A 144,179-nucleotide genomic window follows, 5' to 3' on the forward strand; every position below is an offset into this window, starting at 1 on the left:
TCGACGATATTTTCTTTATTTGGTCCAGAACTCTTGATTTGCTAAAAGAATTTATCCTCTGGTTAAATCTGGGAGATAAAAATCTGAAATTCACTTTTAACTTCAATAAGGAAACAATAGAATTCCTAGATATTAAAATCAGAGTGGACAATGGTATACTAGGTGTTGATCTTTATACTAAACCCACTGATCGAAATACCTTGTTGCATTACAAGAGCAACCACCCCAATAGTCAGAAGAACAATATACCGTTCGGACAATATCTGCGTATCAGAAGAAATTGTACCAACATGCAAGACTTTAACAAACATGCAGATGTCTTATCAGACAAACTCAGACAGAGAGGTTACCCAAAAAATTTGATTAAACATGCATATAAACGTGCAAAGTATTATAACAGAGAGGCATTGTTTGAGAAAAATAATGATAAAAGCAAAGTTGACAACACAAAAGATAGACTAATATTTGTAACCAACTTCAGTGCAGCAAGTAATAAAATTAAAAACATCATAAACCGTAATTGGTCACTACTGAATGATAGACCGGGCGAAAAGATTCCCAAACCCATGTTCAGCTTTCGCAGAAACAGAACAATCAGGAACTGCCTTGTCCATACTTTTAAAGAAATAATTCGAACCAATCAAAGTACCATCAACAACACACCTCTCCCAGTTGGGAATTTTACTTGTAATATGTGTTTAAATTACACGTCATTAATCAAAGGCAAGTCAGTGTCATATAACGGTGTAGAACACAAGATTAAAAACTTTGTGAATTGCAAAACTAAAAATGTAATCTATATGATCAAATGTCCTTGTGACAAAGCCTATATCGGTGAAACTGCGAGAGAAATAAAAACAAGAATAACAGAACACAAATCTGCCATCAGAACCCAAAAGAAATCTGCTCCATTAGTGGAACATTGGACAATACACAATCATAAAATAGAAGACCTTAAATGGTGTGTAATAGAGGCTATCTCATATAATACCAGAGGCGGTAACATGGACAACAAAAGAAAGAAAAGAGAGCAGTTCTATATGTCTCTTTTCAACACTTTCCGCACCGGGCTAAATAACAGGGAAGAATGGGAGAGATTGATCTTATAAAATAACACAGACAACAAGGCAAGTAGGAACTCCAGGTGGCCTCTGATTATATTCCCCAAACCCGTTATGTCCCCATACCCAGCTCCATGGCTACGACCGTAACGGAATCACGATATTTAGAAGATCCAGTTAGTTCTATGGAAGAAAAGAACAGAATATAAAAAATATAGAGATAGCCATATATCATCTGTGATCATTGAAATATTGCTGTATCTAGTTGACAACTGTATAGGGACCAATCAGATTGTAATGTAGATAGTGGTATGCTTTATCCTATACATTGTTCTGTTGAACCGTGAAATGTGCTATTTTTGAGTAGACATCACAACCATATGACAATGTCGTGAAGTTTAACATTTAGCCTGATTTATATGGTACAAACATACATGTTTTTTAGTAAATACTGTTGATATATGCAACAGTGATAGCTATTTGTAAACCCGCTCTTTCTGTTGAAAATATATAATGCTGATAGAAGAGTAAATTATATAGACAAATCATAAAGAATATCAAATAATGAAAAAGTGACACGTATATTGCAATGCAACGTAGAACAATAAGGGATCTAAGAAAATAGATATATGTCAAGTCTCCTATGTCATTTCAAAATAAGAAAAACTTGTCTATATATGATAATGTTAAATCTGTTTACAATTTTTTTTTTTAAGGGGATTTATAGAGCGCATGGCAGCCCGAGAGCGTCCCAGCGCTAACTGAAGTCCACTACGCTATCCAGAGGTAGGGTGAAGGAGAGGTCAGGGGAACAGCCATGTCTTTAATACTGTAATTGTTACTGTTATTATGATGTGTAGGTTTTGCCGGATTTAGAATCAACATTCAGCGATGATTTTTGTATCTTCATAGCATTTTATCTCAACCTGCCCGTCCCAAGATGGCCGCCGTCATTTTTTCGGCAAAAAATAATAGCAATATCTTTATACCACGCAGCTCGATTAATAGGATGAGCACCCTTTCTGATCACATTAATAGTAGTTAAAACAAGCTATTAAATTTCTAGAACAGTATTATTGAAACTTTCGGGGTGCCGCATTAGGACATCCGGGTCGTTCATGCCCCGCACTATCGTGAGAAGGTCTGAATCTCGGTATAATATTAACATGCATCCGTTCAATATATACCCATACCTAATACTTTGAGTTAATCAAAAATACGGGCTGAATTAATATATGAAGAGAAACTGGCGTCTTTCTCAATAAACCGCATCACTTCCGGGTCAATACCGACTCACGGAACATAAATACGCCGTCCTGAAGTACCCGTGTCACTCTTCTAATCTCCAGGAAGACGATAACACGGAGGAGCAGGTAGGCCGCATTTCAATTACAAGGTAAGACATGGTCATAGGACTCGTGGATAATTAGTAGTTAAAATCCATCTCATGGGCGTTCACTTTTTACAACAGTACCCTCCTTAAACGAAGAGGCTCACAAGTTCCATTTTAGAAAGACATTTGGGGCTTGGTCCACTATATGTTCAGTATGAATTTAAAGTACGCACTAGATCTATATAATTGGAGTAACCCCTAGAGATCAGTGCTTGTTAACACAATGTTAAAGGCTCCCATATCGCTCTAACTACCAAAAAATGTTTATATAGACATCGTGCAGACATAAAATGTAAATTTGGAATTAGAGAACCTGCGGGTTTCTCAGCATATCCTTCCTAAAAAAAAAATTTCTGTCGCATATTCAGAGATTCTTGGCTCGTACATAAAAGAAAATACTTGGATAAAGTTTGAGAAACCACGCAATCGGAGCACATTTAAGAAAACCTCGGACAAATTCATAACAGGTTAGTACCCTGTGCTCACAACACTAGGGTAGCTAAAACTGCCTGCCCCCTAATAAAAGACCAAAAAACTAATATATGTAAAGACAGCATGATTAGACATGTTATTGTGGATTCTTTTATATATATATTTAGGTCTGAAGACTATAAGAAGTCCCCCCCTCACTGACGGTGGCTCCTCCGTGTTGATTTAAGATCGCGGTTCTGACATGTAGAGGTAACCTGATACTGCTGATTAATTTGCTAGTCCGGAACGAATTTAGAAGAATTACTGAATTGTTTTTTTTTATTTGCAACCAGTATAGCTCAAGGGAATTGAAATACCTGAGCAGCTCGCAATCCGTGAGGAAACCATTCGAAACGCATCAATTTTGATATACAGGTATGATTGATAGCTTGCAATTTAAAAATTTAAAAAGTGTTGCGTCTAATTTTTTAAAAAGTGATGCATCAAGCCAAATAAAGATACCAGAGGGACATTTTCCCAGACATAATGATAAACTTGTTGCAGGATCTCCATATGAGCTCCTCCGTGTACTTAATTTACACAAAAATCCGGGTCTTCCTATAAAGTGGTCTGGCATGACTAAATGTGTATAATAATAGGTAGTGTAAAAAAACTAGGTGAGCAACATGAACCCATATAATTAATGATAAATACTAAAACGTTTTTATCTATTTTTAGAATATAATGGAGTCAAAAGTTCTAAAGTCCTGAAGAAGGTGTCAAAAGAAAGAAAGCATCGAAACGCTGCGTCGACTGTTTTTTTTTAAACTTTGACTTGTGAGAGATATTTCTTTGTATTACTACATCTATGTGTTTTTTATTTAATCTTTGATAATGTTTTAGATTGTAACCCGGTTGGGAGGCAAATAATAAATTCCATGATCATTTTTAACCTCATAAAATTGTCTGTCCGTTACATTCAATTGTGTTTTTAAGCTTACTAATGTTGTGGTTCAGCGACTCCCTCTACCTAGTGAGAAAATTCTTTGCTCTTTATATGATGGTATAGAAAATTATCCCTCCCTCAAGCCAGACCATTCCCACATATATTAAGACAGTCATTTTCAATCTGCTGTTTTGATGGTCAGGGACTCTCAATTGTTCTGCTGTTATAATCCCCCTCCCTGCTAAAATTAACAGGGGAACCTCCTATTTGTTTTTGAACAGCAGGAATTGCTGCCATGGAGTGATGGGTCCAGGTCCTCGGAAAAGGCAGTCTCTCCCCAATTCCCACTGTACACAGTCAAAAGCCTTGCATTGTGTGTCTTGGACATCCACAGAGAGTTGGGCACAAGATATGTATGACACCTTGCTATGCATGGTTGAAAGTCATGCTCAGTGGAAGCTGGCCACCATCTTAGGACTGGTCACGGAACCTGGATGACGGACTGGTTTTGCGGGGGACCCCTGCTGCAAACAGTGAGAAGCTGTCTGTGACATGCATTGGCCACCAGTGTCAGATTGGACACAGGTCCTGCCCCAGCCAAAGCCAAAGCCCACACACGTTGTTCATAGTCAAAGATCATGCAGAGTTGTTTTTGAATGCCCATAGTGGATTGGGAACTGTGCGTGGCTGCAGGCCAGGTCCTACAGCCAAACCCCACAGCATGGGTTAACCAGCTGAGGCGGTTGGGCATATGGCTAACCACAGTTCAGATCAACAGCATTGCCATTGACCTGTTAGAATCCAGTAAAGAGCTCTGGACCCTTGTTTTGATCAATATCTTGAACTCTGCCTCTCATTCGAGATTGCTGTGTTTCTGGACAAATTCAAATATCATCCCTATATTCAAAAAGGCTACTCAAAGCTATAGATAATGCTAGGGCCACCTCATTGAGTGATTCTGTAGTTAAAGTAACTGAGAGGGTAATTAAAAAAAAAATTAGCTTGATCTTCTGATAAAAAACATTCCTCCTGAATACCAACATGATTTTAGGGATGGTCTGGGGACTATGTAGTAAAGCTTTAACCTGTATTTAATCGTCAGCAAGTATACTCTTTTAAAATGGCTTCTTTCTATTGAGCCTTCATGGATTTGAGGGTGCTTTCGATCAGGTAGTAGATACAAATGATGGCAGATTTTATTGACTCTGGGTCTCAACACATCACTTATTAACTTTCTCCACTGTTTACGCAGTTAGATTTGTAGATTGTGATGAATGTTTCCAATCTTTTACAGTGACGGCTGGCATGGCTTGCGGGTGGTAGGGTGGGTGTGGGGGCAGCAAGGGAGGGTGTGGGGCACACTGTAATATATATCTTTTAAAATATATACATACCTTGCTGCCGGGTCCCGCCTCTCTGCTCCTGCTCTCCACAGTCTTGGACTCCAGGAAGCACAGCCAGGCTCCCCTGACCAATCACAACTCTGAAATGGAGTGTTATGATTGGTCTGAGCACTGTGGTTCGGAGCTCAGACAGGGAAGGGGGCCTGGGCATGTTCTCCATGCAGCTTGCATGGAGAACAGGGAAAGTGTGCATGACTGTTTTGGGCGGCCCGAGAGGGTCGTCCAAAAAGTCATTGCACACTTACGAGGCTCTACAACTCCTCCCTTGCAGCCCCCCCCCCACGTCACGCAAAGCTGCTGCAGAAGGAGGGAAAAATATAATGAGATCTTTTTTTTTCCTATTTTTACTGCTTCAAGGCAGTGGGGCAACGCTCCTTCGCCTTAGCGGAGGAACTGCCACTGATCTTTTAGCTTAAACAGGGGGGTTCAGCAGGATGGTTTTATGGCTCCAAAATTATTTATTGTGTACATCAATATGCTCAATCCTTATTTAATCTCCTAATGTTAATGTTAAGCAGAATTTATAGAGCGCACGGCTACTCAGCAGAGGGTCCGGCGTTAAGAGAGAGGAGACAGAAGACTTGAAAACTCAGAGACCAAAACAGGCTAGTACATTACGGCAATTGTTGGAACATCCAGGTTTTTAGCAGTTTTCTAAAAGCCAGCATGGTCATGGCCTGCCTGAGTGGTAGTGGCATGCTGTTCCATGCACGGGCAACTTGCACTTGAAAGGAGCGTCTGCCACAGGGGACTCTACAAAACGTAGGTATCTTAATTAGATGATGATGTGCTGACCTAAGTGATCTGTGCAGAGTATAGAGTATAGAGGAGAACTCTTTTTTGGATGCAATGGGCCCCCAGCCCGTGAAGTACCTTAAAAGCCAGAACTAGGGCTTTAAAAAGGATTCTGGACCAAACCGGTAGCAAAATACTGCAAGATCCGTTCTCTAGTCCCCAGCTTGAGGACAGCTCTGGCAGAAGAGTTCTGGACAATTTGAAGTCTGCTCTGTAAATACTCCGGCAGGCCCAGATAATGAAGATGGACATAGTCCAATCAGGAAACGACAAGTGCCTGTATCACCATCTTTCTATACTGGATTGGTGGCAGGTAGAGGAATTTCCTGAACAATTTCAACAGTCCAAAACATGTGCCCGCCACTGTCTACACCTGAGATTTCTTGGATACCATATCCATCTTTACTCCCAGGTATTTGACCGTATTAACCCTTTCGATGCTGATGACGAGCTCAGCTCGTCATCACCCACGGGTGTCGTGTGCTGATGACGAGCTGAGCTCGTCATAACTGCAGCAAAGGAGCAATTTGCAGCACAGGGGAAAAATCCCCGCAGCAGCCATGTGGTTAACTGCCGTCTGAGGAGGTGACATGTCATCAGGCCACTATTGCTTCCAGACATCAAGAGGCGGGGTACCAAAGAAGATAATTTCCGACTTCTCGGGATTGCATTTCAAATTATTAAGTTGACACCAGGCAAACATTTCTGTCAGACAGTGTCTGATCTTCTGTCCATTGAAATCCTCCCACTTCCTACACGTAAACAGTAACTGAGTATCATCCGATTAGGATATTATTTTCGCCCCACCAGCTTCCACCAAAATGGCCACGGGGGGCATGTATAGATTAAAGAATACAGGGCTCAGAATAGAACCTTGGGGGACCCCCACATTTAGAGGAGGAATGCTAGCTGCGAAGGGAGGGGACCCGACCTCTTGCTTTTTATCCTTTAAAAAGGAGGAAAAACCATGTAAACACGTGCCACCTTATGCCACACTCCTGTAGCCTCTGCAATAGGCGGTTATGGGCATGGTGTTGAACGCTGTAGAGAAGTCTAAAAGAATCAGCACCGCTTTTCCTCCCTTATCAAGGGACTCTTTGATGGTTTCAGAGACCTCAAGAAGGGCCGTCTCAGTTCTAAATTTCGAACGAAACCCTGACTGACTAGAAAAAAGAAGGTTGTTAACTTCAGCAAAGTTGGTAATCACCAAATGTACATATTTCTCTAACGTTTTAGCAAAAAACTGGAGCAGGGAAATCGGTCTATAGTTCAATAATATTGTTTGGTCAGCTGAATTTTTTTTCAACAAAGGAATAACTTCCGCCTTTTCCAAATCAGAACATGTCGGTCGGCAGTCATGTTAGCACTGATCATCCAACAGCTGCAGACAGCCTGCAGGGCCACCAGATTTTTTCAGAAAGCGAGCCTCCTACTGCTGGAAAACGAAAAAGAGGGGATCAATGGGACAAAACCCAAAGTCTTAGTGAAACAAAAGACTTTGAAATTAGACAATGAAAGATAGACTTTTTTACTTCGAAATGGACATTAGTCTGCAGATGCATTTTTTTAAAATTTATTTTATGGAATAAGTTCTTTTGAAATTTAGTCTTTTTGTAAAGGTTTTAACTAACCATACACAATAAAATTTTACTTACTTCACTTTCGCACTTTTCCAATTAGCAAGAACGTGGCCCTTGCAAGGGGACAAATTCAGGATACTGTTGAATGCAGGAATCAGTATCTCTGCCATTGAGGCTAGAAATTTTGCAAGGCAAGGGTCCGATGGGGAGCCCGACTCCAGGCCCTTCATTATTCTTAATGATGTTTCTAAGGGAATATGGGAAAAGCAAGAAAGGAAAGTCGTTCTTGTCTGAGTTTGACATTTATGCATTGGGGAGTCCTTACTCACAGGTCCCTCATTCGCTCTAAAAGAAGTTTAAACTACTTTTATTTTTGTATGGAAAAAGATGGCCAACTATTCCATCCGATCCTCGGAGAATAAAGGATGATTTGACACAGCATTCGGCGAGGAGAAACTTTTAATTTAATTTATTTTAATTTAATAATTTAATTTAATTGTGGGTTTATATAGCGCTAGAATCGACTCCCGGAGGAGTATCTCCGCGCTTCGACCGCTGGGGAACCCGTCTTGGCTCACCCTGAGAGATGGTCCCTAATGGGTATCTCTAAGGTGCGACCAAGCATCCCCGGCGGTCTGGGGGGGCCGTTGTGAAGATGAGGTAAGCTCATGCCCAGAGTTGCCGAGTGTGGTCCCTGACTGGAGTAGGCACCGAGGCGAGAATTATCGAGCCTGCTGACCCTGGTCCACGACCCTGCCGCGTCGGGAATCGAACCCTGGTCCCGGGCCATCCTCTGCTTATGGGTCTGCCGCCTCTAACCAGTGAGCCACACCACTTCACAATACCGAAAAGTTCTCTACTTTTGTTCCCAGGGCATTCAATTCTATGTGAAAAAAATAATTTATTTTCCTCCTGAATCCTCTTATGATCGGTTTTTATGGAATTTGTAGTCAAGTCAAGTCAGGATAGCTTTATTCGGTATTATTAAAAGACCATAAAAGCACATAAGAAATTCATACCACATAAGTAATACAGTTAAATTTTTCTATATTACAATAGAAGAAAACATTCAAAAATCCTAAAAAACATATATAAAAACCTTATAAAAAGACAATCAGAGGAAATCAGTTAATTAAGTGTGCTATTAGCTACATATATATAGAGTCCAACACTTGCATTAAGTCATAGTGCCTCTTGTTCTAACCACATATTTCAGATATTTAGCTACTGCATTCACAGTAAGTTCGTTGTGTAACATATACAGTCTAATTAGAGCAGGTCTGCATTGACGCAGACCCCACAGCCTTAATAGGGGTAGCAAAATTATTTTTTTCTCCCCCACTCATAATATTTACAGAAAAAGATGCTGTGGATGTTTGACTGAGTCGAAATATCATCACATGGACATTTTATCAGTAGCACCGACCAGTCATTTGGAGTAGGGAATGTTACCAGGCTATAAAAGCAGTCGGTTCTCATCCTAGTTAAAAGCATTCTTGTGTAACTGGAGATTTCCGGGGCCAGATACGGATGTAAACCGACCGTATAGAATGCGGCGGTGGGAAATGATTGTTGACTTGTTACCATCCAGGTACCACCGTCTATCTTCCAGCAGTTCAAGGCAAGTGTTTTTTAAAAGTTTTTTCGATATTAATGAACATGTACTCGGGGTTGCGAAGAGTTCGGGATGCCCAATGGAGTTCATGAAACTTTTAATGTATTGAAGCCAAATGATCTTCTTAGCCGCTGATTGATTCATGCAGTCCTGAATCACGTCCCTGCTGAAGGCTGTCTCATCCGAAGACCAGATCTTATGCCACAGCATGACGGGTGTAACCTTTATCAGATCTGTAATATGCACTCGATTTAATTCTTTATGGCAAATGGTGGTAGAAACAGATCTTGGAACAGCTAGCAAATATCTGAAAAGGGCATTTTCTACTAGTTGGATTTGTGAGCAATCAGCCGTCCCCCATATGCCAGCGCCATAGGTTGCAGTCGATACACATTTAGCTGCATAAATTTTAATCAAAGTGTCTATGGGTTTCCCACCCGGGCGTTTGGCAAATTCTTTACCGCTCCAATGGCACGGGAGAAGGCCAAATTTCGTGTAGCTATCGCTGTTGACCAGGTTCCTCTATTATTAAAATTGATGCCTAAATATGAAAATTTTTTGGTCAAGCTTATCTTGGACTGATTAACGAAGGTTCTGCAGTCTGTTTTAAAATTTCTCTTGGAGGTACAGCACATGGTAAAAGTTTTTCCCACGTTGATCTTCAAACCTCTGGACCCCATAAAAGTTGAAAAACCAGTTAATGCCTTTTGAAGGCCCATCTGAGTTCGAGATATTATTGCGGCGTTGTCGGTGTAGAAAAGTATTGGAACCGACGAGCCATTTATTTTGGGATAATCAACTTCTAAGTTGGTTAAAAAGTCTGCCACTTCGTTAATATAAAGATTAAAAAGAAAGGGTGCAAGAATGCATCCTTGCCTAACCCCCTTTTCTATGGGGAATTTCCTGGTGCATTCACGGTTTTTGCCGTAGCTGACCATTGCTCCTGCACCTCTATAAAGTTCCTTAATAAAGTTCAGAATGGGGGGATCTAAACCTAACTTGGTTAAAGTTGACCATAGTAATTTGTGATCCAGGCAATCGAAGGCCGAGCTTAGATCGACAAATGTCATGAACAAGTTACCTTTTTTAGCCATCGTATATTTGCTGGTTATTAGAGTCAGATTCAGGCCCTGCTCAACTGTGCCCAAACCTCTCTTGAATCCATACTGAAATTTTGAAAGAACCCTCTCTTCATTGGCCCAAGTTTGTAATCTAGTCAATAATACTCTCCCTGCTACTTTCATCAAGGAGTCGAGCAGGGAGATTGGCCTATAGCATTTAGGATCATGCCTGTCGCCTTTTTTAAAAATTGGGATTACGATGGCTTCTTGCCACGTAACAGGAAAACCTACTTGGCTATAGGCATTTAAGACATTTGTGAGAAGCGGAGCCCAGAGGTCCAAACTGTCTTTAAATATATCGATGGGAATACCATCTTGGCCTGGAGCTTTTGAGTTTGCGCTCTCACAAATGGCCTGCTCGACTTCTGCAGACGAGAAAACTATATTCAAAGGGAACGTATCTGCGTGATAAGTTACCTCGGGCTGTGGGTCAATAGGATTGTTTGCAGGGATTTCACGATGATTTATCTCCAGTAGATCGTCTTTTTTATATAATACCGTGAAATAATTGACCCAAACGTCCTCAGCTATCGCGATTTCGAGGGAGTCAGCCCTACTTTCTACAAAGAATGGGGCATTGACTTCTCTCCAGAAGGAAATATTATCACGAAGGGCGCGAGCTCTAAATAGTGCTTCCCATGCATGCTTTTTAAGTTAATTTTTCCTATTTGATAGGGCCTGTTTGTACGCTAACCTCGCTTCTCTGACTAGCTTAATATCCTTCGGGAGTGTCTTTACAGCCTGCAATAAAGATGTATGGGCTTTGGTGCAGGCAGAATTGAGCCAACGGTTTAGTTTAGTCATTTCCCTCTCTTTGCGTTTCCTAATCAGTTTTTCCTTTATGGTAACCGCTATCTTACTATAGGCCAACTTAACCATCTCGGGAGAGGGATCTTGTTCCAAGCACGTCATAAAGTGCTCCTGGTCTTTTATGATTATTTCTTTTAGAAAGTTAATAGGGTCGACTTTCGCCCACTTCACAGCATAACCATTTCTTTTGGAAAGAGAAATAGAGTGACAGTATAATTTATCAGGAAGGCTCAAAGCGTGACCATCATGCAGGGCCATGTGCAAACTGATACTAGTTGGGAAATGATCGCTAATTGCTAAATTTTCAATATCAAATCCCTGAACGTGTCCCTGTCTATTGTTCGGTATCAGCATAAAGTCAATAATGGTCTCTGACCCATGCCCATGGAAAGTTGTTTGAAAATCAACCACAGGCTCACAAAGTTCATTCGCATATCCTAGGTCCCATTCATGCATGAGTTGATTTAACATGTTTCCAAAAGTGGAGTGCTCAAAATGAGAGCTCGGTTCGCCCTTGAAATCAGTTATGCCACAACTATCCACACCACTGTGGGGGCATAAATGGCAATTGAAATCACCCATAATAAGGGTGCAATCCGCCTTTCCTGATCCCAAATTTAGAATGTTGGTAGGGTCCTCTATGATAACTTTTGGTTCTTCTTTCCAGATGTTATTATAAAAGTTAATTAGAAGAAGATTCATCCCCTTGCCTACAACAGAAAGGCCTTGCAGGGATTTACACACTCTGTCATTTGCCCCTTCCCATACTACTTTCTTCACTGTGACTTTCACCAAATTGGAGACATAAGTACAAAGCCCTTTCAAAACCCCTGCCTCGATTACCCTGCATAGATGGTGTAAAGATGGTAGTAAAACCCTCTATGTGCGACTCCTCCTGGTCCCAACACTCTTGAAGGCAAACGATGTTGTATTTACTTACGAAGGATAGAAATGTCTGATCATTCAATTTCTTGTGTAGGCCCGCGACGTTCCATGAGGTTAAAGCCAGATTAGCTTTCCTCTGTGTTTGTAACGGTACTATTTCAGAGTGTTGTGGGCTCAAACTTTTATCTACGTTGTGCCCTATCGGGTCTAAAAGTCCTTTGTTTATTTTTTCTTGTATAGAAGTTTTAGATGGCTCAGTAGGTAATGGGCAGAGGGGATCAAAGTTCATAGTAGTCAGGGTTGAACTGGTAAAGGGCGGTTTTAAATTACACAAATCAGATTTATTGCCTAAGATTGAAAAGATAGACAAGGTACTACACTCCTTATTAACCCTTAATGAGTACCCTAATGGTCAATCAACCATGTCCAGGCATTCATACCTATTTCTCAGGGGGATACCCCTCCATCCATCCAGATTATACTGATTTCTCCTTGGCGGCCAAGGCCTAGGTTCCCAGTCTCTCGATCTATATCTATTTCCATTCCAGTGACCCACTTGGTTCCAAGACGAATCCATGCCCTCCTCCCAATATTGGGATTCTGCGTTATTATATGAGTTCATTGGTGGGTAAAAGAAGGAGAGACGATAGGCATCAATCCCCCCTTTTTTTCCAAATCAGGCCAGGAGCAAATATAATCCACCGTGGCAGAATAACCACAGCTGACTATAACGCAGTCGCCCTGTTTATTTTTTCTAGAATCCCCAATCCATACTACTCTTCGGACTGAGGTAATTCTACTAGTATATGGGGATTGGAGGGGTCTGTTTGTACCTAACCACTGAAGGACCTTGTTACGAAGAGACCAGGAAGGTTCATCCGTATTTTCCATCAGCTCAGGTACCCTCGTGAGGATAACTGTATAAGGCGTCGCCTCAGGGGGAAGGTGTACCGGCTGCCTAAACCTTGCTCCCTTCTTGTTCTCTTCTCCCCTAGATTTTGTAGCCGGCACTTTAGAAGGAGGGTGTAGTGTAGGATTTGGCTTGGCTAACCCGGCAGGGTCCTTGGTTGTACCTGGAGTGGACTTAGAGATGTCTTGGATTGTATTGGACTTTTCCTTTACTGCCCCTGCGGTGGTATTAGTGATGTCTTGTGCAATTTTCCGCACAGATTGTACGTCTGCAGGTTTTATAGATTCTGTGACTGGAATTCGGGAAACAGTTTGGGCTAATTTAAGAGGTATACCCAGGGCTTTAGATTTAACCCCCCCTGAGTGCGTAGAGGCCAAGGTTTTCTGGTCGAAAGGTAATGTATTTAGCTTCGCTAGCTGTTTTTCAATATTCATTAAGCTTTTTTCTACTGGAAGTAGATAACGTTTAAAAAGCTCCCCCACACTATTTAATAGTTGGGCATTTGAGGCACATGTGTCACAGGTACCCCCGACTAACCGCGTGCTATTTGGATTCTCAGGGATTTCCTGAATATTAATCACAGGAATGTTGTTATCATTTTGTGAGCACTGTACAGAGTGATTTGCATCAGAAGCCTGAAGGTTTACAGAAGGAATAGGTTGAATAGAATTAGACTCAGTCCCATTTGTCTTCTTTTTCTGTTTAGCTATTGCGCCTTCCCTCTTCCCTTTATCCTTTTTTTCCGATGACACAACGTGAGTTTGGCATTGAGATAAGTCTGGTGTTTTTTCTAAGTCATCGGATAAGTGTGAATCAAGAGACAGCTGGGAGGCAGATAAATCAACCGTGCTAGGGACGGTATAGATCTCTGCCACAGTTTCATTTTGCATTGCAAGAGAGGTGGTCGGCCTTGACTGTATTGGGGTTTGGGCAGAAGCGAGAGGACCTAAAGAGGACCTCCTCGCTATTTCCAACTCTTGCGAGACCCTCCGCTCCAGCAAAGATATACTTTGATTAATCACCTCGTTGGTTCTGGTGATAAAAAGATCTATAGGGCCAGTTATTTGGGCTGTATTCTGCGCAGTTTTATTTCTTGATCCTCTTGTGGAAGTCATTTCCTGACAGAAAAGAAAATCTGCGTACAAAGTGTGGTCGTCGTTATCAATCAGTGTGGGAGGCAGTTGAGTGAAGATAATTACACAATGAAGTTAAATGGCACAATTTGCATAAAGATTGCACATAACATAGCCCAGTTCAGTCTTACCGGGTCTTGAACGGGCTTAAACGGGCCCGCCCTTGGCCCGGGCTTCGCCTGGCGTCCCGCAAGACGGTGCTGTTGTCTTTTTTAAGCACCTCCTGGCGCTTAGAGTTGACGCGGATCCCCAGTAGGGCTTCCGGGTATTGTAGTCCTGCCCCTCGCCGGTCTCCACTCGGCGGCCCCCGCTCCAGTTGGTCAGAGAGCGGCGGAGCACCGGGAGACTGGCGGGCGGGTCCGCGAGGAACTCTGTCACTCAGTGGGAGATTGTGGGCTCGGCAAACTACGGCAGCAACACAGTAAGAAAAGGTTTCCCGCCTCCAATGGTGCTGTTGTCCTTTTTAAGTGCCTCCTGGCGCTTAGAGGTGACGCGGATCCCCAGTAGGGCTTCTGGGTATTGTAGTCCTGCCCCTCGCCGGTCTCCACTCGGCGGCCCCCGCTCCAGTTGGTCAGAGAGCGGCGGAGCAGCGGGAGACTGGCGGGCGGGTCCGCGAGGAACTCTGTCACTCAGTGGGAGATTGTGGGCTCGGCAAACTACGGCAGCAACACAGTAAGAAAAGGTTTCCCGCCTCCAATGGTGCTGTTGTCCTTTTTAAGTGCCTCCTGGCGCTTAGAGGTGACGCGGATCCCCAGTAGGGCTTCTGGGTATTGTAGTCCTGCCCCTCGCCGGTCTCCACTCGGCGGCCCCCGCTCCAGTTGGTCAGAGAGCGGCGGAGCAGCGGGAGACTGGCGGGCGGGTCCGCGAGGAACTCTGTCACTCAGTGGGAGATTGTGGGCTCGGCAAACTACGGCAGCAACACAGTAAGAAAAGGTTTCCCGCCTCCAATGGTGCTGTTGTCCTTTTTAAGTGCCTCCTGGCGCTTAGAGGTGACGCGGATCCCCAGTAGGGCTTCTGGGTATTGTAGTCCTGCCCCTCGCCGGTCTCCACTCGGCGGCCCCCGCTCCAGTTGGTCAGAGAGCGGCGGAGCAGCGGGAGACTGGCGGGCGGGTCCGCGAGGAACTCTGTCACTCAGTGGGAGATTGTGGGCTCGGCAAACTACGGCAGCAACACAGTAAGAAAAGGTTTCCCGCCTCCAATGGTGCTGTTGTCCTTTTTAAGTGCCTCCTGGCGCTTAGAGGTGACGCGGATCCCCAGTAGGGCTTCTGGGTATTGTAGTCCTGCCCCTCGCCGGTCTCCACTCGGCGGCCCCCGCTCCAGTTGGTCAGAGAGCGGCGGAGCAGCGGGAGACTGGCGGGCGGGTCCGCGAGGAACTCTGTCACTCAGTGGGAGATTGTGGGCTCGGCAAACTACGGCAGCAACACAGTAAGAAAAGGTTTCCCGCCTCCAATGGTGCTGTTGTCCTTTTTAAGTGCCTCCTGGCGCTTAGAGGTGACGCGGATCCCCAGTAGGGCTTCTGGGTATTGTAGTCCTGCCCCTCGCCGGTCTCCACTCGGCGGCCCCCGCTCCAGTTGGTCAGAGAGCGGCGGAGCAGCGGGAGACTGGCGGGCGGGTCCGCGAGGAACTCTGTCACTCAGTGGGAGATTGTGGGCTCGGCAAACTACGGCAGTAACACAGTAAGAAAAGGTTTTGTATATTTTTCTTTTTTTTCTATACTGAAGTCTTTTCTCCAGGTTCTCTCCAGACGCTTACAGTCTTTCCTATTGTGGTTCAGCATAGCTTTAAACCACGGAGCAGAGCGTCAGACAAGATATGTCTCACATTCACATTGGTCATAAAGGTATGCTGGCGCTTCTTTATCTTGTTATATCAATCCTGAGTTAAATAATCAAAAGGTTAAGCAGAAATTTCTTAAAATTCTATATGGGTCTGCTACTTGTGCCTGTCTCATATATTATTTGTACTATGCTATTTTTGGTAATATGCTAAACTTAAACCCTTATTATGCTCCATGTATTGTAATACAATAATTATCTTGTACTATGTTATGCATTCTGTTTGACGCACGGTCTACGCATCTTCGAACTGTACTATGGTAATTTAAATGGCAAAAAAAATGTATGAACATAAAAAAAAATGTACCTGCTTACGCGAGGCTTTTGAGCTTTTGAAGCTTCAGTCTGTGCGTATGTTTTGTTGCAGAACTCGTTTGGACTAAAGTTATACTTATCAGCCTCTTATTCACCTCTGGAAGACAAATCTCCTTTGTGACTCCAAGTTGGGCTCTATTCCCTGCATCCCTTTTCCATAATAGGCGCTACAGCTTCCACTTGTTGTTCATGTGATGAGGCGTTACTCCAATCACTTTTGCACTGTATCTTTTTTTCCGTAAATATCATAAAACTTTTTCCTTAAGATTTGAAATCCTGGGGCATATTACGAAGCAATAGCGATAATTCTCGCTATTACTTGGTTAGAGACAAAAATTTACCGCTGAGCTGCGGCGATTTTTATCGCAAATAAACCTTGGTATTACCAAGGTTTATCGCAAATGCGATAAAAATCGACCGCAATGCATGAATATCGCTGAAAAGTCAGCGATATTCATGCATTACCGAGCTAATGCTCTTAGCCATGTTATCCACCTCCCATTGGATAACATGGCTAAGAACTGCTCAGGGCAGGTGTCAGCTTTTGGAGTATTCGCGCTTAGCGCGAATATCTCCAAAAGTTGGTAATAGGAGATAGCGATGTTAGCGACTGTTTCCAGTCGCTGACATCTTGGCACGCCCACTTTGCATGTCATTAGTGATAAATATCACTGACATGCAAAGTGGGGCCCAAGATGGTCGCTATCTCCTACTAGCTGTCGCTAACTGGTGTTAGCGACATCTAGGTAATAGGGAGATAATTTTATCTCCGCTTTCTTGGCTTTTAAAGCCAAAAAAGCGGAGATAAACCCCCTTGATAATATGCCCCCCGGTTCATTAAAGCATGGGATTTTACTTGGTGTAGGACCACCTTATTGTATCGACATAAATGTTTGCTATACAACAGGGGTTTTGCTTGAAATAAATGGTTAGGTATGTCGATTTTTTAACATATTGTTTTTAATGCATTTGGTTTCAATGTTCTTAAATTTAGTTTGTTATATTTAATGACATGTCTCTTATTTGTGCGTTTATGGCATTTTTAATACAATCCAATAAAGCTTTCCTTGATTAATTGATTGATAATGAAATGTTTCCAGTCTCAAATATCAGTTCAGGTTTTTATTTCTTTCAAGGGAAAAGTTATCTGCCAGAGAAAGGTATAGCTTGTTAATAACAGTAACCTGTTTTTTTGTATACCACTTGGTCATACATTTTTTCAATCTCTAAACACTATAAATAACGCCTGGCACAAGTACCCAAAGTAATGGTACTCATGATCAAACAATTGAAGGGTGGAAGGTAGGTTTGGCCTATTGAGACCCTGCAAGGACATTCATTTACTAAAACTGTAATTCCTGTTGTGTATGTAAATTGAAATACACCTCACTGTCCATTGATTTTTAGAACTTTTCCATTCTGGAGTCCTAGAACAGAAACATGACGTTTATTTTATTTATTAAAAAATATATATATCGTCTTCTGGATTATTCTGCTGGGAAGAGGAAGTTTAGTATTTGCCTGTTTGATGGACCATGGAGCCCTCAAAGCCATGCAGCCTGATAGATATATGCAGCAACACACATTCAGCATTACACACCAGAGTGCCCAAACGTGATCCATCAGGTGACTGGGGGCCATTACACAAATTCTGACACCATCATACAATCAGACACTATAACTGATTCCGAGGCAAAACTAGTGATAATCTGAGGAGTACATGTCCTTTTGTGCAAATCAAGTGCAATCCACCAACTAAGGTTTCGTTTACACAACCACACTATTTTTGTGTCGAATGTGAATCCGGGCCTCGTAGCGCAGGTGGGTCATTCCTTAGCAGGAATGACCCTCTCAGTCCAATGTCTCTCCTCTGACTGAGAGGTGGTCTGAATGAGTTCTCGGTGGTGGCAGGAATGTTAAGGCATTATCACGCCAAAAACGATTGTCATGAATGGTACATAACGCAACACAACACAACACAACCCAGTGGGTGTCTTGATGCAGAAGTACCGATAGGGAGACAAGATGAATACTTCACAGATTAAAAAAAAACCACTGTGAACTGCAGTGGGATTTATTACTTTCTGACACAAGCCGTTTAAAATATATATATATATTTTTTTTAATGAGTAGTGTTTATTGACAACTGTTGTGGTCGGACAAAGGAAGGGCTGTGGGCTCAAGGATGAATACATATGGGGTACAGGCCCCAACTGGCTGACCCCACCCTGGTCACGCCTGCTGCTTCTCGTGTGCCTCCCCTCCCACTTACTGCACACTGCAGCCCGCATTTTGTGACAGCTGTTACAAGTTTTTATTTTTTCCTTGTCAGTGCATTCACATCAGCCTGCTTCTCCTCCTCCATCACTCCCCCTCTTCTCTGCTCTTCATTTTCAGCCTTTGGTCCCTCTCTGTGTCTGTTTTACTAACAACCTCCAGACTGTGATGGAGCCTGCAAATTCTGGACTTGTGGGCTCTTGTGATTAACACGTTCATCCATTTGTGTCTAAACACAGTAAAATGATGAAGAGTGTGATGGTGATGATTCTCTGGGACGGTGTGCAGCTACTGCCTTTGTTCTTTTTCCACCCCTCTGCTTTCCCTCTCTCCATTCATTCTTCCCCTTCTGTGCTCTCTCGAAGTCTCTTTTCGTATTCTGTCCTGGTGTACCTCCATTGCCTCCAGTGTTTTTATTCCTCCTTGGCCTCCCCAATGCAGCGCTTACTTTGACCTGGTGGTTGGGTCGAAGTTGAAAATCAATAATGGACAAATGCAGTAAGATTCAAAGGGAATTTTTATACACAACTGAGTGGGGGCCAGATGTAAATGCCTCTGGGCTATAAGGCAACAAAGATGGAAAGAAGGAGACGGAAAACAGTAAGAAAGGGAGACAGCAGGGATGTTAAGGAACCATGAAGAGTGAAATATGGGATACGCAGAGTATATTGGCGGATGAAACAGACATGAGGGGAGCCCCAGTATTCGGCTGCAGTGCTGGCATGCTTCTGAAAAAATGTGGGCCAAATGCCTAATTCTTTACAAATTAAGCACAGCCCCACTGAGTCTTTTCCCCTCTGTGTTCCTCCACTTACACATTTCCTCGCCTGCTCCCACCTTTCTTTTTTTCATTCTTGCCTTTTTATCCCTCTGTAATGAGGAGTTCGATCCCCAGAAGCGGGGGACTTCACAAGAATTGGTTCCACACAATTCCCCACAAAATCCCATCTGTTTGCAAGCAGAAATGTCTTTCTTTTGAAGTCCTGGTTCTGTCCTTTCATCTGCTTGCCTTCTTTTGATTCACAAGTAAAGTCTTGCCTCCTGGAGCCCCAGAAATACCCCCTGCAGAGAACACAAGGACAAGATTCCAGATGAATGGAGCAAGGTCTATGGTCGAAGCCAACTTCAGAATGGCAAAGAGTGATAGTGTCATAACAACAAATCAGACGGGCACACTGAGAGTGGCTGTAGACCAAGGTGTGAAAATTCATACCAAATTGGTGAGGATGTGCACTAACGAATGAGGGCCGCTCCAATCAAGCCGCTGAGATCAAGCCGCGAAACTCACACAAAATGAATGTGTGTGCTCTAAAGGCACAGCATCAGATTTTTGGTGTCTGAATATCATCTTGCATAAGTATTGCGTCCAACATCTTGTCTTCTAAAATAATACTTCATTGAAGCTGGTAGTAGAAAATTTACATTCAATTGAATGATAGTTTTGTAAATGAGATTTAGGGCACAATACTTATGTCAGACAATAGGCTTGTATGCAATACTCTGATATACAACCTTCTCCAAGTAGTAAGATACATACTCAGTCAGTGAAATTGAGTTATATGAGATGTAACCTTCAGATATTGAGTGAGAGTTTGTGCCAAGATGGGGGATTAATTCCTATCAGTGAGAGCGGGCTCTAAGGTGACAGATTTGAACCCAAAGATAAAGACATAGGGCCTGATTTTGGTCTCCTCAGAGGGGAATACTTCTTCACAAACCTGAAAGATATCCCGTCAGCCTTATTACAATCCCATGATATCTTTTGAAGATCGTTATAAGGCGTCATGTTTGTGACGGAGTAGTCCCTCCGTCAAGACCTAAATCGGGCCCAGAGTGTTTTGAGGCATAAGATGTACACTGAACATTAGCGGTTGTGTAATAAAGGTGTCATTTTCATCAAATTCCTTAGGCTAAGAATTGATCCCTGTGATCAATGAAGGAGACTGCTCTCTTAAAAATAGCCTCACTCCCAGGTAAGATGGCTCAGCAAGTCAGATGTTCACACTCACTTAGGGCCAGATGTATGAAGCTCAAATGGGGTCGCAAATGCCAAAATTGGCAGAATTTCGGCGTTTGCGAACTCATTTGAGCAAAATGGTATGTATGTAGCAAATTTCAGTGCAAAATAAGGAATCGCAAATTTGCGATTCCTTATTTTGAGATTGCATTTAAGGAATCTCAAAATTTGCGATTCCTTAAATGCAATGTATGAAGCAAAAAAAATTGCTAATTGTCCTTAAGGAATTGCAAGTACCACCAACTTCAAGTTGGTGGTAATTTGCAAATTTCTTGAAAAATGCAAATTTTTGCATTTTTCAAAGTGCCATGTGATGCACCCATGCTTCTTTCACGAGTGCAACAGGGTGTCCTTTGGACACCCCTGCACCCTTGAAATTATTCTCAATTCGCGATTAGCAAATTGCGAATCACAAATTGAGAATAATTTCACATACATTCCTATGGGCCTCCTGGCCCATAGAAATTAATGGGAAATTATTCCTTAATTGCGATTAGCAATTTGCTAATCGCAATTAAGGAATTTTAAGAAATCGCTAAAAAATAGCGAATTTCTACATACATACCATTTTGCAATTCTCAAATAGCAATTCCTTAAAAATCGCTATTTGAGAATCGCCAAAGTGTATCTTATACATCTGGCCCTAAGAGAGGTTATGCTTCAAGGAAAGAAACTCACATCACATTAATATTTACCTCTGGTCTGTGCTGTTTTTGCTCTTTCGCGTTGTAGTACTTAGTAGCCCAGGTCTGTTTTTTGACCTCCTATGTGGCCAAGCCAACTTTTGACTCTGGCAGACATTTGCTTCTGGACTTCAAAGCAACAGAAACAGATCCAGTAACACAAGATCACTCTACTAAAAATGACTTGAGATCAGACATCATGGATGAGCATCAGTCAGCATCAATAGCTGTGCTCGCAAAGACACAATACTATGAATTGTGCAGGTCCGCCCATTATGTTTACAGACTGTGATTGTGGCAAGTCACTGTTCTAAAGACTAGAGCAATCTCTCCGTTACATGATGTGTTCAATTATGCCAGAAGATAGGACCACTTTTTCAGTAATGTGTTTGGTGGCTTCTTGGAATGAGGTGCATTGCAATCCAGTTTTTTGGGGTGTAGGGGTGGGATAGAGATAGGAAGAGGTTGTATTTTGAGTGGATATTAGTGGACAATGGCTCGGTGTATCTTATCAGGTGGTGTTTTATTTCAAAATGGATCTTGGAAGGGAAAGTGAAGGGTTGCTTTTTCGAATTTTGGGGACTGAAGATGGACGCTATTCAGCTGTTTAAGGGTTTGGGACTCTAGCAATTCTGGCGGGAAGTCTATGATTCTGGCATGGGTTGAGAGACAGTTGAGGGCAACTTGATATATCCTGAGAAGGTAGCAGTATAATGTGAAGAAATGTTCAGAATCATTCGGGAAGTTTAGGGGAGATCCCAGTCATTTCTTGGAAGATATGTGAGAAAAACAGATGGGTAAATCATAAAGTGGTCTTGAATGATGTTAATCGGAGTGAAGATTCCCATTCATCAATTATAAAAGTAAAATGTATTTGTTAGAAATTGGGCTTCTAGTATGCACCATGTTCAAGTAGTGGCCACAATCCTAGTCAGGGTAAGTCAGATACATACTAAGTTTGCCTGTGCTCACCCTTTGGTAGCTTGGCACAAAGCAGTCAGGCTTATCTTAAGAGGCAATCTCTAAAGCATTTGTGCAACACTTAAATTATAGTAGCACATAGTTATCTGAGTAAAACACAATGAAAACAATAAATATCTAATCATTAGAAGTCGAGATATTAATTTTTAAAGATCAAATCCAAAAACAGTGCTTAGATGTTAATAGCACTAAAAGGTTATGTCAGGTCGCGAGGGACCGCGGTAAATCCAAAGTTCAGGCCGACCGTGATGGAGGGCAGGCCAGCTGCAGAACTCATGCAGAATCCGCTGAAAATGTACTTTTGTATGAAGGAAGCATCGACGTCGAAGACTCGATGCATGAGTTCCAATTCACGCAGTAGGGTTGATGCGCCGGCATCGAGCCCCTCATTCGGTGTCTAAGGATCAGCGCTGCATCGAAGTTGAGCCTTGCAGTTGGAGTCAAAGGATCAGCGCTATGTCAAAGTTGAGTCTTGCAGCAGTGTCTTCAGATCAGGACCTGTGTCATCGTTGAATCGACACGGCGTAGGCACCGAAGGGCACTGAGTAGATTCCAATCAGCACACAGGGGTCACTGCATCGTTTTGTGTAGAAAACAGCTGCAGAACCCACTTCTGAGGCCCAGGACTGTAGGGGGCACATCAGGCAAGGGTAGGACTCATAGATGGCAGATTCCAACAGCATCAGCAGAGTTGCAAGACGTCTTTTGTGTCCCTGAGACTTTAGAAAACAGGAGGCAAGCCAATAAAACTAATTGGATTTCTTGATTATCAAAGATTGAATATCTGTTTTGGTTAAATAATTATTGTAAAAGGTATACTGTTGTTATTGTATGTTCAAAGTGGTCCAACCTTGCCGAGCAAACATTCCCTACTCCTTACTATGTACTTTCTAAAAGTGGATTTTTCTGACTTACAGTTTAAAATCCAACTTCACCATGAGTTGGAAAATTAAATTGTGGGTCCAGAGACACAAAACTCCAAATTCCTATCTTTTACCAATTGGAAATATCACTTACAAGATTATTTAAGGTAATCCCAATGTTAACCTATGGGAGAGATAGGCCTTGCATTAATGAAAAATACATTTTGCAGTTTTTCACTACCAGGACATGTACAACTCAAAGGTATAGGTCCTATCTTTTAAATACACTGCAGGCTGCCCACAGGGCTGCCTTGGGCCTACCTTAAGTTGACATATATAATGAAAGGGAAATTCGGACCTGGCAAGTAGGGTAATTTGCCAGGTTGAAATGGCAGTTTAAAATTGCACACACAGGGAGAGTGGCAGGCCAGAGACATGGTTTAAGGCTACTGAAGTGTGTGGTACAATCAGTGTTGCACGCCCACTAGTAGCATTTAATTTACAGGCCATGAAGTCCACTTTACTAGGGACTTCAAAGTAAATTAAATATGTTTATTGTGGATAAACCAGTGTTATCATGTTTAGAGTACAGAGCACATGCACTTTAGCATTGGTTAGCAGTGGTAAAGTGTCCAGAATCTTTAAACAAGCAAAAATGAGGTCAGAAAAAAAGGAGGAGGAAGGCAAAAGGTTTAGGGGTGACCCTGCAGAAAGGGACAGCTCCAACAGAATTTATGACCACTTCTATCTTAGCCTACTCCATGCTACCTCGACTACAGCCCCCTTCTAAGCACTAAGTTACATTTGATTGATACCCCTACTAGTATAAAAGCTGCCCAATTTTTGTACCTTTTCTTGAAAAGTGTTTTATCACTTTGACTATGACATTTTGGGATAACCATGCTCCACCTTAATTTTGCTGTTGTGTGGCAGTCTGTCAACCAAGGCAAGTCACACTTTTTTGGCAGTTTGTATCATTTCCAGCTACCAGTATTTTGTGGATTCCAGTGCACCTGCAGTCATAACTAGACATGTTCAGGGTGCCTACACCCGACTTTTTTTAAAGTATCCCCTGTTGTTTTTCCTACTGTATCATAGTGTTGCTTAGAATATCTTGAAATAATCACTAACATTTTGGAGTTTCAAGTTAATCCTCTTTGCTCCACAGAGGTTTTTATGATTGTGAGGTGTTGAGAGATGAATCACATTCTGCATTATCAATTATCCCATATCAGTTTTTGGGGATTTCAGTAGCAATGCCTGGCTCACCACAGGTTGCCTCAATTTATTTTACCTTCCCTAAGGGCTCTATTTGAGGATAAAAACTCTATGGCTGATTCAAGAGACCAAAAAATAGTTCATCCGAAAACCTTTACTTTTTAATTAATCCCGCCTTAACCTTTTCACCTTATGCAGCACAGAATCCACACAGATGAGCGTTCCAAACCCACTCTTTCAAACTGTTCTCAAAATTGTAATTCCAGAACGTCTTCAGAGAATATACTTTTACTTGAACCACCACCTGTCCACACTTACAATACTCAAAAGAATCTGCCAAACCATACTTAAAAAGTTTGATCTGTATTGGGTCCAATATTATCAGCTAACATTCCACTCCTCTGTAATTGTCAGGTTTAATTCAATAGCATTAGAGGTAGAATGTGTCAGAATGTTCTTCCATAAGTCCACAGATAATTGCTTGTTTAACTCCGGAATATACTTATATCTTACAATCAATCCTACAACTGTGTAATCAAAGAACATTATGAATATTGGACTTTCTTCCATTGAATGTCCTCCACTAGCAGATATATTAAATGCCAGATTTGTTGACCTGGTTCAAGCTCAGAAGAGGTAACTTATCCTGGCACGTTTTCCAATTAATGGCAGTCTGATGCTTCATGATCTGTAGGACCATGATGTTCCATCCATTTTGAAATGAAAATGTGTTACTTTAGGTGATATTTTCATCACATACATTTTAGTTTGAGGACTTTAAGCTGTCCTTAAAAAGACTTAACTACAGAATTCATGGTAGGTGTTGAAAATGTTACCCTGCTGACATTTTCTAAAAACAAAAGTTTAAAAGAATCTGCATGTACTACCATAGAAGCCTGTTTAATATCAACACACATAAGTCCACTGAAATAACTTGTGGCTATATTTACTCAGAATGAAAAGTATGTGATAAATCATCAGGTCTCTAAAACCAAAGCAACCTTTTCTAAATTGTATTCTCAGTTTAATTATGATTTTTTTTTTTTGGAAAACCTTTATTAAAAAAAAAGGAGATACATGCGCAGGCCCAAAACCATCATGGCGGGCCGCAAAGACAGTCAATGAGACCAGGAGAAACTGGAGCCAATCAGTAAACAGGATATATCAAAGTACATCAGATGTGGTTGTGGGGCTCGCAACAGGATATGAGGTTTTAATTTTTAAATTTCAGAAAGAGAGTAGGGGCTGCAACAACAAGGACATCACACCTTAAAGGATAGAAGCACAAAGGAGACGATTGGGACTTACCCCAATTACAGTCGGAGATAGGCTATGACTAAAGCAACTATGCAATCTGGGCAGCCACAGCGATAATACTGGACAATAAACCACATTACAATAATCCACATTTCTAAAAATCACCCCAGAGAGCCTACCCCCCAAGAACAGAAAAACAGAGGCTTATCGAAAAGCCGGAAAAAGAAAGAAAGGTGCAAGACCAAGAGACAGCCAACCCTACTAAAGAGGAAAGAACCCTCCCAAAGCCGGAAAAGAGCGATAGGGACCATAGAACAAAACAAACTAAAATAACAAACCCCCCCCGCAACCGCCACCCTGCACCCCTGTAACGGCTACGGCCTAACCCACCAACAGCGTGCCTGTCGCCCCGGAACTGCCCCACAGAAGGGAAAATATAAAAAGAAGTGGAGGAGGAGAAAAACAAACAAGCCCCCGGACACCTGGTACCCCCCGCCGGCGGTGACCCCCCCATAGCACAATCATCATCAAGCAAAGCTAAACAGTCAGCAATATCACGGGGAGGACAGTCACCAGGAAAATAACCCCCCCCATCCCACCCCCGGCCCGGTGAGGAATTCGGTGCAGTCCCGGCAAAAGGAAACGGAGCAACCCCAGGGAAATAGAAGTCAACCCTGCAAGCCTCACGAGGATCTATCACCAAAGTCATATCAGTTGCAAACAAAGGGAGCGTCTCAGATGGTCCAAAGCAGTGGCGAGGAGCAAGAACACCTCAAAGTCAAAGTCAGCCCTGACCAGTGCGAATCCGTTCCGGAGCACATCCCGACCAAGCCACATCCGACCAGAGGCAGTTAAAGCGTCCATGGCAGACCAAGGCATTGAAGATGGAGCAAAGTCCGGTCACAAAATGGCGGCATCCGTTATGCAGACGGGCTGGAACAAAGGAAAAAGGCGATCCCCTTCGACGGGACCCTGAGACTCGGCAATGAAGAACAGGACATCCAGCGACGATACACCATCGGATAGGAGACGTAGTGGGAAGACCATGTACTGTAGCAGATGAAGGAAAAGTGAGGCCGACTCTCAAAGGAGCAAAGTCGGGCTGCCGCTCGGGCCCCTTAAGATGGCGGGCCAAATCGCTCGACTGGACCGCAGACTTCTGTGCAGGCGCTGCAGCGTCCGTGGCCGGTCGTGAGCAGACATCCTCCAGTTTTGCCGCCAGGGAGACACATGCGCCGGTGAATTGCGAGCGGAGCGCCCCAATCGCCGCCATTACGGGTCTCAATGAATGTGCGCCATCCACCCCCTCCATCCCGAGGTCCAGAGGAAGGAGGGGGACACAATCTCCAGCCCACATCGCCTGGTTCCGGGCACACATTTGGCGAACTCAACAACAAGGGCGCCCCGAACTGGCACACTCAGCACAGACACCGTCCGTGGGCGCAGCCCATCAGCCCTCGGACCGGGAAACGAGGGTCAGGCACATGACCCACAGCCACGGTGCAGGAGGATCGCAGCACGTCACAGTGTCTCTACTCCGGCACCATCCATCAACGAGGACAGGAGACTCAAAGCGGAAAGAATTATTCAAACCTGGAAGACCGGCCACAATCGCGGTCCCGCAGCCGATATTGATGAGGTCCCTCTCGGGTGTTTCAAAAATCGAGGTCCCGGCGGCAGCCCGGGAGTAGGCCAAAAATGGGACATGACATAACTTCGTCGCTGATTTAGGTAGAAGATCCGGGAAAGCACCGTTGGCATCAGGCAACCTTCATACATCCAGCCACAGGGCGTGGGTAGAGGATAGACAACAGGATAGACGGGCCGCCGGCGGGGGTCGGCGGAGCCGGGAGCTTATGCGGCCATCTTGGTTCGCGGCGTAGCTCCTCCCCCCTCAGTTTAATTAGTGATTTCATTTGTCTTTTTTGTCAATATGGCCAAGTCAAGTGATAAAATAGTTAGTTACTAACCCTGGGCGGCTAACTCCACTTCGCCAACGGAGTTTGCGGATTTTTGCTGACTCCGTGCTCCGTTCCAAATGCAGATATTAGACAAAAACTACCCTCATTGGTGGAGCAGAGATAGGCAGCCCCTCCACCCTCCCAAATTAATAAATGTTTTTTGTTTAAAAAGCACTTACCTGCGTGGCTGCTTCCTCCTCTGCCTGGCCGCTCTCCTTCCTGCTCCACGCCGGAGCACTACGTTGTGCGTCTTGCGCATTTGGATGCGCAAGATGCGCAAAGTAGTGTTTTTTCATAGGAGAAGGGCGGCAAGGAGCAGGAAGTAGAGTGGCCAGGCAGAGGAGGAGGCAGCCACGCAGGTAAGTGTCTTCTTTTTTAATTAATTTGGGAGGGAGGAGGGAGCGTAGCATATTCCCACTGAGTTTTTTTTCAAACTCCATCGAAATACATGTAGAGGCACTACGCCTGCTACACCCAGGCTTATTAATTACTCAATAGTAATCATTAGCTTGCAATACATTAGGAATAGTATTAAAAAAAAATTGGTACTTCACCATCTTAACCTAGTTTCACTTCACTCAAAGATAGAGGTATAACACAACCCATATTTCGAAATCTGCGAAATGTCCTGCATTGCATGCACTTTATTGATAAACTGTAGACCCCCACCCCTCCTTTGGAAATTATTATGCACAGTTATTTAAAACAATTAAAAACTATTTCCAAGGCCACTGACTAAACTGTGAAGTCCTACAGCCTTCTGAAAAACAAAGAACTGGTGACTTTTCTTAATTCACCTTGTAACCCCAAAGGCAGGTCATTTCTTTTGTTGATTCTAATGGGATGCGAAAGAGAACTGTGGATCTGATGAAAGAATCACTGTGGGATTAGCATTTGGAGCAGCAACAGTTACATTTCCAAGTAGTTGTCTGCAGTGCATATGTGAATTCAACGTGTGAGCAGGCATATGCATTTTTGCATTCATATTTGTATATATTGTGCATCTGCTCATGTGTAAATTGGATGTTGTACATCAATCACACTGTCAAGGAATGTTTAATAACCAGAAAAACATATTTTCGAGTTGAAAAGCTCTTATGCATACACTCCCGCCTATTTTTACCAAATTAGACGTTGTATGGGCAGCCTCTAAAATATATCAATTTTGATTGTTCCTAAATAAATTCAAAGTCTCTCAATTGAAGAACATCTTGCTTTAGAAGAGAGGGTGTCCTCTTATTATTAGAAATGCAAGTCCTCACCATATACTCTATTGTTTGTTATTGCTAAAGTTTCTTTCCCTTCTAAAGCAGAATCAAATGTTTGGTCATCCTTTTGAAAGCAGCAGTCTAGCATTTCAAAACAGTGAAAATTGTTCTTTATGCTGTTGTTGGCAATCAAAGCATGCACTTCACATTGTGGAAGAAAAACATCAGTCGAGAGATATAGAACTGACATCATTTTTGAAGCACATTGATAACATTCCTCAGTTCTACATAGGAAGGAGCTATGGTGAAATAAGCAATAGAGTTTCACATTGCTGGAAGTGATTGAACAATCTTCCAAATATATCCAGCTTATATCTAGCTTATATCCAGCTTGTGTAGACAATCCTACAGGTGCTCATCTTGTAACACGAATTGTACAACCACATCTCTTATACTTTTAATGTATTATATGCTACTCTTTGCAATGGTTTTAATTAACTGAGCAATAAAGATTTACTTACTTACTTACTTATACTGGGGGGGGGGGGTCAAATATATTGGCTATATCCCAGTTTGTACTTTTTAGAAACCTTTTCCTCTAGCTAGATGAGGTAAAGGTTGGCTATATTCTGTTAAGCACAGTTCTTCTTGTTTCTGTTCTTCACTAAAAGCAAAGACCCAGTCTCAATTCCTGCATTGACTTCAATAAGGGGTAATAGAATGTTTATTGTCACTTCAGCTTCCCTTTGGCTTTGGTGAACATATATGTCCATGAGTCACCAATCAGCATTCTATTCCATTCTATTCTATGTTTGGTGAAGCGCAACAGCTACCCCAGCAATAGGGCGTCCCGGCGCTGAGAGACAAATACACAACCTTCCTGGACGGGGTGGGGAGAAAACCTAAGGGGCAGGGAAGAGAAGGGTCTTGATTGCCTTACGGAAGATAGAGAGAGAGTCTATGGAACGTATACTGAGAGGAAGATCGTTCCAAAATTTGGGGGCGAGAACGCCAAAGGAACGGCCTCCCATACGGCAGCGCTTTGTTCTGGGTATTTTCAGAAGAAGTTGGTTGGAGGAACGTAGTTCTTGGCCAGGGACATAGGGGCAGGCCAGATTACGTAGCAGAGGGGGGTTTCCCTGTTTGGCAATTTTAAAGATCGTGATGAGAGCTTTAAATTTGACTCGGAGATCCACAGGCAGCCAGTGGAGTTTGCGGATGGTGGCTCTGGCCGAACATCTGCGTGGGAGACCGACTAGTATTCTAGCTGCCGCATTTTGTATTCGTTGGAATCTAGCCGTTTCTGCCTATTATGCTCCCAGAAGAAGGACGTTCGCATAGTCAAGGCGTGACAGGATGGTTGCCTGGACAATTAGCTGTCGAGTCTTAGGATCAAAAAATCCGAGTATAGGCCTGAGGTTTCTTAGGAGACCTATACAGGTGGCAGCCACCTTTTTAGTGTGTGATTGGAAGCTGAGGTTGGCATCCATCCAGACTCCCAAGTTTTTTACACAGTTTTTGGGGAGTGGGGTGGTGCCAAGGGATGACGGCCACCAGTGCTCGTTCCATAGGCTGGTGTTTCTGCCAAGGAGGAGCACCTCGGTTTTTCCGGCGTTGAGTTGGAGGTAGTTATCCGTCATCCATTGTGCCACTGCTGCCATGCCCTCTCTGAACTTGGATGCTGCGGTGGACGGGCTTTCCGTGAGGGTGACGACCAGCTGGGTGTCGTCGGCGTACGACACTAGCGTGAGCCCCCACTTTTTGGCCACTTCTGCAAGCGGCTGGACATACAGGTTGAAAAGTGAGGGGCTCAACGCTGAACCCTGGGGGACTCCTTGTGCTATAGGATGGGACTTTGAAAGAAATGGGGGAGCTGATACCTTAAAGGATCTGTCCTTAAGAAAGGAGTGGAACCAGGCGAACGCGAGGCCAGACACACCGGCCATCTCCAGACGTTTCAGAAGGATGTCATGAGATACCGTGTCAAAGGCTGCGCTGAGATCTAAAAGGACCAGCGCAGCACTTTGGCCGGAGTCTAAAATCGTCCGGAGATGCTCAGTCGTGGCCAACAGGGCAGATTCGGTACTGTGACCGGCTCTAAAGCCATTTTGGGATGGGTCCAGGATTCCATTTAGGTCCACATGTTTAGAGAGGATGCCATTGACATGGGCTTCTGCTATTTTAGATATCCAGGGGAGGAGGGATACTGGCCGGAAATTTTCTGGCTTTGATGGGTCAAGGGTGGGTTTTTTGATTATAGGGGATACCCATGCTTGCTTCCAAGCTATGGGTACAGAGGCAGAAGTAAAGGAAAGGTTGAGAATATCCATCATGGAGGGTAGGAAGAAGTTGATCGAGTCCAGAAAGTGAGAAAGGCTCATGGGGTCCGCTGGGGAGCCTGATTTCACTTTCTTGCAAAGTTTGCTCAGCTCAATGGCTGTGATGGCAGGAATTTGGGTAAGGGGGGTGCGGTGGAGGCAGATTTCTTGCATTCCTCAGAGTGAGGAGAGTTCTGCAGAAAAGTTGCGTAGATTTTTTGAACTTTCTCCACAAAGAATGTGGCCAGCTGCTCGCATTGTTCGTTGGATGATATCGTGGGGGAGGGTGGCCTGGGGTTTTGTAATTCTTTAACAAGTTTAAAGATCACTTTAGATGGATTCGGGTTGGAGCTGATTTTCTCGGCATAGAAAGCTGCACGAGCAGTGCTGATGGCTTTGTGATAGGTTTTGAGCTTTGAAAGGTAGTTAGCCCTATCCTGACCGTCAAATTTTTTCCGCCATTGGCGCTCGGCTCTCTTACAGTCCTTACGCATGGCTTTAAGTGTGTCATCATACCAGGGGTTAGAGGGTGTGAGTCGTCCCTTAGTTAGTTTAGCTGGGATGAGATTGTCGAGCCCGTCTGTGATCCAGGTGGTGAAAGAGGTATAGGTCGTATCTATATCCTGATTGGCTTCACAGTGGAATCCTCCTAATGTTTCGTGAAGAGTGGGGATAGAGAGTTTGTGCCAGGGTCTTATTAAGCGGCGGTTAGGTTCGGTAGTAAACTGTCGTCCTGGGGCTGGGACCGTTAGTTTGATGAGGTAGTGGTCCGTCCATCCCATCGGGGTTGGGGTCTCAGTGACAGCCTCTTGGATATTGGTAAAAATCGGATCAAGGGTATGGCCGGCTATGTGGGTAGGACCATGGATCAGTGAATTAAGCTGCAGAGCCGAGAGGTCTGTGAGGAGGTTCGTGATTGTGTGGTCATTGGATAGATCAAAATGCAGGTTAAGATCGCCCAGAATCGTGAAGTTGGCGGATTTGGTAATGAGTGCCGTGGATGTCTCGAGAAGGGCGTCAATGAACCTGGAGGCAGGGCCTGGTGGACGGTAGATGTATAAACCCGACATCGTGAACTGAGGGCTAATGCTAATTTTAAATTGGGCACATTCGCAGTCAGGGAGAGTTTCTTTAGTAAAAGAGCAGATGAGGTGCTTTTTATAAATGACTGCTATGCCGCCGCCTCGAGTTTCGCGGTTTATGGTGGCCAGGTGAAACTCATCTGGGAGTGTCAGGTTAGGGATGGTGGAGACGCCGTCTTGTAGCCATGTTTCGCAGAGAAAGAGGATGTCAGGGTTTTCATCCAGTAAGAGCGAGTTTACCTCTAGATGGTGTTTAGAGAGGGATCTGACATTAAGCTGGAGTATCGTCAGAGACGGGGGTGTGGTTCTGCCACGGTGTTCCCGGACGCGGGAAGGACTATTGGTGGAGAAATGGCAACGGTTGCAATAGAGTTGCGAGTGGCCCAGGGTGCCAGTAGCATCGGGACATCTTTGGCTACGGTTCATGGCAAGGAGTTCCTCACGGTCATACCGTATGAGCGTGTGGGGCCTGGTTGGACCAGGGGGACTGGCGACTGGCGATGTCGTGGCGATGACGGGCGCAGACGGGCTTGCCTTAGGCGCTCCCGCTGCGCTCGTCCGCTGCGCTTCCGGTGACAGCACATTTTTGTGGGGGTAGGAGGGGGCGTGGCCTTCCGGGGGGCGTGGCCTCCGTCCTCGCCGAGATTGGCGTATTTGCTCAGCTTTTGTATACCTACGAGACAGCGCTAAATCCGCTGCTCGCTATGGTATAATACAGGTGAGTGCCCTGGCGCTTTGCTAGCGCGTGAAGAAAGTTGCTTTAAAAGTACAAGTTATACAGTGACACAGGTGAAAAGTAATAAGCAGATTTTTAAAAAGACTCCCGGCTTCCGCCTCAGGAGTGCGCAGTTGTCAGGCTTAGGCGCTCGTGTTTCAGCGCTTAAGTACGCGACAGGAGGGGCGTGGCCTTCCGGGGGGCGTGGCCTCCGTCCTCGCCGAGATTGGCGTATTTGCTCAGCTTTTGTTTACCTACGAGACAGCGCTAAATCCGCTGCTCGCTATGGTATAATGCAGGTGAGTGCCCTGGCGCTTTGCTAGCGCGTGAAGAAAGTTGCTTTAAAAGTACAAGTTATACAGTGACACAGGTGAGAAGTAATAAGCAGATTTTTAAAAAGACTCCCGGCTTCCGCCTCAAGAGTGCGCAGTTGCCCCTACTTCATGTTCTTAATGCACTTTTGAGGATGGCCTGAAGCCTATGGTGCATAATAGTGTTCATGCTAAAAAGGCTGGTTGTTGATCCCCCAAAGTGCTGAACCTCATCACTTTGCATCATTTCTCAATGGATTTCTGTACATCTGTCCAACCACACATACAGCCAACCAATCGATGCCTTGTCATCTAGGTGCTGTCACGTACTAGTCTCAGAGCATGTACAGCACAATGAGGGCAATTTTGTGGATTCCAGACCCTCTAGGGGAGAGCCTGTGAAGTACAATTGTCATTGTTGCATTTACAAAACGTTCACCAAGCAAAGGTATTGACCTGTATCATCAATGTTACCAAAGGCAATATACTGGGTGCAGCATGGTTTGATTGATTAAAAAAAGAAGTAATCTTTGGGATATTGGATGGGTTTACTGATAGACAGACAAGGTGTGTGAACTCACACCAGTTTATGTTCTCTTGAGGGACCTCTTTGTTCTGCAGTTTAACTATGTTAGTCCATGACCAAAAGACAGCATTATCGAATCTGAGGATTTTATGCATTTTAAGTATAACTTGGCATTTTAGAATATTCAGAGTCATTCCTCAGCAAGACTGACAATTTATACTTCCATGTGAAAGGAGGATACATGTTCATTCATGAGCTAACCTTCCTTTGGCATTCTTTAATGGTGAAAGAATGTGTATGTTGTGCTCAACAAGTGACTTTTTCATTTTCATTTAAGGAATGCCACTGATGCAACCATCTTCGAAGTACCTTTTGACCTCTGCCAATAGCATCAAATACACTGAGGAAACAAGGACTCACTACATGTTCCCTACCAAATCGAACTCTATAGGATAACAATATCTTTGCACCGGCACACAGGGATTTTACTCTCTTAAGACAGTGCCAATTAATGGGGATCATCATGTAGGGTATCTGTGTGCACTGTCCATCGCTGAATTGTTTAGAGGCAGTGGCCTAGGGATCCCAACCACTTTATCAGATTAAGAGGGGGTAGCCAGTGTACCCCATGGCCTGGTAAACTGGTATTCCACAGAAAATTGATCAGTTTTACATTTCATCTAGTCTGTCTGCAGGTCTACAGGCAAAGGCTCATAAAAAGGTCTAACAAAGAAGAGTGCATGGCTGAGAGTTTGGGCTCAAGTGCTGATAAGTGAACAAAGTTCAGGGAAGGAGAGAGAAAAATAAATGATGAAAATATTTAAAAAGAACAAAGAAAGCAGGACATTTAGTGGGAGAAGAAACATTAGATAGAAAAATCAATATCAGATAAGAAAAAAAAGATGGTTGATAGAAACTGGAAAAGAAAATGGAATGGAAGGAAGGATGAAAACAACAAACGAAGGGTGGAAGGATGAAAAGTTGGATAGATGGCTAAAAGGATCACTGTGGGAAAGTTTCGAAAGAGGTAAATGGAGGGTGGATGAAAGGTTGAACGAAAGGGTGTTAGGATGAAAGAGTTAAAGGGAGGGACGGATCAATGTGTGAAAAAACTGGTCATTGAATGGATGAAATGATGAAAGGGTCGATGGACAGATGAATGGAAAAGTGAAAATGGATGGATGAATGAATGAATGAATTTATGTATGGATAGGATGTCAATGAACTGTTGTAATAATGAAAAACGGAGGAGAAGGATCAAACAATGAATGAGTGGGGGAGTTATGGATAGATAAGAAGAAGTTTAGGTGAATAGAACTAATCTAGGAAGTGTTGGGCTTACTTGATTCGTGCCCTTGGTGTCAATGAAGGTATCGTTTAAAGTGGGGGATATTTTCATTTTCTAGCTACTGACTTGTTTATGAGTGTGCGAGGTTCACGTAATTTGTTTTGAAAAAATCTGCAAAATGTCTGCGAAATTATGCACAGTTACCACAAATTGAAATCTATTATTTAGGGGGAACAACCTTTACAACACAACTTTTACAACGCACTACCATTACAACGAAACTTTTACAACGCAACATCCATTACAACGCATGCATTTACAACGCAACCATTACAACGCATGACACTACAATGCACACCACTACAACGCATGCCATTACAACGCAGTTATTACGACGCATACCATTACAACACATAGCATTACAACACATAGTACCCTTACACTATCCAACACTTGCCCTACTGTTGCACCCCCTGGAGTTAGAATAGTAATTTTTACCCCTACACTAGCCAACACTTACCCTACTGTTGTACCCCCTGGAGTTAGAATAGTAATTTTTACCTCTACACTATTCAATACTTACCTTACATGCAATGTAATGTTATGTGTTGTAATGGTATGCATTGTAAATGTAGTATGCGTTGTAGTGGAATGCGTTGTAAAGGTAGTTTCAAAGAATTCGTTGTAATGGCATGCGTTGTAATGGTATGCGTTGTAATGGATGTTGCGGTGTAAAAAATGCGTTGTAAAGGTAGGCGTTGTAAAAGTATGCATTGTAACGTCATACATCCATTGTTTAGTGCTATATTTTAGTGTAAAATAAGTTATTCTGTCTATTCCTGATGCACAAACGTATATCATGCAAGATATATAGTGCGAAAAAAACAAATGCACTGCCAACAACAGCCACGCCCATTGTTGTGCCTGTACATTTGCTGTAAGTTTTTAGAGCTAATGGTTATAATGGTAATTTCTTTACTGCAAATGGTGCATATTTACGCAAAGTAGCATAATGGTAGGACATTTTGCATAACAAGAACAGTACGAAATTCTCAAAATGGCATGATTTATGCCAGATTATTGTAATTTTCCCCAGCCCTATATGTGATTAACTGTTTGCACATCACTAGCTCCAGGAACCATATTATAAAGCTGTACACCACTTCATCATATAATTACCCAAATTCCCAAAGTGTGAGACCACCATCAGGTCATTAGCAAAGCTTGACAATGCCTCCAAAGATTTTTTTTTTTTTAAACAAGATAAAATCCCGGAAGACATATTTGCTCGGGACTTAGGGTCCAAACTGAGGTGGCATGGTGTGCAAAATAACGATGGAATGGAATGTGGCCCAGCATTAACCCTGGGCAGAGTTCAAAGAGTTGCACTACGCAGAACACCGCAAAGTGCAAAAAAACCTCAGCTGCACTACGCAGAGCTCCGCAAGCAGCGGAGTACGATAGAAAAATGCTGTTCGTGGTGATTGCACAGTGCCGGATCCTTGTCCGCACTGTGCAATCATTGTGAGCAGTACCTTGCACAGCGCAAGCAGTCCCTGCTTTCCTTTTCTGCCGCTTGAGTAGATTTTTACTCAAGCAGCAGCTTTCTCAACGCAAACGGGCAGTTTCTCAACGCGAGCAGTCACGAGCATTCGCGACCACTCCCAATTAGAAACCTGCCCCCCGCGTTGAGAAATCTAGCCGGGAGGTTGATTTTCCACGCTCGCGTTCGCCAACTTGATGTGGAAAAATACTCTGTTATGCTAAACAGACTGTCGTTTTTCCAAACTCTGCGAGCTCCGCGTACCACGGAGTGCAGAAAACTCCGCAAACTCACGAGCGGCCCGGAGTTCACCGTGCAGGGTTACCCAGCATTCCATCCACCACTTTGTTGCGTACTTCAGTACCTATAGAAGGGAGTATCCTTTTGGAAGTCAAGCAGGTTTCAGATTTATATCATCGTGTACCACTGCTAACCTGTCCCCCTCAACCTGAAAATATTTTATTTTATTTATTATTCATTCAAAGCACAACACTTGCCATTACACAGTAAAGTTTGGTATTTATGTTTCGATAATACTGCACAGTTTTCACCTAAAGATCTGTGACACCTTCCTTTTTTTTGCAGAGTTTTATATAGCGCAAACTAGACCCAAACCAAATCGCATATCAGAGCGCCTTACATAGCACCTGTTACGTTACATGAGGACACACATTCATTTTAGGCATGGGGAGATTAAGTGATTTGCCCAGAATCACAGGAGGTTTTGGCTTTGTTACCGAGACTCAAACCCAGATCCCCAGGCCCGAGGTCGAGCGCCCTTGCCGTTAGGCCAACTCTCCCCAAGACATCACAGTGTTATGGAGGAAATGGCCTTCTCTGTATTTGGTGACTAACCCAAGGACCGTTTAGCTTCTGTGGATTGTGAAGAGCACGAGAAATGCTAATAGGCTTTCTTCACCATCTATATGAAAGGTTATTCTCCTATTCTACTCATGAAAAATGATAACCTCTCCTAATCCACTGGAGTGAGTTCTACATAGTTTTATCAGGAACTACAAATATTGTGCTTTTTGGGATTATTTGACAATGTGGTTAAGTTAAATTGAAATATGAAAGTGTTTGTTGATTTCAGGAGAGGATAAATACTAAGGGGCCTATTACCATGGCAGGCGGACAATGTCCGCCTGTAACCGTAATGGTCAACGGGACCAACCGCAAGAGGTGCGGTGGACCCGCTGTGCCTATCAGGATGTGACCGCCACCATGGCGGTCGCATCCTGTATATTTAACATTGTGGCGGGCGGTGCTGTATTCAGCACCTGCCACAATGTTAAACTGGCATCTTGTGTATTTGCATGCGCAACGTGACAGGCACCACGCGGTGCCTTCCACGATGTGCATGCAAATGCAAGGTTTACCATAGGTACCCCCCATCTGGCCCCCCCACCCTGCAACATCCTGGGGGCTCGCAACGGACCACCAACTGTGATCACTGTATGCCTTTCCGTGGCGGCAACGCCACCACGGAAAGACTGCTACCCGCCTGCATTATAATAGGGATGGCAGTGTCTTGCAGACACCGCCACCATATTAGGCCCCTTTTCCGCCCGGTCACCTGCGTGACCGGCAGAAAATCAGCGGATGGTCTTTGTGTCTGCCGGGGTCCCCCCGCCATCCTGATATGGTGGGGGGAAATGGGTGGCGGGTGGGGTGTAATGTCGGGCGGTTCGCCACTGTCATACGGGTCGTGGCGGTCCGCGGGACATTACAATAGACCCATATATCGCTCAAAATGTTGGCTATACAGGTTTAATCTTGCATTAGTTTTGCTGATTTCCTATTATGCTTCTTACATGATATTCCTGAAATTATACTACTATGCCATGTCATACTAGCTTACAGTCTGTGTCAAAAAGTTAGCACAGCGGAACAACACGAACGACCGATTGCGACCAGCTACTGTTAGTAGCGGTTGTATTTTTTCAGGTATTTTTTTTACCATGAATTGTTTCCTTGCATCAAAAGTGGATGTGTGGTTAGCACTTTAGCACTGGTAGCACCTGGTGAAACAAACATTATTGGTGCCTGCCCCCCCCCACCGCCCCCATGGCCTCCTCCTTGGATTCCCTCACTGCGCCCAAAAGTGCCACTCATCACTTAATAGCCCCTCATTCACATACATTTAATTTGTTTAAAGCACTGGTAGAGGCTGGCTTTACTAATAATAATGTATACCTACCCGAAAGGAACCCTTTTAGCAACAATGGGAATAGATAATAAAAGACTGGGGGGGGAGGGTGAAATATTATTATATTATACAGTTGGCATGCAGCTCTTTGATGACAGTTCATAACAGTCACTTTTCTATATTAGGTTTGTATCTTATGAACTGCAGTAACAAAAGCCTCTCTGTAATAAAAACACTAATCACTTCAGGTGTCCACCTAAATACAGATCTGTGATCTGCACGTGCGTGTTCTGTGCAGCAGGCATATTAACCCTCTGTCCTACTTTATGGTGAGTCAAATCTGACACTAGACAAAACTCTAAACTCTTTCTCCAGGAGGAACATTAATCACAGGAGCTGCCTTGCCATTTTTATTGCTGCTTGAAAGCTGGACACACAAGGAACTCTGCAGCAGGTGTTTTTAAATCGTAAGTTACTACTAGAGACAGCAACCCGCCTGAGGTCAGCACCAGGCATGGCCGCACCAGTCGCACTGCACTAATAAAGCCTACCCTGGTTGCAAAGCCAGCAATTTTTCCCAGGTAAATTTTGGTAGGTCAAACCGGCAGGAATTTACCATGGTAAACGCCCGGTATGTACCAATACATGCGAAGTTCAGTAAGCACCAAATTACCCATGTGCCGCCTCATTTTCGGAGTCAAAATTCGGAGGCCCTGATTTTGAGGTATACAGACAAAATATCGAATCAAAAATATAGAATAGCACTAATATCGAAGTCAAAATATAGAATGGACAAAATATTGAATGGACAGAATATACCCAACAAAAATATCGAATTTAAGGTAAGTAATTTAATATCGATTTTCGTAAATATAGAAAGTCAAAATATCGAAGTATATAATATAGGTATTAAATATATATTGAATTTTTAATAATATCGAATTTTTTTAAGTGTTTTGTATGTTAGTATATGTGTGAAAAGTGTATATTTATTTTATAATTTATTTTAAGTAATGAATTTTATCTTATTTAATTTTTGCGTAATTTAATTCTGTAGCGGGTTGTGGGTTTATAGGCGAATAGGGTGGGAAGTAATTTAATTATGCTTAATGAAATATTTAAATTTATTTATTGGTATTTATTTTGTATTATTTGTTAATTAATTTTTAATTGGTCATTATTTAAATTTTAATTAGCAATTAATTTTACTTAACTGATTAATTGATAATTATGTTAATTGTTTTTTTAAAAACATTTTTTATTCAGGTTTTTACAACATATTATTTATAGCCCCTGGTTCCCCCCCCCTCCCACCCCCCATGAGGACAGGTATTTCTATTGTTACATACATAGGTATTGCAGTACATGAATACGAATTCCTTAAGGAGGGAATACAGGAGAACAGAAAGAAAACATATTAGCAGCAAAACTCAATACACTCTTAATCATACATTTCCTTATGTGATGATTTAATGAGACACAATTTAGTATTATCAAAAAGGTTGGATTGCGTTATTTGGTGATTAAAGAATTTAGCATTTATCAAAGGCTTTTTCAATTCCTGTATTCAGTGCGCCTGAATCCAATCTAGCAGAGGTGCCCAAATTCTCATGCCTCTCTTCCGAATATTACACCCTTTTTGTTTATAAATGGCGACCTCGAGACTACATGTCGCGAGTAATCGAGCCTTCCATTGGGAAAAGGATGGTGGAGTGGGATCGAGCCAGGCTGATGCGACACAAGGTCGAAAGATAGCCATTGCCACGAAAATCAGCCCTTGAACCTGTCTAGGACGTTCTTTATTAGAGATGGCCAGCATAATCTCTTCAGTTGTTATGTTAATCCTAGCACGGGTAATGTCCGAAAGAAACCTAGATATTTCATTTATAACGTTTGTTAGGATATTACATGTGGCAAACATATGAACACTGTCTGCAGCGGGAAGCGCACATCGTGGGCAGGTAGTGCCTTTACCCGTCCCCCATTTAGCAATTTTATACGGTGTATAATATAACGAAAAATATGTTTTATAAAACTGCGCCTGTAGTTTTATGGACATTAAGTAAGTAAGTGACAAATCATATGCAATAAGGGGAATGCTGGGTGGAACTTCTAGTTTAATTTGCCATGCCGCCCCATGTTTGTCCATATCATCTGGGAGTAAGGCGTTAAAACTTTCATAGATCTCACCAATTCTTGGGGGCGTATTGCTGCGTATATTTTCTATGATTTGGCATATTTGAAATTTAATACGGCCACCCCTCTTTTTTAGTAGGAAGTCTCTCACCTGAAGATATTAAAAAAAATCCCTGTTGGGGATGTTATAGTCTTTTTTTAATTCATCAAATGATTTAATTCCCTGAGTAGAAAAAAAACAACCGAGTTGCTCTATCCCTAATGCACACCAGCTCCGTACATAGGAGTCATGAAATATTTCTGGGAGATCTGTATTTTGAAACACCGGTGTGTAATGTGAAAATCGGCCAAGACCAAGTCGTTTTTTAACCTTACCCCAGACTTTGACAACACTATTGATGGTTTTGAATTTCACTTTTTGAAGGTGATCATCATTAACGTGACGCCAGAGACAGCCTGTGCTCCCGTTCCCCAGGATGAGTTCTTGCGGTGTGGGAATACTCAGATCATCTGGGTTAGAGTTTAGTAATCTTATGCTGTAATTCATAACCGAAGCCCAGTAATAAAGCATGAAGTTAGGTAGAGCCCACCTCCCACGCTCTCTAGGTAATGTAATCCATTTGAGTGCTCTCCGTGGCTTACTATAACCCCATAAAAACCGTGAAAACATTGAATCTATATTCCTAAATACATGTGGTGGGAATTCTAAACAAATTGCCCTAAAAAAATACAAGAATTTAGGAAAAAAAAACATCTTCACTAAATTAGTTCTACCTCCAATAGATAGGTGCAAGTTATCTAAACGTGACAATTCTCTCTTAGTGCGCAACATAAGTGGCTCCAGATTATTATTTACAATGTTCCAAACATCAGCACTAATGCTGACTAACCCTGGGCGAACAACTACGCTCCGTTCGCGGAGTTTGCGGAGTTTCGGCAACTCCGCGCTCCGCGGAGAACGCGAAGTTGTCGAATACTCCGCAAACTGCTGCGTAGCGTAGTTCTTGCGCGCTCAATAGCATTTTCGCGTGCGCGAGGATGCTTGTCGGTAAGATTGAGTTGCCGAACACGCAGAAACTGCAATCTGGCACAGAATAACTGGCGAACACGTTAGTAGTGACCGGAAATAAGGGGATGCGAGCGGGCGGGACAAACCTCATGGGTAACTTCATGCGCTACACATCCCGAGCATGCAGGCAATCAATCAATCAATCAATCAGGATATTTGTATAGCGCGCTACTCATCCAGAGGGTCTCAAGGCGCTTGGGGGAGGGGGGTCCGCTACTGCCCGAACAGCCATGTCTTGAGTTGCTTCCTGAAGCAGAGGTGGTCTTGGGTCAGGCGGAGGTGGATGGGGTGGGAGTTCCAAGTCTTGGCTGCCAGGTAGGAGAAGGATCTTCCTCCCATGGTGGATCTTTGGATGCGTGGCACGGCGGTGAGGGCGTGGCTGGTCGATCGTAGCTGGCGGGTGGTAGTGTAGAAGGTCAGGCGGTTGTTGAGGTACCTGGGGCCCAGTTTGTGGAGGGCCTTGTGTGCGTGGGTGAGGAGTTGGAACGTGATTCTCTTGCTGACGGGGAGCCAGTGAAGGTCTCTCAGGTGTCCGGAGATGTGGCTGTGTCGGGGGATGTCCAAGATGAGTCGTGCGGAGGCGTTCTGGATGTGTTAGAGTCTTTTCTGGAGTTTGGCTGTGGTTCTGGTATAGAGGGTGTTTCCGTAGTCCAGTTGGCTGGTGACGAGTGCCTGTGTGACCGTCTTCCTGGTTCGGTAGCGAGCCATCGGAAGATCTTTCGGAGCATGCGTAGGATGTTGAAGCATGATGATGAGACGGCGTTGACTTGTCTGGTCATCGAGAGGGAGGAGTCCAGGATGAAGCCCAGGTTGCGTGCATGGTCCGTTGGTTTGAGTGCGCTGCCCAGGGCAGGGGGCCACCAGTAGTCGCCCCAGGCAGAGGGTGATGATCCAAGGAGGAGGACTTCCGTCTTGTCTGAGTTCAGTTTCAGGCGGCTGTTCCTCATCCACTCGACTGCGTCTTTCATCCTTTCGTGTAGGTTGGTTCTGGCGGTTCCTGGGTCGTTGGTGAGGGAGAGGATCAGCTGGGTGTCGTCGGCGTAGGAGATGATGTTGAGGTTGTGTTGGCGTACGATGGCTGCGAGGGGGCTCATGTAGACGTTGAAGAGGGTGGGGCTGAGTGATGATCCTTGTGGTACGCCGCATATGACTTCGGTGGCCTTGGATCTGTACGGGGGGAGGCGGACTCTCTGGGTTCTTCCGGTGAGGAACAAGATGATCCACTCCAGTGCCTTCTCTTGGATTCCGATGTTGCTGAGGCGCTGCACTAGGGTGCGGTGGCAGACCGTATCGAATGCTGCGGAGAGGTCCAGGAGGATGAGGGCCGCTGTTTCCCAGTTGTCGAGCAGGGCTCGGATGTTGTCAGTGGCTGCGATGAGGGCGGTCTCGGTGCTGTGGATGGCGCGGAAGCCGGACTGCGAGTGGTCGAGGCTGGTTGGGCGAGCGCAATTGGTGATCCACTGTGTGAGGTTGTTGGCTGCTTGGTTGGGGCCCGTTGAGCTGGCGGGAGGGTTCTGGCTCAGTGAAGTGGTGAGCTGGTCGGTGGTGATCTTGTTCCAGTTCCTGCGGGGAACCTGTTGCGGGTGGTGGTGAGTCATGGTCTTTCTGAAGCTGAAGTGGACGCAGCTGTGGTCTGTCCAGTGGAGTCCGGTGGAGTGGCTGAAGGAGATGTACTTGCTGGAGGGGAAGACTGGGTCAAGCGTGTGTCCGGCGTAGTGGGTGGGGGTGTTCACCAGTTGCATGAGTCCGAGGTTGGCGAGGTTGTCCAGCAGGGTGGTGGTGGTGTTGTCGTTGTTGTTCTCCAGGTGGAAGTTGAGGTCCCCTAGGAGGATGTAGTCAGCGGAGGCAAGGGCGTGCGGGCTTATGAAGTCTGCGATGTCTTCGCTGAATTGTGTATGAGGTCCTGGGGGTCTGTAGATGAGGGTGCCTCTGAGTGTGGTCTTGGGGTCGGTGTGTATCTGGAAGTGAAGATGTTAAGCGGCTGTGAGGGTGTCGTCTGAGTTGGTCGTGATGCGGATGGTTTTCTTGTGGACGATGGCGATGCCTCCTCCTGTCTCGTTGACGCGGTCTCTCCGGGTGATCTTGTATCCGTCCAGGATGGCGACGGCGATGTCGGGCGCTGAGGAGGCATTCATCCATATTTCCGTGAGGACGGCGACGTCTGGAGATGTGGTGTAGAGCAGGTTCCAGAGTTCCACGGCGCTCCCGAAGACGAAAAATGGCTCGCGAACGGGTCAAGCAAGCTACTACGCATGCTCGCGGAGCTATGCGTAGTTCGCGGAGTGCAAGTGCGTCTTCGCGTAGCTCGCGGAGTGCGGCTACGCGAACTACGCCCACCCAGGTATGTCGCTTTATCAGTTATTCTCGGATCTCTCATCACAATCTTAGTATTAAGCACGAGCTGTGTTTTACTGGAGTTTAGCTTGTACCCCGAAACTCTGCCGAAGTTCTGTGCTTCGTTTTCAATGAAATTCATAGCATTTGTAGGATCCCCTGTGACAATGGTGATATCGTCAGCGTATGCTAAGCATTTTGTTTCTAGACCACGCACATATATAGGCGTAATTAACACGTTTTTTTCGAGCCTGTGTATGAACCCATCAATATAAATGGCGATAAGGAGGGGCCAGCAGGGGCATCCCTGTCATGTCCATGTTGATTTTAAAATTGTTGGATAACTCCCCATTGATCAGTACCCTGGCACTGGGATTAACATATAGCTGTTGGATTTCTGTAATATATTTCTTACCTATGCCACAGTTTCGCATGGCGGCCCACAGGAACTTCCGGGAGACCCTATCAAACGCCTTCTCTGCGTCAAGCAGTATAAGCGCCATAGGGTCTCCTGTCGTTCCCGTGTAGTCACATGGTCAGTCGTAGATCTCCCTGGTATAAACCCCTGTTGTCTTTCAGAGACTATAATATGGATCCGAGGTGCTAGCCGTGATGCTAATAATTTAGAATATACTTTGGAGTCCCCATTAATCAATGTCATTGGTCGGTACAACCCCATTTCCTGGGGATCTTTGTTTATCTTGGGGAAAACTGTTATTTTGGCAAGTGACCAGGATTTCCGTGGATTCCCACCTTGAAAGATGTTTTGAAATAGTTCAATCATGATAGACTTGAGCTGTGGTGCAAATTTAATATAGAATTCAGTTGGAATCCCATCCAGGCCTGCAGCTTTTCCAGTGGCTAAGGAGTTCATAGATAGTAGGATTTCCTCCCAACATAGTGCGCTATCTAAGATCTCCTGATCTTCTAATCCCAAGCCCTCTGTAACTGATGGATCTATATAACTCATGGGATCCTCGCATTCATTCTCATCCTCATAGTATAACTTCTGATAAAATACTTGGAAGGTTTTTCTAATATCTGCCGCATCCGCCTTCAAGCCAAGCTCAGGATCATTAATTGCTTTAATTAGAGTACTGGATGTCTCTTCCCGGGTTTTAACCGCCAAATGATGACCCACTTTCTCGCTCAATTCATATATAGTCTCCCTACGGGTAGTTGCTCTCACAACTGCTTTCTCAATTAAAATTTCCGATATATCATTTTTAGCAATTGCCACCTTGATCCCCTCCCTGTCTGTCACCTCGCCATCCTGTACTGCCTTGATCAGACCTTCTTCCGCTCTCCGCAAATTTTGTTCCAAGGACATCATTTTTTGTCTTTCTATATTGTTACGTCGGAATGAAAATCGCATAGTTTCACCCCTGATACATGCCTTCATAGTATCCCAAACAGTTTCTATTGAGGTGGACCCCAGATTATCCTCCAGAAAGGCCGGAATCCAGTTCCTCATATGCTTGCAATATTCTTCGTTATTCAATAACGCTCTTTCAAATGTCCAACTAGTAGCTGTGGGTCTATCAGCCCCCACTGTGATGGTAACTTCAAGTGGGTTGTGATCCGAGAGAATTCTCAGGAGTTTTTTATTTGGCAAATTGATTTTAAAGTACAGGACATAAGCATGTAGTCCAGTCTTAGATGCTTGGAGTGAGGGTGAGAATAATAAGTATATCCAGGATCTCCCGGGTATGTCTCTGACCATCCATCTATTAATCCATGGAGTACACACAAATCTTTCAGAGATTGATATACTTTTTGTTTCCTACCATGGTAACCAAAGCCTGGGTCAGGTAGCCAATTGCCAGGTAGATGAATGTTAAGATCTACACAGACAATAACAGTTAGGGGCCAATGTACCAGTTCGTTGGAGATCTTGTTCAACACTTCCTGAAATTCACTAATATTGCCATAAACAGTGCATACTGTCAGTTTGCTTATCCCTTAATTATAGCAGTACTCGGTTATCACATATCACCCGAATTTATCCGCGATTGAACGCGAGAACTGGATCCCCCCTCCTTTTGCCAAAATGGCTACCCCTTTTGTACGTGACCCCTGGGATGTAGCAGAGATAAGTCTATATCCAAGTGTTTTCAATAGGTATTGCTGTGACCCCTCAATGTGAGTCTCCTGGAGACATATGATATCTGCGGCAGATAGCTTAAACCCTTCTGCCACTTTCTGCCTTTTCTTAATATCATTCAGGCCGCATATATTCAATGAAAGTATTTTTAATTTAGTCATCCATATCTTTCAAAGTTATCAGATAGATCAAATGCGAGCCCTGAACACAGCCTTTCCTCCTTAACCTCCATTCCCATCTCCCACTGTATATATCTTGTGCCCCTTGAGAATGTTCCGGTCCCTGTCCCCACCCTCCCCTCTACCCCTAACACCCCACTGGACCCCCCCCTGTCCCTACACCCCCCGCCCCTCCACCATCTAGTGAGACTACCTGGTTCCCTTGGAACCAGGTTCTGGGCAGCTAGGGGCCGATTAGGATGGCGGACGGACTTGCGTCCGTCCGCCACCCTTGAGGAGGAGGGAACGTCCGCAGGGGCTGCGGCGTTCCCTCCGTCCTGATTAGGATGTGACCGCCAGGGTGGCGGTCACATCCTCTATATTTAACATTGCGGCGGGTGCAGCTTCAAGCTGCACCCGCCGCAATGTTAAAATAGCATGTGTTACATTTACATGCACAAAGCGGCAGGGACCGCACGGTGCCTGCCGCTTTGTGCACGCAAATGCAGGGGGGTACCATAGGTACCCCCCATGTGCACCTCCCACCCCCCATTCACCCAGGGGGCCCGCAACAGGCCCCCAAAGTGAATGTCCGTATGCTTTTCCATGGCGGAAAAGCCGCCGTGGAAAAGCAGTTTTACACAAACATCATAATATGGCGGACGGTGTCTCATAGACACCGCCTGCCATGTTATAGCTTTTCCGCCGCGGTCGGAAGCCGACCGCGGCGGAAAAGCGGCGGACGGAATTCCAGACCCACCAGCCATCCTAATTTGGCGGTGGGTCTTTGGTGACTCCGCAGAGGATTTTCCGCCTCCTCCGGGCCGGAGGTGGCTTCCGCCGGCCCGGAGGAGGCGGAAAATCCTCCATCCTAATCGGCCCCCTAGTGTCTCCGCGTCCTGACCCCTGTTACTATGGGAATGGAGGGAGGTTTTTTTTATAGTTGTTATATTTTCTCAGATTCATTGTACACAAACATAACATCTGTCTATGTAACATAAGATACCCCCCTCCCTCCTGCTTTCTCAAAATGTCTTATTCCTTATGCCGCGAGTGCCTTGTTGATAGATATTTAGTTACGACCTATTTTTGGGGATTTTTTCCCCCTCCTTTTTTAGGTTTTTCTTTGCCGTCTCTGTTTTTTGTAATCTCTTCGAGATAAGTTTGCGCTTGAAGTTCGCTGGTGAAACTTCTGGTGACTCCGTTATATATAATTTTCAGTGCACAGACATAATATCGACTCCAAAATATCGTTTGGACAGAATATCGAGTTTTAAATATCGTTTGGACAAAATATCGACTAGACAGAATATCGACAGCCAAAATATCGTTTTTAAGGTAAGTGAAGTAATATCGACTGTAAATAATATAGACAGTGAAAATATCCAAGTATATAATCTAGATAGTAAAAAATATAGTTTTTAAAATAATATTTAATTATTTATAGTGTTTTTATGTAATAATATGTGTGAAAAGTGTCATTTTATTTTATAATTATTTTTAATTAATGATTTTTTTAATTATTGTGTAATTTTATTATGTAGCGGGTTGTGGGTTTATAGAGGAATAGGGTGGGAAGTAATTTAATTATAATTAATTAAATATGTAAAATCATTAATTGGTAGTAATAATTAATGAATTGGTAATTAAATAATATATGTTAAATATTTAAAATTTAATTGGTAATTAATTTATTTTAATTGATTAATTTCTAATTATGTAAATTAAAATAATGTATTTTCTGTAGTGGGTTGTGGGTTTATAGGGGAATAGGGTGGGAAGTAATTTAATTATAATTAATTAAATATGTAAATTTATTAATTGGTAGTAATAATTAATTAATTGGTAATTAAATAATATATGGTATTTAATTAAAATGTAATTGGTAATTAATTTAATTTAATTGATTAATTGCTAATTATGTTAAATTAAAGGGGTATTTTTAGGGTTCAGGGTCAGTTTTTAGTTTTTGGGTAAAGGGGTATTTTTAGGGTTCAGGGTCAGTTTTCAGTTTTTGGGTAAAGGGGTATTTTTAGGGTTCAGGGTCAGTTTTTAGTTTTTGGGTAAAGGGGTATTTTTAGGGTGCAGGGTCAGTTTTTAGTTTTTGGGTAAAGGGGTATTTTTAGGGTTCAGGGTCAGTTTTTAGTTTTTGGGTAAAGGGGTATTTTTAGGGTTCAGGGTCAGTTTTTAGTTTTTGGGTAAAGGGGTATTTTTAGGGTTCAGGGTCAGTTTTTAGTTTTTGGGTAAAGGGGTATTTTTAGGGTTCAGGGTCAGTTTTTAGTTTTTGGGTAAAGGGGTATTTTTAGGGTTCAGGGTCAGTTTTTAGTTTTTGGGTAAAGGGGTATTTTTAGGGTTCAGGGTCAGTTTTCAGTTTTTGGGTAAAGGGGTATTTTTAGGGTTCAGGGTCAGTTTTTAGTTTTTGGGTAAAGGGGTATTTTTAGGGTTCAGGGTCATTTTTGGGTTTTTGGGGTACATATACAATATTGCCTATTATTTAATTAAATTTTGTTACTATATATATATATATGTTTTAAGAAATATGATTAAAAAAATATTATTTTTTTACTTTCATTAATTATTTAATTATTAAAAGTTATTTTAAGTATTGTTAATTATATTTTAGTAATTAATTTTTTATATTAATGTAATTAAACATTGTTTTTAGTAAAGTCGATATTTTTTACAACGATATTTTTGTAAACGATATTTTGTACTCGATATTTTTGTACTTACCTGTTTGTACATACAAACTCGATATTTTGGTTGTAGATATTTTTTCCTCGATATTTTGGGTAGTCGATATTTTGGTAGTCGATATTATTTCAGTGATCCATAATTTTCAGTCTGGCAGGATTCTGTAGAAATACAGTGGCTCCCAGCTGTTAAAAAGGAGCAAAGAGTTGCCGCAGTCGCCATCTTCTTTCCACAGTCGTGTGGGCAAAATCGGGTCTACTAAAAAACGTATATCCTTTGTGTTCTCTTTTATGGGTTGGGCGTGCCAGGTCAAAAATGGCTTCTCTTAGGAAAAAATTGCTAAAATACACCAACATTGCTCTTGGGTATTTCTCTGATGAATGCGATCGTTTGTTGAGGGTTAGCGGAAAGCGATGGGCCCGCTGGATTTCTTTGTCCCAGTCCCAAGTGGTGAGCTCCGGAAAAGATTCTTTAAAGAGGGATATCATATAGCCCCTGGAGTCGTTCCCCTCGACTCCCTCCGGTATTCCCAAGAGGCGTAAGTTATTTCTCTGGGCCCTGTTTTCTTGATCCTCCACTTTCATCATCAGGTCTCGCACAATTCCTTCGTGTTCTTTTCTCTGTTTCTGGAGAACGGATACATCCTTTTCTAGGCTCTCTGTCCGTAGCTCGACTGATGCCATTCTATACGATATTTCTAGACAAATTTGCCCCACCTTATTGATTGCTCCTTGAAGTTTCTTGTTATCAAGTTTCACAACTTCTTGGAATTTCATAATTGAATTAAATACATCACCCAGGGAAGGTTCAATTTGGTCTCCCATCTCATGAGATGTTTTATGTTCAGTTATATTTGTATCTCTTAGCGAGTTGTATTTAGGATCGGATGTTGATGTACCTTGTGTAGGTGGATTCCTATGGCGATGATCAATCCGATCGGTGTTACTTCCTTGATCAGTGGTATCTTCATCAATACATTTATTATGTCTCCTTAGTCTTCTTTTCTTTTTATCTTGCCTTTTCTTTGCACTATTGTCTTTAGGAGAGTCATCCATCTTTTTGGAGTTGGGGTAGGAGTTAGAGTCAGAAGTTTCTAAGTTTTCAGATTGTATCTGTTCGTGGCTCAATCCGTGTGGCTCGCTTGATGTAGACATGCCCGTCTCATATACTTCAGACTCCGAAGGTGACTCTGACTCAATTTCAGATCCAGCCCTGTCTGGGAATAGAGCTATATTGCCGGGATTTCCATCAAGACTGCGAGACGGATCAGTCTTTTCCAACTCTGCACAACTCGAGCTAAGAGGCATTGGTAAGAAGGCAGTTGGAGCAGTGAGATTCTTTGTCTGTATATATTCTTCAGGTGGTGGTGCAGTCAAATCTGCAGTTGGTCCTTTAGGTTCGGCTGATGTAGCCCTGTACACCTCTGTTGCTAGCCCAGTCGTGGTTCTCCCACTCATGGCCGCCGGGATCTTACTTCGATTACCGGGTATTTTGGACAGTTCGCTTGGGTTGCTGTCAATTTCTGGTAGTTTCTCTTGCGCGGATTGTCCTTTAATTACTGGGATAAAGATGGTTGAGATCCGGGGCTGAGCGTCGTTGGCCTGACCGCTAATTTTGGCCGCTGACTTCAGGTTTTTAATAGCCTGTAGCCGCTTGGCTTTTTTTTCCAATAGTTCCAGCTTAGCTGCTGTCTGCAGATTATCAGGACCCTCTTCTATATTATACTCCTTGGCCATATCCTTTTCTTTGTTTTATCAGGAACTACAAATATGGTGCTTTTTGGGATTATTTGACAATGTGATTAAGTTAAATTGAAATATGAAAGGGTTTGTTGATTTCAGGAGAGGATAAATACTAAAGGGTCTTTTACGATGGCAGGCGGACAATGTCCGCGCGTAACCGTAACGGTCAACGGGACCAACCGCAAGAGGTGCGGTGGACTCGCTGTGCCTATCAGGATGTGACCACCACCATGGCGGTTGCATCCTGTATATTTAACATTGTGGCGGGCAGTGCTGTATTCAGCACCCGCCACAATGTTAAACTGGCATCTTGTGTATTTGCATGCACAACATGACAGGCACCACGTGGTGGCTGCCACGATGTGCATGCAAATGCAAGGTGTACCATAGGTACCCCCCATCTGGCCCCCCCACCCTGCAACATCCTGGGGGCTCGCAACGGACCGCCAACTGTGATCACTGTATGCCTTTCCGTGGCGGCAACGCCACCACGGAAAGACTGCTACCCCCTGCATTATAATAGGGATGGCAGTGTCTTGCAGACACGCCACCATATTAGGCCCCTTTTCTGCCCGGCCATCCTGATATGGTGGGGGGAAATGGGTGGCGGGCAGGGTGTAATGTCGAGCGGTTCGCCACTGCCATACGGGTGATGGCGATCCGCGGGACATTATAATAGACCCATATATCGCTCAAAATGTTTGCTATACAGGTTTAATCTTGCACTAGTTTTGCTGATTTCCTATTATGCTTCTTACATGATATTCCTCAAATTATGCTACTATGCCATGTCATACTAGCTTACAGTCTGTGTCAAAAAGTTAGCACAGAGGAACAACACGAACGACCAATTGCGACCAGCTACTGTTAGTAGCGGTTGTATTTTTTCAGGTATTTTTTTTACCATGAATTGTGTCCTTGCATCAAAAGTGGATGTGCGGTTAGCACTTTAGCACTGGTAGCGCCTGGTGCAACAAACATTATTGGTGCCTGCCCCCCCCCCACCGCCTCCCCATGGCCTCCTCCTTGGATTCCCTCACTGCACCCAAAAGTGCCCCTCATCACTTAATAGCGCCTCTTTCACATACATTTAATTTGTTTAAAGCACTGGTAGAGGCTGGCTTTACTAATAATAAAGTATACCTACCCGAAAGAAACCCTCTGAGCAACAATGAGAATAGATAATAAAAGACTGGGGAGAGGGTGAAATATTATTATATTATACAGTTGGCATGCAGCTCTTTGATGACAGTTCATAACAGTCACGGTCTATATTAGGGTTGTATCTTATGAACTGCAGTAACAAAAGCCTCTCTGTAATAAAAACACGAATCACTTCAGGTGTCCACCGAAATACAGATCTGTGATCTGCACGTGCGTGTTCTTTGCAGCAGGCATATTAACCCTCTGTGCTACTTTATGGTGAGTCAAATCTGACACTAGACAAAACTCTAAACTCTTTCTCCAGCAGGAACATTAATCACAAGAGCTGCCTTGCCATTTTTATTGCTGCTTGAAAGCTGGACACACAAGGAACTCTGCAGCAGGTGTTTTTAAATCGTAAGTTACTACTAGAGACAGCAACCCGCCTGAGGTCAGCGCCCTGCACGGCCGCACCAGTCACACTGCACTAATAAAGCCTACTCTGGTTGCAAAGCCAGCAATTTTTCCCAGGTAAATTTTGGTTGGTCAAACAGGCAAGAATTTACCATGGAAAAGGCCCGGTATGTACCAATACATGCGAAGTTCAGTAAGCACCAAATTACCCATGTGCCGCCTCATTTTCGGAGTCAAAATTCGGAGGCCCTGATTTTGAGGTGTACAGACAAAATATCGAATCAAAAATATAGAATAGCACTAATATCGAAGTCAAAATATAGAATGGACAAAATATCAAATGCACAGCTTATAGACAACAAAAATATAGAATTTAAGGTAAGTAATTTAATATCGATTTTCGTAAATATAGGAAGTCAAAATATCAAAGTATATAATATAGGTATTAAATATATATCGAATTTTTAATAATATCGAATTTTTTAAAGTGTTTTGTATGTTAGTATATGTGTGAAAAGTGTATATTTATTTTATAATTTATTTTAAGTAATGAATTTTATGTTATTTAATTTTTGTGTAATTTAATTCTGTAGCGGGTTGTGGGTTTATAGGGGAATAGGGTGGGAAGTAATCTAATTATGATTAATGAAATATTTAAATTTATTTATTGGTCTTTATTTTGTATTAATTGTTAATTAATTTTTAATAGGTAATTATTTAAATTTTAATTAGCAATTTATTTTGCTTAATTGATGAATTTATAATTATGTTAATTGTATTAATTTATTTTCTGTAGCGGGTTGTGGGTTTATAGGGGAATAGGGTAAGAAGTAATTTCATTATAATTAATTACATATTTTAATTTATTTAGTGGTATTTATCTTGAATTAATTGTTAATTACTTTTTAATTGGTAATTAATAAAATTTTATTTGGTAATTAATTTGTATTAATTGATAATTATGTTAATTTTATACATTTATTTCCCATAGCAGGTTGTGGGTTTATAGGGGAATAGGGTGGGAAGTAATTTAATTGTAATTAATAACAAAATTTAAAGTATTTATTGGTATTTATTTTTAATTAATTGTTAAATAATTTTTAATTGCTAATTAAGTAATTGTTAATTGGTAATTCATTTGTATTAATAGGTAATGCATTTTAATAATTAATTTGTATTTGTATTTTTAATTGATTCATTATTATAATATATTAAATTGGTAATTACTGTTTTTTTTCAGTTTAGTAAAGTGTTATTTTGTTTAAGAAGAATAGTACAGCATGATATAACAGTATGGCAAAAAACAGAACCAATATGAGAAAACCATGAGTGATGAATGGAGATGAAAAATGGTTCAGATAAAATATGAAAAGGAAGAAAATGGATGAAAGAAAGAAAGAGAGAAAAAGAAAAGAAAAAAGAGGGAGAAAGAGAAAGAGGAAAAGAGGATTAGGGAGGGGGATAGGAGGATAAGAAGGTAGAGAAAGGTAGCCAGATAAGGTCAGATTTAATTTTCAAAGAGACAGAAGAAGATGATGCAATTGCAATTCTGTGCTCATCACATATGAAGTTCCACCATGTATGCACAGACAATTTAGTGTTATCCTTCCAGCAAGACAAAATTACTTTGAAAGCTGTTGCAATGAAAAGTTCAAATAATTTAGCATTATACGAGTGTAAGTCCAGAACATCAGATAGAGAACCTAAAAAAGTGTACAACGGTGAAAACGGTTCAGAAAAATGAAAAATACGCATGCAATAATCCCAAACTGAGCTCCAAAAAGTAAGAACAGAGGGGCAATCAAACAAGAGGTGTTTGAGTGTGCCAGGGTGGGAGGAACAGGACCAACAAAGGGGGGAGGAGGAAGGGGAGAATTTAGTTATGCTTACAGGGGTAATAAGAGCTCTATGGTAAAGAAAAAATAGTGACTGAGTAATACGAGCTGAAATCGAAGTCTTAAACAATTTACACCATAAGCGATCCCATACATCAACAGATAACGAGAAAGATAAATCAGTTTCCCAAACAGTTTCAGTAATTGTTTTAGGTCTAATGCTAACATTCTCTAATAACAGTTTATAAATTAGAGCTGCTTTGGGGATTTGTTGAGGAAACATAGGATATAGAGGAGTGGTAGGAGTAAGGGAAGGAAGGAGATCAAAAGTAGGAAGGGTAGATAGGTGAGATAAAATGGCAGAAGTAATGATGTCATATTCTTTGCGAAAATGTACAGGTAAATCAAACATAGTTTGCATTACATCAAATGAAATAATGGAGGAATCAGAGAAAAATTGGTATACAAACATATTATCCTTTTCTTTCCAATACTTGAAATAAAAAGATTTACCCTTGTACTTAAGGTATTTGTTATACCATACGCTAGAAGAAAGAAAAGATTGTAAGGGGGACGAGTCTTTCGAGAATACATTGTGCAGTAGAGTAGTTGAGTATTTCAGTACAGAGTGTGTAGTCAAGAATGAACAATTTGACATGAAAAGAGATTGTTGGAAAGTAAAATCTTTTAACAAGGACCGTTCGACAGCAATCCATCTGGGCAGAGGGGTATCATTGAAATCGAACGCCAAATGAGAAGGCTTGTTTTATTAAAAAGGCAGAATGGTATGATTGAAAATCAGGAAAGCGAACCCCACCTTCAGATTTTGGGCGTATAAGTTTATGTAACGCAATACGAGGTCTTTTATTATTCCACAGAAATTTGGAGCAGATGGAGTTCAGACGATTGAAATACAATTTAGGGATTTTCACAGGAAGCATGGATACAGTGTATAAAATATGTGGGGAAATCATCATTTTGATGGTGTCTAAACGACCCCACCATGAAAGGAAAAGAGGAGACCATAATTGAAGGAGCGATTCAATTTTTTGAGTAAGGGAGGTAAAGGTCAGTTTGAGTGTTTCACGTAAGGTAGAGGAGAACCAAATACCCAAGTATTTGATCTTGGAGGGACACCATGCAAAATCAGTTGATGCAAACATATATTGGTAACAAGATGAGTTGAGGGGTAGGACCTCCGTTTTAGAGAGATTAAGTTTATAACCAGAAACAGAGGAGTATAAGCGGACTTCTTCTAAAAATGGAGGAAGGGAAGAGACAGGGTTAGCCATGTAAACCAGGACATCATCGGCATATGCTGAAATTTTTGTCTCAATCGATGACTGTTTGAACCCATGAATTAGGGGGTTAGAGCGGATTTTAATGAGGAAGGGTTCAAGGCAAAGAATAAAAAGTAAAGGGGAAAGAGGGCAGCCTTGTCTCGTTCCTCTGGATAAGGGGAAAAATTCTGAGAATTGATTATTAACAAAAACACTTGCACGGGGAGCAGAATAAAGTAGTTTAACTAAGGAAATGAATTGGGGACCAAACCCAAACCATTGTAATGATTTAAACATGAATTTCCAATTAATTCGGTCAAACGCTTTCTCAGCGTCCAGGGATAGGGCAGCTAGGGGGGCTTTAAATTGCTTACTGTGGGAAATAATATTGGCAAATACACGGGCATTGTCAGCAGCAAGTCTACCTTTCACAAAGCCAACTTGATCGGTGGTGATTAGTAGAGGGATAAGGGATTCGAGGCGGGCCGCTAAAATTTTGGCAAAAATTTTACAATCGTAATTAATTAGGGAGATGGGACGATAGTTTTTACACAGGGAGTAGTCTTTGTCAGGTTTGGGGATTATGATTATCAGGGCATCCAAAAATCAGCCAGAGGCTTTAGCATTTGCAATAAAGGAGTTAAAAAGTTGTAAAAGATGGGGGACAAAAATAGAGTGCATGTTGGCGTAAAATTCAATTGGGAGACCATCTGGACCAGGGGCTTTCGCTTTCTTGAGAGAGGTAATTGCCTTGAGAATTTCCTGAGGGGTAATTTCAGACTCTAGTTGATGGAATTCGGTAGGGAGAGATGGGGGAGGAGGAAGGTCTTTGAAGAAGCGGGAGAGGTCATCATCATCAGGGTGCGTATCATCAGTATACAGGAGTTTATAGTAGTTATGAAATACTTGTGCAATATCCTCATCAGAGGAAACCGTTGTGTTGGTTACTTCATTGAGAATAGAGCCAATTGATTTTCGCTCAGATTTAATTTTGAGATAGTTTGCTAGCATTTTCCCCGCTTTATTCTGACCCCCATGAAATTTAGATTTAACCTTCAAGAGGGTGTTACAAGCTTCAACTGTGGCAATTTGATTGAGTTCAGATTTGGCTTTGATAAGTTGGAGGAGAGCATCAGGATTCTTGGACGAAAAGTAAGAGTGTTCTAGGGTCTTAATGTTGGAGAGTTGGGCGGTGTATTTGTCACTGTTGAGTTTCTTTTTTCTAGATACATAAGAAATTGTGAAACCTCGTAAAGCAGCTTTAAAGGCATCCCAATTATTTGAAACTGACGTTTCGTGGGGTAAATTGAGGGAAAAGTATTCAGAGATGAAACCTTTAACTTTAGACATAAATACAGAATCGGAGAGAAGGAAAGTATTAAATTTCCATCGATTGAAAGAGGAGGAGGTTTGGGCCAGGTCAAAAGTGGCATAAACAGGTGCATGATCCGAGAGAAAAATAGAACCAATTTCGGATTTCTGAATCGCAGGGAGAAGGGATTTACTGACTAGAATATAATCAATCCTGGACTGGGTGTGGTGAACATTAGAGTAGAATGTATATTCGAGTGAGTTCGGGTTGCATGTTTTCCACACATCGAAAAGGGGACGTGAAGCGATGGCTGATTGGAAGGATTTATGTGTTTTATCAGGCTGGAATTTGGAGGAAGATAGTCTATCTGAAAAGGGGTCTAACCATTGGTTAAGGTCACCAGCTATGACAATGTTAGGGCAGTCAATGGAGGAGATGAGGATTTTGACGTCAGTCCAAAATTTAGGGTCTGGTCGGACAGGGCCATAAATATTGAGGAGCACCATAGTTTTGTTTTGTATAGTCACTTTTGACATAACCCAACGACCTTCATCATCCGATTGAGAAGATAGAATTTGAACATCCAAACCTTTACGAAATAATATAGCAACACCACCTTTTTTATCAACAGCAGGAGAAAATACAACTTGACCCACCCATGCCCTCTTAAGTTTCAACGATTCGACATCTGTACGATGAGTTTCTTGGAGAAAAGCAATCTGAGCATTTAACTTGGATAAATGGGACAATACCTTTTGCCGTTTAATAGGGTTGCCAAGACCACGAACATTCCACGTTACAAAGTTACACATGATGGAAGGCAAGGGAGGAGGGTAACAACTGGGTCCAATACACTGCAGGTAAGGAACTACAAGGAGAGACAATGGAGACAAACATGTTAGAAATGAGAATCAAATACAAAATATGAATAAAGGCAAGACAAATCGGGTAAATATAGAGAAACAATAGACGAAGAAGCATCACAGTCATGAGGAAAAGAGAAGAGGAACAATGAGGAGTACTGGAGTTAATAATAAGAAAGGAAATAAGAGATACAAAGAAGAGAACGGAACATAAATGAGCAAGGGAAAAACATGACTGGCCTGTGAAAAGAAGAAAAAGAAATGAAAGAAAAAGAAGGAAATAGATAAGAAACAGATCAAGGCAAAGACGCCAGATCTGAGAAAAAAGAGAATACCTAGATAGTAGGAGCATGGAGACGCCAACGCGGGCGCCTACCCTACAGAGCGAGGAAAACGCGGGAATATAGATAGGATATAATCAACAAGAAGAAAAGTCGTAGCAAATAATTACAAGAAAGAGACCGGGACAAGGCCACAACAGTCGTCAAGACAGAAGATAAGTGAATGCAGAAAATAGAAAAGAGTTATTTTCAGTCATTAGTGTCCATCGTGGAAGTAGAGACGGTTTGGAGATACTCTCGAAGCTTCTGAGGATCATCAAAGGTACGGGAACGACCATTGTGAGTTATTTTGCAGAGACAAGGATGTAGGATTCCATATTGAATGCTCAATTCCCTCATACGTGGACGCAGATTAAGGAACTCCTTGCGACGTGCATTCATAGCATTCGATAAATCCTGGGCTATAAAGATGGTGTGGCCCGACCAAATGAGGCGACATTTTGATCTTGCAGCTTTAAGAACAGTCATCAATTCGGTGAATTCAAGAAAAAGCAGGATAATACCTCTAGGTTTTGTCGGGTTAGACGTTGGACGGCCCAAACGATGAGCACGCTGTATGTTTAGAGGAGTAGATACTGGTTGGAGTTCCAAAAGTTCGTAGAGGAATTTGCGGATGAAGGATACCATATCGGCCTCCCCAAGGGATTCCGGAACACCATAAATACGGAGGTTATTCCTCCTGTTACGGTTTTCAAGGTCCTCTGTGTGAAGTTTCAACTGCTGTATTTCCTTTTCAAGAATAGGAATTTTCGTAGATACATCCTGGACGTCACTGATGCGTTGTTCTAGTTGCAGGACCTTGTTCTCCATGACGACCCATCTATCTTCTATCTGCTTGAGCTTCTCGTTGGTTGCCACCATGAAAGGTTGTAAGCCACGAACCTCTTCTAGAATGGAATCCAGCACGGGGTTCTGAGAGGTGCGAATTGGAGATGGAGGGTCATTCTTAAGGCGTTTTGGTTTGGTTCCGGTGACAGACGATCTCGCATGGCCTGCGTCCTGAGACATGATGCCAACAGAGGGGCAAACTAGGAGGACCGCAGGGATGGAAGCCACACCGCAATAGTAAAAATGTTGAGACCCTATATGTAGAGGTATAAGAAGTACTGGAAAGAAGGGGTCATATAAGAGGTAACACGTAGCAATGGAGAAGCAATACCTCAAACCTACATGACATGAGTCGAAATGCAGCAAAAATCAATTCCATGCGTAGCCAAAAAAAACATCCAGGAATATGGCATCAGAGAAACAGCAAAGCGTCCATAAAATATGGGACCCAAGGGAATTATTTGATGTTCCACGAAGGATTAACAGCAGAGGAGAGGAAGGTATGGAGCATTGCGCAGGGAGCACCACAAAATGGCCGCCGATAAGTAGTGTTAGTAGAATTAGAAGTTCTGAGGAGAACTTTGGCGCCAAAAGTCAAGAAAATGTAATGGTAGCATGATGCGCATGTCTTGGCACATACCTTGTCACAATATGAGCATTTGTTGCAGCAGACGGGCTGTTATGGCGGTAGAGATGACAGAAAACGGGACGCGAGCGCGGCGGCACAAAATGGCGGCCGCCCGCGTCCCGTAGTAATTGAAGAAGATGCAGCGGTGAAAAGAGATGAAAGCGGCAATTACGAGATCCGCTGCTGCTCGCAACACACGGGGACCATGTTCCGCCGTGTAGGAATGCCGTTTGCCGGGCTCCGTGTGCAGGGAAAATACCAAAGAAACAGTCGGGAATCCCGCGTCGTCACGGAGCTCATGAAGGCAGCGCCATCACACGCCGGCGCTTAAGCCACGCCCCTGGTAATTACTTTTGATTATTTTTTTATTGGCATTAATATTTAATTTATTTTTATTATTATATGAAGTATTAACTTTCCCTACTGTTGCACTCACTGGAGTGGGAATAGTAATTTTTCCCCTATGCTATCCAATGCTTTCCCTACTGTTGCATTCTCCGGAGTGGGAATAGTAAGTTTTACCCCTACGCTATCCAACGCTTTCCCTACTGTTACACTCTCTGGAGTGGGAATAGTAATTTTTACCCCTACGCTATCCAACGCTTTCCCTACTATTGCACTCTCTGGAGTGGGAATAATAATTTTTACCCCTACGCTATCCAACGCTTTCCCTACTGTTGCACTCACTGGAGTTGGAATAGTAATTTTTACCCCTACGCTATCCAACGCTTTACTTACTGTTGCACTCACTGGAATGGGAATAGGAATTTTTACCCCTACGCTATCCAACACTTTTCCTGCTGTTGCACTCACTAGAGTGGTAATAGTAAATTTTACCCTCCCGCTATCCTACGGTAAAAATATTGTATATTTTTTTATTAATATTATGTTATTATATATATATGTTTTAAAAAAATTGTATGTTTATTTATATCCTCAATTAATTATTTAATAGTTGTAAGATTATTTTTAATATTTCATTAATTAAAAATTATTTTTAAGACATTTAAAAAAAATCGTTATTTTGACTAACTATATTTTTTTAAACGATATTTTTGATTAAATATTTTTGTACTTACCTGTTTGTAGATAGGAATTCAATATTTTTGTATTCAATATTTTATCCTCGATATTTGTGTAACTCTATATTTGTCTAATCGATATTATGTCCGTGATCCCATTTTGAGTGTGTTGGAGGTGTAAGCACTATTTATGGCACCTAATATAATCTGATACTCTGAGGTTCTTAATTAATCGGGCGCAATAAAAAAGCATTTTTCTAATTCTTGGGGTATAACATGCGAATTTTGATGCTTTTTTTCTATACTGTTCTCTACAGTTATACTCTTGCCACTGTTTCATTGTTTACCAAGTGCAATAAATACCTCATTCCCATTTTCCCCACTCATGATCCAGGACTAAAACTTTATTCTAGAAACCACAGCCCACCATTGTCAAAAGTTAAATGCCAGCTGGAGGCAGTTTATAATATATGAGATGCATGAAACCCGCTCTCGTCTTGCAATGTGTGCGCTATCTGCCAAGCACCAAATTATTTGATGGAAAATAAATGTTGATATTTGTCAGAGGAACTGCATTGCATATAATCGCTATCATTATCTTATCTCCTGTGCCTTAAACTGTTGTTTCGTGGATTGAATGTAAATTGTCTGCTCACAATAGCAACATATTTTTATATACTTTAAAAACAATTTAAGCATGGAACACTGCACATTACCACACTATTTCGTAGAGAGGGGACATTTAAATTGTGGTGACTGAGTAAACTGTCCATTAATACGTTTGGAAGGCATGAAGCATAGGTGCCAATCAATCAATCAATTAAGGAATTTGTAGAGCGCGCTACTCACCCGTTGGGGTCTCAAGGCGCTGGGGGTGGGAACGCTACTGCTCGAACAGCCAGGTCTTGAGTTGTGTCCTGAAGGCGAGATGGTCCTGGATCAGCCGGAGGTGGGTGGGGAGGGAGTTCCATGTCTTGGCTGCCAGATAGGGGGAGGATCTTCCTCCGGCAGTGGCTTTGCGAATTCGTGGGACGGTGGCGAGGGCGAGGCTGGCGGAGCGGAGCTGGCGGGTTGGTGTGTAGAATGCGAGGCGGTTGCTAAGGTACATGGGGCCCGCGTCCTGTAGAGCCTTGTGTGCGTGGGTGAGGAGTCAGAATGTGATTCTCTTGCTGACCGTGAGCCAGTGCAGGTCTCTCAGATGGGCTGAGAGGTGGTTGTGGCGGGGGGGTCCTGGATGAGTCTTGCCGAGGCGTTCTGTATGCGCTGGAGTCTTTTCTGGAGCTTGGCTATGGTTCTGGCGTAGAGGGTGTTTCCGTAGTCCAGGCGGCTGGTGACAAGGGCCTGGGTGACCGTCTTCCTGGTTGCGGTGGGAATCCATCGGAAGATTTTTCGGAGCATGCGCAGGGTGTTGAAACAGGATGATGAGACAGCGTTGACTTGCTTGGTCATCGTGAGTGAGGAGTCCAGGGTGAAGCCCAGGTTCCGTGCGTGGTCTGTGGGTTTGGGGGCGGTGCCCAGGGCAGGTGGCCACCAGGAGTCGTCCCAGGCAGAGGGGGATGGTCTCAGGATGAAGACTTCCATCTTGTCTGAGTTCAGTTTCAGCCGGCTGAGCTTCATCCATTCCGCGACGTCTTTCATTCCTTCCTGAAGATTGGCTCCTGCGGTGTTCGGGTCATTGGTGAGGGAGAGGATCAGCTGTGTGTCGTCGGCGTAGGAGATGATGTTGAGGTTGTGTTTGCGTGTGATGGCTGCGAGGGGGCTTATGTAGACGTTGAAGAGGGTGGGGCTGAGCGAGGATCCTTGTGGAACACTGCAGATGACTTCGGTAGCCGCGGACCGGAATGGGGGGAGGCGGACTCTATGGGTTCTTCCGGCGAGGAACAAGATGATCCACTCCAGGGCCGCGCCTTGGATTCCGGTGTCGCTGAGGCATTGTATCAGGGTGTGGTGGCATACCGTGTCGAAGGCTGCTGAGAGATCCAGGAGGATGAGGGCGTTGGTTTCCCCGTTGTCGAGCATTGACCTGATGTCGTCGGTGGCTGCGATGAGGGAGGTAGGTCTCGGTGCTGTAGTTTGCTCGGAAACCGGACTGTGACTGGTCGAGGGATCCGTTTGTCTCGAGGAAGGCGGAGAGTTGTTTGTTGACAGTCTTCTCGATGACTTTGGCAGGAAAAGGGAGGAGAGAGATGGGTCGAAAGTTCTTGAGCTCCGCTGTGGGTTTTTTCAGGAGGGCGCTGAGCTCTGCATGCTTCCATCTCTCCGGGAAGGTGGCGGATGCAAAGGAGCTGTTGATGATGTCCTGGAGTTGGGATGCGATGATGGAGTTGGCTTTGTTAAAGATGTGGTGTGGGCATGGGTCGGTAGGGGAGCCGGAGTGGATGGTGCTCATTGTGCGGGCACCGGCGGTGTCTTCGGTGCTGACTGGGGTCCAGGTGCAGAGGGTGGCATTTGGGTGCGCTGGTTTAGTGGTTGGGCGCGTGGTCTGTGCACCGAAGCTGTTGTGTATGTCGGTGATCTTGCGGTGGAAGAACGAGGCGAGTGAGTTGCAGAGGTCTTGCGAGGGTGTAATGTCATTGTTGCAGGCGCTCGCTGGGGTTGGAGAGCTCTTTAACGATGCTGAAGATTTCCTTGCTGTTGTGGGTGTTGTTGTCCAGACGTTGTTTGTATGTAGTTCTCTTGGTGGTGCGGATGAGTTGGTGGTGCTTGCGGGTCATGTTCTTGGGGGCTGTCATGTTCTCTGTTGTCTGGTTCTGGTGCCAGGTTTTCTCGAGGGAGCGGCAGGTTTTGTTTGAGTTTATGAGGTCGTCGGTGAAGCACGATGCTTTCTTGCTGTGGGGTCTGCTGGGTGGTTTCTTCAGTGGTGCGAGTTCGTCGGCGCAGCTGGCGAGCCACTGTGCGAGGTTGCGGGCTGCTTCGTTGGGGTCGGTCGTGATGGTGGGAGGGTTCTGGCTGAGGGAGGTGCTGAGCTGGTTTTCTTGAAGGATAGGTGGACGCAGCTGTGGTCTGTCCAGTGGAGTCCGGTTGAGTGGCTGAAGGAGGTGTACTTGTTGGAGGAGAAGATGGGGTCGAGCGTGTGGCCGGCGTCGTGGGTGGGGGTGTTCACTAGTTGCTTGACTCTGAGGTTGGCGAGGTTGTCCAGCAGGGTGGTGGTGTTGCTGTCGTTGTTGTTCGCCAGGTGGAAGTTGAGGTCTCCTAGGAGGATGTAGTCTGGGGAGGTGAGGGCATGCGGGCTTACGAAGTCTGCGATGGCTTCACTGAATTGAGTGCGTCGTCCCGGGGGTCTGTAGATTAGGGTGCCTCTGAGGGTAGTACCTGGGGTCGGTGTGTATCTGAAAGTGCAGGTGTTCGGCGGCTGTGAAGGTGTCTTTCGAGTCGGTCATGATGCGGATGGTGTTTCTGTTGACGATGGCGATGCCTCCTCCGGTTTGGTTGGTGCGGTCCCTCCGGGTGATCTTGTAGCCGTCCGGGATGGCTATGGCGATGTCGGGGGCTGAGGAGGCATTCATCCAGGTTTCCGTGAGGAAGGCGACATCTGGTGCTGTTGTGTCCAGGAGGTTCCAGAGCTCGATTGCCTGTCTGTGGACGGAGCAGGTGTTGAGTAGGATGCAATTGAGGTGATTCTTGGAGGTGGTAGGCTTGGCGGGTGCCGGCCCGGGACGGATGCAGGTGAATTTGCAGTTTTGGCAGGTGAAGGGTCCATGGGTGCGTTTCGTGGTGGCTCGGTAGCAGGCGTGGAGGGTGGTTGCGCCGTAGGTTTGTCAGGTGCATTGGTATCGTTGAGAGCCAGGGTTCCTGGCGCCGGGCGCGGTCCAGGCACGGACGGGCGTAGATGGGCTTGCCTTGGCACGCCTTCGGCGCACAATTTGCGCGCCCGCTGCGCGCATCCGCTGCACGGTCGCTGCATGGCCTCCATATGTAGGTCAGAGGGAAGGAGGAGCAGCTGTGAGGGGGGAGCGGAGCGGCCAATGGGGTCGGGGGGGGGGCGCAGGGACACAGCGGCGGAAAATTGCGGAAAGAAGGTGGCGGTGGGGGCACAGACGGCAGGGGGCACAGGAGGGGATAGCAAGGCAGAAAAAGCAGTAAAAAAAAGTGTCGGGAAGAGGTGGCGGCGAGGGCACAGGGGCCCAACAGGAGTCACAGGGTCTGGGGTAGCAGGCACCGGGTGTAGAATAGTCAGCAGCGGCTAGCAGGGGCAGCAGTGGCAGCAGGAGACCGGGCACACAGGGGGCTGCATGGCGGTGATGAGAGCGACCTGCCTGGTGACAGGTTCAGAGTGCCACAGAAGAAGCACTGAGTGGAGGTACAGAGAGACACATGGGAGGCCGAGAAGCATGGCACTAGGAGAACTGAATCTTTTCTGAGTACAGATTTCGGAATTGCAGATTCCAAGGTGGACATGCCATTTTCAGGATTTCAGTTTACATTCCACAAGTGCAGTGCATTGCTAGCATGCTCCTGCGCTCTCTCCATCACTGGTGGGAAATGTTCTCCTGACACTGATGGGTGCAGGCAGATGCCTTTGTGTACTTGGAAGCAAGAGTGGGCATTGATTGGTGGTCAATGTGTATGTATGTATAGGCATTTATATAGCGCACTACTTACCCGGAGGGTCCCAAGGCGCTTCGACCGCTGCGAAACCCTTCCTGGCTTCCCTGAGAGATGGTCCCTTAATGGGTATCTCCAGGCTGAGACCAGGCATCCCCGGCGGTCTGGTGGGGCCGTTAGTGAAGATGAGGCAAGCTAATGCCCAGAGTTGCCGAGTGTGGACGCTTATCAGAGTGGGCACCGAGGCGAGAGAATTATCGAGTCCGCTGACCCTGGTCCAGAAACCTGCCGCGCTGGGAATCGAACCCTGGTCCCGGGCGGTCCTCTGCTCTCGGGTCTGCCGCCTCTAACCAGTGAGCCACACTACTTCAAGGGGGCCTCCAAGTCATTTGGTAGACTGTGAGGTGTGCTTGATGGAAACTGGTATTAGGAACTTGTGGAGGGCTCAAAGCGCACGCGCTATGTCGTGCCTTGTAGGAGGATGCCTCGGAAATACCACGGAGCTGAGGCTCTGTCCACAACTCCCCCACACCAGTTCACTCTACACCAATGATGTATATATACTGGTGATAAGAGATGATGCCAATGTAGGGAAAGCAGGGAAACAAAACAAGGAAAGATTGGGGAGACACAGGAATCTTAAATCCAGGAAGTGAAGAGAACTGGTCAGCACTCACTATGGCCTCAGGACCCTCTCCTATAATACAAAGAACAATGATTAATATAGTGCCTATTATATCTGTGAGTATATATGCAATTAACAGGGATACTTAGTACCTGGAAACTATGTGCAGTGCATCTACCTGTACGTGACTTCACTTTTGTTGTCTTCACAGAAAGGTAGGTAGAGTGATGCAAAGGAAAGAACACTCCTATAAGGTAGGGATATTAGGTTAGCTCTCAGGGTGTAACATGGGCAGGTATGTGTATAGTGAGCAATATATAAGAGTACCTAACGCTTAGCGTGCCGTGAGAAGAATGACTCCCTGTTTCTCCACAAGAAGTAATGCTTGTACTCTAATGGTGATTCCCTAAAACATAAGCGAGATAATCAGTATCTCCTTAGACTGTTGCGTGCAGATTTTGACCCTTAGGTAAATGGTCGTACCTGTTTGTGTCTTCAAATAAGGCTTAGAAGAAATCCTGGAGCTCAAATGCACCATCTGTGTAGCTCCTAACAAAAACATAAAACTACCCCTGCTTCTAAGGATAAAGCAAGCAAACTCCGAAATAAAGTTCGACAAGTAACCAAAAACAAACACCAGCACCAAGTACAAACTGGTTGTAAACTCACACGAGTTTACTACTAAGTAGGATAGCACCCGTACTTATCTGACTAGAAGAGTGCTAGGTAATCAGGAGGACGACGAAGAACCGCAGAGAACTCCCGAGGAAGCCCGGACGCCACCACCGTGACCCGGAAGTGATGCGGAATACCCGGAAGGAACGCAAAGCGTCGTACCATAAGAGAGAAAGGACTTTATAGTATTATCACGCATGCGCTAGACCTTGCACATGCGTTCTCCAGACCCTAGCGGCTCTCCCCCACCAAGCTTTTGCCAATCACGTCTTTATCGGATCGGCAGGCATGACAGTACGCCCCTCCTAAACTGCCCCCAACAGGTTTGGGTTTTCCAGGATGGCGTCTATGAAACAAACGCACCAACCTAGGTGCATGAATCTGACTTGCAGGCTCCCCACTGCGTTTCTCAATGCCATACCCTTTCCAATGTATGAGGTACTGCAGTCTTCCTCTGCTTCTACGTGAGTCTACAATACTTTCCACCTCATATTCCTCTTCAGAATCCACAATAACAGGCGGTGGACCTACGGGCAAACGTGTACCTGGTGCAACTGGTTTAAGGAGCGAGACATGGAATACCGGGTGTATTCTCATGGACACAGGGAGATCAAGTTTCATGGCTACTGGATTGATGACTTTAGATATAAGGAAAGGGCCAATATATTTAGGTTGAAATTTACAAGCCCCTCTCAATGCAATGTACTTAGATGACAACCATACCTTGTCTCCTGCCTTATACACAGGTTCTGGTGTTCTATGTGCATCTGCCTCTTTCTTATATTGTGTCTTGGCTTTGTCTAAATTGTCAGAAACGGAGTTTGTGTACAGCTTGTAGATGTTGCACCAAAGCAGATACTGAGGGAGTGTTGCAGGTGATGGAAAGGGGTATTGGTAATACTCTAGGATGAAACCCATGAGACCCATAGAAAGGAGTGAACAAAGTGGAGAAGTGGTGACTGTTGTTATATGTCAACTCAGCTAACCAGATGACTTCGTCCCATTCTTTCATAGACTGGGGACATTGGCATCTAATCAGCTGTTCTAAACTCTGATTAACTCGCTCTGTTTGTCCATCTGTTTGGGGGTGGTGGCTGGATGACAAACGTACTTCCACTTGTAATAGCCCACATAATTGCCTCCAAAATCTTGAGACGAATTGGGTACCCCTATCAGTGATCAAAACAAAGGGTATGCATTGTAACCAGACAATGTGCCTTAAAAATACTTGTGCAAGCTTCATGGAAGAAGGTAAACCAAGCAAGGGAATGAAATGGGCAGTCTTAGTGAATAGGTCTACCACCAATACTGTAGTGTTCCCTGTACTTGTGCGAGGTAATTCTACGATGAAGTCCATAGACACGGTGTGCCACGGACCCGGAGGGGTTGGAATAGGATTTAACAGACCCACTGGTTTGGTGTGAGAGGCTTTACCCTGTGCACATACGTGACATGTTTTAACAAATTCCCGTATATCCTGTGAGATACTGGGCCACCAACAACAACGTTTCACCATTTCTACAGTTCTCTTGCATCCTGGATGACCTGCTAAGCCCTGTGTATGACACCATTGTAAAACCTCTTGCCGCAATGACACTGTGGGAATATACAGACCTCCTTGTACGTAACCTAACCCGTCTTTCCATTGGGTTTCCTGATTCTTCAGATACTCAAGGGTTTGGGGGGTTTGCTGTGATTCTTGCACCTCTTTCATAAACCTTTCTTCCTTACTTGCTGCTCCTATGATTCTCCTGGTGTTTAGAATAGAGGGTGGTTCCTCCGCTGAAGGTAATGAATCGAATCCTAACCGCGAAAGGGCATCAGCCTTCCCATTCTTTCTTCCGGATTTGAAATGTATTTCAAAATCGTACCCACTGAAAAACTGAGTCCACCTTAGCTGTCTCATAGAAAGAGCTTTAGTTGTCTTAAGGTATTGGAGATTTCCATGGTCAGTGATGATGGTAACCGTGTATCTAGTGCCTAAAAGGTAGGGTCTCCACTCTTCCAGTACCTTCTTTATTGCGAGCAACTCCCTTTCTCCTACAGCATAGTTCACTTCGGGAGCAGTCAGTTTTTGAGAATAGAACGCCACTGGATGTAATTCCCCTGTTTCTGGATGGAGTTGTGACAATACACCTCCTACCGCTACCTGTGAAGCATCCACTTCCACCACAAAAGGACTACCCTGATCAGGATGTCTCAGAACAGGAGCACTAGTGAAGGCTTTCTTTAGCTTTTTAAATGCTTCTTCAGCTTCGGATGTCCATATAAAGGGGATTCCCTTTCTCAGGAGTCTGGTAATGGGTGTCACTGGTAAACTGTCAAAATATCTATTTTTTTATTTCGACTTACACTTATATCGAGTTGCTAATATCGATGGGACAGAATATCGATGTCCAGAATATCGATGGCCAGAATATCGACCCTAAGGTAAGTAATATCGAAATTACTTATATCGATAGCATATATATCGATGTAAGTAATATCGACATTACTTATATCGATAGCATATATATCGATGTAAGAAATTTCGATTTACTAATATGTGTTAGAAATATTAGTTAAGTATTTAAATTAATTGTTATAATATGTGTTTAATATGTTTTTATAAATAAAAAATATATAAAAGTAAATAATATGTTTTACTACCAGAGCGGGTTGTGGGTTTATAGGGGAATAGGGTGGGAAGTAATTTATTTGTAATTAAATAATTATTTTTCAATGATTAATTTATTTTGCAATTAAATATTAATTGGCAATGAATTATTTTAATTGATTAATTGATTAATTAATTGATAATTTATGTATATTTTTAAGTAAATTATATGTTTTACTACTAGAGCGGGTTGTGGGTTTATAGGGGAATAGGGTGGGAAGTAATTTTTTTGTAATTAAATAATTATTTTTCAATGATTAATTTATTTGGCAATTAAATATTAATTGGCAATGCATTATTTTCATTGATTAATTGATTAATTAATTGCTAATTTATGTATTTTTTAAAGTAAATTATATGTTTTACTACTGGAGCGGGTTGTGGGTTTATAGGGGAATAGGGTGGGAAGTAATTTAATTGTAATATTTATTACTTTTGGGTAAAGGAGTATTTTTAGGGTTCAGGGTCAGTTTTTAGTTTTTGGGTAAAGGGGTATTTTTAGTGTTCAGGGTCAGTTTTTAGTTTTTGGGTAAAGGGGTATTTTTAGGGTTCAGGGTCAGTTTTTAGTTTTTGGATAAAGGGGTATTTTTAGGGTTCAGGGTCAGTTTTCAGTTTTTGGGTAAAGGGGTATTTTTAGGGTTCAGGGTCAGTTTTTAGTTTTAGGGTAAAGGGGTATTTTTAGGGTTCAGGGTCAGTTTTCAGTTTTTGGGTAAAGGGGTATTTTTAGGGTTCAGGGTCAGTTTTCAGTTTTTGGGTAAAGGAGTATTTTTAGGGTTCAGGGTCAGTTTTTAGTTTTTGGGTAAAGGGGTATTTTTAGGGTTCAGGGTCAGTTTTCAGTTTTTGGGTAAAGGGGTATTTTTAGGGTTCAGGGTCAGTTTTCAGTTTTTGGGTAAAGGGGTATTTTTAGGGTTCAGGGTCAGTTTTCAGTTTTTGGGTAAAGGGGTATTTTTAGGGTTCAGGGTCAGTTTTTTGTTTTTGGGTAAAGGGGTATTTTTTGAGCTCAGGGTCAGTTTTCAGTTCTTGGGTAAAGGGGTATTTTTAGGGTTCAGGGTCAGTTGTCAGTTTTTGGGTAAAGGGGTATTTTTAGGGTTCAGGGTCAGTTTTAGGTTTTTGGGTAAAGGGGTATTTTTAGGGTTCAGGGTCAGTTTTCCCTACTGTTGCACCTACTGGAGTGGGAATAGTAATTATTGTTAAGTAATTATATATTATATATGATTTTTAATTATTATTTTTTAAATTAAATATGTATAAATTTTTTTTTACCATTATTACATATATTTAAATATGTTTAAGTAATTAATTAGTATTATTTACAGTATTTTCTATGTTATTTTAAAGAAAAAAAAATCGATATATTTAACAACGATATTTTTAACATCGATATTATTTTTTCGATATTTTGGTACTTACCATGTTGTACATAGGACGTCGATATTTTTGCTATCGATATAATTACGCCGATATTTGTGTAGGTCGAAATTCTGTCTGTCGAAATTCTGTCATAGATCCGGTGTCACTATGTCTGAGAAGTGGTTAATGAAGTGTCTTTAAAAATTGGCAAAGCCAATGAACTGTTGCACTTCCTTAACTGAGGTAGGTGCAGACCATTGCACCACTGCTTGTACCTTATGAGGATCCATTTCCAATACTTGAGAAGAAATTATATATCCCAGAAAGGCTACTTGTGACCGATGGAAAAAAAACTTATCCAATTTACAGAACAGATAATTGTCCCGTAATCTTTGTAGGACATTTTGAACATGATGTATATGTTCCTTCAATGTCATAGAATATATCAGTAAATCATCAATGTAAGCGATGACATATTTATCCAAAATGTCTCTCAAAACGTCGTTAATAAAATATTGGAAAGCAGAGGGTGCGTTGCACAAGCCAAACGGCATAACTAAATATTCAAAAAGTCCATATTTTGTGCAAAAAGCCGTCTTCCACTCATCTCCCTCTTTTACTCTTACTAGGTGGTAAGCACCTCTTAGATCTAATTTTGTAAAGAAGTTGGCCTTCTTAACCTGATCTAATAAAGAGGAGATGAGAGGGAGTGGATAGCGATTTTTAATAGTAACTGCATTGAGGGAGCAATAATCAATACAACACCGCAAACCCCCTTCCCGTTTCGGAATTAAAAAAAGGGCTGAGGATGCGGGAGATCTGGACACCCTTATGAAACCTAAGTCCAACATCTTACCGAGATATTCTCTCAGGTACACGTTTTCCTTTTCGGTTAATGCATACACCCTACTAGTGGGGATACGTGCACCTGCTTGCAAATCAATTCTGCAGTCATATACCCGATGCGGGGGTAAACAAGTGGCCTCCTTGGCATCAAAAATCGACAAAAAAGGAAGATAGTCTTCCGGCAATAAAGTGTCTGGTTCATCTATTTGCAATCCTGTATTAGTGGTAGCGCTAAAACTCTTATAAACACCATCCTGTTCGTAATTCAAAGGGTTAACATTGTCCACCTCAACCTTTTCTTTTTGTAACACTGAATGTTTGATATGGTCTTTACAAACTATGGGATCAAATCCAATAATACCCTTTTGCCAATCGATCGAGGGGTTGTGGGCTCTTAACCATGGTAATCCTAAAACTATCTGGAATTGTGGAGACAATATAAGATCAAATAACATGCTCTCTGTGTGGATATCAATTAATGTCACTAGGATGGTATCAGAAGTTTGTGTAATAGGCCCTGATTTTAGAGTACTACCATCAATGGTACATACTTCTTCTATGATGTCCTTTTGTGCTATAGGGATATTATGTTGCTGAGCCCATCCTTTATCCATGAAATTACAGGAAGCTCCGGAATCTATCATAATGGGTATTCGTGTCTGAGAATGTTGCCACTGCAATAAAGAAGGCACAAAGAAGTGACTCTGAGTGAGAGAGTTTGAGGAGACGATAGATCCTGAATGACCCGATGCCTCAATCTCTTTTGGCTTCGGGTCTTCTAGTTTTCCGACTTCTTGCTTTGTCTTGGCTTAATAGGGCACTCTCGTAAAAAATGGCCTGCCTTGTCACAATATAAACATAGTTTAAGATCTCATCTTCTCTGCCTTTCAGCTTCACTGATTGGACCTTTCACACTCCCTATTTGCATAGGTTCTACTCCTTCTGAGGCAGGCACCATACTAGACTCAGACTCTGTCTTTCTTTCTCTATAGAAAGTCTTGCTATATTCATATTTTGTTTTATCTTTTCTGCGTTCTCCCAGTCTATGATCTAACTTGACCACTAAATCAATCAACTCAGGACAAGAATCTGGGGGATCCACCACATGAGCTAAAGCATCCTTTAGTTCGTCACGTAGCCCTTTATAGAATAAGGCACTACGCTTTTCATGTGGCCAACTGGCTTCCACAACTAGACGATTAAAAGTCGCTATATAAGTAGCAAAATCCCCAATTCCCTGTTTCAACTGAAGTAACTCCGTATCTGCCACATGGGTGAATGTATGTTTGTCGAACAATTTACGCAGTTCGCCCTTGAATCTATCATAATCCAATAATAATGGATCAACCCATTCAATTAATGGTATTGCCCAATTGGAACCCGAGCCTCCTAAATAAGAAATCATGAAAGCCACCTTTGCTTGGTCTGTAGGAAAACAAGTGGGCTTGCACATGAAGTGCAATTGACATTGGCTGATAAACGCTGCACATCTTGTAGGATCCCCTGTGAAGCGTTCTGGGGGTGCAAGGGGTAAGGGGGGAGCAGGGGTAACCACCTGTATAATTGGTGTCTGTGAGCCCGAGGCTACCCCAGAACCATCCCTATCCATCCTATCCAATCTATTTGCTAAGGCCTGGGTTTCCAACTGGAGATTTCCCATCATATTAGCTAAATCTGCTAGTGACACATCCATGGTGTTTGGGCGGCAAATATGTTACTAGGCTTTGCGTTCTGTCGTGCCTTGTAGGAGGATGCCTCGGAAACACCACGGAGTTGAAGCTCTGTCCACAACTCCCCCACACCGGTTCACTCTACACCAATAATGTATATATACTGGTGATAAGAGATGATGCCAATGTAGGGAAAGCAGGGAAACAAAACAAGGAAAGATTGGGGAGACACAGGAATCTTAAATCCAGGATGCGAAGAGAACTGGTCAGCACTCACTATGGCCTCAGGACCCTCTCCTATAATACAAAGAACAATGATTAATATAGTGCCTAATATATCTGTGAGTATATGTGCAATTAACAGGGATACTTAGTACCTGGAAACTATGTGCAGTGCATCTGCCTGTACGTGACTTCACTTCTGTTGTCTTCACAGAAAGGTAGGTAGAGTGATGCAAAGGAAAGAACACTCCTATAAGGTAGGGATATTAGGTTAGCTCTCAGGGTGTAACATGGGCAGGTATGTGTATAGTGAGCAATATATAAGAGTACCTAACGCTTAGCGTGCCGTGAGAAGAATGACTCCCTGTTTCTCCACAAGAAGTAATGCTTGTACTCTAATGGTGATTCCCTAAAACATAAGCGAGATAATCAGTATCTCCTTAGACTGTTCCGTGCAGATTTTGACCCTTAGGGAAATGGTCATACCTGTTTGTGTCTTCAAATAAAGCTTAGAAGAAATCCTGGAGCTCAAATGCACCATCTGTGTAGCTCCTAACAAAAACATAAAACTACCCCTGCTTCTAGGGATAAAACAAACAAACTCCGAAATAAGGTTCGAAAAGTAACCAAAAACAAACACCAGCGCCAAGTACAAACTGGTTGTAAACTCACACGAGTTTACTACTAAGTAGGATAGCACCAGTACTTATCTGACTAGAAGAGTGCTCGGTAATCAGGAGGACGACGAAGAACCGCAGAGAACTCCCGACGAAGCCCGGACGCCACCACCGTGACCCAGAAGCTATGCGCAATAACCGGAAGGAACGCAAAGCGTCGTACCATAAGAGAGAAAGGACTTTATAGTATTATCACGCATGCGCTAGACCTTGCGCATGCGTTCTCCAGACCTTAGCGGCTCTCGCCAACCAAGCTTTTGCCAATCACGTCTTTATCGGATCGGCAGGCATGACACGCTAATACTGATGGCACAGCAGGCAGCCATGCACACTGAGTCCTGATGAAGGGCTTTGTCATGCTGAGCTGTAGGCAGTGCTTCATGCCAGTCCCTCCAGCACTGAGAGTGCTGCATCCCGCAGAGCTCCATGGTGCAGCGCAGCAGCAGCAGATTTAAAAGTCCATTGTCAGAGGTGAATGCGCCCTTATTCGAGCTCTGCTGCTCTGGAGCTCACAGAAGCTGCAACAGCACTGGAAGATAGCAGCACAACATCGAGGATCTGGTTCACACAGGGCCTCTACACTCGTGGCAGAGGCCCTGCAGTCATGGGGGGAGTCTCTGCACTTGTGGCAGAGGTCCACAGTCGTGGGGTGTCTCCGCATCTCCGCACTTGTAGTGGAGGTCTGCAGTCGTGGGGTGTCGCTACACTCGTGGCGGAAGTCCGCAGTCGTGGGATGTCTCTCACTCGGGGTGGAGGTTCGGAGTCGTGGGGTGTCTCCACACTCGTGGCGGAGGTCCACAGTTGTAGGGTGTCTTCACAATCGTAGCAGAGGTCTGCAGTCGTAGGGGAGTCTCAGCACTCGTGGCAGAGGTCCACAGTCGTGGGGTAGTCTCCACACTCGGGCGGAATCTGTGCAATGAGAACATTCCGCCCCAAGTGTTTAAGACTTCCCCATGACTGCAGGGGCTCCGCCACGAGTGCTCAGGCCCTTTGTGAATCAGGCTCCAAGTGTATGCCTTTGAGAAAGAGCATGAACCTACTCAATACCTGTCAGGCACTAGAATATAAAAAGATTTTTACTGGTCCTATTGCGCTATTGGAACCCATCACATCTGCATTTACTGTATGGAAAGACTTGGAGAACACCAGAACAAAGGGTTCAAAGACATGGCTGTCTTCAAACTGGGAAACAAACTACAAAGCTTTGCAGTAAATGGTTTTACTTCCAACATTGTGAGGCATTAATTTGCATATACTATGATCACTGGGTAATATTTTCAGCTTTGTGTGCTGCAGCTGACACACTGTAGGGGGCACTATTTTGTACTTGGTAACAGAGGTGATGGTGACTTTGACTAGAGCCCTTGCTTAGTTAATTACAACATGTTTTGTCCTAGTAGCAGCAGTGCTTAAGCCTTCAAGTGCTCCCGTCTTCCAACGGCCGTCGCAAGCACTATCTCAGTAGTGCTGTACACGTCCGTTGGCCGACGCGGCCCCGCTCACCTAATGGAACGCCCTGCATTGCGGCGGAATTGCCGCTGCGAATAAAGGGTTAATTTGTGCCAGTGGCTTCCGATGCTCAGCAACCGCACTTTATCATCAACAGCTGTTGCCACCATTCAAACAATGTTGCAAACAATGACAAACCCATTTTTAAAACTACTACAGCCACCAGCAATGATGCACCTGTTCCCACCACATCCACTACCAAACCAGAAGCTTCAGCTACATCCACAACATCTGTTGATGCCACCATGGGCACTAAAGTTCTAACAGAATTGTCTGCCAACATAGTAACCAACTCTATGATATCTGCTCTGGATCATAAATCCTTTCTCTACAAAGTTCACCAGAAAATGAGGTATGGGGTACAAAGCGAGAGGTCTTGTACAGACAGAAAATACCACCATCACTTCACAAACCAGAGGGAGCACAGAGACCAGCTTCACCTGTACAACAGTATGACAACATTAGCAAACCACTGGCACAGATAACACAAAGTCTGAGGGACCATCAGATGTGACAGGTGTGCAATTTCCAACAACCTCACTGATTTATGAGATTCTATGAGGGATCAAGTGGTACTGCAGTGGCAGGAGGTTTACTCGTTGATGCTTTCCCACATACACCAGCACAGTAATTGGTTTTGCAGGTCAAAATGAGAGAACAATGAATAGAGTGTGTTAGTGGGCAAACTGCAAGGGGTTATGCAAAGCAGCAAACTTGATACACAACTTTGCAGCACCGCTGTCAGAGAAACAAGTTGTCAGTGGTATGACCTGGATTTTAGAATGTTCAGAATGGAAAAGATGCTTGATCGCCACACGCAGAGTGTTGCAAGGAACAGCCGTTCTGCAACACATTCACCACCATCCTCTACCTATTCGCCTTCTCAATCTTCCAAACAGGTATCTCACCCTACAACGCACCTGAAAAAAAGAAATGCTGAGAAACAACCAGTGCATAATTTGTAAAAAACAATAAGTACCAGGGTCCTTGCTAGGAGGCCACCAAAGTTTACACCACCAATTGCCTCTGCCACAGGTGCCAATCACAGTACCTACACAACTACTAGCCATCACACTGCTACAAATTTGACAATTCAGACTGTTCAACACCCTCACTATAAAAATGGCTTGGATGCCAGGTATTAGTTGTTTTTAATGTATATTGAATTTAAAAACAACTGATTTACCACTCATCTGTGATACATGCAAACAGCACCACCATGTGGCAGCTCTCATAAGTGCCAGTGTTGACAATTAAGTGCTGGTGCCGAGCACCGGAAATCACTGGCCTGAATTAAGCACTGGAAACAGTCGAGGACTGAGACAGAATGGGCTGACTGAGGAGGGTGCAGGGAATAAGACCAGAATCTTTACAAAAGCCTTTTAATTTTTGACTGAAACCTGGATATCGGGTGGTAACTTTCGTTTTAAATAGCAGGTGGCTATTTTTTTGGGGGGGTTCTTGCACGCAGCCCTACGAAAAAGAGAAAACCTTGGGGGAAGCAGCCCTAATATAGCTGAGAAGCCAGAGAAAAACCAGGAACTTTAGATGGTGTTAACTGGAGAGAAAATAGAAAGAGAAAAGGGGAGAGAGAAAACCACATCCCTGACCACTTACTCCTTTCCTCCCAGGTGGGGATGCCAAGGATCTGGTCCGACTGCCTACCTCTGAAGAAGAAAAGAAGACAGGAAATCACATTCATAAGACTAGCTTTTTCAACTCTCTCTATAAAAAGAAAGAAAGAAGACTGTATTGTTTAATGTATATATTTTTCCCGGCCTTCCTTCTCTGGATGTTTTACTTCTATGAATGAATAGACTTAAGGCTTATCAGTAACCTTGTCCTTACTACTACGTGTGGGTGAACCCTCACAGCACCTTAAATATCACCCTGCATGAGCACACAACTCCTTATAACCACATTGTGCAGCGTGTGGCACAGAAGTTTGATTGGACATACTTTCTTTGGTGTGTAGACTACCCACCACCCTAGTGCAGTAACTTAAAGTCACCCTGGAGCACTCCTCAGGGATGCTAACTCACATCCCATGACCTAGATTGTGCTTCATTGCAAGCTCCTTGTGATGGAACTGTTAGATCATGGACCAGTATCAGCCAGACCGCATACACAGAATTACCTGCATGTGAAAGAAAGTTAAGGCAAGTGTTTAAGTGTGTTCATGCACACACTACACAAGCAGAGGCAGCTACTAGTCCAAATAGCTGAATGTGCTATTAAGTGTGATATGTTCGGTATTGTACAGCGTGACGTTGGTCTTACCGTTATATTTGTAGGCTCACAGAGGATTGTAAGCTTTCCTATCTCCTACTTATGCCACTGTTAGATGGAAGAGTGATATGTAACACAATGTGTGGCATTTGCAAAGTTTAGATAACTGCAGGCACATACCACAAAGGGTGGAGGTGGTGGTGGTGGAGGCGGGGGTCTATGACATAGATTCATCAAGCTAAAATCCGCTCGCAAAAGAGCACTTTGCAACCGGTATATTTGCATTTCGGATGCATCATCCCAAATGCAAAAATCGCAATTTAAGAAATCGCAAAATTGTGATTATTTAAATTGCTATTGCATTTAAGGAATCTCAAATTGAGATTCCTTAAATGCAATGCATTAAAGTTTAAAAAATAGAGATTTCGGTAATAGGGCTCGCAAATTACCATGAAGTTGAACTTCATGGTAATTTGCAAAAACTTTGAAAAATACATTAAAGTGCATTTTTCAAAGTTTCATGTTACGCACACACAAGCCCTAAGGGTATGTGTGTGCACAACATATATTCACATTTCAATTTCAGGGGTGCAACAGGGTGTCATTTGGACACCCCTGCACCCTTGAAATCGCATTCTCGATTTGCGATTCGCTAATAGCGATTCACAAATTGAGAATGTCTTCCCATTCATTCCTATGGGCCTGTAGGCCCATAGGAATGAATCGGGAGGTATTCCTTAATTGCGAGTCGCAATTAAGGAATTTGAGGAAATCACTATTTTTTTGTGATTTCTTCATGCATTGCATTTTGCTATTCCTTAATAGCGAATCGATATTTTTCGCTATTAAGGAATAGCAGAATGGGTTCTTGATGCTTCTGGGGGTATGTTCTCACCTAGCAGTAATGTCCTTGGCGAGTGATATGGTAGCATAGCTTGTGATAGCCTGCTGATGCCGAACATCACTGAGTTGTGTGTTATTCTAAAAAACAGAGTGAAATTAGTAATTACTAGCTCAACCACACTCACCATTTGATCATTCATGGTATGCCCCATCTTCTCGGTACATTGTATCTGTTCCACTGCTCTGAGATACAGTGTATCCACACACGTAGTTGAAGACACTGTTTACACACCAATCGAATACAACTTGACCTTTATTCAGTCGCTATTTGCGGGCATTTTGGAAGAATGATTTGCTGTGGTGTAATTTGCTGTAGGGCACCCATTGTCTGCTGTAGCACCTTTGAAAAAGTAAGCACTGCCTTAGCATGAAGATTTGCCACTGGGCCCTGGAATTGCTCTGCAGACAAAAAAGTTGCACTGGCGACATTTTTAAGGAGGTTGGAGCGTGGGGGAGGGGGGTGGGGGGAGACCATTTTCTAATTGTGGCCTTCGACGCATTCCCTGAGGCATCAAAAGGACGGTGGGTGGTGTCAATGTCAGGACAACAGGTTGTTCGAATGTTTGTCTTGACATATTCAGTGGAATCTGGCTTTACCTGATTCCGGAGTCCTCGCCTGCACCGAATCATTTCATGGGGCCTATGGTGTTGGTTGTGGTGCTGCAATTTTAGCTGCATGACCAGTCGATAAACCTCATGGAGCCTGAAGGGACTCAGGGCCTGTGCTTCCGGTATGGTACTGCTTTTCAATATGTGTAAGAGGAAGTGTACTCTGCACTGCATTGAAACTTTGACGAGCAGATGTCATGTTTGAAACAGTCACTTGTACAGACACAATAATCTCCCAAACACAGAGTTTGTTGTCTCAATCCAAAAAAACTAAGGATTTTTCTCCCTATGCATTTAGGCGGCTGTATGGCTGACAAGGGCCAGGAGGGCAGATACCTTTCTTAATAAGTGGGGGCACAGTAATGAAATATAATACCCCCCCCCCCTAGAATGTGAAGACTAGTAACCCATATCTCATAAATATTCATTTGCCTTTAGCAGAATGGGGCTCCTCTGAAGGGTTTGGGGTGACATGAAGAGTTGGGGGCCCCCTTGCACTGCAGGGGCCTGTGTTAAGCCACTGTTGATATATGCTAAAATTTCAGGAACATCACTTGCAAAGTTGCCAACATTTGAAAAACAGTTACTGGGACACTGTGCAGCACAGGGCTGCTGCAGATAGAGGGCCTCATTTATGAAAAGTGGTGCATCGCTGGGCAAACACAGCAATGAGCCACTTTTCATTGCACCATCCTACCCACACCATGGATTCGTCGTATTTACAATACCAGGCTCCATGGTGCTGGGCTTCACAGGTACATCAGGAATTGTGACGTATCTGGTGGTGCAAAAATGACGCCTTGCTGGAGCGTGTCGGATAGCTGTTTCAACTCCAGTAATGTGTCATTACACAAGGGAGAGTCCCATGTGATAAGACCTGCATCATTCCATACGCCTGCTTGAAGCAGGGGTAATGATTGTGACACAGTCAAATCGCAGAAGGGATGCAGTGAAATCTTCTACAAATCTTTTTTATGGGGAACGCCCACCATGCATACATTTTACCTTATGCAGGTATAATGTAGTGCAGGCCTTTACAAAGTGACGCATCTGCCTAAATTCATTAATTTGTAAATAAGGGGCAGTGTGGTGCATTGTTTATGCCGTCGTAGCATCAGTAAAAAAAAGTGATGCATCAGCAGTGCAGCCCTTCCTAAATAAGGGCCAGAAAGTTCTTGTTTGCGTATCTGTGTGTAATAAAGAAGAACAGCTTTGGCAACTATATTACTTGGGACAGTTCCCAACTTGCCGGGACTGTCCCTGCAAAAACTGGAGAGTTAGCAACTATGCACTTACTCCGTCAAACAGATTCTGACATTAATAGCAGGTGATTTGTTTCACACCAGTACTCGCCAGGATACCTGCTGAAGTGCATATAGCACGCCTCCTCTGAGGGTCATTCCTCTTCGCTGAAGCCACCGGCAGGGGCGGCTCTAGGCCCAAGGTGGCCCTGGGCAGGGAGCTTAGGTAGGGGGCCGCGGAAGAGGGGGTCGGGGCGGAGCAGCGGGGGGTCAGGGTGTTTGGAAGTGGAACAGAGCCGGAGGATGCCAAATCCCTTCTAGGGGCTGCCGCGCAAATATGTATCCATCCTCAGAGGATTGTTATATTAAGGATATATATTGGCGTTGTGGCTCCTGGGGTTTGGTGGCCCTGTGCAAGTGCACAGCTTGCACATGCCTAAGGCCGCCCCTGCCACCGGAAGCGCCCAGTAAAGAGGAAGCCCTTCCCCTCTGAGTGCCCTCTTTCAGCATTGCCAAGCCTAGCCGCCGAAAAGGAACAAGGGCAGACAGTGAACCAGAGAGGAAGAGACACGAAGAGGGAACTCAAGCCGGAGAATTCAATTTTTCTATTAGAGAGCGCCATTTTTCTGCAGTGTCCCATTAACCTGCATGATGGGCCATCCATTTTAATTCTGGCCTACGTTATTTAATCAGGCTATCAACCAGTAATGTGATTAAACTATCAAAGCTCTGCGTTCGTTCCCCGGGCGGACGCCAGAGTGCCGCCAATCACTCACGAGCCCGAAGAGGAAAACAGCCCCATTTCTAGACTTAGATTGCGGTAATATTTTCCACGAAGGGTCTTGCGGCGCTTTTCTATTACATTTCTTGTAATCAGATGATCCACGCAGGAATCTTCTCAAGACCTAGTTAGAGACTGAGGCACATTTCCTCCTGCCTTCCTGTTTATAACTCTATTTCATATTTTGTGCCAATCTTGCAAATCGTTCATTAATGTATATTATGTATAATTTAATGTTTTATTGAATGAACAATTATACACTTCACCTGCAGAGCTATAATATCTGAATAGATATAAAAGTGCAATAAAAATACACCAGCGGGAGAGGTGACAGCAACAGGCATTCAGGCAATAAAATCCCCCCTGTTGCCGTTTCTATAAATATTTGTACAATCAGGAACAAACTGTGTACTTCGAGGGCCGCATTCCTGTACTTTGCTCTTATAGTTTTAATTTTCAACATTAAGAACATATTATCTTATTGCTATGTAAAAACCACGTCGCCAAATCACAGATTTCTCTTTGCACTGACAGTGGCAGTCTTCGTCTGCTAGCATCAATTTGCCTTTAGTTGATTCATTGAAGTCACAAACAAAACTGGCATTTTAAATTATTGCTAGTACTTAAAGATTGTGTACGGTTGTTAAATGTCTTATATCTCTCCATCATGTTTTTATGTTCCTCAACCAAAATTGAAGTACAGGCTGGATTCAAAAAATGAATTATGAAAAACAGAATAAAACCAGCAATAAGGTTCCAACATGAAATGAATAATTTGTTATATTTTAGTGTATGGTAATGTTACAAGAAGTTGTCCAGCACAAAAAAATGATGTAGTGAGTGTAGTGACTGGCCTGTATGGCAATCAGGCAGTGCCCGAAGAGCTGGTCTGATTGGTCAGTGTGCCGGGCAGTTTTCTGGAGGTTTGGGGTCTGCTTTTTTGCTGTTCTTTTCCCTGATTTACCTCAAACATGCCTGTAGCATGCATAAATGCATGCAGTCTAAAATATCTTGCAAAACACCTGTGCAACAGGTCTTTACAAATTCAAAACTATCTCAGTTTGCAAATGTGGCCCTCTTTTTTTAGCCACTTGCCACTTATGGGAGACACTTTTATTTTGGTGCTCAGGCCCATTTTCTGTCCCACTCCAACCCTGGCTGCAGTTAATTCTTAGATGAAACTCGACTACTGGTAATAACTCTGGGCCCCAGATTAATAAACGCTTTGCGTTGGGTTTGCCATCATTTTTTAGTGGAAGCCCAATGCAAAGTGTTGTGGAGGGACTTACAATCCAACTCAGATTGTCATTTGCGTTGTACAGCAACTCAAAGCAAAGTAAAGCTATACAATGCACTACATTGTGCTACTTTGTGTCAAGGGGTGTTCCATGGGTAGTTTCATGGGCGCTCCCATGCACCCACCCTTGGGTTTTAACGGAGACTCCTATCTGCAAAGAATTGTACACAGGGATGTGGGCCAAAATCCTTTGTCTCCTCGAGGCAGGCGTTGCAAGGAGAAATGTTTACATTTTGCCTGGTTTCTCCCACTTGCATGTGTACTGCATTCTACAGTACACTTACAAAGTGGGAAACATCTTAATATATAGTTTTTGCCCTTGACGGGAACTCTTGCAACACAAACCTATACTTCCCAATTTCTACAACGCAAACACTCTTGCAAAATAGCGCAAGGGTGTCTGCGTTGGCGGGAGAAGAACAGCTCCACATTTTTAGTAGCAATGGCAATATTCTGCTTTCTCCAGTTAATGCAGCACACCACACCACACATTCTTTTCTTAGTGTGGTGTGTTTTGTGACTTCTGTGTAAGTCTGAGAATGGGTTATTTTCAGTCCAATGTTTCTTAGCACTTCTGTGCAAGCCATTACAGGAACGAAACAACAATATGCAAATCAGTTTTGCCTCACCACCAAGGGGGGTAATGCCACCTGACCTGCTCAGCAACACCCCTCTTATCAAAAATGCAAGCAGTTCTGGATACATTTGAATCTTATTGGGCATCCTCTGGGTCATGCATATTGCAATTCCACAGCACAGCATGCTGGCAACCCACCACTTTATTGTCCATGATGGGAAAAAGTGAAGACTAAGTTGCACAAGTTTAGGCTCCATCTGTAATACACAGAACAAGCATAAAACAATGGAATCGGATACAGCCTGAAGAATTTCCATTGCTGCAGTTTGATTCACGGATGCCTGTTCACCACTTTGTGGTGCGTCACTTTGTAGTAGTTATCAGAGTTTATTGTGTTTGAAACACTTCTATGGAATTGGCTTGCTCCAGAGCTCAGAATTGGTTGCCAAGCACAACCTTGTAGTGATACCTGGAGAAAACTGGCTCAGTACTGGAGGTGAGCCCAAAAATATCCCTTGTAAATAAAGTAAGCTCTTGAGGCAACAAACACAGGTTTCTCCATGAAAATATTATTGTTATTGGATTATTCAATTTATGACTAATAGATTTGTGTTTCAATATTGGTGTTTTTACAGCTTCCCTGGTGAAAGGCCTCCAAAGACATTTCCCGTTTATCAGATTTCCACCGACACGTTTCGCCATGCATCTTAGCTGATTTCTCCATGTCTGTTGTATCACAGTGCTTATCCAACTCCTCCATGTTATTTGATGTTGTACGCTTCAGCTTGACTGTTTAGACTTAAGGGCATGATTCCGATTTCGTCCAACGGGTTACTCCGCCCCAACGATGACAGATGTCCCGTCTGCCGATATATAAATCCCATAGGATATAATGGGATTTATGTTTCGACGGACGGTATATCAGTAACCGTTGTGTGGGAGTAACTCGTCCGCCGAGATCTAAATCAGGCCCTAAGTGTTTGAGAATATCATCAATTATTGCCTTTTTCATTTAATTTCTGCGATCTGTTCTGTGCTCCTTTTCTGGGACATGAAGTTCTTTATCCTTTTCTTTTACTATCATACAATACATCTTCTCTTTATAGTTTAATAATGCACATGATATGGTGCTCTCTGTGTGTTGGACCAGATCCTGTCCCTGCATCGATCAGTTAAATAATTACAAAGCAATTCTTTTTCTTACTTCATTGAAACTTCATTGTCTAGTTCACCAAAAGTGTCACAAAGCATAAAGTGCTTTTCAAATCTTGTGCCTTTCTATACTTCATAAGGGCAGAGGGTGTGCTAGAAATGTCAAACTAACAATAAAACTGTACATATATTACCTAAGGCTTTGCAGCTCTAAAGCTTGGTCCAGGAATATGAGAGGCAGCAGAATCAATGACTAACTTTGATGGTCTTGAGAAAGGTGCCTTCAAAAATGCAAGCTGCAAAGATCACAGGAAGGAGCACAGCTGGACACTTTGGTACCGCCTTCAGCTATGCTGCAGGCATGCAGCGTGTGAGGGTTGGTGGGGTGGGTGTCAGAGTGTGTGTCCACACGCGTGCACACTGTCCTGTTGAGGCATTATCTGAAGTTTCCATCATTTTTCTGATTTTTATCAAATTAATTATTTGTTTCTGATTAGCTGTATTCTTGAATTTAGCTAGTGTCTAATATGGCAAATATACTGTGCTGCTCAGTCAAATTCATCTGTGTGGCTGCAGCTGTTGAACCTTCAGGATGTGACCACCAGGGTCATTTTCTTTACTGTCCTAAACAACATCCGCCTTCAGTGCTTTATCTTATAGGGTACCCACACACATCCACAACATATCCACTGAGGGTTTTTAATTAAATGAATCCTATTTTACTTGTGTTTTTGGATATTCTGAGAGCAACTGAGATGAAGCATGTTCATTTAATGTGGAATACACTTCAAATTTACTTTAGAGTTTCATGAAGCAAAAGGAAGGGCCAATTTGCCATCAGACATGCTGTTCAGAGTCAGCTGAAAAAATATAAGTGGAAAGGAAGTGCACTGGTAATGACAACAACAAAATTAAATATGGAATATCAATAAACAGCAAAGTATCAGAGTGGTGGATGGACAACAGGATTAAGAAAATTGCAGTTCCATAATAGATAATGTGGATATTACCTAGTCGAATTATTATCACAGTGGATAAGAGAAGTGATTTAAGGATGTAAAACAATATAAACAAGTTGCAAAAATGTTGGGACAGAGATGAGACTGGGTTGAGTTTTTGAGCCTTCAAATTCGTGGGTATTAATTGCCCAGGAGCTGATAGAGTTCATAGCATGATTGTATGTGAGAAAAAGTGCCTCATGTCAACATTGGTTAAATACATAATTGGAATATTTAACTGCACTTTAAGGCCATTGATAATAGTGCCCAAATTACACACATCGGTACAAAAAGGGGTGGTGATGGACGGAGCATCTGATTCAATCAAACACTCACACCCAGTCAAAAGATCTGGGTTTAATCCATCACCGTTCTTTAGCCCACTCTGCCACCCCAGTTCAGACATGGCTATATGCAAATCAGTCTGACCCTGTGCCTCATGGGAACAGTCCAGCCCAAACTGCCAAGCCATGTCTTCCCTGGACCAGAAACAAGCTTCCGAGGACCAGTTTCTGGCATTCCAGCCGTCTTCAGCCCGGCTTGCTTGAATCTAGTGGCAAAGTGAGCAAGGGACTCACGTCTGAGCATACCCTCCCACATTTATGGTGGCCAAAAGCGGTATAAAACGGGGTGGTGATGGACGGAGCATCTGAATCAATCAAACACTCACACCCAGACAAAAGATCTGGGTTTAATGCATCACCGTTCTTTAGCCCACTCTGCCACCCCAGTTCAGACCGGGCTCAAGACGGCTGGAATGCCAGAAACCGGTCCTCAGAAGCTTGTTTCTGGTACAGGGAAGCTTGACAGTTCGGGCTGGACTGTTCCCATGAGGCACAGGGTCAGACTGATTTGCATATAGCCATGTCTGAACTGGGGTGGCAGAGTGGGCTAAAGAACGGTGATGGATTAAACCCAGATCTTTTGACTGGGTGTGACTGTTTGATTGATTCAGATGCTCCGTTCATCACCACCCCCTTTTGTACTGCAAATTACACACATGGCATGCAAAGTTAAATGTAATCTTTGGAGTACAGCGCTAGTGTGCCACCCACTAGTGGAACAAGACAAGCATGCCTCCAGTCTTGCCACTCTAGCCTGCCTGCTGCAGTTTTAAAACTGTAAACCTACCTGTCAAAATAAACCCTTTTGACAGGTAAAAACTCCCTTTTAAATATTAACATGTCACCCCATAGCCCACCCATCAGGGTGCATGATATTCAAAAGCAGGACATGTAGAAACTTGAAGTCAATATGTTGGTTACACTAGCACCCAGTTGCTATTTTCAGTGTAGGGAGGCGGGCCCACAGAAAATCACTACGATGCAATATTAAATATTAATGCTGCTATCTCAGGATAGGGACCAACTAGAAAAATAATTCAAGGACTATTTTTAATAATCATTTAAAGGTCATCATAACAGTGAAGTCTGATGTTTATTGACAATTAAGGAAAGGGGACTTCTGGAAAGTTAATGTTTCTCTGCCTGAAGCCTCTGGAGGCTAATGTGCATTAGTCTCCAAATGACATCCATGTGGTGAACTCTGGTGAGGTGTGAAAATGGCTCCTAGAGCAGAGACAGCCTGGGTATTGGAAGGGGTTTGTGTCTCTGGCTGGAAGACTGTGAGAAATAAGGGCTTTTTGCACTGTCCCCCCACTTTTTGGCCCCCACTTTGACTATCAATATTGGTTTTCTGACTCTTTTTGTGCCGTGTGCTCTGTTAACCAGAAACAGGGCCTGTGCTCTGATTAAAAGTGCATGGTAATTCAATATAATTACGATTGATACTGACAACCTGCCTGTAAATTTATAGTATATGGTAGGGCACGTATGTTTAGAGGCCCAGTAGATTTAATGCACTTAAGTGTGCGCTGCTGAGTTGCCTGCTGTCATTTTAAGGGCAGCCTTGCCTTGCAAGCTGCTTTTAAAATAAAATGATATGCTTATTCAACTTTGGAATTAAAAGTACTTTCAAAGTCTTAAACTACCTTTATTTTTACATATGTCACACCTAAGATCTACTCTAGGTGCCCCCAGAGTAGGGTGCAATGTAAAAATAAGCAGGGACATTTTAAAAGATGTTTTATGAGCTCTGCTTAGGTAAAAAACTGCCAATTGTGTTTCCCCCATCGTAGAACATTGGCTCCATGGGCTAACATGGGAATACTTTATTAAAGTAGAACTATTGACATGAGTTAGCTAAAAAAAATACTTCAACATATTAAACCAATAGTTAGAATAAATTCAACAATTTGCCAAGGTTGGATTTACTATAGCTATTACAGAAAATATGTTATGGAACTTGTTTTTGTTGTACCGAAATCCAGCTTTCAAGAAGCCTCCCGATTGGCAGCCTTTGACACAATTAGCCAAACTGCTGTAATGAGGTGTGAAGTGGCCTGAATAGAGACAAGAGGGCATCTGGTGAGAAGGGATCTGCAGCTGCAGAGCAAAATGCAAGATTGGGGTGGAGTAGCCAAACTTGTCTTCAACCAAGGAATGACAGTGCACACCCAGCCAGACAGGAACCCCAGTAATTGAATTACCAGAGGGGCTGGAAGCGGAGTGTTAGGGAAACTTAGCCATGCCAGTGGGTTGGCTTAGGCAGATCTTAACCTCCAAGAGAAAGTTTCTCCATTTTTGATTTGAAAAGAGAAGTGCTTTCTGGGACAAGAATATGCCACACTTTGGCGGAAGCTGTCATACTTTTGGGTGGCATCCTGTACCTCATTGAACAGGGCCCCCTGTTTATCACCCAAGAACACTGGATAAATACGGGAGAGCTGCCCATCAACGAAGATCCCTGCCTTGAAACTAGAAGAAGAAGAAGGACTGCCCTGCTGGATCCTTGGGGCCTGATTCACAGAACTAACTTAATGCAAAATCCTAAACTTACTTCTTTTTGTATTCACAGAATGCACATACTACTTTTGGTATTCACAGAATGGATATATGACTACTAACTTTATGTCCATACTCAGGCCAGAGATTCCGTCCCGGGGAACATCCTTTACGATGCGGATGTTACCCCGCGCTACCATTATGACGCGTCTCTTACAACGCAAGTCGTAACCACGACTTGCGCTGGAGGGCGCTCAAGGACAAGGAATAGTTAATTTACTATTCCAGCACCTTCCCTACTATCCACGGGGACTGGTGTTGGAATAGTAAATTAAACTATTCCTAAGTTCGCACACTACAGCGCAAGTCGTTATTGCGTTGTAAAACACGCGTTGTAACGGTACGCGTGGTAATAGCCCGCGTCGTACCGTCATACATCCTTCCGTCCCAGAGGCAGAGATTCTGGCCCCTAGGTGAGACTTCCGGCCCGGAGGTGGGACTTTCAGCCCAGAGGTGGAGATTTTGGCAATGACTAAATCTCCACCACCGGCCGGAATCCCAGCCTACGGGCCGGAAGTCCCACCTTCGGGCTGGGAGTCCCACCTACGGGCGGGAATCTCCACCTCGGGTCCAGAATCTCCGGCCCCAGTGCGGACATAAAGTTAGTAGTTGTAAATCCATTCTGTGAATACCAAAAGTAGTAAGTGCATTCCGTGAATACCAAAAGTAGTAAGTTTAGGATTTTGTCTAAAGTTAATTCTGTGAATCGGGCCCTTGGACTGCACATGAGAGGACTGCACTCATCAGGGCCGCACCTGCTGCACACTTTGCGCTTCAGCCCAAAGGGACGTTGCCTTGCTCTGAAAGTAGAAGGAAAGGACTCCCTGAAAGCAACAGGTTAAAAGAACTCTACCTGCATCCTCTCCACCCAGAAGAACCAGCTAGACAACTTTTGGTAGACAAGGATTTGGCCAGGTGAATTGTGGGTCTTGTAGTTCCAACCTCCCAAGGAGCAACTTAGAGATTCTGGAACCTTGGATTGGTATTCTGGATCCTCAAAGACCCAAAATAAACATCTGGAGAAAAAGACTACCCTGCTGGTCCCTTGAAAGGCACACAAGTGGACTGCAGTCATAAGGACTGCACCTTCTGCACTCACAAGGCTTCACAACAAATGGACTTTGCCTGTCTTAAAGGATAAGGAGTGGACTCCCTGATCAGCACCAGGTAGAAAAATGCTGGAAGGGCTACCAGCAACTTCAAAAATGAAGACCACTCCAGGTGAAAAGTTTCACTTGGATTTCACTTAAATTGACCGGGCGCATTGTGGGAGTTTCAGTCTCAGACTCCACGAAGCAAACCAGAGCTTCTGAGCTCTTGGCTGGTGTTGTGGACCACTTTCATGCACCAAGAAACACTTCTGGAAGTAAGTGTAAAAGTGTTACATCGTGAGTGGCCTGAACTCCTGACTTTGTCCCATTCCAGAGCAACCTTTTTTAACCCTTTGAGTGCTGTCTGGCAACTCACAGTGAATGGCTGAAATCTGTGTGTTGTAGAGTCATCTTTTTCCAGCATTTTCTCTTTTTCCATCACCCCCACTAAAGATCAGCTAGAATGTTTTTAAAGTGATAAAGTAAATGTGTGTTCTTCTTTTAAAATTTTTATTAATTTCAGAACAAGCAGAATTATTTTTGTAAAAAGTTGAAAATGGTCCATAGTATAGTTTAAGCTGTATCGTGACACCGTTTCTGGATCCTGAAGCGGCAGAACGCCAGCCTTCAATCAAAGGTCTCGCACAATTGGCTAGTCCGGTCCACATAATTTCCCAAATAAGGGCAGAAAAAGGGTTGCTCATTCTACTGGTTGCCCAAGGATGGGTAAATTTAAAGTACATCAGAATAATGGTGATCTTAGACCAACAATAGTGGCGTCTGAGAGTTTCCTTGCTTTTTTGCTACTCAATCTTAAACAATTAATACTCAATCCAACATACCAACAGAAGTGGTTTACACACTGCTGATCCAGAACTGATGACTGAAATCTGACAGACAACAAAAACATCTGAAAAACCCAATTCAGCTCCATCGTCAATGTCTCTGGATCAATATGTGCGCTACCACAGACAAGCACAAGTCAGGACCTACCACAGACAAGAACAAGTCAGGAAAAACAGACACTTCTGAAACCATGTCAATCTGCAGAAGGAAAAAGCCTCAGAATATATGACCTGCTTGGCGACTACGTCGGTCCAGTAATAAAATACTTCCGGTCTTACCTATCTCTTACCCTAAACAAATAATTTTACCATTTCCTTTCCTGATCTCTCAACCAATATCACCCATTTTTCAAGGTATGATCTGCAACCATCTTTTACCAGACTACTCACCTTATTATTGCTTTTTCTTTTTTTACTCCATCCTCGAAGCATCTTCTACAAGCTCTCACTAACCATGATCTATTTCTCTACCCGTGTACAGATAAAATGGTGGTGCGTGTATTTATGAGCGGTTAGAGAGCTTGAAACTAGTGGAAGGGAAATGGAGAAGGAAACAAGTATAGGAACATAGAGATAAGATACTGGATTATTTGCAACGAGGCAGAGTATCCATGGGTGATGCTTTCAGTCAATTAATCCTACATGTACAGTGCTTAAACCGAACAGTGGACAGCCAAGCGATTTATAATTAGGGCTCCCGGTTTTATGGTATTTATTTTTAGGCCATTTCCGTCTGTATTTATCCATATTTATTTTTTTGCCATTTTATCTGTAGTTATCCATATTTATTTTGTGTTTTGCTTAAAAATGAAGTTGTAAAACTGTACATTTCCAAATCTATTTAACTGATAGACGTTCACTCATTCTTTGATGTGTGTCGTGTTTTTAGCTATTTAAGCTGCCAAGTATTACATAACAATACATACACTGGTAAATACTAGTATAAAACCATACATGTATGTTGACATAAGCCATTATTTAAAGAAATGTAATCCTTTTTTAATTTCTCATGCTGTCCATCTACTTAGCAGCTGGCCTACAATTCATGAGAGACAGCACGGAGAGTCAATAAAAGGATCACAAATTTCCTGTATTTATCCACTTTCAAAAATAAATGTAGACAGAAAACACATTGTTTGCTTTCTGTATTTATCTGTAAAAATCTGTAAAAATGAAAAACAGTTGAGGCCACAGAGCTTTTTTTGTGTTTCAATGTGTTCAAAGTTAAAAGCACAACAATCTATTCATGTGCCATTATATTTACGCCCTTTATAAGGTGAAAGCAGGGTGAAAAAGAAGTTTTGCCTGTGAAGTTATGCGAAGTTTCTTTTGCATGTTCTGAAGTGTCTGAAGCTTTCTGAGTCTGTCACTGCAAAAGAAGATTTGCAAAAAGAAACAGAGATTTCCAAGAAGTGAATTATTCTGGTGAGTTTTTGTTGATTGTGTATTCTGCAGGATGTACCTCTGCCAAGGTTTGAAGGTATGCCGATTTCTCATTTATATGTTCGATCAATTAATTTTGATATCATTCACTGTGTTTGGCATTCCTAAACCATATTGGGGTTTTGTTACATGTGTGGTATACATCCTTTCATCGCTTTCTGTATTTCCTAGAAATCGCAATAAAATATCTGGAACACAAAAAAAGGTATGTCAATGTCTTCAATGCTACACAACACATGCTGATCACATTTGGAAGAGGGGACACTTCCACAGCACAGGAGTTTTTGGGGCAGCACCCTCAGAACACCACAAACATCCCTAAAGGAGTAACTATGGAGAAGAGGCTAATTGTGCACCAGAACAGGGGAGAGCAAAGGGATCCTTCACATGGTTGTAGATATGATGCATCCTTTTTCTTTGAAAACAGCGCGGCACAGCCAAATGGCTTGCGGCACCACGATGTGTTAATTCCTTGTAAATAAGGCCCAAAGATTTTATCGGAAGCTTACACCAAAAAAAGAAAAGGAACAAAAGGAAATCTGCCACCACCTAAACGTGGCCACCACATACTTGCAAAACATATTTTAAATTTTAAAAAATCACTAATGAGGCTGTTTAAATAGCTTTATTTCATTTTTACTAAAAAGCCTTACAGGAGTGCTATGCAGTTTATTATCATTATTGTTAAGCAGACGAGATTAAATTGTGACCTAGCTAAAAACCCATATTGTATCATGCTACAATATTATAATGTTATTTTAAAACTTTGTAACAACAAATTTAACAAGCAGTGGCAAGCCAATAGTTCTGACATTTTTTCATAATACGTTAAGCACTTCTCCAGTAGAATAAACCAAAGTGTAGGTGAATGTTTAGATGAGAGAATTCATGGATGGTTGATTAGATGAGTGAATTCAAAAAAGAGTGCAGCAACGTAAGGACAAAGAAGCATTTTATCAGCAATGAGACAATAGCAACCGTCAGCACCCAGGTCTCAGCCTTCCATTAACCCCTTAAGTGCTGATGACGGAACCGCTCCGTCATCAGCTGCAGTGGCGCTGTGCTGATGATGGAGCGGTTCCGTCATGGCCCGCCCGCCGCTCATGCGCGGCGCGAATTCCGCGCCTGCGCTGAGCGTTCTATTGAGCGGGCGGGGCCATGACGGAATTGCTCCGTCATAGCACAGCGCAACCGACGCTGGTGACGGAGCGGTTCCGTCACCAGCACGGCCCCGCCGCGCGGCCGCCCAGCCCCCTTAGCACTGCAGGAGAACAGCCGCTGCAGTGAAGGGGTTAACTCAGTCGCTCATCTTAAGGATGCATTTACCTTAGCACTCATTCAATCGTCCTTTTTCTGGAGCGCAAAGGAATTGCATTCCAAGAGCATTTGTCTCAGCAGTAATAAGCAGCCCCAGAAAGTGCCTTTTCTTAGGCTAGTGCTCACATCACCCACTCACATTGAAGTGCTTACCAAGAAGTCTGTTTGTTACAGGAGATGTCAGCCAATGGCCAAAATTCAGTCGCTGAAATCAGAGCACTTGAGTTTGACCTCAGCTATTGCATTTGACAAAGTTGTGTGAAGTTGCACAGTCAGTATGTGCTTCTCTTCTCTTTTAATTAGCTGTTAAAAATTGCAAATGTTTAGAAGCTTATAAAATTTAAATTGTGGGCGAGTCAAGAAATTGTATTCCTTGCTGCAATAAAATGATACATACCCTCTGTGTGGCTCACACTTCCAAGGCCCATCCATGATCAAAAGAAAAAGCAAAAGTTAACCAATATTTAAAACATGACAGGGCGGCAAAACCGTGGTAGCAAGCACTATATGAACAATGAAGGAGAAGTGTTTTTTGGTAGAGTAGCCCAGTGGCGGCCGACAATGAAAAATAATGGTGAGGCAGGAGGAGAAATGGGGCAGTGGAAAGCGCAGCGGGGAGCGTTCAGCGCGGGGGGGGGATCGTTCAAAAGAATTATAAATAAACCACTTACCTAGTGCTGCCGGTCGCCTTACACTCTTCTGCTGCAGTTCCTGTCCCAGTAGTGCCTAGGACAGCATCACAACTCCACATCCAGCCCCTGCACTGCTCTCAAGCATGAGAGCAGCGCGGGGATTGGCCTGCGTGTGCGCTTTGTTGCGCCACTCAGGAGAGGGTGTCTGTCGGGTTTCTCCAATATGGTTGTGGAATACAGCCAGGTTGGAGAAACCTAAGTACGCATGTGTATTTGTCTGGCCTAGGACGGCCAGCCAAACACACATGCGCACTTAGAAGTGCACAACATTCCTCCTCCCCCCTCCGACGCCTTGGTCCTACCCCACCTGCACACACTAGCACAGCGGCAGCAGCTAAAAAATAAAACAATAGTAAGGTATTTTTCAACTGCTGGCTCTAAGCCAGTGGGACGACGCTCCTTCGCCATTGCGGAGGAGGCGCCGCTGAAGTAGCCTACAGAATAGCCTCTTCTTGCTCGCACTCTGCTTGGAACGTTGAAAGTAGAAGATCCAACAGATGCATCAGATTGCAGTCAGCAACAGCTGGTGGACCTTCCCATGTAAGTGACCTCAGGATGCTCTGGTAGCTCAAACTGGATAGGAGTGGTTTCTTGTTCCACCTATATCAGAAATATTGTCAGGGACATAGAGATGCACAAATGCAAAGACCGCACATGGTTTCAGAGTTAGAGGGTTGAAGATCACTTCAGCCACAAAAATACCAAGACCAAAGTCAGAGTTACGAAAACAAGACCACACTTACGGGCACATGCGTCATTGTCAATTGCATTCGCAAATGGTGTGAATCGCAATTTTCGGCCGTTTGCGAATGCAATTGACAAAATTGGGATGCATCATGTTTTTCGCAATTTTAGAAATTGCAATCATGTTGCGATTTTTAAAATTGCAATTGCATTTAAGAAATCGCAATTTCAGATTTCTTAAAGGCAATGCATGAACATTTTCGAATTCGCAAATATGGAGAGGTAAATTACCATGAAGTTGACCTTCAAGTAATTTGTGAAAACTTTAAAAAATGCACAAAAGTGCATTTTTTAAAGTTTCATTTTACACACAAACATCCCCTTGCGGCATATGTGTGTGAAAAATGCACTTAAAGTTATATTTCAGGGGTGCAGGGGGGGTCCTTTGGACACCCCCTGCACCCTTGAAATTGCATTCTTAATTTGCGATTCGCAATTTGCGAATCGCAAATTGAGAATGACTTCCCATTGATTCCTTTGGGCCTCTTGGCCCATAGGAATCAATGGGAAGGAATTCCTTAATTGCGATTCGCAAATTGTGAATCGCAATTAGGGAATTTTTAGAAATCGCAAAAAAAATTGCGATTTCTTGATGCATAGCCTTTTGCGATTTCTTAATTGCGATTCCTTAATTTTCGCAATTAAGAAATCGCAAACGGCAACAATGATGCATGTGGTCGATTGTGCCAACTGCCTTTTCCAAGTCCAACTCAGAGCATCCTAGTCCTTTCAGTTTAGCATTCCCTGGTGTTTCAATGGGCTGGAGATCAATAAATCAATGAGGAGTTTGTATAGCATGGCTACTCTCCTGTGAGGGTCTCAAGGCACTGATGAGGGTCTCAAAGATGGGTGTTAGTTTCGAGCAAGCTCAGACAGTGCAAGGCGTAAAGATACCAGGATCCCTGTGTCCCTCGCAATGAGAGTTCAAACCGTATCAGATCAACAAATCTCCAAAATCACATCCTCTGACTCTGAGTAACTCATGCTCACTGACATGAGCGTCACTTCTCTCATTCACTGGCTATAATTGATTCCCACTTTCACTACCACATGCTCACTTAGAACACACACTCACATATATGCACACTGACACTCTCACACAAACACAGTCTGCCCCACAAACATACACACAACATAAATTTAAAAGCATTTTTTTACTTTCCTCATCTGTCAGCACAAGTCTTGTTCCAGATACTGGTGCTCCCTTTATAATTAGACTAGCAGTGAGTAATAGACTATTATTCATCATTGGTTTAATATAAAATGGTGTCACAAGATCTATTTGCCCCTGTTTTGGCACTGACTTTGCCACCTCTGAAACTAGGAGCTTCAAAACCAGTGCTCGGGGTTGTAAAGGGCAAGCCAGGAGTTGCAGCTTTGACCCCTAAATGGCATTGTTTACACCCCTCACTGCACAGCTGCAGACGAGGAATTACCTATGAAGATTCAGGTGCAGCAAAATGGCCACCTTTTTCACTATTCTGTTAACAGTTTCTGGCCTCATGAGGCATGCAGTCTCTAACATATCAATAAATTAAATATAAAAGCTTTAAAAAAATCCTTCATTAGAACTTCCTGTTCTGTATGTGTGCCTGTCTCTGGTCTGGAAACAGGCTCCAATCATTGCAAGCTTGCACAGCATCACGAATGACACATACAAAATCGTTCTTGCCTCTAAACTGATCCACAGACACGTGTGAAATTCACAGAGCAGCTGTACATCTCTGTGCACTGAGCAGCTGCACATATGGTAATTGGTTCACACATGCAACTCCTGTCCTTACGTATCACCAGGCCCATTAAAATTATGCGATTCTAGCATAATTATAAATTTCCCACATTTGCCTCATAATCCATTATCTGCCACACAATCTTCAGATTATAACAAAACAAAATTTTGTTTCTAGCTCAAACAGATCAAAAGTTACTAAAAATACTGCAGCATGTGTTGCCACGCAGTAGAAGGTCCTTTGCAAACCTGGACTGGTCAACTTTCTGTTGCTTATTGCTATATTTGGTTATTAAACTTGTACTAATGATGTGCAACCAATGCCCAGACAGTGTTACCAAGTTTAAAAGTTATGGAAAATGAAGTGATACTTTTACAAAATGTGCCACATTATGACACATAATTTGCCTTTTCTTGCTGCATGATTTCCTCAACCCTGCTGCATAATTTGGTCCTCTTCTGTTGCATAATTCCAGTGGCCCTGCATACCAACAACCACGTTCACTCACGTATTCTCCGTGTGCACACTGTCAGTGGCTTCAGCTGTGACTGGCAGACTGCACTACTTCTTGTCATCCCACACTGCTTGCCAGAACAGAAGCAGCAGCTCTCAGTTCTCCGGGAGATTTCGGGTTGTGGTCTGCACTGTAGACAACTGAGAATGTCCAATGTCATCTTGTTCAGTTTCTGCCTTTCCACCTCTGACTTGTAAGGACAGGCTTCTCGAGTGAGGGCTTTGAAGCACATGAATCCTGACTCATTTGAACAGTGTGGTCAATGATGGATGTTAGGCAGCTCTAACAATCTCTTTACCAAACAAAACACCACACAAGCATACCTATGCACCCTAAGAGGGGCCACTGATGGGGTGGTAATAAGGTCAGCTCAGCATGCTCATTTCCCATCGTGATGGTGGGAGGCGTCCAATTCAACTATAGCCATACACTATGTACGCTACACATAGGCCAAGACCACACAAAGTGTTGAGAGTCACAAAAATCAAAATCACAGTGTCAGAGTCAATGACACCAAGATCAAACTGTGCCGGGGTCAAGACCACAAGCAAATGTACAGTGGTAGGCATTTGGGTATTCAGTTTATTATCTGTAGTTAAAAATCATTACAATAAAATTAAAACTGAATTATCTGTTTCTTCGAATAGCAGGATGATGGGAACAAAGTGAGAAAGCAGAAGACCTAGTTAAAGATAGACTCTAAAAACAATTATCAGTCCTGGCCATTTCTCATTATGGCAACACTTTCATGTTTAAGACAGAGTCTATACATTTTTAATTTCACACAACAACTTGTTGAGTGATTTGATTCCCCATGAAAACAAAATGTGCTCAATGTTGTCAAACCATATTCTCATAGTAACTGACGTAAGAAGTTATTTCTTACACTGTACATAGTTGGACATTTGCATAAAATATGATCATTGGCTCATGGCTAGAACAACACTGTCTATAGTTTTTGTAATAAAACACTTCACCTTTCCATGAGCCCAGCGACTCAGACAAAGGAATGAAAAACAAAATGAAATGAAGTAACTGCCTTTTTTTTAGTGGTGGGCGGAGCACGTAGAGCTGCACTACGCAAAATTCAGTGGAGATGCATAAAAACTCTGTGGAAATTCGCAAGATGGGCGAGGTGGCTCCACTCGCCCACCCCTAAAATCAGCTCCCATTAAAATAAATACTATGCATGTGAACTAAATAAAGGAAGAATAATTTATCTCTCAAGGTAGGCAGTCTGGCTGCAGATGTTAGGGAGGGGAGGGGTGACATCTCTTGTCCGCCACTACCTGTACTGGGTTGCCTGGCGATGCTCTACCTACCATGCCTATGCATTCCGACCTACCTCTCGGTGATGTCTGGGTGCCAGGGCAGAGCCCTTTGCCTCCCCGGAAGGCCTCTGTGTCAGGTTGCTGCTGTCAGACCCTTTCTCTGGGCAGATCGGGAGTGCTGAGGAGACTCATGCCTTTTGTTGCCGGTAAATTGCCAGCGCTGCGACTCAGTCAGAAGCCTTATCAGCGATGTACGCATGCGCGGTGACACTTCTTTTTTTTTTATTATTTTTTTATTTTCAGGTTGCAAAACACATAGAAATTAACACAATTACATGTTACATATATTAGCGTAACACAACAACATTGTCATTTTTAGAAGTTTACACAAATGAATATATATATATATATACTACTTTTTTTTTTTCTTTTTTTTTTTAAGTCATTTCCTCTTGAATCCATTGTTGTACCGGAGCCCAAATTTTCATCCCTAATTGTCTCTTCTTCCTTCCCTTAGTTGCATATATAGCTGATTCAAAATTAAACTTTGCTAAAAAGCGGGCTCTCCACATAGAGAACGATGGTGGAATTGAATTAATCCATTCCTGAGTTATACATGCTCGATATTCAGCTAACATAATGAAAATCAAATGTTGTTGTTCAAATATTAATGTATCTGATGAAAGTCCAAATAAAATCAATTCTGGTGTAAGAATTATCAATTTTCCTGGAATTCTTTCAATATAGAATTGTAATTGCTGAATAAGCCCATGTAATTTGATGCATGAGAAAAACATATGTATTGAGTCTGCTCCCATATGCATACATCGGTTGCACATTATACCTGCCGTGCCCCCCCATTTCATAATTTTTTCCGGTGTGTGATAAAGGTTAAACATTGCCATATAATGCTGAGTTCTTGATCGTCCTGTAATCAGAATATTATTGGCCATTATAATTGATTCCTCCAACATCAGATTATCTACATTCAGCTTTTCTTCCCATTTATCTTGAATCCCAGAAAGATCATCAGATAGAAAAGTCATAAAAAGTTTATAATAGTATCCTATTTTTCTTTTAACATACAGACTATCTATCAACAAGATCGATTTTAAGTCTTGATACTTATTGAGCATTAAAGAGTTTAGAAAACTAGATAACTGTAGATATTTAAAGTGATCTTGTGAAGGAATTTTAAATTTCGGTTGTAAATCGGAAAAGGATATTAGAATATTTGCATTAGTTGGATATAAATCACTCAGAAAATATATACCGCTATTATTCCACCTTTTCATCACTGCGTCTCTAAAAATGGGGGGAAAGCAGTGTGGAGAATTTAGGGGAGTATATCTTGTAACCTTTGAGATCCCCATCAATTTTTTAATGATTCTCCATGCTATAAAAGCTGCTAATATGATCTTAAATTTTGTTTTTTTGTAGTAACTTGGTTCTATTATTCTTTGAAATTGATTATTAGAATCCAGGCCTAGAACTAATTCATAAATCGAGGGAGAGTGTGCATTTGAAATGGGAGTTTTTTTGCCCACAATTAATGGTGCAATACACGGAAGTATCGTAGCAAGAAAATAAAATAACAAATGCGGAACATACCATCCCCCTCTATCCCTTGGTAGTATCATTTTTTATATGCCCTTCTGATACCCTTGTACCCCCATAAGAATCTTCCTGACATTCTTTCAAGTTGTTTAAAATACTCCAGCGGGAATTCCAAAGGAATTGTTTTAAATAAATATATAAATTTTGGCAAAATTTGCATTTTTAATACATTATTTCTGCCGTATAGGGATAGATGCAAATGGTCTATTCTTTCCAATGTTGAGTTCGCTTTCCTCAAAATCGGGGCAAAATTTAGATCTGGAATTTTTATTATAGGAGTAGTTAATTTAATCCCCAATAATATGTTGCTTCACGGACTATATTGCCAATAGGTGGAGAGTCTTGACCGACATAAATTATTTGCGTCTTAGCTAGATTTAATTTGTAACCTGAAAAGGAGCCGAAATTATTTGCCAGATCTTAAATTCTAGGAAACGTCCTCTCTATATCCGTAGTAAGCACGACTAAGTCATCTGCGTATGCCAGGGCTCTATAATTTATACCCCCCACTGTCACTGGAGCAATATATTCATCTTGGTTTAGTTGGTTAAGAAAGATATCAATATAGATAGCAAAGAGGAGTGGGGAGGATGGGCAGCCTTGACGTGTTCCACGTTGAATAGGAAATACATCTGATTTCATAGCCCCGATTTTAACTGATGACATTGGATTTCTATATAAGGTTTTGAAAGCAGTTATGATTCCCGGACCAAAGCCCTTTATTATTAGCAAATCCCAGAGATAGGGCCAGGTCACCCTATCAAATGCTTTTTCGGCATCCAATAGGGTGATCCCTATTGATGTCTCAGTTCCCTCAGCCCAGTCCATAATAGCCACGACCCTCCGTACATGATCTGCTGTATCCCTATTTGGAATAAACCCGTGTTGCCACCGGGATACAATTGTTGCAATTATTTTTGACAATCGTGTTGCTAATATTTTTGAATATATCTTACTGTCTGTGTTAATTAGGGATATCGGTCTATATGACGCCGGATTTAGTGGATCTTTATCTTTTTTAAGGAATGTCATTATCAGCGACTGGGCCCAGGAGTCCGGTGGAGAACCTCTCTGTGCTTCTAGGAAAGTGATAAGTATATCTTGTCTTATAACATTTCTAAAAACCCTATAAAATTCCAATGGGATGCCATCGGGTCCAGTGGCTTTTCCTAATGCTAAAGAATGTAATGCTTTTTCAATTTCTTCCCAAGAGATTTCAGCCTCTAGAGCTAACATTTGATCATAAGATAGAAGTGGTAGAGTATTAGCTCTAGCGAAGTTCATACAATCTTGCGAAGAATAAGAATCATCATTATATGTATATAGTTTTTGATAAAATTGTCGAAAGGTTTCTAGAATTTCTTCAGGTTTATTATGTATATGTCCCGCTTCATCTTTAATTGAATCAATTGTATTGTAAACCTCTTTTTGTCTAGTTCTTTTAGCCAAAATTTTCCCTGCGTTCTCAGCCATCTCATACAATTGGGATCTATGGGTCGCTATTATCCCTGCCAATTTTGAAGCAAAAGTTTCGTATAAAGCAGCTTTATGGATTGCTAGATTTGTTTCAATATCTGCAGTTGGAAGATTTTGAATAATTGCAGTTGATACTTTTTTTCCCATAATAATACATTTTTAAAGCCTTGATCTACCCTTTCTCGTATTATTTTTTGTTTTTTAATAACATATGATAATGATTCCCCTCTGATCCCCGCTTTAAATGCATCCCAAACATTTTGGATTGAGGCCGTTCCTCTGTTTATATCAAAAAATTCTTTTACCCATTTAGTCATAATATCTACATATTCAGTATCCACTAACAATTTTCTGTCAAAGGTCCATGTCCTAACCTGGGGAGTCATTAAATTGATTTTAATTTCAATTAGAATCGGGTTGTGATCCGAGATTATTCGCGGATAGATCTCAAATTTGGTGTCGCACAGTAGTATTTTTTTAATAAGAAAATAGTCAAGGCGTACAGATTTTTTGTGGGGAAAAGAGAAATATGTGAATCCAGATATCAAGAGATTCTTTTCAAAAGCAACATCAAAGAACCCATGATCCATTAATAGAGTATTTAGAGATTTAAAAGATTTTTTTTTAATCCCTTGATAATGTGAGATGTTACGTACATTCTTCTTTATATCTATATGAAGATAAAGATCCCCACAGAATATTAGTAATGGAGACCAATTAGCTAATTCTAGGTTTAAGAAGTTTAGAATCTCTGGGTCATCTGAATTTGGGCCATATACTGAGCAAATAGTCCACATTTTGCTATCATATTTTAGCTCTACTATTGCCCATCTACCATATTGATCAGCCTTATTCCTGATTAAGATCCCCAAACCTTTTCTAATTAAAATTGCTACTCCTTTGGTTGTTGTACCTTGTGAAGTACATACTAATAATTTCATCCCCAGCTCATCATACATTTTTCTATCATTCCATGTAATATGTGACTCTTGTAAACATAAGATATCCAATTTCATAGTCTGTATAATCTGAGCAGCAACTCCCCTCTTTTTTCTATTATTAATCCAACATATATTCCAAGAACAGATTCTCAATTTTTCCATTTATTTGATATATTTTCTCTATTCCTACTACCACATTCAGCATATATACGATATTATTGAGAGCATAGATTTCAAAGTTCATCTCAGATCTTATTATATGTCTCATACCTTTCACAAAGCTTAGACAACAAGCAATTTTAACAAAAAAAATAAGGAAAGTTCCTATAACTACACCATTAGATAATTTCTGTTTTTGTTTGCAACCCTTTTTTTTCCCCATTTTACCCTCCCAGCTGGCCCAACTCAAGCTCAACCTGAGCCCACCCACCCCTTCTCCCCCCCCCAACCTATCAGGGCAAAGGGACTGGTTTGTCCCTCTCATTGATGATGTGATAGGCGCTAAGAGGCTCTCACCCTATGGTTCCACATCATGTTGTTACTACTACTCCAATATCATACCAAGTAAGAATCCTTTAGCCCCGCTTCTTAAATCTTAAGATCTTATGCTTCAACATATAGTATACATCCATTGTGCATTTAAACTAACTACTAATCACTGTAGCGAGCTACTAAACAGGAAAACAGAATACAAAAAATAAAAGAGAAAAAAAAATACTTTGATACTTATAGGGACATATAGAGAAAGACCTTTTCTTCCCTACTCCCTACTCCCATTTCCTCCCCCAGCCACCATGTCACCGTGTCATCATGTCACCATATCATAATTATTGTTTCCCTTTTTTTTTCCCCTTCCGCGGTGACACTTCAAGACCAAAGTGCAGCAACAAGGTGGAAGTGATAATGAGCAGAAGCACATGCACTGGGTGCTCGCTTCCACTTAGACATAGAAAACAGACTTTAAAGTTCTCTGTCACAACACTAAGAAGAGATGGCTATGGTTCTAATAAAGGGCAGGAGGTTTTGAGGTACTTTGTGGGCAATGTAACCCAATCTTTTTTTTTTTTAAAACAGGAGTTGACACAGAAATAGGATTTTATGTTGGCATTAATAGTGGGAAGTAGGCGCAAACTCTGCTACATGGCGGTATCGGAGTTTTTTGCTGAACTCCTTGCTCCAAGCGGAGCAGGGAGTCACAAAATTCTGCAAACTCCTTCCCTTGAGCGGAGTTAACTGCCCACCCATACTTTTGATACAAAGGGGCAGATTTACAAAGTGTACCCACACTCGTGGCATTAATGTATACAGATTGATAAGGGGCAGAGGACCTGAGCAAATGTGGCCTCAATGATATTCAGGTGTGGTTCACCAGTGTGAACTAATCCATCCACAAAGTGTTTAGGAAACATTTGCATTTTGCGTTTGCATTTACATTTGAAGCAAACAAAACATGCCTCTTTTAGAGAGCCCTCCCTCCTTCTTTTCATACTTCTTAAAACACTGAAGCAGTGTTTTGTGAAAAGGCACAGTCTGCAATTGTGGGCCACTTATTTTGGGGTGCCCCGGCCTCTTTTCGATCCCAATCAAACCCTGGCCGCAATCACGGTGGGACGTGTGCACTGTTGTAACTCACTGCGGAAGTCCTGTGATGAGTGTGCCCCCCCCCCCACAAAAACTGAAGCTTTGTAAATCGCCAGCATAGTGTAACCTGACACAACCAATCGAGTCTCAGAGCTACCCAGGAGTTCATTCATGAAGCTTGACAGACAAGTCAGCGAAGCTTACACATGTAGCGCTCTTCTGTGCTGGGCAGACATGTGAGATTAAGCTAGGATCATATGTAGTATTGGATTCACAGATACCAGGATCACACACTGTATTTGCATCAAAAGCAGGTGCACCCATCATTAGTAAGTATAGTGGATGATGGAAAGACCTGCCTGAATGGAGAGTATTTAAGCAAGACTTTCCATAGTTTTCTAGTTGCACATGACAGTTGAGAGCAAATATTATAACCAAGCTCTTTGTGAAATAAACTTGTGCACGGAGACACACATGCTCAGTGAAGAGCATATGGTCATGTAGTTCCATGTACAGGCAAGGATGCTCGTTAACCATTTCTGCCTGCTTGCAGACTTGCAACACTTAGAACCAATGTCTGCATTCTGGGGCAGCCATACCTAGAAAGTGGAATCATGAATGCAACATTGTTTTAACTTGACAGATCCTGTCAATAAATGAGTTATGAATCTTCTATTGAGCATCATAGCAGGGTGAATAATTTGAATAAAAATAGGGTAAGCAGACCATATACCACGACGTAGAAAAAACACTTAAACATAAAATCTGAAATTGTACATCATTCCAACAACTTGGAAGGTTTTATTTGTTTCATTTTGTAACTAGAATCCAGCCTACTAGTACTGGTGCAAAGCAACAAACCGGTGCACTTTTCTGTTCAGCAGTAAACCTGTGAATAATAAAGTGGGGTGCAGTGTAAGGTACGTATTCTTCACTGCTCTCACATCATTAAACTGGGTTTACAGTGAAACAGAATGTGTGTGTGCGTGTTCAGCCTATACTTCATACTGGGGTGAGGGGTACACCTTACAAGAAATGGTGCACCACTTTTAAAATGTGCAACCAGCCTGCTACCTTACCCCACCACACAGTTGTAACACACAGCAACAGACATTGACTTTTATTAGAACATTGGAATGTTGAGCGCTCCACTAAAGACATTAGAGTTCCCAGGCTTCTAATGGCTGGTAGAAGCCCGGAGCTCCAACATTCCAATGTTCGTTCACAGCTGTTGTGTGAACAAAGGCCTCACGGAATCTGAGGGGATTTCAGCCCCCTTGGTCTCCGTGAGGCCTTTGTTTTACAAATTAGAACATTCTGACCTCTAGGGGGTGGAATGGTCTAATAGCCTTAGAGACCCTCCATAGGGGGTTCTACCGGCCATTAAAGGTCCCCTTGCTTGTTAAAGGCCCTCGCCTTTAACCCTGGGCCTTTATTTATGAGGCCTTGCGTCAGTTTTACGCCGCCAGTGCATCACTTTTTGTGACGCACCAGCGGCGTACAAAATGCGCCTTGTTGCGCCATATTTAAAAAGTGACGCATCTAGGTAGATGCGTCACTTTTTAAACCCCTCCGCCACATTATACCTGGTCAGGTATAATATATGCAGAGGGGGCGTTCTCCCGGAAAAATTCTCGTAATAGTGACGCAGTGAAATCTATGAGATTTCACTGATTCACTTTTAGGACGCTGTTGCGTCAAAATCTTGCGCCTGCCTCACAGCAGGCGTAAGACTGACACAAGCCCTTTCACATGGGGCTTTCCCCATGTGAAAGGACGCATTGCTGGAGTTGCGTCACTTTTGTGACACACTCCAGCAATGCGTCACTTTTGCGCTTACAGATGCGTCAGAAATACTGACGTATCTGTAAGTCCTTGCGACATGATGCGCCATACATTAAATATGATGCATCATTGGTGTCGCAAGGAGTGCGCAGTGAAAAGTGACGCATCGCTGTTTTCACGCAGCGATGCGTCACTTTTCATAAATGAGGCCCCTGGAGTGGGCCTTTAATGGCTGGTAGAGCCCACTACTGTGAGCTCTAAGGCTATATTGAATATTTGACAGAATGATGTGCAGGTGTCAAAGAGAACATGTTAGGACTGATTATTTTGCCAAACTCTGCCTAACCTAACATTCATAATTTACAAATGCTGCTTTCACTGATGAGTCAGGATTCGTGTGCTGCGAAGCCCTCACTCGAGAAGCCTGCCAAAATAAGTCAGATATGGAAAGGTAGAAACTGAACAAGATGTAGTTGGACGTTCTCGGTTGTCTACAGGGCAGACCGTACTCGGAAATCTCCTGGAGAGATGAGAGCGGCAGGTTTTTTCCTCATATCGAGGTGCTGGGTGACAAGCAGCAGTGCAGGCTGACAGTCACAGCTGAAACCTCTGACAGTGTGCAGTACACAGAGAATACATTGGTGAACATGTTTTTTGATACATAAGCATAGGAGTTGCATGTGTGGAAGAGGGACTGATATATGTAGCTGCTCAGTGCACAGCAGTGCTTCATTTGTAAAACAAAAATAAGTGAAAAAAAACCTTGTCTGGAGGCCCCTGCAGCTTGCACCACATATTTCCCCTGCTATGTGCAAAAAATAACACAACTACTAACCATCCCCCTCCTACAAATCTGACAAATCTGACTATTTCAGGCCCCCGAATTTATACAAATGGCTTGGGGGCAGGGAATATTAATTTTCAATGTATATTGACTTAATAATTAACTGTTGTTGTGGTCAATTATTCAGACTGGGCCACCTTGTGGCAGACTGTTACATGCACTGGTGTTGACAATTTAATTGCAGAGCACAATATGGCTGAGATACCCGCCACCCCCTCTCAACACAATCCCCAAGAATGGGAATACGGAAACAGTTCTGAACTTTTGGAAGGCGGGAGGGAGTTATCCTCCCGGCCGTATTTATTAAAATATGAAACAAAATTAAAACATTAAAATAACAGTTTCATATCATGTACAATTTCATTTCCACATTACAATGTTCTTGGCTAACCTTAACACATTTCTAATACAAAGGTTCTCCTAGCCGATACTAACATCCTACAAATGCATTTTCAAATTGAAATTGTACATCCTAACGTTAAGGGCCAACGGCAAGGTCGTAACCGGTGTCAGATCCCTAAACCAGAACTCCCCCCTCACTTGTGAGGGGCGGCCGCACAGAGGACTGCACCTCATGTGCACATACCAATTTCCCTTGTCTTGACGGGGGCCCCAATTAACTCGACGCCATCTTAATGGTCGTCCGAGGACTCGTGTGAGGTGTCTAGAAGGTAGCGTAGACCCCCCTCCCCACCCCACACAACTTACCACATCTGCCGTCGCAGATGTCCTGGCCCCGGGAAATTCCCAGGAGGGGCCCGTAGCCCCTCCTATCCAGGGAGGGGCCTTGACCGCCTTCCCTTTCCTTTCGGCGTCCCATCCTTAGAAGGGACCGCCTCCCCGTTGAGGGGGCCAATGGCCACCTCCCCCCGGGCGCTCCCATCCGTAATGGGTGAGGCCCGCCCCTAGGGATCTTCCAATTACTGCTCACCGATCATGACCTTACCGCCAAAGGCCGGATAGTTGACCGGCTATCCGGACCCCCCACAAAACTCCTACCTAAAGGTCATGCTGTAAACTCTTTAACCAGGCTACGAGGTCTTCTATGAGTAAAGAATTCCCCACCCGGGACAAATGGACCCCATCTTCTAGATACATATGGTCCCCCCTGATACATCCATGAGGAATCGAATGCAATGTACTTGTACGGAACAGTCTACCAAGCTTGTTATTTACTTTCTTCACAGAATGATTTATAGCAGACACTGAATTAGCCCCCCCGCCACACCTTTCGTGGAATCATATGGGACCATGCAATCGTGCACCCCGGAACCCTTCTCGCCAACCAACTTACAGTGGACAATATCAACTCGAGAAGTACCCATCGACCAGTGGTCACCAAATCATTGCCCCCAAGATGCACTATGATTATAGCTGGCGGTGACCTTGTCCGCCCTAACAAACCCTCCATAAAAGTTTGAAACTGGTCAATACAGAGCCCGCCCCTTCCGTAGAAGGTCACCCTGTACCCGTATTCCCCAGCCATGTGAATCATGTCACCTGCTTTGAATACGTCCGCGGCACCCCTCACGTATGAGTGGCCCACGACCCACACCACTTTTTCCCCAGCCGGTGACCTTTGACCGCTGGTTCCCAGGTGTGGGGTCGACTGCACAGTCCGCCCCGCCTCGTAAGCTTGCGAAACTGTAAACCAAACAAAAACAAGAAGCGTGAGTACATGATATCAGCTTCACAACATGTGCAACCGCACATACCTTTTGTAACAATTCGAGGACCAACGCCCCAACTGTTTTACTTTTTCCACACTCAGACCCCTGGCTGTAGCCTCTGTAGCAGCCCCTATCCGGAAGGAATGGGTCCCAAACTCGCCCGGGTTCAAGCCCGCGGCCGAAATTGCCATTGCAAGCACCCGCTGGAACTGAAACCTCGTCAGTGGGGTGGCATCAGCGTGTCTCAGCAAGGTCCCCCCCCATGATGCCGCCCTCTGCACCAAATACTCCTCAACGCATGCAACAGGGCACATGGGAGATCCGGGAATCCGCTGGACTACTACACTGTCCCCGATCGCACCCTGATCGGTCTTGGACCTGGCAAACGAGACAATCATCGTCTCCCCCTTAACTTGAATGTGCTCTCGGCACAGTCCACCCCCCGTATCCTGCTTGTTCTTCGCCACCAGTTCGCTTACCCGCATAGCCCCATGGAATGCTAATGCAAAAGCGGCCCGGAATAACACTGTTTCTGAATGAGATGAACATGTCGCAGGGAGTACGGACAGTAACAGGGCCAACCTTTCCAGACCTATCGGGTGCCTTTCATCTACTCTGCGACCCTCAAGGCGTTGCCACCCACGCAGCGCTTTCTGTACTACAAAAGACGCTGTGGGGTCCTGGATACCATGAGCCCGTGCCATAAAGGAAATGGCGGCCCGATGCCTCTGGGCCGTAGCTACCGATTTGCCTGCCTGATGTAATGACAGCAAAAACTTTAAGACATACTCTTCTTGGCCCCAAAGCTCCCCCCTAGCAGAACCCAAAAAGGACCAATAGGAACGGAACGCCCCTTCATATGCTTTCCTTGTCCTGGGTGCTAAACTCTCTCCCACGAGGTTTTGTAGTTCGGGGCACCGAGAGACCAGAGAGCTTCGGGAAATGGTGCCGCCACCGGGTCCGCTGTGGGCAGAAAACCCCAGAAGGCCTGCATACGGAAACGAGAAAGCGCATCAGCAGCCTGATTCAGCACCCCTGGCACATGTCTTGCCCTAAAGAGCACGTTCAATTGCATACATAGTAAGACAATTTCCTTGAGCAATCTCAGAATCCATTTGCATCGTGCTGCCTGACTATTGATACACTCAACCACGGTCATGTTATCAGACCAGAACACCAGAGAGTGATCCCGAAACCCCTCAGGCCATGTTTTCAAGGCCACCAGAATAGGGAACAGTTCGAGAAAAGCGATGTTACCTGTAAGCCCACACTCGTGCCACCATGACGGCCATGTTTGAGCTGACCAGTGATTACCAAATATGGCGCCAAAGCCTATACTCCCCGCCGAATCTGTCCACAACCCCAACTCCTCGGAGGACACCGCCGGCTTGTTCCAGACAACCCGACCATTGAAATCCGCCAGGAATGCCAACCAAATGTGCATGTCCTGGCGAATCTCTGCCGAGAGCCTCGTGCGGTGGTGCCCCTCTTTAAGACCGACCATGGCTTGTGCAATCGAGCGGGAAAAAGGGCGGGCCATTGTCATCACTCTAAGGGCAAAATTCAATTGACCCACAGTCTGCTGCAATTGATGCCAATTTACCTTAGTCTCGCTAATACATGTTTCAAGCGAGGCCCTGAATTTCTTTACCTTTTCTTTGGGCAACCGGAAGCAACCCTCTTCGGAATCGAGCTCTATTCCAAGAAACTCGAGCGAAGTAGATAGCCCCACAGTCTTACCTGGCGCCAATGGCACACCAAACTGACTCATCAGACCACAAAATTCTTTTAAAGCCTGTGCACATTCTGGGTCCCCGGCTGCCCCCAGGAACAGAAAATCGTCAAGATAATGCATAACATGCTGAAACCCCGTCATTCTTGTGAATGCCCATTGCAGAAAACTACTGAATTTCTCAAAATATGCACAAGATATGGAGCATCCCATTGGCATACATTTATCCATGTAATAGCGTCCCTGAAACATGAAACCAAGGAGACGCTGATCGTCTGGGTGTATCGGGAGCAACCGGAACGCTGACTCGATGTCTGACTTGGCCATCAGCGCTCCGGGCCCCAGGCGATTCAACATGGCGACGGCACCATCGAAAGATGCGTACCGCACCGAACAAACTTCCGGGTCTATCGCATCGTTCACCGAAAGACCTCTCGGGGCTGACAAGTTATGTATCAATCTAAACTCACCCGGGTCCTTCTTGGGGACCACTCCCAAGGGTGAACAAACAAAATTAGCAACTGGTGGCATGTCAAATGGTCCAGCAACCCGACCCCGGGTCACCTCCTTCCCAATCTTTGCTTGTACCACCGCCGTATTCTGCAGGACCGACAGTTGGTTCCTACACTGTGCTTTACCCTGAAAATTCCCCACCGGGATGCGGAAACCATACGAAAAACCGTCTCGCAACACCCCAGCGGAGACATGATCCGGGTATTCATTGAGCCAAGGAATCATTGCCATGGTATCAACCGGGGTAGGTAAAGGCGCCCCTCGGACTATTTCAGACCTGTTTGGCGCTTCCCCTACTTCCGTTATCACCCGTTTTGGCTCTGCACATGGTCTCGGGATGCGAGGACTGTCCACACCCCCCACATTCGTGCCTAAACTTGCATGACCCCTGGGGCCTTGTACACTTTCCCCTGTTAAAACTCCAGCAGACCCCTTTTTTACCTGTATTGCCATTCGACCTTGAATGGTGCTCGTTACTTGATCCCGCCCGAAAGGGCGCCCCAGATGAGTGGCAGGAAAACTCGCCCCCGTTCCCCCCCAACAATGGCGCCTTTGTCATGCCTGATTTCTCCATTTTTTGCCAGGAAATGGAGTCGTAACAATCCCACGTCAGAGATGTGTCGAACTCCTTGGCCTTACGAAAAATATTATCATAACAAAACCACTGATTGCCCTCATATGTCTGAGAAAACTCCATAATACGTGTCTGGTACACGGGTAACTCGGCCAACAGTTCAGGCCTCCGTTCCCCCATAATTGCAGTGAATATCCCAAATGCTCTGCCCCAATTACCTATCGTTTCATCAACTCTGAAAGCGGCCATCTTGGCGCGCCAAACACTCGGGTGCAGAAACTCTTTTTGCACTTTCACATGCTCAATCTCGTAATGATCAGTTAATAAAGAAAACATGTTTATATATTTCTCAGCCCATATCCTCTCTTTGATTTCCATCGGAATATGCTGAGCCACTTTCTCCCTTCTCGAGGGTACTGACCCCTCCCCCGCAATCGGCAATAGCTGCTTACCTGAACCGGAAGCTGTGACCGTAGTCGCTGCCGAACTCATGCCCGCTGCGGGTTGTCCCACTGGAGCCTGCGGGGGAACAAAAGGACATGGTGCCTTTGCAGCCTCTCTTGATTGCCGCAACTGCTTCATTACTGCCCTGGCGTCATCTGCCGTTGCCCCCTCACTCTCTTTCCCCAACCATGCTGCCAACTGTGCAGCCAACTCGGGAGGCATATCCTCCCCGTTCACTGGGGTAACTACAACGGGAATTCGTTGCCCCTCGTTGGGACCGGGATCGGCGCCTCAGTCGGTGTATCAGGGTGTGCCGGCGGCGTCTCGGGAACCGGGGCCTCTCCCCCAGTTGCTCCCCTCTTGGCCCTTCTACCTCTCCCGTTAGGGACTACTCCCGGCAATGCTGGTCCGACGACTCGCTTAGGGCCCCCTACACCGTTCATTGCCGCCATCTGTTTCTTCATCTCGGCCATGTCCTTTACGAGCATGCGGAGCATCTGATCGGTACCGACCCGCTTTCCGACCTTCTTGCCCGGCATTGTCCAACGCTGATTCTCTGAAAGAACAAAGACAAAAATTAAAACGCTCAAAATTGGCTCTTCGTTCCGTCTCGAGCTCACGTGCAGCGGGGAGGTGCAGCTTCAGAGCACAGGAACAAGAGGATGCTTCCTTGGCTTGTCGCTCCTTTTATCCTTCTTCGGGCGTGCGTAAACCCGCCTCCACCCGCCTCCGGGGGCGTGGCTGGCAGCTTCAGTGTCTAGGACAACCCACTCTTGGGCGGGAAAAAGCGCGCCCCGGCTACGCCGCTTTGGGCATACCAGCCGAGACTCGCCTCCCGCCCAAGATGGCTTCCCGGGGGGGTCGGGGCACTCCACCATACGTTCGGGGGGACCGAGTGGTCGCCCCTTTCCATAAACCACCGGCTCAAATTAAGCATTGATGTACGGAGAGATAAACTGCTCTTTGAAGCGCATGCTTTTCTGTGGGCCAGTTTGGATGCAAGGAAGATTGTGTATGTGATATTGGTAATGTTGTGCTCTTTTGCAACAATTAGAGCCAGTTTCCGGACCAGAGACAGGCACATGTAAAAAACAGGAAACACTAATGAAGGATTTTTTATTTTTGTGTTTACTTTATTGATTTGTAAGGGACCACATGCCTCGTGAGGCCAGAAACGTTTGCTTACAGAATACTGAAAAGAGTGGGCATGCTGCTGAGCCTGAATCCTCATAGGACGTTCTTGTTCTTCAGCTGAGCAACGAGGGGTGGCATCAGTGTCTTTTAGGGGTCCTTAGGGGTCAAAGCTGCAACTCCTGGCTGGCTCTCTGCGTTCCCTGATACTGGCTTTGCATCTCCTGGCTTCAGAGGTGGCAAAATCAGTGCCAAAACACAGGGGCCTATAGTTCTTGTGCCCACCATTTTATATAACACTAATTACGAATAATAGTTCATTATTCCCTACTAGAGTAATAAAAATGGAGCAACAGGATCTGGAACACGATTTGTGCTGACAGATAAAGAAAGTAAAACAAATGCTTTTAAAGTTATGTTGTGTGCATGTTTGTGGGTCAGACTGTGTGAGAGTGAAAGTGTGCATATATATGAGTGTGTGTGTCTAAATTAGCATTTGGTAGACAAAGTTAGTGAGAATCAATGATAGGTAGTGAGTGAGAGTAAGTGAGATTGGATGTCATTGAGTATGGGTTACTTAGAGAGAATGTAAAGAGTGAGCGAGTAAGATTGACTGCAAGTGAGTGACAATGAGTGATTATGAATAAATGCATGAGGGAATGTGAGAATGGGAGTGACAATGAGTGAGTGTGAGTGACAAGTGAGTGAGTGTAACTGATTGAAAATGAGTGTGAGTGAGTGGAAATAAGTACAAGTGAGAGAGAGAGAGTGAAAAGGTATGAATGAGAAGAAGAGTGAAATTAAGTACAAGTGAGAGGGTGAATACAAGTGAGGGTAAATGAATGAATGAATAAGAGAAAGTGAGAGTGAGTGAGGTTGGGGGAGGGAAAGTAAGAGTGAGTGCAAGTGGTGAGCAAGTATTAGTGAGTCAAAGTAAGAATGAGTGAAATGTCATGTGAATGAGTGAGAACAAGTGAGTGACAATGTGTTAGTGCAAGAATGAGAATTCATTAGTCTAAGTGAGTGAATTTAAGTGAGTATGATAAGAATGTGGTGGTATGGTTTAGAGTTTGCCATTAGCCTTGGCATAGTAAAGATAACTCTTGGAATGTACTTTGGGGGTAAAGCCAGCATTACAGACGTTGGATGGAGAGGGCTCCCTCTTTTTGTTTTAGCAGTTGTTTTTGATCCACTATTTTGATGTATGTCTTTTTAGCATTTACTTTTCAGTAGCCAATTATACATTGTGCTTGTCAGGTATATGGGGGTTCTATTACAATTAAATCAATGAATTGTAGAATAAAGAATTTATCTCTCTAACTTCGATTTATTTTTTACTTGAGGAAACTCTTGCCATGGTGGAGCCTTTGGCAAAGTGTTGGTAGCATATTTGAGGTAATTCTTGTCAAAAGGAATACCAGCCAACTATGACATATGGAATTAGGCAACCATGTCAGAATGGTGGCCCTGATACACAGGAGGCAATTTTTATATAAGGATCACTCATGGTAAATTCACTGTATTAAGAGCAAACCTCTGGCACAGGCATATTGAGTGTACTTTTTGGCATAAGGGGCATCCATTACATAATGCTGACCTTGGTACAGCCGAAGTATTTTTTACATACAGAGGCACATGTAGACATTTTTTTTCTTCTCTTTTGTCCTCATTTATGTGATCTTAGTGGTTATAGCAACAGGGTCATCTCTCATTTGACGTCCTTGGAGGTGAGGTAAGACCATGACTTAAAACCAGCAATTTATTTGAGTTAATGTGTCACTGTGCCACTGTAAATAAACTCATGAGGTTATGATCACGGTAGTTTAAATGATTGGACGTCCCTTCTTACCCTACCGCATATGTTTATCCCAAAGATCCCAGTGGTTCGCACGCTTACTTTCCCCTCTGGACCTGTCCAAATTCCTAAACTTTTCAACTGCCCGAACCCAATCATCTACCTTTGGGGGGAAGGGAGAATCCAATGTATGCATACCTCACGTCTAGCAAGCAATTTGAATGTAAATAAGAGATATTTCTGATTTCTAGTTAAAATATTATTGGATTCTTCGATATCCAAAATGCCGAAGATAATAATAAAGGCGCTTACCTTGATGCTCGTATTTAAGCTCTTATCAATGATCTTACCAACTTCGTTCCAAAATGCATCAAGGTGGGCACATGTATAAAACATAAGGATATCATTTGCTTTCCTCTCGGCACATTTGGGGCATTTTTTCATCACCTGGTTATTAATTTTTGACAGCTTTTCGGACGTCCAGTAAGATCTGTGCAAAGTAAACAAATTACTTTTCCTAAGAGGTGCAGAAATTATAATATGCCATAAAAAAGTGCAGGATACTTGCCAGAGTTGTTGCAAGTCTTGAGCCCGGAAAGTCTTCTTCCATATAAGGTCCGGAGTATCAAAGTCAGCCTCCTTCCTCTGTACGAGGTACCAGTACCACTTCGATATTTCTTTTCTCGCTGAATCTTTCTGAATTTTATCTTCTAGATTCCCAATATTGTCTGTCAATGTCACTTGATCTCTAGACCAGCTGGCCAACTGGTAATATTTAAACCTGGATATTTCATTGTGAGTTCTTTCGTCCCAAGATTATAAGTTAACATTTTCAAGGGGTCACCCCATTTGACAATTCCAGCTCTTTTCAGAGGAAATGCTAATGAGTCTTCCAAACATTCCGGAGTTCCGGGAGAGTTCCATATCGGTGCTTGGGGACTGTAGTACAGAACTGCCCTATTTTCCGTATCTCTGACCATAGTTTAAACGCTGATCTCAGTACCTTCAGCCTGATTTTCTTAAAGTACTTTTGGTGGCCCAACTTATAAAGACAATGGTCATGATTGGTTACTGCTTTCCAGTAGGTGGAGCAAGTCTCATTAGTTCGAAAAAGGTGCCTTACGGGGCATATTACCAACAACTAGCGATAATTATCGCTAGGTTGGCTTAGCGGCAATAATTGTATCGCCGTGTAGCGATGATTTTTATGGCTTAGGAGCCTTGATATTATCAAGGTTTATCTCCTAAGCGATAAAAATCGTCCGAAATGCATGAATATCGCTGAAAAGTCAGCGATATTCATGCATTACCGAGCAAATGCTCTTAGACATGTTATCCACCTCCCATTGGATAACATGGCTAAGAACTGCTCTGGGCAGGTTTTAGCTTTTGTAGATATTCGCGCTTAGCGCGAATATCTCCAAAAGTTGGTAATAGGAGATAGCGATGTTAGCGACTGTTTCCAGTCGCTAACATCTTGGCACGCCCATTTTGCATGTCATTAGTGATAAATATCACTGACATGCAAAGCGGGGCCCAAGATGGTCGCTATTTCCTACTAGCTGTCGCTAACTGGTGTTAGTGACAGCTAGGTAATAGGGAGATAATTTTATCTCCGCCTTCTTGGCTTTTAAAGCCAAAAAAACGGAGATAAACCCCCTTGATAATATGCCCATACATTCATATAGTGGAAGTCTTTATAATAGATCATGAGATCTGGGCTGGCAATCCCTCTTTGATTTTTCTTCTGGCATAGTTTTTTCCAAGCTATCCTTACACCTTTGGCGGCCCAAATTAAAGTATTTAATTCACTCTGGATCTTTTTTATACAAACAGAGTTGAACTCCAAAGGAATTGTATTAAAAACAAAGGTAAACTTTGGTAGGACAGCCATTTTTATCGAGTTAGCTCTCCCCATGAAAGTGAGAGATAAGCAGCTCCATGACTTTAATAATTTCCTCATCTCTTTGGTTTTTAACTTCAAATTTACCTGATGTAGAACATTTTGAAAAACAATTGGATCAACTGTTTACCACTAAATGTACCTTTGTGAATAGACTCCAATATTTGTCCTTGTGTGATGTATAAAGAAGTAAACAGCTGAGCAAAGTGAGAATTGAATGGTGGCTTTTGCATTTAGACGTACTTCTCAAACAGCGCCGCTTGAAAGTACAAACCTGCCAAAAAGATGGCTAACCCACTGCAAGCAATCGCTGCTACATATAATCATGAATGTTGGCTCCAAAAAACAAATAAAGTAAAAGTGAGCCCAGAAATAGACACAATCATATTTTATGAGAGAGGTGTAATAAATCCCTGCCAGAGACGGCATATGGCACACCATTCTGAAGTGGCAGCTCCTCGGCTTAGGCAGAGGATCGGCGCACCACTGCTTTTTGCAAAAATTTTCAAACAATGCTCCTTTATAAGGCATGCAAAAGCTACAGAAGCCATTGCAACTTTTCCTTCCTTCCTTCTGAGAGGGATCTTTACAAGGTCATATTTTCTTGCAGTCACAGCATGTGCACCAGTGGAAAGTGTTCATTCTCTGCCGTTACAGCTTGAACGGCATCTGAGAACACGGTTCCTACAAAAGCCTACTGTCCAAGTACAGATTTGTTAAAATTACCATTCAAATAGTTAGATTGCTCACTGAAATGTCCAGGTAAAATTTGATTTAAACCAACGTAATCTGTCATAAATACCAGCATTTGGCATTAAGCGAAATGTCCAAAATTACGTCATCATGCTACATCGTGTTATTGAGATTTCATTCAAGTAAAAATTGTATCACAGGAGCATGAAAACATTGTGAATGAACAGAACATAAGTGGGTCATTTTGAAACATGCTTGATTTTTCCATTTTTTTTATAGCTAAATGTGTCCTCCTCAAGTCCAAAATGGATCAAAATGTACTTTTCATGCTAGAATATGCTACACAATGCTGAAGTGGGATTTCAGATAATCATACCTAATTTTGTTTAATTTGTTGTGATTTTTGCAATGGAAATTATGTGCATTTCACTGAGATCTACTTTCTAGGTCCTATCCCTACTACATACATTCTTTAATATTTAATGCAGAAATGTTTCTATGCAATAAGTCATGGCTTGTACGTAGCATACATTATTATTATATAAACTTCCTGCCACATACAACAAAATCTCCCAGGATTAAAGATCCTTATGTAACATCTCCTTCTCAAAGGGCCATAACGGATGTGGAAACTGTGCAATCTATGATCAGACACTGACAGCCAAGGAATTATGCATAAATGTCACAGAATTAAACACTGGCATTTCTCAAACAACAAAAATTTAATATGTGCATCTTCTGCCCTTGTAACAACCTCTAAGTGGACAAACATTTCCAGTATATTAACCAAAAGGACTTTTCCACATAAATCCAGGTGAACAGTTCTAGCAGCACTTTTGGTTAACCATTTTGTCCAGATAAATCTTTCAGGAGATTCAATGAGATGGAAAATGATCAAAGTAATCAAAAAGCTCCCCTGGGGAGGCAGCTGGAAAAGAATGTTTACTGAGGAAAGAAGCCACATACATTCTCACATATAAAACAACCAATTTATGATTCAATGAGGCATAAGACTTTTTAAATAGCTGAAATGTGCATGCCCCCTTTAGGGACACCTTTCTTCTTCATTCAGTAGGAACCATGCCCTGATTCACTGACAGAATATTGAGGCACTAATACCGTCCTACAAAATTATTGGCACAAAAATATCAACCCCCAAAATATCGACATCCTATACTTATAATGTAAATGACAAAAATATTGAAACAAAATATTGATGTCACTAATATCATTGAGAAGATATAATTATATTTATATATATAGATATATAAAAACATAAATAATAAACATGAAGTATATTTAAAAGTAACAGTAATATAATAAAAATTACATGTATTTTTAATCATTTAAGAAAATATATAACTATTATATTTATTAAAAAAATTAAACACACAAACATAGTAACATATACATTTATGTACATATTACTTTTAAAATACTATTAAACTAATAATTGATTAAATATAACAGAAACAAAATATAATTACAGACATATATCCAATAACATACAAAAATGTAAGAAATACCATAATTAGAAAAAGAAATAAACAATATAAAAATTTCATTTAGCAAAAATATATGACATATTAAAAACATTACTAATTAAAAATATAATTTTAACTAGACAAAAACATAACCATATACATTTAACTCATAAAAACTAAACTATAACATTCCACAAATAATATGTAGTATAGCCACTCCAATTTATAAATACTGCATAACAAATTTAACTCAGGAAAATACAAATTACTATTCCCACTACAATAAATGCAACAGTAGGTAAAGCATTGAATCCCACAAGAGCAAAATGTACTATTCCCACACCAGTCAGTGCAACAGTAGGGAAAGTGTTGGATTGTGGATATTCCCACAACAGTCAGTGCAACAGTAGGGAAAGTGTTGGATTGTGGAGGAGTACAAAGTATTATCCCACTCCATTCACTGCAATAACAGGGAAAGTGTTGGATTACGGATTGATAAAATGTATTATTACCACTCCAATCAGTGCAACAGTTGGGAAAGTGCTGTATTGAGGAGGGGTAACCTTTACTTTTTCCACTCCAGTCAGTGCAACACTAGAGAATGTGTTGGATTGGGGAGGGGTAAAGTTTACTATTACCACTACGGTTAGTGCAACAGTAGGGTAAGTGTTGGATTGTGGAGGGTTAAAATGTACTATTGTCACTCCAGTTAGTGAAACAATAGGGAAAGTGTTGAATTACAGAGGCGAAAAATTTACTATTTCTACTCCAAACAGTAGGGAAAGTGTTGGATTACAGAAAGGTAAAATGTACTATTCCCACTCCACTCTATGTAGCATTACACAAACAGTAGTTCACTTATAAAAAATTATTAAAAACATTATTAAATACCCATTTTTTTTATATTTAAATTGAAAAATTATATATATATATATTAATATATATCTGTATATAATTGTATTCACAAAATAAACAAATTACATCTTTATTGCAATCTTAAACACAGATTATAAATTAATGCAAATATTATAATTAAAATACCAAACTAAACTATGGGGCTCATTAGGATGGTGGAAGGACCGCCACCGCCAGGCCGGCTGTCATTCCGCCTTCACTAAGCGTATTACCCACCGCCCAATTAAGATGGAAGGGGGTACAGTGGCGTACGTAAAGTCTGTCCAGCGCTTCACCACCAAAGGCAAGCGTACCAATTGCCTGGTGGACGCAATCACCCCAGTACAGAGATCTGGGCCCAAATCCATCGTTTTTTTGCACTCCACACCACTCCAGTTCAGACATGGCCATATGCAAATCAGTCTGACCCTGTGCCTCATGGGAACAGTCCAGGCCGAACTGCCAAGCCATGCCTTCCCTGGACCGGAAACAAGCTTCTGAGGACCGGTTTCTGGCATTCCAGCCATCTTCAGCCCGGCTTGCTTGAATCCAGTGGTGTGGAGTGCATGGGAATCACGTCTGAGTATACCCATCCCACTCGGGGTGGCAAATGCAAAAACCACAGTTGATGGACAGAATGCAGAACAATGTCATACATTCATCCCAGTACAGAAATCTGGGCACAAATCCATCGTTTTTTTGCACTCCACACCACCCCAGTTCAGACATGGCCATATGCAAAGCAGTCTGACCCTGTGCCTCATGGGAACAGTCCAGCCCGAACTGCCAAGCCATGCCTTCCCTGGACCGGAAACAAGCTTCTGAGGACCGGTTTCTGGCATTCCAGCTGTCTTCAGCCCGGCTTGCTTGAATCCAGTGGTGTGGAGTGCATGGGACTCACGTCTGAGCATACCCATCCCACTCGGGGTGACAAATGCAAAAACCACAGTTGATGGACAGAATGCAGAACAATGTCATACATTCACCCCAGTACAGAGATCTGGGCCCAAATCCATCGTTTTTTTGCACTCCACACCACCCCAGTTCAGACATGGCCATATGCAAATCAGTCCGACCCTGTGCCTCATGGGAACAGTCCTGCCTGAACTGCCAAGCCATGCCATCCCTGGACCGGAAACCAGCTTCGGAGGACCGGTTTCTGGCATTCCAGCCGTCTTCAGCCCGGCTTGCTTGAATCCAGTGGTGTGGAGTGCATGGGACTCACGTCTGAGCATACCCATCCCACTCGGGGTGACAAATGCAAAAACTACAGTTGACGGACAGAATGCAGAACAATGTCATACATTCACCCCAGTACAGAGATCTGGGCCCAAAAAAACGATGGAGTTGGGCCCAGATCTATGTACTGGGGTGAATGTATGACTTTGTTCTGCATTCTGTCCATCACCTGTGGTTTTTGCATTTGCCATGGAAAGGCTGGCGGGATTGGGTTTGGGGGCCCGTTGCAGGCCCCCCTTGTTTGGGGGTGTGTGTTGTTGCCCTGGGGGGTACCCATGGTACCCCCCGCATTTCCCTGCACTGCTTGGCAGGCATTGAGTGGTGCCTGCCAAGCATTGCAGGGAAATGCAGTGCAAGCCAATTTGACATTGCGAACTACGCTGCATCCAGCTACCGTCCGCAATGTTAAGGGCCCGGGAAGCGTCCTAATATGTGTGGTGGGACCTCCGCACGTCTGGCGGGCGCTCCCAGCACCACAACAACGGCGGGCGGACTAATGTCAAATATATGCAATATTTTTTTAAGTAAATAAAATAACACAAATAACACATAACATAATGAAAAACACAACCTTTTAAAATATTTAAATATTTTTAAATTGTTTATTACTTAGGTAACTTCCAACCCTATACCCATACAAACTACACAACACACACCTAAAATGTATCTATTATATTATTTACACATTTTGCATAATTAATTATCAATTAAAATATTTAGATAACTACCTAATAGTAAATGAATTATAAGTATTTACCTATTTATTTACAACAAGGGGTGGTGAGGGACAGAGTCTCTGAATTAAACAGAATACTCTCACCCAGTCAAGAGATCAGGGCTAGATCCAACACCGTTTTTTAGCTCACTGCACCATCCCAGTTTCAGAACCTGGCTGTATGCAAATTAGTCTGTTCCTGTCCCAGTGCATGATGGGAACAGGGCAAACCAAACTACAAAAGCCAATTCTTACACTGGGAAGGAAACAAGCTACCGGGGACCGGTTTCTGGCATTTCAGCCTCTTCGGCCCGGCTTGCTTGAATCCTGATGGTGCAATGAGCAAGGGACTCACATCTGAGTATACCCTTCCACACTTAGGGTGGACAAAAATATTTACAACAAGGGGTGGTGAGGGACAGAGTCTCTGAATTAAACAGAATACTCTCACCCAGTCAAGAGATCAGGGCTAGATCCAACACCGTTTTTTAGCTCACTGCACCATCCCAGTTTCAGAACCTGGCTGTATGCAAATTAGTCTGTTCCTGTCCCAGTGCATGATGGGAACAGGGCAAACCAAACTACAAAAGCCAATTCTTACACTGGGAAGGAAACAAGCTACCGGGGACCGGTTTCTGGCATTTCAGCCTCTTCGGCCCGGCTTGCTTGAATCCTGATGGTGCAATGAGCAAGGGACTCACATCTGAGTATACCCTTCCACACTTAGGGTGGACAAAAATATTTACAACAAGGGGTGGTGAGGGACAGAGTCTCTGAATTAAACAGAATACTCTCACCCAGTCAAGAGATCAGGGCTAGATCCAACACCGTTTTTTAGCTCACTGCACCATCCCAGTTTCAGAACCTGGCTGTATGCAAATTAGTCTGTTCCTGTCCCAGTGCATGATGGGAACAGGGCAAACCAAACTACAAAAGCCAATTCTTACACTGGGAAGGAAACAAGCTACCGGGGACCGGTTTCTGGCATTTCAGCCTCTTCGGCCCGGCTTGCTTGAATCCTGATGGTGCAATGAGCAAGGGACTCACATCTGAGTATACCCTTCCACACTTAGGGTGGACAAAAATATTTACAACAAGGGGTGGTGAGGGATAGAGTCTCTGAATTAAACAGAATACTCTCACCCAGTCAAGAGATCAGGGCTAGATCCAACACCGTGGTCTGCTCAATTCAGACACTCTGTTCATCACCACCCCCTTTTGTAAATCGATTTTGGCCACTATAGGTGTGGCAGGGTATACTCAGACATGAGTCCCTTTCTCACTGCTCCATCAGGATTCAAGCAAGCCGGGCCGAAGAGGCTGAAATGCCAGAAACCGGTCCCCGGTAGCTTGTCTCCTTTCTGGTAAAGAATTGGCTTGGTAGTTTAGTCTGCCCTGTTCCCATGATGCACTGGGCCAGGGACGGACTGATTTGCATATAGCCAGGTTCTGAGCTGGGATGGGGCAGTGAGATAAATAACGGTGATGGATCAAGCCCTGATCTTTGGACTGGGTAAGAGTGGTCTGCTCAATTCAGACACTCTGTTCATCACCACCCCCTTTTGTAAATCGATTTTGGCCACTATAGGTGTGGCAGGGTATACTCAGACATGAGTCCCTTTCTCACTGCTCCATCAGGATTCAAGCAAGCCGGGCCGAAGAGGCTGAAATGCCAGAAACCGGTCCCCGGTAGCTTGTCTCCTTTCTGGTAAAGAATTGGCTTGGTAGTTTAGTCTGCCCTGTTCCCATGATGCACTGGGCCAGGGACGGACTGATTTGCATATAGCCAGGTTCTGAGCTGGGATGGGGCAGTGAGATAAATAACGGTGATGGATCAAGCCCTGATCTTTGGACTGGGTAAGAGTGGTCTGCTCAATTCAGACACTCTGTTCATCACCACCCCCTTTTGTAAATCGATTTTGGCCACTATAGGTGTGGCAGGGTATACTCAGACATGAGTCCCTTTCTCACTGCTCCATCAGGATTCAAGCAAGCCGGGCCGAAGAGGCTGAAATGCCAGAAACCGGTCCCCGGTAGCTTGTCTCCTTTCTGGTAAAGAATTGGCTTGGTAGTTTAGTCTGCCCTGTTCCCATGATGCACTGGGCCAGGGACGGACTGATTTGCATATAGCCAGGTTCTGAGCTGGGATGGGGCAGTGAGATAAATAACGGTGATGGATCAAGCCCTGATCTTTGGACTGGGTAAGAGTGGTCTGCTCAATTCAGACACTCTGTTCATCACCACCCCCTTTTGTAAATCGATTTTGGCCACTATAGGTGTGGCAGGGTATACTCAGACATGAGTCCCTTTCTCACTGCTCCATCAGGATTCAAGCAAGCCGGGCCGAAGAGGCTGAAATGCCAGAAACCGGTCCCCGGTAGCTTGTCTCCTTTCTGGTAAAGAATTGGCTTGGTAGTTTAGTCTGCCCTGTTCCCATGATGCACTGGGCCAGGGACGGACTGATTTGCATATAGCCAGGTTCTGAGCTGGGATGGGGCAGTGAGATAAATAACGGTGATGGATCAAGCCCTGATCTTTGGACTGGGTAAGAGTGGTCTGCTCAATTCAGACACTCTGTTCATCACCACCCCCTTTTGTAAATCGATTTTGGCCACTATAGGTGTGGCAGGGTATACTCAGACATGAGTCCCTTTCTCACTGCTCCATCAGGATTCAAGCAAGCCGGGCCGAAGAGGCTGAAATGCCAGAAACCGGTCCCCGGTAGCTTGTCTCCTTTCTGGTAAAGAATTGGCCTGGTAGTTTAGTCTGCCCTGTTCCCATGATGCACTGGGCCAGGGACGGACTGATTTGCATATAGCCAGGTTCTGAGCTGGGATGGGGCAGTGAGATAAATAACGGTGATGGATCAAGCCCTGATCTTTGGACTGGGTAAGAGTGGTCTGCTCAATTCAGACACTCTGTTCATCACCACCCCCTTTTGTAAATCGATTTTGGCCACTATAGGTGTGGCAGGGTATACTCAGACATGAGTCCCTTTCTCACTGCTCCATCAGGATTCAAGCAAGCCGGGCCGAAGAGGCTGAAATGCCAGAAACCGGTCCCCGGTAGCTTGTCTCCTTTCTGGTAAAGAATTGGCTTGGTAGTTTAGTCTGCCCTGTTCCCATGATGCACTGGGCCAGGGACGGACTGATTTGCATATAGCCAGGTTCTGAGCTGGGATGGGGCAGTGAGATAAATAACGGTGATGGATCAAGCCCTGATCTTTGGACTGGGTAAGAGTGGTCTGCTCAATTCAGACACTCTGTTCATCACCACCCCCTTTTGTAAATCGATTTTGGCCACTATAGGTGTGGCAGGGTATACTCAGACATGAGTCCCTTTCTCACTGCTCCATCAGGATTCAAGCAAGCCGGGCCGAAGAGGCTGAAATGCCAGAAACCGGTCCCCGGTAGCTTGTCTCCTTTCTGGTAAAGAATTGGCTTGGTAGTTTAGTCTGCCCTGTTCCCATGATGCACTGGGCCAGGGACGGACTGATTTGCATATAGCCAGGTTCTGAGCTGGGATGGGGCAGTGAGATAAATAACGGTGATGGATCAAGCCCTGATCTTTGGACTGGGTAAGAGTGGTCTGCTCAATTCAGACACTCTGTTCATCACCACCCCCTTTTGTAAATCGATTTTGGCCACTATAGGTGTGGCAGGGTATACTCAGACATGAGTCCCTTTCTCACTGCTCCATCAGGATTCAAGCAAGCCGGGCCGAAGAGGCTGAAATGCCAGAAACCGGTCCCCGGTAGCTTGTCTCCTTTCTGGTAAAGAATTGGCTTGGTAGTTTAGTCTGCCCTGTTCCCATGATGCACTGGGCCAGGGACGGACTGATTTGCATATAGCCAGGTTCTGAGCTGGGATGGGGCAGTGAGATAAATAACGGTGATGGATCAAGCCCTGATCTTTGGACTGGGTAAGAGTGGTCTGCTCAATTCAGACACTCTGTTCATCACCACCCCCTTTTGTAAATCGATTTTGGCCACTATAGGTGTGGCAGGGTATACTCAGACATGAGTCCCTTTCTCACTGCTCCATCAGGATTCAAGCAAGCCGGGCCGAAGAGGCTGAAATGCCAGAAACCGGTCCCCGGTAGCTTGTCTCCTTTCTGGTAAAGAATTGGCTTGGTAGTTTAGTCTGCCCTGTTCCCATGATGCACTGGGCCAGGGACGGACTGATTTGCATATAGCCAGGTTCTGAGCTGGGATGGGGCAGTGAGATAAATAACGGTGATGGATCAAGCCCTGATCTTTGGACTGGGTAAGAGTGGTCTGCTCAATTCAGACACTCTGTTCATCACCACCCCCTTTTGTAAATCGATTTTGGCCACTATAGGTGTGGCAGGGTATACTCAGACATGAGTCCCTTTCTCACTGCTCCATCAGGATTCAAGCAAGCCGGGCCGAAGAGGCTGAAATGCCAGAAACCGGTCCCCGGTAGCTTGTCTCCTTTCTGGTAAAGAATTGGCTTGGTAGTTTAGTCTGCCCTGTTCCCATGATGCACTGGGCCAGGGACGGACTGATTTGCATATAGCCAGGTTCTGAGCTGGGATGGGGCAGTGAGATAAATAACGGTGATGGATCAAGCCCTGATCTTTGGACTGGGTAAGAGTGGTCTGCTCAATTCAGACACTCTGTTCATCACCACCCCCTTTTGTAAATCGATTTTGGCCACTATAGGTGTGGCAGGGTATACTCAGACATGAGTCCCTTTCTCACTGCTCCATCAGGATTCAAGCAAGCCGGGCCGAAGAGGCTGAAATGCCAGAAACCGGTCCCCGGTAGCTTGTCTCCTTTCTGGTAAAGAATTGGCTTGGTAGTTTAGTCTGCCCTGTTCCCATGATGCACTGGGCCAGGGACAGACTGATTTGCATATAGCCAGGTTCTGAGCTGGGATGGGGCAGTGAGATAAATAACGGTGATGGATCAAGCCCTGATCTTTGGACTGGGTAAGAGTGGTCTGCTCAATTCAGACACTCTGTTCATCACCACCCCCTTTTGTAAATCGATTTTGGCCACTATAGGTGTGGCAGGGTATACTCAGACATGAGTCCCTTTCTCACTGCTCCATCAGGATTCAAGCAAGCCGGGCCGAAGAGGCTGAAATGCCAGAAACCGGTCCCCGGTAGCTTGTCTCCTTTCTGGTAAAGAATTGGCTTGGTAGTTTAGTCTGCCCTGTTCCCATGATGCACTGGGCCAGGAACAGACTGATTTGCATATAGCCAGGTTCTGAGCTGGGATGGGGCAGTGAGATAAATAACGGTGATGGATCAAGCCCTGATCTTTGGACTGGGTAAGAGTGGTCTGCTCAATTCAGACACTCTGTTCATCACCACCCCCTTTTGTAAATCGATTTTGGCCACTATAGGTGTGGCAGGGTATACTCAGACATGAGTCCCTTTCTCACTGCTCCATCAGGATTCAAGCAAGCCGGGCCGAAGAGGCTGAAATGCCAGAAACCGGTCCCCGGTAGCTTGTCTCCTTTCTGGTAAATAATTGGCTTGGTAGTTTAGTCTGCCCTGTTCCCATGATGCACTGGGCCAGGGACAGACTGATTTGCATATAGCCAGGTTCTGAGCTGGGATGGGGCAGTGAGATAAATAACGGTGATGGATCAAGCCCTGATCTTTGGACTGGGTAAGAGTGGTCTGCTCAATTCAGACACTCTGTTCATCACCACCCCCTTTTGTAAATCGATTTTGGCCACTATAGGTGTGGCAGGGTATACTCAGACATGAGTCCCTTTCTCACTGCTCCATCAGGATTCAAGCAAGCCGGGCCGAAGAGGCTGAAATGCCAGAAACCGGTCCCCGGTAGCTTGTCTCCTTTCTGGTAAAGAATTGGCTTGGTAGTTTAGTCTGCCCTGTTCTCATGATGCACTGGGCCAGGGACAGACTGATTTGCATATAGCCAGGTTCTGAGCTGGGATGGGGCAGTGAGATAAATAACGGTGATGGATCAAGCCCTGATCTTTGGACTGGGTAAGAGTGGTCTGCTCAATTCAGACACTCTGTTCATCACCACCCCCTTTTGTAAATCGATTTTGGCCACTATAGGTGTGGCAGGGTATACTCAGACATGAGTCCCTTTCTCACTGCTCCATCAGGATTCAAGCAAGCCGGGCCGAAGAGGCTGAAATGCCAGAAACCGGTCCCCGGTAGCTTGTCTCCTTTCTGGTAAAGAATTGGCTTGGTAGTTTAGTCTGCCCTGTTCCCATGATGCACTGGGCCAGGGACAGACTGATTTGCATATAGCCAGGTTCTGAGCTGGGATGGGGCAGTGAGATAAATAACGGTGATGGATCAAGCCCTGATCTTTGGACTGGGTAAGAGTGGTCTGCTCAATTCAGACACTCTGTTCATCACCACCCCCTTTTGTAAATCGATTTTGGCCACTATAGGTGTGGCAGGGTATACTCAGACATGAGTCCCTTTCTCACTGCTCCATCAGGATTCAAGCAAGCCGGGCCGAAGAGGCTGAAATGCCAGAAACCGGTCCCCGGTAGCTTGTCTCCTTTCTGGTAAAGAATTGGCTTGGTAGTTTAGTCTGCCCTGTTCCCATGATGCACTGGGCCAGGGACAGACTGATTTGCATATAGCCAGGTTCTGAGCTGGGATGGGGCAGTGAGATAAATAACGGTGATGGATCAAGCCCTGATCTTTGGACTGGGTAAGAGTGGTCTGCTCAATTCAGACACTCTGTTCATCACCACCCCCTTTTGTAAATCGATTTTGGCCACTATAGGTGTGGCAGGGTATACTCAGACATGAGTCCCTTTCTCACTGCTCCATCAGGATTCAAGCAAGCCGGGCCGAAGAGGCTGAAATGCCAGAAACCGGTCCCCGGTAGCTTGTCTCCTTTCTGGTAAAGAATTGGCTTGGTAGTTTAGTCTGCCCTGTTCCCATGATGCACTGGGCCAGGGACAGACTGATTTGCATATAGCCAGGTTCTGAGCTGGGATGGGGCAGTGAGATAAATAACGGTGATGGATCAAGCCCTGATCTTTGGACTGGGTAAGAGTGGTCTGCTCAATTCAGACACTCTGTTCATCACCACCCCCTTTTGTAAATCGATTTTGGCCACTATAGGTGTGGCAGGGTATACTCAGACATGAGTCCCTTTCTCACTGCTCCATCAGGATTCAAGCAAGCCGGGCCGAAGAGGCTGAAATGCCAGAAACCGGTCCCCGGTAGCTTGTCTCCTTTCTGGTAAAGAATTGGCTTGGTAGTTTAGTCTGCCCTGTTCCCATGATGCACTGGGCCAGGGACAGACTGATTTGCATATAGCCAGGTTCTGAGCTGGGATGGGGCAGTGAGATAAATAACGGTGATGGATCAAGCCCTGATCTTTGGACTGGGTAAGAGTGGTCTGCTCAATTCAGACACTCTGTTCATCACCACCCCCTTTTGTAAATCGATTTTGGCCACTATAGGTGTGGCAGGGTATACTCAGACATGAGTCCCTTTCTCACTGCTCCATCAGGATTCAAGCAAGCCGGGCCGAAGAGGCTGAAATGCCAGAAACCGGTCCCCGGTAGCTTGTCTCCTTTCTGGTAAAGAATTGGCTTGGTAGTTTAGTCTGCCCTGTTCCCATGATGCACTGGGCCAGGGACAGACTGATTTGCATATAGCCAGGTTCTGAGCTGGGATGGGGCAGTGAGATAAATAACGGTGATGGATCAAGCCCTGATCTTTGGACTGGGTAAGAGTGGTCTGCTCAATTCAGACACTCTGTTCATCACCACCCCCTTTTGTAAATCGATTTTGGCCACTATAGGTGTGGCAGGGTATACTCAGACATGAGTCCCTTTCTCACTGCTCCATCAGGATTCAAGCAAGCCGGGCCGAAGAGGCTGAAATGCCAGAAACCGGTCCCCGGTAGCTTGTCTCCTTTCTGGTAAAGAATTGGCTTGGTAGTTTAGTCTGCCCTGTTCCCATGATGCACTGGGCCAGGGACAGACTGATTTGCATATAGCCAGGTTCTGAGCTGGGATGGGGCAGTGAGATAAATAACGGTGATGGATCAAGCCCTGATCTTTGGACTGGGTAAGAGTGGTCTGCTCAATTCAGACACTCTGTTCATCACCACCCCCTTTTGTAAATCGATTTTGGCCACTATAGGTGTGGCAGGGTATACTCAGACATGAGTCCCTTTCTCACTGCTCCATCAGGATTCAAGCAAGCCGGGCCGAAGAGGCTGAAATGCCAGAAACCGGTCCCCGGTAGCTTGTCTCCTTTCTGGTAAAGAATTGGCTTGGTAGTTTAGTCTGCCCTGTTCCCATGATGCACTGGGCCAGGGACAGACTGATTTGCATATAGCCAGGTTCTGAGCTGGGATGGGGCAGTGAGATAAATAACGGTGATGGATCAAGCCCTGATCTTTGGACTGGGTAAGAGTGGTCTGCTCAATTCAGACACTCTGTTCATCACCACCCCCTTTTGTAAATCGATTTTGGCCACTATAGGTGTGGCAGGGTATACTCAGACATGAGTCCCTTTCTCACTGCTCCATCAGGATTCAAGCAAGCCGGGCCGAAGAGGCTGAAATGCCAGAAACCGGTCCCCGGTAGCTTGTCTCCTTTCTGGTAAAGAATTGGCTTGGTAGTTTAGTCTGCCCTGTTCCCATGATGCACTGGGCCAGGGACAGACTGATTTGCATATAGCCAGGTTCTGAGCTGGGATGGGGCAGTGAGATAAATAACGGTGATGGATCAAGCCCTGATCTTTGGACTGGGTAAGAGTGGTCTGCTCAATTCAGACACTCTGTTCATCACCACCCCCTTTTGTAAATCGATTTTGGCCACTATAGGTGTGGCAGGGTATACTCAGACATGAGTCCCTTTCTCACTGCTCCATCAGGATTCAAGCAAGCCGGGCCGAAGAGGCTGAAATGCCAGAAACCGGTCCCCGGTAGCTTGTCTCCTTTCTGGTAAAGAATTGGCTTGGTAGTTTAGTCTGCCCTGTTCCCATGATGCACTGGGCCAGGGACAGACTGATTTGCATATAGCCAGGTTCTGAGCTGGGATGGGGCAGTGAGATAAATAACGGTGATGGATCAAGCCCTGATCTTTGGACTGGGTAAGAGTGGTCTGCTCAATTCAGACACTCTGTTCATCACCACCCCCTTTTGTAAATCGATTATAAGTATTTACCTTCCCACCCTTTATCCTTAGAAAAACAAACAACCCACATCTAGGGGCCGATTCCGATTCGGTAAACTAATCCGTACGACAAATTGAATCCGTAGCTCTTTCCGTACAAATCGTACAATTCCGTCCGAATCCCGTAGTACGATTCATATGGAAAATATATGACCGAACCGTACTAAAAGCAAGGGAAAATCCATATAACCCGGACCCTCAAAGTGAACCGTACGAATCGTAAACATGCTGTAGGACCCGACAAGTACAATCCGGACCGGGGAATGAGAACGCGGTTCATACGGAAAACGGCACGTATGAGCAACTTGTACGGAGAGCCACACAATCACATACGCACAGTACCCCTGCAATCATGAGGTGTACGCACCGTAACCCTGAAATCATGGGGTGTACGCACCATACCCCTACGCACCGTACCCCTATATACCGTACACCTACGCACCGTACCCCTACGCACCGTACCCCTACGCACCGTACCCCTGCAATAATGAGGTGTACACACCATACCGGGGGGGGGGTCCGTTTCGTACGCGGTTCGAGTCGAAATCTTCTTTTCCGGACGTTTTGAGCTCCCGTAGAAAAAGAGCTGTACGGAGTGTTGACGAGATGAATCGTACTTGCTGGGTCGGAAAAGGCTGCTTCGATCCGTACGGGCGTCGTATACTGCGTGTTCCGAATGCGATTTGTATGGATTTTTAAGTCGTATGGTCTTTCGTACGATTTGTACGGAGATCTGTTTTGGGTCCGAATCGTACTTCATCGTACGTACAGGGACGTTTAAGGGTACGATTCGTACGGGAAATATGCTCCGTATGGCTATTTGTAAGGGATTTTACCAAATCGGAATCAGCCCCCTAATGTATATATATTTTAAAAAGTTAGTTTCATAATTTACATAATTATAAATTAAACAATTGATAATAATTAACTAATAAAACATTTATTACATTCAATTAACTCCCCACCCTTTACCCCTACAAATACAACTTAACCTAATATATATCACAAACAATATCTTAGTTACAAAATTTACATAATTATCAAATACATATTTGTATATATTACAATTAATTAAATACAATAATTAATTTCCTGCACACCCTTTACCCATTCAAAACAACAAATTAGACACACAAAAAATAAGTACACAATTTACATAATTAATTATCAATTAAATAATTAATTAATGTAATAATTATTAATTAGAATGAATTTACTTCCCACCCTATAACCCTACAAAACCCACAACCCACACCCAAAACTTAAACTGAAAATCAAATGTAATCATACAATTAAAATAATATTATCAATAAATTTTAATGAATTTACTTCCCACCCTATACACCTACAAAACCCACGGTTCACACCTAAAACTTACATTAAAAAGAATTATACAATTAACATAAATAATTATCAATTACATAGTGAATATTAATTAAAAATGAATTATTCATCAATTATGATTAATTTACTTCTGACTCTGTACACTTATAAATCCTACAACAAAGTACTAAAAATCCACAAACTATATTAGAAAACATTAACAATATTTATACAAACAATTTATAACATATGCAAGTATACAATATATACTAAATACATAAAAATAATAAAAAATCGATATTATCAACTACAGTGAGGGCCTATTAAAAGTCGGACGGACTTACGTTCACCTGACAGGCCTTGAAACTGGGTCTGACTGACCTCCGGTCGGTGGTCCTGACCTCCTGATTAGGATGCGACCGAGCACGGTTCGGTCACATTAAGACATATGTATTAAGGCTGTAAATCGGCAGTAGTACATGTTCCCATAGAGAAATAGGAGGTGGTGTTATTCACTGCACTCTTGGCAGGCACCTTAAGGAGCCTTCCATGGGGTGCAGGGTTTAAAAGAGGCCCCCTTGCCCCCAAAACCGGCGGCTGCAGAGGCAAGGGGGCCCTGCTGGGGGTCCCCAACCTCGCTAACTGACAGGCTACTAGAGACCGTGTAACATAATCCCAAGGGCGGAAAGGCCGCCCTTTTGGATTATGGGATGGCCTCCAACTGGCTGACGGGCTCCTTGAGCCCATCAGAAGCCAGCCGGTTTAATTTCCGACGGCCAGCATTGTAATGCGGCGGTTAGAAATTAAGTCAAGATGTGCTCCCAATATTTTTACCATCGATATTCACAACATAGATATTTTTGGAATCAATATTAACACTTTCAACATTTCTAACATCAATATTACTTACCTTAAAATTGATATTATTGTCAACAATATTCTTGTTGATGATATTTCTGTCTGACGATACTTCCAACTCGAAATTTCTGTAGGTCGATATTACATTTTTGATATTTTGTCAGAATAACCCCTGTCCTCAAACAACCTTTGCATCATGTAAAGTGATAGAACATTAGTCGAGAAAATAACCCTTTCCACTATTTATATTTGAAAATACGCACATCAGCCCAGTCTGTTCAGCGGTTATATCACGTTTGTAACTTGCCAACAAGAGGCCTTTAATTTCACAATTAAAGCTGTGTTTTTTCAGACGAACCATGTCTTAAAATCTTCAAAAATCCCAGCAGAAAGCAAATCATCAATACGTCTTTACAGAAACAAAGTGGAAGTGGAAGACACATGTCTAACTCTGACATTGCTAAAAACATACACATGGACCAACACATTCCGAAGGCAATCTGGAGCCAATCAACATTCACACAAAAGAAACAAAATACATTGACAGTGCCATATTGTCTTGGAATGAAGAGGCGTTTGTGCCTTTTTATTGGTTTAGGTCAATGTCTCCAACCAGTCAAGCTGACACAGAGTAGCTCACAGCCTTGAGTTCATTTTTAAATAAGACTGGGTCAATTAAGTGGTACATTTTCCTTTTAAAGTTAATAAAGCTTGTGTTTATTTTAGACAGGCCTCTTTAGCTGGAGACCGGAGGGCCTAATAACGTTCATTTTAATTTTCTCCCATTTTAGAGGGTCACATTTGTGCGCTGCAGGCATCTTGCAACCAGTGGCTGGTAGACACAACAGGCCTCATTTATGAGGCCTTGCGTCAGTTTTACGCCACCGGTGCGTCACTTTTTGTGACGCACCAGTGGCGTAAAAAATGTGTCTTGTTGCGTCATATTTACAAAGTGACGCATCTAGGTAGATGCGTCTCTTTGTAAACCCCTGCGCCACATTATACCTGCACCAGGTGTAATGTATGCAAAGGGGGCGTATTGACGCAAGAAAGGGTCGTAGAAGTGACGCAGTGAAATCTATGAGATTTCACTGCATCACTTTTAGGACGCCGTTGCATCAAAATCCTGCGCCTGCTTCACAGCAGGCGTAAGACTGACGCAGGCCCTTTCACATGGGGCTTGCCCCATGTGAAAGGACGCATTGCTGGAGTTGCGTCACTTTTGTGACACACTCCAGCAATGCGTCACTTTTGCGATTACAGATACTTCAGAAATTCTGACCTATCTGTGACTCCTTGCAACATGATGCGTTAAATATGATGCATCAGGAATGTCGCAAGGAGTGCGCACTGAGAAGTGACGCATCGCTGCTTTCATGCAGCGATGCGTCACTTTTCATAAATGAGGCCCAACATATTTATAACTGGAAAATAATGCAAATGGGTGGGAGATGTTTAAAGTAAAAAAAATGTTCTATAAAATAAATACATTTCTACACATTAGATTTCTCCCATTTAAAAAAAATGGTTGTATGGTTTTATTGTATTATACATGTAATGGTGCTACATATGGTGAAGGGTATGTCCTGTGACACATTTGACACAGGCTCTTAGTCACCCATACACATATTTCCCCTTTGTACACACACATGTTCATACATCTCCACGGTCTCTCATTGACAGCCATGGCATCCCTTTCATAGTTCCCTTAGTCTAAGAGCCTGATTATGAGTTTGGTGAACCAGTGGTCCTTCGAACCCCTCGGTGGAGGTGTGGTGGTGGTCGGGGACCCCCAGACAAGTGGTCCGACAACCCTTTTACAAATACAGTGGTTGGACCATTTGGGACTGCCGCAACTGCCAGGCAACCGAATTTCGTGGCTGTGGCGCAGCAGTCTGGGGCAGTAATATGCTTAGCGGTGTTGCTGCGGCACGCCAAGCATAATCTGAGTTTGCCCGCTGCCAACCTTTTTATAGCGGTGAGCCCACCTGGAAGTGCCTGGAAGTGGGGAAACCCCTGTACACTGGGATGCATGCCCGGTTCCTGCACAGCATGGACTAAACATCCCATGCCGTGCAGGAACTTGCTTTGGTTTTCCCTTTATGGTGACTTTTTCAAAAGCACTGAAGTGGGAATGCCAAAGGACCGTCGACTTTGGCACTGCAGTGGTGTGCCACCCAGCTCCAGCACCCCCAAAAGTTGTAATCTGCCCCCAAGTATTTTGATACAACTACAGTATCTGGCTGCTGGACATTGGGTTTAAAGTCAATGATGGTGGGCGTGGAGGTGTCTGATGACAGCAGGGGATTTTCTTGGCCTTTAGTACTTCAGAATAATTTTCACTGTTCAGAAGTTACTCTGACTATGGAAAAGGGTGGTTTAGCACTTAATAAGCTGTCAAACATGCCCTCCCTCTCTCCTCTTTGCACTCTTGCCTCCATTTATCCACCCTCTGATTGAATCTTGCATTGTCATTCTGACACAACAGCAATAAAACACACACAAACTTAACAACACATGCAAGATAAATTATAAGAATACTAGTAGAAAAAACATGGTAGCATTTGATTGCTGATAGAAATGGGTACTCTATTTGGCAGTTTTTTGCACCCTGTCCAAGAGGAACCCTCACTCTAGTCAGTGTAAGGAAGGCACACAGCAAGAGAACCCCTACTCACCCCCTTGGTTGCTTGGCACAAGCAGTCAAGCTTATCTCAGAGGCAATGTGTATAGTATTTTTACACACACACACACACCCACACACCCACACACACACACAGTAACTCAGTGGAAACACTACAAAAGGAGTCAACACCAGTTTAGCAAAATAGCCAATATTTACCTGAAAAAAACCAAAACAATAAAAATCCAACATACACAAGTCAAAGTATCACTTTTAAATGATTTAGTAGCTTTAGTCCCTGGAAATCAATGGATGTGTTTGTTTAGGACAAACTACCTTAAATGTGTCAAAAATCAAAAATGATGCGAGGTGCAGTGGAGGTTATGCGAAATTAAAGCAACCAACGAGTCGGTTCCTTTCTACACAGGGGAGGTGATGCTTGGGTTCCTTACTGCTACAGGGTAGGGGAGACACATTTCCTTACTGCTAAGCAGGGGAGATGATGCATCTGTTCCTAACTGGCAGGGGAAGTGATGCATAGATTCATTACCGGTGGGGGAGGTGATGCATCAGTTTCCGGACACGTGGCCTCAGTTCCCTGCTGCCTTGGGTGGTTCATGAAGAATCGGCACTCAGGGGCACTGCGTCAAAAATCCAGACACGCGGTGTCAATTTAACAGTGGTGAAGCCAGTGCTGCATGGATTCCACAGTGGCAAAGCAGGCAACGCGTGGGAGCTGGTGTCACGGTCGCCAGTGATGCGGTGCTCGATACTCAAGCAGCGATGATTCTTATGACATGATGCGACGACAAGCTAGGGCCTGCAGTGAATGCCGTAGAATCTAACAAAGGTTCTCACAGAGCAAACATTCTTTATCCACAGTTTTTCACATAAGGTAAAACAAAAATCACCAAAACCATTGTCTACTACAGCAAAATGTGAGATTCCATGTAACAGATACTTATCTGTAGGCTTTAATAATGGGTAATACCAATCCACTCTTAAATTACTATTGACTTTAACATATGGTTTTCACAATAAATTCACCAGGCCTAGTGCATTCATCATAACTTTTCATAAGCAACATCTTATATCTCAATAGCCATGATCATTGGCCTACATGAGGTAGAAATTTTTACAAGCCAAAAAGTGTAATTAAAGCTGTCTTGTTAGTGGAAACAACCAAATTCGGCCCAATCAAATATTTTACTGTGGGGAAACACAGTGTGGGTGGAGTCTCAGCCCATCTGTCATAGTGCTCTGAAAGCTCTTTTTTATTGATTACATAAGGTCAGGCAACAGGGGAATTGCCAAGCAAGACCTAAAGATCTATGCAGATTACTGCAGCCCTGGACATCGTATACCCCTCTCAAACACAAAACAACAGTTTAAAGAGTAAAGTTGATGATGGAAGGGAGGGTGCTGGGACTGTAAAACTTTCCTTATGACTACCCTCCTCCCAACTGTGCTTCTGCCAGAGAAAAACCAACACCCTAGATGATCTAGTTATCTAAGACACTTTAGCAGCTTTACAGGGTCATATGTGTGCGCATGAATGTTCAAGCCTAGGTAGCCATATTGCTGCTGTGTCAGGTGGCTCCATAAAAAATCAAATAATCACAGCAGCATAGAGTGGAACCACTTTTTTCTCTTGAAGCATACAACTTCTGCCCAATCAAAACATGTACTCCTGCCTACCAACAAGTGGGCGGGCCAAAGACTCTCTCTGAAGTACTCCTGAAAGTTCTTTCTCAGGAGGATCACTTTACATGTGGTGACAGCTGTGCTGTCAAGCCAGACTTCAAAGGGATCAGCCGATTTACGATGAGAATTAAAAAGAAAGAAAGAAGTAAGATTAATAATTATTGCAACTGAATCTGATGCCTCGTCTCCAGGATGGAAGAACCAGCCATCCCCCTGTGCAATTAAAAATTACACAATTAGTCACCCTAAGGCAAAGTGTCAAGAATCTCCCCATGATATTGAGTCATCATGTTTAATTGTAGAGTTCAATGTGCCACTCCAGGCAAAACCAGTCTTACTCTGAGGAGCAGGAGAGTGATTCTTCCTTTACTCATACCAACAAAGGCTTGGCAAGAAGAGGGTAAAAAAACAAAATGTTGTTAAAATCAGATCATCAAAAATAAGTTACTGTTCCTCTGCCTTTCATTTCTTCCATTGTCTGATGTAATTACACTACTTGTTAAATGTATTATTTGTAGATGCCGTGTACTACTTCAGAAAGATGTGTATAAAAATCACAGGGTGTGTTCCACTCTATTAAAATCACTTTTTTTTTCAAATCACAGACCTTAAAAGCAAAAATCCTCATACATTTTTGCAGTAGTACATAAAATTTTAAAAAACGACACTAACACACAAAATGCAGGCTAAAATCCTTCAAAATAATCAATGACATTTTAAAGAAGCAAGGAAAGATTCATCATAATAACCGCAACCCATTAACTCAATGAACGTGCCCTGCAGAGGAAAAGCTTGGATCTGATGGGTCAGACACTTGCAAGAAATTTGGCAATAGTGAATATTATATAAGATGAAGTATCAAATCTACAAATTCTCAATGAAAAAACTTTCCACTGTCGAATTCCTGGATACCTGCATATGGGCAGAATCCAGCGCTTGAGTTCACAGATACATTCTAGACAGAAAAATAAAAGGTGCTCATCAGTTTCTATTGCACTTTGACAGGCTTAGCAGAATTTGCCCCCATCAGCCGTGCTCTTCCACTTGACAGTGAAACTCGCAAGCGGTAGGACACCCAGTCTGAATCGGATGCAAAGAGCCTTAGTAAAGGGCGGCTCAATCGAGTCCATAAAGAGCTTGAATCCTGACACTGGTTTAATCTCCAAGAACCTGTCATCTTGACACTCTCAAAAACAAAACTTGACCATTTGGGAAGAGCTGCAAAGAATGGATCAGAATTGGTCCAGACACAGCCAGGCCCAGAGTAGCTAAGGTCTCTTGCACACAGTTAAGCCATGGGAGTGATGCTTGCAATGTTAGTTTCTTCAGGATGTGTCTCAGGCCATTCCTTAAATGGAGTAGCTCTTGAGATCCTTATCCAATATGAAGCTGGTTTCAGTCTGACCTTGGAAGTAATGGGATATATGTCCAGATCATGTTTAAAGATCAAGGAAGTGCTCTCAAGAATTTATTTTCAGCAACTCCTGGGAAGTCACCATAAGTTAGGGCAGCCCCCATGGGCTCTCCATATTTCAAGAAGGGGGGATATAGGGTGACAGAGGTATTGCTTGTGAATTTCAGTGTAGCTGCTACCCTGCAGGTTAGCAGGAGTGTACTCTTCAAAATCTGGCTTGCCCGAGAATTACTGCTAGACAGTCAGATGCCGGGCTAATCAAAGTTTGAGACTCTATCAAGGATAATGTCGTCTAACCTTATGCCTCTTCTAAATGCCTATGAGGATAAATAGTCATAAACTTGGTTTTGGAAGCGTTTATGTCTAACTCCTGCTCAGGGCAAAACAACATGAATCTGTTTAGAAAGATTTCCTGCCCTTTTGGGGTTTTGGACACCAGCAGAGTGTCATCAGCAAATAATAAAGCTGGGGTTTTTACACCCCACAGGGTAGGTGAGTCATTAACACAAATGAAAAGAAAATCCACACACCCATTTACAAAGAGGAGAAATAGGGTTGGGGTGAGTACACAACCTCTCCTGACATCCTTAGCCACACTAAACATCTCAGTTATCTCAACATTTGGACCCCATCTCACCTGAGCAAAATTATCTGTGTGTAGGCGAATTATGATATCCAATAGAGGAGATGGAAGGCCCAATTCTCTCAGAGTGGACAAAAGCTTTCCTCTCTGGACCATGTCAAAAGCCAACATTAGGTCAACAAAAGCCACACAGAGAATGCCCCCACTAAGATCCACTACCTTCCATTTAAAAAGTAAAAACATCTAAAAACATAGTCTACTGTACTTGTCTTGGGACGGGATCCAGCCTGGAACTCGGTGAGGATGCTGTTTTCTTCCATCCAGTACTGGACAGAAGAGACTGGACAGAAGAGGCCCCCCGCAAACTAATAATGGGAGAAGACAAACCAGGGGAAAAATCAGTTCAATAAAAAAGACAAACAATGCTTAACCACTTACTTTTTCAAAGGTGTAACTCAATTTCCTAAAATATATCCATTTCATGAGGCAGACATATTCAAGAAGATATTTTATTGAATAGTAAGTTTCTTTTATAATCTACTTTTTATGAATATCATAAAAGATTCAAACACACAATCGTCAGTGTATCCAATAGAAAATATATACATTCATAGATGCATCAATATACATGTATATCGGGTCCCTTAATCATACCACAAACCATACCCAAACATCAATTCAACCAACCACATTTGTTCAAAGTTATTCAATCTACTCTCTACAAACAATATCTAGAATCCCATACTGAAGTTCAGCAATTCACTACTCATCTACATGTACATCAATGTTGATTTACATTGGATTTAAACTAACTGGTTGTATTGATGTATGTCTGACTCATCTATACTACTATAATAAAGGAGAAACTTTCAGGCTTTGAGGCGGGTAAACTCCGGAACCACTGCGCCAATCTACACACCCGATACACCGTAGAAATCGTCAGGGTGTATAGATGGTTATAGGCTTTATAAAGTTTAAAAATAAACCTTATTTAAAAACATTATTTTTAAAAAAAAGTAGTCCCCCCAAAGAAGCGCCGGCTGCGACGTGCGTGCTGACGTCCAGGAGCGGCGTCAGAGCTGTGTCAGAGGAGCGGCGGACATGGCGTGGGGGAAGAGCGGTCACATGAGGAGCAGCGGACAGGCCAGCGGCGGTGTGACCAGCGGAGAGGCAGACATGGCGCGGGGGAGGAGCGGCGGCGGACAGGCGGTGAGGAGCAGAGCGGCGAGGAGCTGTCAACTCAGGAGCGGCGGCTGGGGTAAGCAGGCGGGTGTCAGGCCAGGGGGGGACGAGGAGTTACAAAAGGCAATGTTGGGCAGGCGGGGGTCTGGGAATGCGAGGGACGGGGACTAACACCTCCATTGACTCAGGCCAGGCAAGGGCTGGGCCAGGCGGCAGGCGGGGGACGGGGCGGGTGGGGGCACGGGCTGCTGGGCAATGTCGGGGCAGGCGGGGTTAGGGGGAAGCCTGAAAGCTCCGGGACAAGGTCGGGACGGGCTGCTAGTTAAATAGATATATTTTAGGAGATTGAGTTACACCTTTGAAAAAGTGGAGAGGAATTTTTTGTCTTGTTTTTTTAACTGACTTTCTCCATTCAGTCAAGGAGACAATCAAGAATTTTTTTGCAGAAAATGTTTGAGTGGCATCAAGAAGACTTATGGAGAGGTAGTTGCCTGGATCTGATTTGCAAACTTTCTTCTAAATAGGTATTATCTCTGCTCCTTTCCAGGAAACAGGGATTTGGGCACCAGCCACAACATCAATAGCTACACAATTTAAGTATGGGGCCCAAACAGCAGGTTCAGACCTAAAAATGGCCACAGAGGTTTTGTCAGGGCCTTTACCTGCTTTCTGTGAGCAAATTGGTCAGGCGGTTTCAGCAAAAGTAAAAAAAAAAAAAGGGGTCAAAGCCACTGTCATTTCTAAGCCTATGTGGAATAACTGTGAAGATAGAATCGATGCCTGAGCCTTCAGAGGCTATTGGGCCAGCTCCCTCACAATAAATGGGTTGAAAATATTTACCCCAGTCCTGGGGGTAAATATGGTCCTCCGGTTACATTGAGGTATTTATTGAGCCATGACTAATCAAATGCCAGAACGCTGTCGGATTTTCCATGCGAGCAGCAGTCAAGATGTTGTCCTATACGAAGGTATCCCAGGCTATTTTTGCATACCTTTGGGAAGCGTTGTATTCAGATCTGGAAGACTGAATTAAAGAGCGAGTGCTTTTTTAATAGCTAGTAAAAGTGTTTGTTTGGCCTTCCTGCAAGACTTGGTATACCAAGACTGATTCTCAGTGGAGGGCAACGTTTTGGGGAAAAAAGGTTTAGTAAAATAAGAGTTCTTTAGCTCTAGGAAGCGTGTATTGCACAGGGCCATAATAGCCGTAGGAGAGCCACATGGATCAGCAAAGTCAGGCAAAATTGAACTCCAGTATCAATGTATCTGGGCATGAGAACCCTTGTTGGTAGCTTTGGACTCCCATCTTACATTCCTCCGGTTGTTGGTAACAGGTAAACTGCCACTGGCCGGGTGCAATGGTTTGGCCATCTATTCAGCATTACCCCAAAGGGTAAGGAGCAGGGGAGAGTGGCCACTTTTGAGTTGGAAACAAGTTCGATCTCAATGAGAGAAGAGCAAGAGAACAGGTCCATAAAAACATAGTCAATGTTGCTCTGATAGGAATTCCTTGTATAAGTTGGGCGTCTAATCGACTCAGATTGGGTGCGACCATTGCAAGCTCTCAGTTGGCAGCTTGAACATAGATCTATCCGTTGTAAAGCTGTCTTAGTGGACCATGTGGGTTGTCCTGGAAGTTGGGGAATACCCCAAATGTGATCTTCTGCACTTGCACTGTCCTTCAGAAGAACAAAGGGTTTGAAAGAGATATTAAAATCTCCACCAACAATACCAGCCGCCTCACAGGCTAATCCTTTTATTTGGTCTCTTAGTAAAAATATAGTTGAAGACTCTAGGTTCATTGGTGTTCCTCTGCTGTACACATTATATAGATATAATTTGTTCCCATACCACTGGAAAAATGTCCTCCACAAGCAAGTCAGGAGAATCAATGGCGAGGTGCTCGGCAGTGCAGCCCAAGGTAACATTAAACCATAAGAGGAGTCCTCCTGAGGGCCGCCAGCCACAGGCTTTCGAGCCGGTATGAAGAATGTTTCGTACCTTTGCCTATAGGAATGTTCCAATTCACATGTTTCCTGAAGCATGGAAATAGTACTGCTATCTATAAAAATCCCCCAGTCCACCGGAACCAGCTAACTCTTTAGACCTGTGATGTTCTGGTGGCATATATGAGGACTAAAAAAAAATAAAAAAAAGACCTGTGATGTTCCAGGAGATTAATGTTAGGTAGTCCACCTTTGTGGGAGGTTAAATTCGAGGGGCTCCTGGGAGAATATTCAGTTTCCTGATCTTCAAAGGGGGGCTGCTGGGAATATGGATTAAATTGTACTGGGGCTCGGCAAGACTCGTGGTTAGGGCCTAGAAGATCAAAGCTTGGCTTGAAGTAATAGAGTGAGCAAGTTGTCCCGTGAGCTCGACTCTTGGTGAGACTCTATCATCGGGTTGGTGGTACAGCTTAATAAATGATCTGTTATACAGTTCACTTTGGGGTCTAGTCAATCATTTGAGGATAACGAATACATTGATCTGGGGGCGAGCTCTCTCTTTCTGCACTACTGGAAGAACTTTGAACTGAATGTGTGAATTTGGTGGGGGACATGTTCGGGCTTCCAGTGCTAGTAACCCATTCACTATGGATGGGTGATAAAAAGTTCACTTAGTAAAGTCATACGAATCAACTGAGGATGATAGCATGGAGACCTCAAGAATATCTGAGTGGATCACACTTTAGCATCTTCGAATGTTGCTTATCCAATGAATGTATATATTAATAAGGACACCTTGTTTTCTCTGCAGTATGACTGTAGTTCATATATATAGTCCTGAACTGCACATAGGTGTCAGATTACAGGGTACTCTCCCAACATTCTTGTGTGGATGGTAGGAGAGATTTAAGGGTTGGTATATTAGGAGTAATAGTATTTTAAAATGTCATCCCATGATGGTGAGGATTTTTGAGGGAATTAAAGTTAGCAGGACCCCATCAGATCTCAGGACAAAGATTGATGGTGGGCAAATTGTAAATGGTGGTGTTGGAAAGACTCACTTTAAGATTAGAGAGGTTTTCAACAGTACTAGGGTTAGCAGGAGCCCAAGGAATCTTTAAGGGGGCGCTCAGTGAGCTGACTGATATAAAAAAAAGATGTGGGCTCTTGTGCTCCAAGGGGAGACCTTGGGATACATGCTGGCCTAGGGGGGCAGTCTTTCGCTTTACAAGATGGAGCTATGTTGTCAATTGAATTAAGGGAGTTGACAGTACGAAACTCTTTCTTCATATCACACAGCATGACTTTTCAACAACAAATCTAAAAATAATTCTAGATTTTGCAGGATCATGAAAAAGTCCCAACAAGTCCAATTTCTGCGGACACCCTAACAAATTGATCTAGGTAGAGATCTTTGGACTGGGTTGAGTGTGTGACATTGATCCACATTCGGTCCATCACCTGTTGTGTTTGCATATTCCGCCCTAAGTGCGCTGGGGATGCCCAGACGTGGGTTCCAGGCACTCCACACCACTGGAGTCAAGCTAGCCGGGCTGATGAGAGGTGTTACCTCGAAACCGGTCCGGTCCTCGGATGCTTGATTCCGTTCTGGGAAGGACATGGCTTTTGTAGTTCGGACTGGACTGTTCCCATGGGGCACAGGGTCAGAGCTGATTTGCATATCGCCATTGTCTAACCCCGGGTGGTGTGGAGTGCAAAATAACGATGGATTTGGGCCCAGATCTTTGGACTGGGTTGAGTGTGTGACATTGATCCACATTCGGTCCATCACCTGTTGTGTTTGCATATTCCGCCCTAAGTGCGCTGGGGATGCCCAGACGTGGGTCCCAGGCACTCCACACCACTGGAGTCAAGCTAGCCGGGCTGATGAGAGGTGTTACCTCGAAACCGGTCCGGTCCTCGGATGCTTGATTCCGTTCTGGGAAGGACATGGCTTTTGTAGTTCGGACTGGACTGTTCCCATGGGGCACAGGGTCAGAGCTGATTTGCATATCGCCATTGTCTAACCCCGGGTGGTGTGGAGTGCAAAATAACGATGGATTTGGGCCCAGATCTTTGGACTGGGTTGAGTGTGTGACATTGATCCACATTCGGTCCATCACCTGTTGTGTTTGCATATTCCGCCCTAAGTGCGCTGGGGATGCCCAGACGTGGGTCCCAGGCACTCCACACCACTGGAGTCAAGCTAGCCGGGCTGATGAGAGGTGTTACCTCGAAACCGGTCCGGTCCTCGGATGCTTGATTCCGTTCTGGGAAGGACATGGCTTTTGTAGTTCGGACTGGACTGTTCCCATGGGGCACAGGGTCAGAGCTGATTTGCATATCGCCATTGTCTAACCCCGGGTGGTGTGGAGTGCAAAATAACGATGGATTTGGGCCCAGATCTTTGGACTGGGTTGAGTGTGTGACATTGATCCACATTCGGTCCATCACCTGTTGTGTTTGCATATTCCGCCCTAAGTGCGCTGGGGATGCCCAGACGTGGGTCCCAGGCACTCCACACCACTGGAGTCAAGCTAGCCGGGCTGATGAGAGGTGTTACCTCAAAACCGGTCCGGTCCTCGGATGCTTGATTCCGTTCTGGGAAGGACATGGCTTTTGTAGTTCGGACTGGACTGTTCCCATGGGGCACAGGGTCAGAGCTGATTTGCATATCGCCATTGTCTAACCCCGGGTGGTGTGGAGTGCAAAATAACGATGGATTTGGG

Source organism: Lissotriton vulgaris, chromosome 7 (assembly GCF_964263255.1).
Source record: "Lissotriton vulgaris chromosome 7, aLisVul1.2, whole genome shotgun sequence".
Taxonomy (NCBI): Eukaryota; Metazoa; Chordata; class Amphibia; order Caudata; family Salamandridae; genus Lissotriton; species Lissotriton vulgaris.